This window comes from Bufo gargarizans, chromosome 1, assembly GCF_014858855.1.
Source record: "Bufo gargarizans isolate SCDJY-AF-19 chromosome 1, ASM1485885v1, whole genome shotgun sequence".
In the NCBI taxonomy this organism is placed as follows: Eukaryota; Metazoa; Chordata; class Amphibia; order Anura; family Bufonidae; genus Bufo; species Bufo gargarizans.
Window position 1 is genome coordinate 369,034,947 of NC_058080.1, and position 126,482 is coordinate 369,161,428.

A 126,482-nucleotide genomic window follows, 5' to 3' on the forward strand; every position below is an offset into this window, starting at 1 on the left:
CCTAGACCCAGGCATGGAAGGAAACTTCCTACATCAGGCCTTGGTGAAGCAGTACCATGTACCTATCCAGTGCCTGGAGAAGCCCTTGGTGGTCTCTGAGACCATCCAGTACGTCTTTGAGCCCTTGGAGCTTCAAGTGGGCATGTTCCATTCAGAGAAAATTCCCCTGTATGTTCTGCCTGTGTCTACCTGTCTGTTTCTGCTGGAACTGCCTTGGTTCAGTCTAGACAGCCTAATTCTCAACTTGAACTCTGGGCAGATTTTTCTTGGGGTTCTGCCTGTTCTTGACTACTGTGCAGCTTTTCCAGAATCCACCTGTATCCCAACATCTGCAAGATCTGCCTTCTGCATATGCCTGCTGTAATGATGACCTTGTATGGAAGAAGGCTGAATACCTGTCTGTTCCTGAAACCCAAGCTAAGTCTGAACATGTTCGAGAAAACCTTGAGCGACAAGTTATCAGAAAATCAGTTTATCCTACCAATATTGTGCCTTTAGCTCAGTGTTGTGAAGTAACTTGTCCTCTTGTGTGATTAGGATAGGTTTTGTGTGTACTAATAGGACAGCGGCCATTTTGTTTTGCCTAATGATTACTCCCCAGACAAAACGAGTCATTATAACTAATGAAAGGTGCTGTATTTGGGAATTTATTTATAATGAAGTAATATTTAAGTATTTTCATTTTCTTAATTCCAGGAGAACTCCTTTAAACTCCTTAGCTGAAGGACCTGCAATTACATCATAGTCATGTGATCTTTTCAACACCGCTGGTAGGACCTGTGATAAGGTTACTATCATGTGACCAGTGCAGTGGAGAGAAGTCGAAGAGGCTTATGATGCCCTGAAATGAATGTGAGTGCCAGAAAAATGCTGGGAGATGTGGTTCTCCCCATTATACCTCCTCCCTGCTTAGTGGGAGGGAAATATGTTATTTAACTGGGACTGTATGTTAGAAGGGAGCGCAGGGCTGTTAGTTACATGGGAGTGTATATTATAGAAGATTGGGGGAGATGACTGGTGTTATTTACATGGGACTGGATATTATAGAAGACTGGAGGGTAAGGGGTGATGTTATTTACATGGGACTATGTGTTGGAGGGGGCTGAAGGAGGGGATTTAAGTTATTTACATGTTATAGAAGACTGTAAGGAAGAGATGTTATTTACATGGGACTGGAGGGAGAATACTGGTTTTATTTACATGGGACTGTATGTTATAGAAGATTGTACGTAAGAGAGGTTATTTACATAGGACTGTATCATATAGAAGACTGGTGGGAGAGGATTGGTGTTATTTGCATGGGACTGTATCATATAGAAGACTGGTGGGAGATGATTGGTGTTATTTACATGGGACTGTATCATATAAAAGACTGGTGGGAGAGGATTATTGTTACTTACATGGGACTTTATCATATAGAAGACTGGTGGGAAAGGACTGGTGTTATTTACATGGGACTACATGGTATAGAAGACTGGAGGGGGAGTAGTGATGTTATTTACTTTGGACTGTAGGGTATAGAAGACTGGAGGGAGAGGACAAGCATTATAATTTATGGGGGCACTACAGAGAAGATTATAACCCCAGAGGGTATGGCACGAGGCATTATAATTACAGGGGGCACTGCAGGGAACATTATAAATACTCTAGACAGTGGTGGGGGGCATTACTACTACTGAGGACTCCATAGGTGTGCCTTATAGATTGGCTTAATATCTATTAGGGGTGCCCTATAGGGGGCCTTATTAGTACTGAAGGCACTGTAGGGAGCCTTATTACCACTGAAGGTACTATGGGTGGGCTTCCGCCTACTAGTGAGCCCTGTGATGTCACTGGCTCTAATGGATGGGCTTTAGCGCTGCCTTAGCCTGTAAAGCCACACATCAGTGCCGTTGAAGTGTCCGCCTAGCATTGTAAAAACTTAAACAAAACAGGCCTTGCCCTGCGCTTTACAGCGCATCAGAGCATGAAATGTCAGAGGGGCCGAGTGGGGGGAGAAAGGTATATGTCCGGATTCAGCTCTGAACCTGGACAACAGCTTTAAAGGGCATCTGTCAGCAGATTTGTACCTATGACACCGGCTGACCTGTTACATGGCTCTTGGCATCTGTGTTGGTCCCATGTTCATATGTGCCCGCATTGCTGAGAAAAATGATGTTTTAATATAAGCAAATGAGACTATAGGAGTATACGGGGGCGTTGCCTTTACTTCAAGAGGCTCAGGTTTCTTTGCAACTACCGCTCCCTGTCTACTTTGACAGGGACTGGCAGTCAAAATGTCATCACAACTGACCATGTCAAAGTGCAGAGGGCGTGGCAGTTACAGAGAGAACGGAACCTCTAGGTGTAATGGTAACACCCCCATTTGCGTATAATAAAACATCATATTTCTCAGCAGTGCAGACACATATGAACATGGCACCAACACAGATTCCTTCAGCTGCCAAGTGCACATGTAACAGGTCAGCTGTTTAATTGTGAAATTGTATGAGGGAGTCCTGAGGGATAGCTGAAGTCCTAGGGAGCATTTTACCGTCAGCTATCTAAAAAATATGGACTTCAGTGGGGAGAGGAAGCCGGCACTAAACCTACATCAACCTACACCAACCAGCAGAGCAATGTGTGACACTACATCTGGCTGCTGCTGTGGAGCGCCAGTGGCTGAACTGTGATCATGAGGACCTAGGTGTGTATTATTTGTTTTTACTTTCTGTGAAGGGGGCACATACAGACGTGGACAAAATTGTTGGTACCCTTTGGTCAATGAAAGAAAAAGTCACAATGGTCACAGAAATAACTTTAATCTGACAAAAGTAATAATAAATTAAAATTCTATAAATGTTAACCAATGAAAGTCAGACATTGTTTTTCAACCATGCTTCAACAGAATTATGTAAAAAAATAAACTCATGAAACAGGCATGGACAAAAATGATGGTACCCCTAACTTAATATTTTGTTGCGCAACCTTTTGAGGCAATCACTGCAATCAAACGCTTCCTGTAACTGTCAATGAGACATCTGCACCTCTCAGCAGGTATTTTGGCCCACTCCTCATGAGCAAACTGCTCCAGTTGTGTCCGGTTTGAAGGGTGCCTTTTCCAGACTGCATGTTTCAGCTCCTTCCAAAGATGCTCAATAGGATTGAGGTCAGGGCTCATAGAAGGCCACTTTAGAATAGTCCAATTTTTTCCTCTTAGCCATTCTTGGGTGTTTTTAGCGGTGTGTTTTGGGTCATTGTCCTGTTGCAAGACCCATGACCTGCGACTGAGACCAAGCTTTCTGACACTGGCTAGTACATTTCTCTCTAGAATTCCTTGATAGTCTTGAGATTTCATTGTACCCTGCACAGATTCAAGACACCCTGTGCCAGACGCAGCAAAGCAGCCCCAGAACATAACAGAGCCTCCTCCATGTTTCACAGTAGGGACAGTGTTCTTTTCTTGATATGCTTCATTTTTTCGTCTGTGAACATACAGCTGATGTGCCTTGGCAAAAACTTCGATTTTTGTCTCATCTGTCCACAGGACATTCTCCCAGAAGCTTTGTGGCTTGTCAACATGTAGTTTGGCATATTCCAGTCTTGCTTTTTTATGATTCGTTTTCAACAATGGTGTCCTCCTTGGTCGTCTCCCATGTAGTCCACTTTGGCTCAAACAACGACGGATGGTGCGATCTGACACTGATGTTCCTTGAGCATGAAGTTCACCTTGAATCTCTTTAGAAGTCTTTCTAGGCTCTTTTGTTACCATTCGGATTATCCGTCTCTTAGATTTGTCATCAATTTTCCTCCTGCGGCCACGTCCAGGGAGGTTGGCTACAGTCCCATGGATCTTAAACTTATGAATAATATGTGCAACTGTACTCACAGGAACATCTAGTTGCTTGGAGATGGTCTTATAGCCTTTACCTTTAACATGCTTGTCTATAATTTTCTTTCTGATCTCTTGAGACAGCTCTTTCCTTTGCTTCCTCTGGTCCATGTCGAGTGTGGTACACACCATATCACCAAACAACACAGTGATTACCTGGAGCCATATATATAGGCCCAATGGCTGATTACAAGGTTGTAGACACCTGTGATGCTAATTAGTGGACACACCTTGAATTAACATGTCCCTTTGGTCACATTATGTTCTGTGTTTTCTAGGGGTACCATCATTTTTGTCCATGCCTGTTTCATGAGTTTATTTTTTTACATAATTCTGTTGAAGCATGGTTGAAAAACAATGTCTGACTTTCATTGGTTAACATTTATAGAATTTTAATTTATTATTACTTTTGTCAGATTAAAGTTATTTCTGTGACCATTGTGACTTTTTCTTTCATTGACCAAAGGGTACCAACAATTTTGTCCACGTCTGTATCTGGGCACAGCTACTGTGAAGGGAGCACATATCTGGGCATAAATACTGTGAGTGGGCACATATCTGGGCATAAATACTGTGAGTGGGCACATATCTTGCCATAACTACTGTGAGGGGCACCGTGGTCTTCTCACAGCTTACCAAATGAATGGAGTTGAGTGCGATACCAAGCACAGCCGCTATACAATGCATGACACTGTACTTGGTAATCATGGAGAAGGTTATGGTGCTCGCAGCAGTGTTGACGCCTAGGTCATCAGTATCAAAATCCTAGAAAACCTCTTTAAATTATTTGCCATTTATGAAGGAGTTGGAGTGTGATAAAATGCTGGAGTCATAACTTGCTTCCTGTGTACTGCAAAAGATCTATAATCTGTGTATGTTCTGACTTCTGTCTGTTTCCTGGATCCTGACTCTTTGCCGCCTGACCTTCCCCATGCTTGTTCACCGTCCTGACCCTCCTGCTCTGACCTATGGAATGTTTGATTGATTTGCACGTACGCTGCCTCCCCTGCCTGTTTTTTTACTTTGTGTATTGGTGGCTGATGGCTGCCCTATATAGGGGTTAAAGGATGAAAACTAGGGGACAGCCAGGGTAACATCCTCAGGATTAGCCAAAAGTCAAACAGGTTGGTTGGCACAGTGCATTTATACCCTGCACTATGTCCTACAGGGTTACCCCTGTACTATGCCCTTTATACCCTATACTGTGCCTCACTGTATGCCGGCATTACCCAGTCACTGGGTGGCGGAGTTATTCAGTCACTGTATTGCGGAATTATCCAGTCACTGTATGGTGGTGTTACCCACTCATTGGATGGTGGTGTTATGCAGTCATTGTATGGTGGGTATCCAGTCATTGTAAGGGCAGTGGCCGGGTTTGGGATGGCCCCAACGCTGTGCTGGATCCCCTGGACACCGTTATGGTGTCGTCATGTGTTTCTGCTCTCCGGAAAGGATAGTAAGGCATGGTGCACCCCAATGGGAAATAAGTCCAGAGAGTCAGGGTTTGCAGTTAACCAGGGTGCTTCTTTACTGTAGGAATTCAAGTGCAAAACAATACAGGGGAGGCATAGGGCTGGCTTCTCCAGTCTTCTTCCTGGCAGGAGAAGGATTTGATGCTGAGGAAAGGCCTAAGCTACAGATGTAGCAGGGTTAGCACACAAACGCTTAGCTCAAATTTCTTAACTCATTGCGTTATCTTGAAACAAAAGCCATTGAAAAGCAATTGAAGGTGTTTGCTTAACACATTTAGTTTAGATAACACATCTCAGAAAGCATGTGTGTTAACTCTACTACATCTGTAGCTGTCCCTGGTCCAAGGCTGGTGATCCAGGGTCTGTGGCAGAGTATCCCCTTCTCAGCGTCTTTTTCTGGTCACTCAGTAGTCTGACAGAGTTTCCTCTTCCAAGCACTGTTCCCTAACTGCAGCACACTAGGGGCTCTGACTGCTCTCCTTATATACAGTTTTAGCTAAACTAGAACCTCCTAGTGGGAAGGGTGTAGTGGAGAAGCTCAGCACAAACAGATACAGTGCTGCCCATAATTATTCATACCCCAGGCAAATTTTGACTTAAAGTTACTTTTATTCAACCAGCAAGTAATTTTTTGACAGGAAATGACATAGGCGTCTCCCAAAAGATAATAAGACGATGTACAAGATGCATTATTGTGGAAAAAAATACATTTCTCAGCTTTTATTTACATTTGAGTAAAAAAAATACAAGATGTTCCGCACTGTGGAAAATCTCAGAGGACGTGGTCGGAAGCCAAAACTGACACCTGTGCTGGCCAGGAGGATAGTTAGAGAGGTGAAAAAGAATCCAAGAACCACCACCAAGGCCATCCTGGTGAATCTGGGCTCTGCTGGTGGCAATGTCTCTAGGCAGACAATCTAACGGACACTGCACACTGCTGAGTTCCACTTCTCCAGATAAGGCACACAAAAGCTCGCTTGGCCTTTGCAAAAGCTCATCTGGACAAAGAAGAAGACTTCTGGTCCTTTGTGTTATGGTCAGCTGAAACAAAAATGTAATTGTTTGGGCACAATGATGTTTCCTTCATTTGGCGTAAAAAAGGAGAAGCCTTCAACCCAAAAAACACCATCGCCACTGTCAAACATGGTGGTGGGAACCTAATGCTTTAGGGGTGTTTTTCAGCCAATGGACCAGGGAACCTAATCACAAGTAAACGGCACCATGACAAAAGAGCAATACATGAGGATTCTCAACGACAACATCAGGCAGTCTGCAGAGAAACTTGGCCTTGGGCACCAGTGGATATTTCAGCATGACAATGACCCAAAACACACAGCAAAAGTGGTGAAGAAATGGTTAGCAGACAACAACATTAACGTTTTGGAGTGGCCCAGACTTGAATACAATTGAGAATCTGTGGAGGGAGCTAAAGATCAGGGTGATGACCCTCCAACCTGAAAAATTTGGAGCTCAATGCTAAAGATGAATGGGCAAAAATACCTGTGGAGACATGCAAAAAGCTGGTCTGCAATTATAGGAAGCATTTGATTGCTGTAATAGTCAATTAAGGCTTTTCTATTGATTATTGAGAAGGGTATGAATAATTTTGGACTGGACACTTTTTGCTCAAATGTAAATAAAAGCTGAGAAAAGTTTTTTTTCCACAATAATGCCTCTTGTACATCGTTTTATTATCTTTTGGGAGACACCTATGTTATTTCCCGTCAAAAAATTACTTAAGTCTAAATTTGCCAGGGGTATGAATAATTATGGGCAGCACTGTACAATGTAAGACTTTCCGCCTCTAATACACTTACATTACAGCTTCAATGAAGTTCAATTGTAAGGAAAACATTCTGTTTTCACTTTGTCATTATGGGGTATTAAGTGCAGAATGTTAGGAATAAATTTAGTTTTTATTTTATTTTAGCAAAAGGACATAACAAAATCGGAAAAAAAGTGAAAGGGACTGAAGACCTATGAGTCAATAAGAAATGTGGTGTGCAGCATTACTTGCAGTGGTACAAAGTTTTTCCCTCCAAGAAGCAATACTGTCCCTTATGGAAATACAATTTGTCAGCACTCTTAAGTGCTTATGGATCTGTAATACGGGAGCATAGAGACTCTGTGGATCATTTAGCAAACTGGTGTAAAGTAGAACGGGCTTAGTTGCCCATAGGAACCAATCAGATTCCACCTTTCATTTTGGACACCTCCTTTGGAAAATAAAAGGAAGAATCTGATTGGTTGCTCTGGGCAACTAAGCCAGTTCTACTTTACGCCAGTTTGATAAATGACCGCCTGTGTGTTACCATAAAAAAATCATATTTCACTGATGAGACACTAACAGTTAAAACTTCACTGTAAAGTTACAATTCCAACTTGGTGAAGTTACTGAATTCTTGGTATTTTGCAGGTGAATTTCTTAATTAAAGGGCATATATCAGCAGGTGTGTTGATACAGAACTGCTGACTGTTATGAACCAGCAGCTTTTTGCCTGCTGCATCTTCTTCTCCTGTTTATTATTTTATTTGGGTCAGTTGCTGATCCATTACTGTGGGTTAGGTGGTGGCTCATACAGGCCATACTGAAACAGGTGGAGAAAATGTTAAATCAGACGGGCATACTGGCCCGCCCCCTTCCCCGCCACACCCACTTTTTTAGACCTGGCATGAGCGGGGAAAAGTCACAGATTGTGGTGCAACTAACCGTTGGTTGCTCTGCAATCTGCACCTGAAACATGCCTTATATAGGTGTATTTCAGCTTCATAAATGACCCCCTTTGGTTGTATATAACTAAAGCCAATCTAATATAGTAGTATGTGCCATCATTCTAGCTATATCTTTGTGTGGGTAATCCATGCAACTAAGCGCCCAAAAATTAATTTTGTTAGGTTATGCTAATGAACCTCAAAGTGCCCAGTGGGGCGTGATTACCTGTTCCAGGGGCCCAAGCCTGCCTCCTGTAAGAGCCCCAGCAACGGCGTCGGCATTACTGCATGTGGCGCATATGTTGTCAGAGGCCCAGTGCAGGGATGGGACTACGCAAGTGCAGACCCTTGTCTGTTCTGTGCTTGTGTGAGATTTCACAGAGGGGACAAGGTGACCAGGTAGGTGGAGTTTAAAAAAGATGGTGATGTTTTAGAGGAGAGGGCCGGACTGGAAGGCTCAAGGGAAGGTACTGGGCACAAGTGAAGAGGTGGGCTTGGGCTCTCAAAAGACGTAGGCTTGGGCTCCTGGAACAGTTAATCACACCCCACTGGGCACTTTGAGGGTCATTAGCATAACCTAACAAACTTTATGTTCTGGCGTTAAATTACGTGGATTACCCACACACCGCCAAATTACATGACAGATTCCCTGTGATCATATATCATCCAATATCCCACCACTATCTCAGCACTCCTTAATATAGTTGACAACAAAAGGCATGCTGGACTGTGGTGGTGGTCACCTACGTTTGTTATATTTTACCATGATAAATCCTGGTTGATGTTACTCTTTGTTGCCCAGTTTTGGCATCTATTGTTGTAGAATTGCATATTGTAGTACCATGTTTGCTGGATGTTAGTTTTCTTTTTACTTTTATATCTTTCCCACTTCATCCAAGAATTGATTTTGATTTGTCCAACTGGAACTTGAACAGTAGTACTAACTCAAGTTATTCAAACAATGACCACCATGCCTGTGCTGTTGGTTTTTAATATGAATTTCTTTATTATTATTTAACTTTTTTTTTTTGGTCTTAAATTTCTTAATTAGCCTTGGCAAAAAGGGACAATAACAGATCTATGCCTGAAAAAGAAGGGTTAATTAGAAATAGGTGTTATTCATAATTTATGGGGCACAGTTGCATCATTATTAACTATTTATGAACTAATGGATTGCATATACTGTGGAGCTCTCCGTTTTTTAAAGCAGAAGGATGACCCTATAAATGTATTCTTAGAACTGAGCTATTGATACATAAACATCAATACACATCCATAGCCAATGTACAAAGTACATTACACAAAAAGCTTGCGAAACGAGGGTATGTTCATACATGGCAGGTTTGATGCAAACATTTCTGTGACTGAATATGAGTTCCATACATCTGACGAGGTTGTTTCTGCAGCATGTGTATTGATTTCTGCTTACCTCATTTAGCTGTATGGCATAGTCAAGGACATTATCGCAAAAGATATTTGGCACGTGTGAATTTGTAAAGCGGTCGGACCACATAGACTCTAGCTTCTTTAGGGTTGCAGGAGATAGGAATTGCAAGTTGGCCATACCTGCTCCAGGGTCTCCCTCTCCATCGTGATGCTCAGCTGCTCTGTGGACCAATCTTTGCCCTGAGGTGGTACAACCTTAGGCCTTATTCACACATCAGTGTTTTGGTCAGTTATTTCCATCAGTGATTGTGAGCCAAAACCAGGATTGGAGCCTCCACAGACATAAGGTATAAGGGAAAGATCTGCTCCTGTTCTCTGTTTAGACCCGTACCTGGTTTTGGCTTAAAATCACTGATAGAAATCCCTGACTGAACACTGACTGTGTGAATAAAGCATAATGACTAGTACCGCATACAACACAGTTAGCCACTAGTTAGCAGCATAACCACAGTGCTATTTACAATGTACATAATTACACTACATCATATGATACATTTATATCACAGTACAGTCCCACCTCAACAGGGTATTTCTCACCTGGTGCCGCTATCCTGCAATGTACATTGTAGCAAAATAGAATTGAATCCAGCACCGGAGTATTTTTGAGTTGTTCGTTCCTTTATTTTCAGTGATAAAATACATGCAGCATCAATACCATCCTTTGGTGTCAACCAAAGTCTACGCGTTTCGAACGAAACAGTTCTTACTCATGACTTACAAGACATTTTCGGACAGTTGAATTTTTGGAAATTGACTAAAACTCCTCCTACAGCAAGAAAACTAAAAACTAGAATTCTGGAACACTTAAACTATATTACCAGTACATCATATGTAAATGTCTCCAATGCAGCGAGACACTTTATCACTGAACATAATAGAAGTCTGCAGACCTTTTGTGCTTATGCCATTGAACGAGTTCTCTCTCCTTCTAGGGGAGGTAACCTCAAAAGACTAATATTACAGAGAGAAGCTTTCTGGATTTTCAGATTAAAAAACAGATTTCCAGTTGGTCTAAATTTAAGAAAAGAGTTGATGCATTTTTATTAAAGTTATAGTTTATATTTGCATTTATGATATGCAACTCATTTCTGTTTGCTATTTTACATGTGTTTGTTATTCTATATATGCTATGGGTTCTGTGTTGCCTTTATTTCTTCACACAGACTAAAATGGGCTTATATAGCTATTGTCAAGTGTATGGGAATGTTCAGACCATGCGGTTTTTGAGGGATGTTTGTGCTTGCCCCCAGATGGTTTATATTTGGGGTTTAGGCGCTAATTCTCTTCTAAAAATATACCCATGGCCTTTGCCCTATTTTATCCACATAATTATGTATTTTTTATGTTATTTTGCACTTCATGTATGTTTGTTAGTAGGCTAGCGTTACAGGTAATGCCCAGAGTAGCTTAATTGATTGATCTACACCTGACTCCCTACCCTATTCTTTTCCCCCTCCCTCATTTGAAGGAGGATTTTTAGTCAATTTCCATAAATTTGGCTGTCCGGGCATTTCTTGTAAGTCATGAGTAAGAACCGTCTAGTTTGAAATTTATAGACTTTGGTTGACACCAGAGGATGGTATTGATGCTGCATGTATTTTATCACTGAAAATAAAGGAACGAACAACTCCAAAATACTCCGGTGCTGGATTCAATTCTATTTTGCTATAAGAATCTGGGTCTTACCTGTGGTTTCCGTGAAGGAGGGAGAAATAAGCCAGGATAGAGAAGCAGGTGAGGCTACTTTCACACTTGCGTTCAGATCGGATCCGTCTGGGGTCTGCACAGACTGATCCGCTCCTATAATGCAGACGATGGGATCCGTTCAGAACGCATCCGTCTGCATTATAGTTTAGAAAAAATTCTAAGTGTGAAAGTAGCCGCAGACGGATCCGTCCAGATTATACATTGAAAGTCAATGGGGGACGGATCCGTTTGAAAATTGAGCCATATTGTGTCAACTTCAAACGGATCCGTCCCCATTGACTTACATTGTAAGTCTGGACGGATCCGTTTGCCTCCGCATGGCCAGGCGGACACCCCAACGCTGCAAGCAGCGTTCAGGTGTCCGCCTGCTGAGCGGAGCGGAGGACAAACGCTGCCAGACTGATGCATTCTGACAGGATCCGCATCCACTCAGAATGCATTAGGGCTGGACGGATCCGTTCGGGGCCGCTTGTGAGAGCCTTCAAACGGAACTCACAACCGGAGCCCCGAACGCAAGTGTGAAAGTAGCCTGAGCTGGATTTTTCCATTACTGTTTGCACGTCACGAACTGTTTCCGTGCCTCCCTGCCTATCCAATCTCTGAGTTGGTTTCATCAGTGTTTCTGCAGCTTGTGATTTCCTCATCCATTTCTCTGGATATGTTCAACCACTAGCCTCCCACAGCATATGTATCTATACCTGACCGCAAGGCCAAAGCAGATCAGGTTTTTTCCACAAGTGACAAACAATCGCAGGATACTCTAGATATGAAAAATAAAATGCTAGAGTTTAAAAAATGTATGTCACAGGAAACTAGACTCTGGTGAGACCATACAACTAACGAAATACATGGAAAAAGCCATGATCCTGAGGGGGCTAAGACTTAAAAGGGTCCCTACCACAGTGTTTTCGGAGCATCTTGTAGACTAATGGAATAGAATCCTTTCAGATTGTTCAACTAGATTAATGACATTGATTGTTGAACAAGAAGGATAGAGACTCGTGACCTTACAGACAGAAATAGAACAGTGCAAACCATACCTTAAACAATATGATCTATCTGCGGAATATGAGTTAATGCAACAAAAAAATTACTGTGTCTATCAACGAATTAGAGGAAGGCATAATAGAGATTAAACATAAAAAGTTTCAAAGAGACTTACATGAGTATACATATAACCAAGTCTATGAATGGGGAAGAAGAGAGAAGTCTTAACATACCCCCAAGTCTATACTTAAAAAAACAAAGAGAAAGACAAGATCTCAAATAAAGATGCCAACAGTAAGCTTTAGCTCTTCTGAATCGGACTTGGAGACAACCACTGAACCTCAGGATTTCTCATATCAAAAATGTCCAATTGAATCCGAAATGCAATATTCCCCCTGTATTGCCTGCTTGTTGCGGCATTTATGTTCCCCCTGTACTAGGATCAGGCATACCCTCTATCTGGCAAATTAGCTGCTTGTCATAGCGCTTGTCTGCATTGCTGCGAATATTATTATTCTTTCATGTCTTTTGTAATGTTAATTACTTAATAAAATTTGTGACTATTTTATATGTGTGTCCCTTTGTCTATTTGGTGTAGTTATATTTTTTGTCACACATTGGCTTCATCGTTTTTGATGATTTAGTAGGTTGTACAATATTCCCCCTGTGAAAGCTTCGTATTATAAAAAACTGAAAAACAAATCCAAGCTGGAAAACAAGTCAAAAAACTACATTGATGGGGGACCGGGGGGTGCAAACATAAGAAAGCCGTACAATATGGCTACTCATCGTCAGAAGAAATAATCCCTATAGGAGGTTCCAGTGACTCCCTTGATGTTGTGAATCTATCTAATGTAACGTTAACACAGAACCAAAGAGAATTGTTGATATTGGGTTTAAATTTTGCAATGACCAATGACTTTGACCTTTTCTCTAGCTTAATGGAGATTAATACATTTATTAGAAACCTGACTGTTAAAAGACATTTTCATGGTTCCGAGGACAGCTCAAAGCCCTTGGTCTCTTCTCATATGTGTGTTAATAATTTCAGCAGCCTATCTTTTAAAGAACAGATATCATTAGTGAGTTTGATGGAACTGCAGTCTGAATCGGGTGATGGAGCTGCAGAGTTTGTGGTTCAGGATTTTAAAACCAAAAAACCGCAGTTCTATCACCAAAAGTCACGTACATAAGGAATGGACGTATTTCAGGAGGTCATTGAGAAGCAACTTTTTTCTATATATAACCATAATTTTCATAATTTAACTAAATCACAAAAATATACACTTGAAGAGTTGAAAAATAGGGAGGATATAATTATTAAAATGGCGGACAAGGGGGGCGCGGTCAAGGTGTGAGATAAACAAACTTATCAACAGCAGATGATGGATATTGTTATGGACGCCTCCACGTATCAAAGATTGGATCAAAACCCTATTGAGATATACTAAAAACAATACTTGGAACTTTTGTGTAAAGGCAGAGATCAGTTTTTTTCATCACAAACAATATACGTATTTGAACGTGGAGTCGCCCATTACACCCATCATACATGCGCTACTGAAAATACACAAATAATTAAATCCCCCACCACTGCGCCCTATCGTATCCGGCATAGGCTCCATGACTGAAAAACTTATAGAATGGCTTGATGCGATTCTACAGCCATTGGTTAAACGTGTCCCAGCGTAAATTAAAGACACGGGTGACGTACTCAGAGGGCTATATGACAAAATATGGTCATCAAGATTCACTGATGTAGTGTCTCTGTATCCATCCATTCCCCATCAAGTAGGATTACTTGCTTTGGAGTTTCATTTGCATAGGTACAGTCCTCATAATCCGGAGTTTATTAGTTATGTGTTGGAGGTCGCTGATTTCCTCTTGATGCATAACTATTTCTCCTTTGATGACATGTAATTTTTACAAATACAAGGAGTTTAGATAGGGGCTAAATTTTCCCCATCACTTACTAATTTATCAATTTCGTATTGGGAGGAGCGATAGATATATATACTGATGATAATCCGTTTAGGACAGCGATAGAGTGGTATGGCAGGTACATCGATGATTTGCTCATTATATGGAGTGACAATGTACTTGCCATACCCTCGTTTTTAAGCTACCTTAATGATAATCCTTATAATTTGAAGTTAGTCTGCTCATATGATGCTACTACGATTAATTTCTTGGATTGGACCCTGACTGGTGTTGCAAATCAAAATGTATGATCACAAACATATCGCAAATTGACTGCGTGCAATACCATTCTTAGGGCCAATAGTCACCATCCTATTCATACTATAAAGGCCGTCCCCGTGAGGGAATTTGTTCGAGCTAGAAGAAACTGTAGCGAGGATGATTAGTTTTTTTGTGAATGCCAAAGAATTAGTACAAGGCTGTCAGTTAGAGGTTATCCTCATTGGATGATCTCAAGAGCAGAAAAAATAGCACAAAACAAAAATTGCAGGGACCTACTCTTCAGAGATATTACAAAAAATTGTGATAAAAGGAGGGATTTTAAGAAATTGACTACCCTGGTGCTTAAATATAGCAGACAATTTGGGCAAATTCAGCAGGCTGTTTCTAAATGCATATCCATTTTATATGAGGCTGAAATTCTCTATAATTTACTTAGAGATGGATATAGGGTGGTTTCGAAACGTTCTCCCACTCTAGCAGCCTCATTATCTCCCTCTTTATTCCTCTCATAGCACGTGGCTAAAATATACTGGATTCACACGATGCGGTAGTCACCCTTGCAGGACAAGTAATTTTGTAGTACCTACTAAGATGTTTCATGACTCAGATCACACTACTAATTTCCCTATGAAATCCTATATAATTTGTAACACTGCAGGAGTCATCTAAATTATTAAATACACACAGTGCGATTTGCTTTATGTGGGCAGTACAGCAAGGAAACTAAAAACTAGAATTCTGGAACACTAAAACTATATTACCAGTACATCATATGGTATGAAAATGTCTCCAATGCAGCGAGACACTTTATCACTGAACATAATAGAAGTCTGCAGACCTTTTGTACTTATGCCATTGAACGAGTTCTCTCTCCTTCTAGGGGAGGTAACCTCAAAAGACTAATATTACAGAGAGAAGCTTTCTGGATTTTCAGATTAAAAAACTGATTTCCAGTTGGTCTAAATTTAAGAAAAGAGTTGATGCATTTTATTTTAAGTTATAGTTTATATTTGCATTTATGATATACACCTCATTTTCTGTTTGCTATTTTACATGTGTTTGTTATTCTATATATGCTATGGGTTCTGTGTTGCCTTTATTTCTTCACACAGACTAAAATGGGCTTATATAGCTGTTGTCAAGTGTATGGGAATGTTCAGACCGTGCGGTTTTTGAGGGTTGTTTGTGCTTGCCCCCAGATGGTTTATATTTGGGGTTTAGGCGCTAATTCTCCTCTAAATATATACCCATGGCCTTTGCCCTATTTTATCCACATAATTATGTCTTGTTTTATGTTTTTTTGCACTTCATGTATGTTTGTTAGTAGGCTAGCGTTACAGGTAATGCCCAGAGTAGCTTAATTGATTAAAATCTACACCTGACTCCCTACCCCTTTTTTTTCCCCTCCTTCATTTGAAGGAGGAGTTTTAGTCAATTTCCTTAAATTCGGCTGTCCGGACATTTGCTGTAATGGCTGAGCAGCCTTACAAGAGAAGGGATGAGATGCTCCCCATGCCTGTCAGGCTTCTGAGCCACAACAGAGGATTACATCATTACTCTATATTATAGAGCAGAGTTCCTGCTCTACAATAGGTAGTACTGGAGCTAAGCAGCCTGACAGCACAACTAATCAGTGTGACGTGATTGCAGCTTAGTATAGTGAGGCCCTGCCACCTCAACCTACCTAAGACGTTGTAGAAGTGTACATACACATGCGTGCGGCCACTCCATTCATTCCTCTGGGAGTTTCAGAGATAGCCGGGTACAGTGCTCGGCTATCTCCGAAACCCCTATAGAAATGAATGGAGCGGTCGTTCCGTTCTTTTCAGCAGAGCTGCAGGGGGTATGGGGCCCCCACTCTCGCGATCGGTGGGGGTCCCAGCAGTAGGATCCCCACCAATCTGATAGATATCCCCTATCCTGTGTCTAGTGAATAACTTTAACCAAACAGAATTCCCCTTTACGCTGAACCTAGTGAGACACTTTCACCACTCCTGACATGCCTGTTTTAATAGTTACTTGCATTCGCCGTGTAATAGCAATTCTGGAGCATCTATTCTTATGTCTGTACGTTGTCCCATTCCTCTATTTTTACTAGAAGTAATGAATGAATTGCTATCAGCCTTTAGTATGGGTACAGAGGGGTGGTAACAAGTTGGGGGGGTGTACCTGCACAGACTCACTCTATCCAATCAGTGCTGAAATGTTCAGAGTGTGCAGGGACACCCCCAACTTGTTAACTTACCTGCTTCTCCCCTCTTTTCAACTCGTATTACTCATTGTCCCAAATCTAGAATGCCGGCTACTGATTTTTGGCATGGGATCTGGATTTGCCCTAGAGTTGCGGTTTTCAGGAAAGATTTGGTAGAGTACATATGGTTGTATTGGATGTTAAGTCTCCGATTGGAACCACAGCCTCTTTTGCTTTATCATGTTCATTTGCCAGACTCAGACACAACAAAACTGTGGGCACTTCTCAGGGGTTCCATTATTATTTTCTCCCCAGAGCCTTTACAAGCTGCGTAAATCACCACATTGGGCCTCAAATACTCATGGTATTCTTTTACCCCCAAGCCTTGTTATATGCACCTATAGGGTACACCCCTTGATATATTCTGTGAGGTAAGTTGTTTCTAAAATGGGGTCAATTTCTGGGGCTTTCTTTTTTTATTTACCCTCAGAGCCTGCAGTTTTCAGCCAGTAGTGTATAAATCACCAAACTAGGCCTCAAATCCACATGGTACTCCTTCTCTTCTGAGCCCTGCAGTGTGCCTAAACAGCAGTTTATGACCAAATAGGGGGTATTGCTGTACTCTGTAAATATTATCTAACAAAATTTGGGTTGCTTTCCCTCGATTAACACTTGTGAAAATTAACGAATAATACTACATATAGTTAAAATACAATGTAATTTTTGTTTTAATGTCCCAATTCAAAAAAAATTCTATGAAACACTTGTGTGGTTTAGCCAGATACTATACCCCTATATGAATTCCTTGATGGTTTAGTTTCCAAAATGGGGTAACTTTCTGTGGATTTCCACTGTAGGAGTCTTTTTTGAATGTGACATGGCACCCGAAAACCATTACAGCAAAATCTGCCTTCCAAAAGCCAAATGTTTTGCTGTTAACCCTTGCTGTTTTACAGAAACAAATGGATTAAAATGGAAAATCTGAAATCAAATCAAATAAAATATTTTAATTTCACATCCATTTTTCTTTAATTCATGTGGAACACCTAAAGGTTCCCCTTCCCCTCCATGCCCACTTTTTTAGACCTGGCATGAGTGGGAAAAAGTCGCAGATTTCTGGAAAATAAATAACTTCCGAAATCCTCCTAAGGCTGCTTTCATATCAGCGCTATCTATTTTGGTTCTTCTGCTCCGAAGTGCCGCATTTGGCATGTAACTGACAGGAATGGAGCCTAACAGATCCCATTCACTATAATAGGATCCATTCAGGAGATTTTTTTTTTTTTTTACAGAGAAAAAATTGTCCTGCATGCAAGACTTATCTCTCCATTATTTTTGATGAACTCTGTCACGAAAGCCCCTAACAGAACTTCCAACGCAGATGTGAATGGGGCCTAACAAACTATAAAAAATTGCCAGCATAAAGTAGACATATGGTTATGTAAAAGACTATGTTAATTAGTAACTATTTTGTGACGTATTTCTGTCTTAAAAGCAGAGAAATTCAAATTTGGAAAATTGCTAATTTTCCAAAATTTCTGTTAATTTGGGATTTTTTTATTATAAATCCCAAATTAAAATAAATAACTTCCGAAATCCTCCTAAGGCTGCTTTCATATCAGCGCTATCTATTTTGGTTCTTCTGCTCCGAAGTGCCGCATTTGGCATGTAACTGACAGGAATGGAGCCTAACAGATCCCATTGACTATAATAGGATCCATTCAGGAGATTTTTTTTTTTTTTACAGAGAAAAAATTGTCCTGCATGCAAGACTTATCTCTCCATTATTTTTGATGAACTCTGTCACGAAAGCCCCTAACAGAACTTCCAACGCAGATGTGAATGGGGCCTAACAAACTATAAAAAATTGCCAGCATAAAGTAGACATATGGTTATGTAAAAGACTATGTTAATTAGTAACTATTTTGTGACGTATTTCTGTCTTAAAAGCAGAGAAATTCAAATTTGGAAAATTGCTAATTTTCCAAAATTTCTGTTAATTTGGGATTTTTTTTTTTATAATTAATGAATAAATATATCAACCCAAATTTTTCCACTAGAGCTACTTTCACACTAGCGGCAAGGAACTCCGGCATGCTGTTCCGACGGGTGAATAGCCTGTGTGATCCGTGCTGCTGCTAGTGCACGCGTGCCCCCGGACTACCGCTCCGGCCCCATTGACTACAATGGAGGCGGACGGAGTTCTGGAGGCAGAACGGCAAACATGCCGATAGGCGGCCAAATAAAACTACCGGAGTTCCTTGCCGCTAGTGTGAAAATAGCCTTACATGAAGTAAGATCTGTCATAAGAAAACAAACTCATAAGCTCTTTGATAAGTAAAACCATTCCAAAGTTATTACCACAAAGTGACACGTCAGATTTACAACATTGTCAGGAAGGTGAAAAGTGGCTGTGTCTGGAATGGGTTAAACATGACCCCTAGTAATTCTCATTTCTTCTATTCATCAAATTTCTCATAATGCAAAGTTTCTAATGTTAGTAATGTGGGAATTAACCTAATAAGCAGAACCACAGCTGACTTCGACCTCAGTCTCCATGTATGCAATAATTGCGAAATGTAACAGCAGCAGCAATAGTGTCAGATGTCCCTGGAACATCCAGAAAATCAATTTGCATGTGAAATGCATAGGAAACATAACCAATTCTCTCTACCTTACAGGTTTGCACAGCATTAGGGCATAAAGATACATAAGTTCATAATGATGGACAGTGTATGTTTAGCAATATATGTCTCCATTCCGTAACCATTATTTACCCTTTACGCCATATAGACACACCTCCACTGCTGCATCCTGGAACATTTAACAATCAGTTCAGGTACAAGCATAGAACTCAGTGGATAATCTGATATGTAAACAGTGTAGAACAGGAAGGCATGCGTGTGTGTGTTTTATTTCCTAGAGGGCATGGCTACATGTTCAGGTTTATGCATGCAGTTTTGGAAGCCAAAACCAGTAGTGAATTAAACAAAGAGGAGAAGTTGTATCTGTCTTTTGTAGTATCTATCCTTTTATTATTGACTCCTGATTTTGGCTTCTGAAACTGCATGCAGAAACCTGACCATATGGTCGTGCCCATACTATTCCTAGCTCAAAGTTTAAGACAGATGCATATTACGTAGTTATTACATGAGTTTCAAAAATGAAAACAAAAAAATATCAAGTTTGTGTTAATGCAGAAAACATACTTTGAAAACGTAGAACAATTTTCCATAGTGGCAAAATTTGTTCTTGACCTCTGGGTGACATACATGTGTATGTGGAGGGGTGTCATTGAGAGTAAGGCCAACGGCGATCTAAAGTTTATGGCTTTAAAGCCTATCTCAACCTAGTGCTCTATTCATCCAGGTGCGAGGTTGTGTAACAATGTTGGTGATCAGGTCTGCAATCCAAGTAAATGACACAATTCTCTATAACAGTCTGTAGTGATGCAGAATATGAAGCACCTCAAGGAATTCTATTATCGGAAGTTGTACCGCAAAGTTTAGTGGAGTGCAAGGAAGAGAGACTAGCAGTGGTCAGATGTTTGCTGTGTTTGATACACAGAAGAGGGGACACTTGTGGTTAAAAGTATGCAGAGTTTGATGCTGGCAGGCGTGATGTAGTGTCGTCATCATACCCGCTGTGAATAGCTGCCAGACAAGCCATTCCTCATAGGAAAGTGGACTTGATGAGTATTCATTTTGGAGACACAAAAGGAACACCAGATTGTGTTGGGGGCATTATGCTGTATTGGTGGTGCATAAGGCCAGAGGATAATTCATCATGGGGACACCGTTCTATGATATCCATATGCCCTGATAAGGAATATAGATAGAAGTTACGGTGAGACAAACCCTTTAACAGCTATACGATGAGTGTAAAGCCCTTCTAAAGGTCATCAAGTTCACCCAATGTTGTATTCTTATATTTTTTTTCAGATTTCTGTTCCAAGCTTTTCATGTGCACATTTGACATTTACGCATACATGTGGCACATTCACATCATGCAAGCTCATAAAACTAATTGCTCCCCCAACCTCGCCATAGTCAACTTTGCTGTCGATGACTCCCCTTGATGGTCCAGTGCCAGTAGCGGTTCACACTTTTGAGATAGAGGTATAACATTCTGGTTCCTGAAATGAGAAACTTGAGAGGTATTTTGCAGGGAACATCATATCTACTCCTGATTTTTGGCCAGAATGTTTTTTTTTTGTAGTAGGCCTTTTTGAGTATATTTGTATGTGGCATGACATGCCACATATAAAAAGATGAGGGGCAGCACTCAATTTCAAAGTGACAATATTTATTCAAGTAACATTTATACATAGACAGGTCTTCACATATATTTCTTAAGTACCACTTTATCAGGCCATTTTATATAGATACCTGTATATTCTATATCCTGCTGATACATGTAAAAACACATAAAATGAGAAATACATTCACCTTCTCATACTTCACAGAGATTATTGTATACTCCAGACATTTGTAGAGCAGAACATTCAATGTAACGTGAACTATAAAATATGAGATAATTTACAGAAGCATCATAGTTGCCAGTCCTTCCTAGTATGCAGTTTTTGGAGCCCAGAATATGTAAAACCTTGTTTTCTGGAGATTCTGGTTGCTTAGAAACCTTCCAGGAGAGAAGGGCAAGGCATTCACAAGATAAACAAAAACTTTACTATAGTACATGACATGAGGCATTATATTATAATCTGTATAATGTAAACCTTTTACATTTCTTTTTTATTAACAATCCTGCTATGTATGGCTTTCTTTTAAAGGGTGGGGGATGTGTTGATACTATGGCAGGTTCTGCTGACCTGAGCTGGGATGTTGCATGTGGTGGGGGCACATGAGTAATATAAGAATGACATCATCTTGTGAGAGTGGATCCTCCCGAGGGAGAAGAGAAGAACAGGAGGAGGGAATGAGAGAGAGAGAAGCTATCACTCTGAAAGCTCTGGATGGATCCCAGCACACGGCATGCTGGCTGACTCCAAGTATGGACGCTTTCGCAATGAGTCTGTAACTTCATCAGAGGAACAGACAACTCTGCCAGCCGGAGCTATGAGTGGACAAGTGGATCCTGGTACACAAAGCACATCTTCATCATTGGGTCAACCATTCTCAGAACCTCAATGCCCAGAAGAGCAGGATGTAGCTACAACCTTCTGCATGATGATACCCAGGATGGGACAATGGAAATTCTCAAGTCCTGCAGCTTTCCTCAGCCGATCCCCATCTAGTGCTAGCAAGGATCTGTCCCTGGAAAAGTCAGGAGCTTCCGGGGGACTAGGATCAGTGTTTGGAGCCTGTGATCCTGTTTGTTCGACACCTTGTACTCTGCAGGTGATAAACCGGTTGCGAGGAGGAGCAGGAGGAGGAGGCAGAAAAGCTTCTCGGACAGAAACATATAAATTGCCAGGGGAAGAATGGACTCGTAAAGGGACTTTGATCAGCAAACCAGCTCAGGGATGGCTTCATCCTGATGATCGATTGCAAGGACCTGGAGTATCTTATATTGTGAGGGTAAGTGGTAATACAATGAACCAAGGTTCAAATAAGTAGAAAGAAGGAACATGAATAAACATATAGGGTGGGGCTTTCTGAGAGTAAAACAGATGCAATAATGTTACAAAATAGGTATAGGGAACAATAAACTTGAGACTGAAGGCCATTCATCTGAATTAGGTAAGTAAAACCTAAGACAAAGGTGGTGATATACAGCTAGAAAGATTGCACTTCGTTACGATGGCCAATATCACATTAACTTATTCCATCCTGAAGGCCCTAAACACTTTAAATGATACGCCCTATGTCCCGCAACATTCATATCTGTGCATTTCCCTTTAATGGCTCGGCACTGCGAGAGCACTGCGCAGTGTTATGTTCTGCTACCTAATTGGATAGTTCTTTGCTTCCTTAGTGCTGATTTGTAAAAGTGCTGATGCAATGTTTTTCGCCTTTGTTTTGCTGTGCGCCGATTGGACGATGGCTTCTTTGTTTTGAAGGAGCTAAGGAAGGGCTGGTGAAACCATATTACATTCTAGAACACCTTTTATTTTTACATAGTCCTCCCAGCATCACCAACCATACCACTGACAATATCATATCATTTTTAGTGTGTGGCCTTAAAATAATGTATTATTAATATATTCTTTAGTATAATCTATAAGATTGCTCAATGTCAGAATTATTTTAGGGTATTTCCAGGATATTTGCAGAGGTTGACCGATGGTATCAATACATTTACAGAATTCACTCTGCTCCCTATCAGTTCTGTACTGATAGATCTCTTCTGATCTTGGCAGCTTCATGTCATGTACATGATATTATAAGAGGAAATTTTCATTGGATCCCCTTTGTTACTTTTCTCATTATGTCTGTTAATGAGCTAAACCAGAAGGGTGTTCTCCTTCTGACATATCTTCTGGAGATTTTCAAATTTGCTGCTAAATTAGATCAATTTCATTACAAGACGAGACCAAGATGCAGAAATAGGGATACCAGAGAGATGATGTAATAGGATGAGGTCTGAGGAATATAAAATGAGCTGCAATGTTATCTTTTTGATTTTAGAACAGGATTAGAAATAATATTTGCACCAACTTGCAAATTTCCCATTAACCATTAATGTATTTTATGTCATAGGATCTGCTTACTCTGTCCTTTTCATAAAGGACTATTCTTTTCAATTTAATAATGAGCTAATCAATGTGTCATCACATGTTTTATGTACGCATCATATATGGCAAGCTAATAGGATGAGATCATCTGGAGACACAAATGCACACATCACTTAGAAGTCACATGGGGCCTCCCCCGTCATCCACGTCTGTTTTACACATGTCTATCATTGCCCTTAAGAGGGAAGGTCAGGCTACTTTCTAACCATGGAGGTCTAGAAAATTCTAAAAAACCCTCATAACTATACATCTATTAGGAAGTGAAATACTCATTCTGTTGCTTTTTAATTGAATACATTGACAAGGAGACCATGACTTGTGGTGGGGCAGGCCTTTATCAATATGCATATTATGTTTTCCATCTGCATTTCTAGTATTTTTTATATCAATAACTTTAATCTTATTTTATGTTCATCAGGCGGAGTGCATTTAGAATTTTATACAATTTCCTGAAAACACTCCTTTACACTGGCCAAAAATTGGGGCAATTATCAGGAAGGGTCATTCATAAGAATGCTCTTTTTGATAACTGCCGCATGTAAAGGTCCCTTCCAATCACCCGATGAACGAGGAAACTATTGTTCTTCGGGTGAAAGCATAGATGATGTGGACACCTAATCAGGCATCAGGGATAAACTGGGATCTGCTGCCTAAAAACAATGAATCTGTATGGGACATTGACTACTCATCCCCATACAGAGGAGAAAATTGCTGCATGTTAATGCAGCTTTTGGGTAAAAAGATTGTATTAATTACTGGGGGATCATGGTACAGAAAAATTCCTCTAGTTCAGAACCTTAAAGGGGTCGTCTGCTTTTTACTATTGATGACCTATCCTCAGGACTCAATACTTGTAATGACAAAAAACAGAGCAGAGAAGGCAACGCTGCTTTCTCTTCAAACAGCTGATTGGTTGGGGTGCCAGGAGTTGGACCCCTGCCAATCTGATATTGATAACCTATCCTGAGGATAGGTCATCAATAGTAAAAAGCAAACAACCCCTTTAAAGCGGTTGGCCACATTATCTTTATTTTTCCAACACATAAACTCGCTTACTAATAAATCAGACAATCTGTATGGATGTCTTGATTTGTATAGTGCCACCCCCTTGCTTAGTCTCATGTAATCTGTCACACAACAAAAATAGTAGCATATCAGAATAATTGTAATTTAGTTGATAATCTGCCACGTGGTAGGTCCACAGTAGGACCACGGTAGGTATGTTTTTGGCAATCCACAGACAATTTTTGATTCTGTCCTAATGCCTTCTGAAGATTGTGCTGAAGACCCCAACACTTTGTTGATGTTAGTGTTGAGATGGAAATGTCAGTCTTAATCACCGAGGCCCATGAAAATCACAGTAAAGCCTCTATTAACATCTGCATCATGAATTTCATTCATAATGGAATCTGTGTACGTGCCATATCTGACAGCTGATAGAACCCAGGGGCACGAAATACACCCCACTAACTTATCATTGGGTGCATAATAAAAGTTTCTAAACTGAAATATGAACTATGATTTTTCATATTAGCAACAAGAATGGAGATGCATGTACCATTCAGAAACTATTTTGCAGCCTTGTTAAAAAAAAGTTCTTCTCCATTATTCTGCACTCAACACACAATAGTAAGAAAGTGAACACAGAATGTTTGAAATCTTTACTAATTTACTGAAAAGGAAAACTAAAATATTGCATTGACATAAGTATTCAGACCCTTTACTCAGGACTTATTTTAAACACTAGTGATGAGCGGGAGGTGCCATATTCGATTTCGACGAAATTCGCGAATATTCGCTTGAATATTCGTCGAAATCAAATATTCGTCATTATTCTAGTTATCGCTATTAATATGCGATTTACATAATCGCGTATTGCGATTTTAACTTAAGGTAACTTTCCTATTGGTTTGCTATCTAGAATTAGTGAAGATGACGAATATGACGAATGTATTCGTCATATTCCTCAAAACGAAGATAACAAAGTATTCTCCATCTTCGTTTTAGCTCCATATTCGCCAACTTCGATAATTCTAGCAATTAAATAGGAAAGTTGACTATAGAGACAGGTGTGTTTAATTCGCTATGCGATTACATTACTTTGCTTTTTTTTATAAATAGAATAATTGTAATAATTATCAAGTATTATAATTATTTTATTTATTTAAAAAAAAGCTAAGTAATATTATCGCATAGCGAATTAAACTTAGCTGTCTCTAGTCAACTTTCCTAGTTGATTGATTGCTAGAATTGACGAAGTTGACGAATATGGAGCTAAAACAAAGATGGAGAATATTTTGTTATCCTCATTTTGAGGAATATGATGAATACATTCATCATATTCCTCATCTTCGCTAATTCTACCAAGCCAACCATAGTAAACCAGGTCTATGCGATTACTTCAAGTTATATTAATTGCATTGCGATTTCAACGTAATTCTCAAATCCGACAGTACATTCTAGTATGGAGGCGTTCCCATGGTGATGGGGACTCTCCATGAGCATGGAAGTCGGCAGAAGCGGCAACGGGCACTGACTGGAGCAGCCAGGAAGCCAGGAATCCTAAGGACAGGTAAAAACGACTTTTGGGAAGTGGGAAAGAAAAAAATATAAAAAAAATAAATAAATAAAATATTCGAAATAGCGAATTTATAGCACTATATTCGAAATATTCGTGAATTAGCGAAGTGCCGATATTCGCAAAAAATTTGCGCTCAACACTATTAAACACTTTTGGCAGTGATTATAGCCTTAAAGATGACCTGTACCCTTACCTGCAGCTTAAGTCATTTTCTTGTTGGGAGGTGAACCTTCGGCCAACTCTGAGGTTCAGAGCACTCTGGATCAGGTTTTCATTAAGAATATCTCTGTACTTTGCTCTATTCAGCTTTCCCTCAACCCTGACCAGTCTACCTGTTCCAGCCCCTGAAAAACACACCCACTGCATGATGGTGCCACCACCATTCATTACTGTAGGGATTGTATTGGGCAGGTGATGAGCAGTGCCTGGTTTCCTATAGACATGATGCTTAGAATTAAAATTGAGGCCAAAAAGTTCAAATTTGTTTTCATCATACCAGAGAAGTCTGATGGTCATTTAGATGCTTTTTTTGCAAACTCCAGACGGGCTTCTTTTTATGAGAAGAGGCATTTTACTGGCCACTCGGCTATAAAGCCCAGATTGGTGGAGTTCTGCAATAATTGTTTACCTTCTGGAAGTTTCTCCCATTGCACATAGGATCTTTGCAGCTCAACCAGTGTGACCATTGGGTTCTTAGTCACCTTACTTACCAAGACCCTTCTCCCCAGATTACTTAGTTTGGTGAGGCAGCCAGCTCTAGGGAAGAGTTCTGGTTGTTCCAAACTTCTTCCATTTCAGAATTATGGAGGTCACTGTGCTCTTTGGAACTTTCAGTGCAGCAGAATTGTTTATACCCTTCTCCAGATCTGTGCCTCCACACAATCCTGTCTCTGAGCTCTACAGCCAGTTCTTTCCTCCTCTGATATGCATTGTCAGCTGTGACATCTTATATATACAGGGGTGTGTCTTTCCAAATCATGTCCAATCAACTAACTTTACCACAGATGGACTCCAATCAAGGTGTAGAAACAAGATGTTCAAGTGAAATGGGAGGCCTCTAGAGCTAAATTTCAAGTGTCATAGCAAAGGGTCTGAATAATTATGTCCATGCAAAATGTTTCCTTTTTAATAAATTTGCAAACATTTCAAAAATTCTGTTTTCAATTATTTTTTATTTTATTATGGTTGAATTCAGTGCAGAATGATGTGGGAAAACTTTATTTTTTATTTTAATGCAATGCCTCAACATAGCAAAATGTGAAAAAAGTGAAAGGGTAAGAAGAATTTTCAAATGCATTGTATATGCAACTTGTGCTACTGCTGCTTTAGCAATAATAATAGTAGTTCTACGAGATCACATGTTTGGAGCTACAATGAATCATATCCATGCTTCACAATTATTGGTCTTTAAGTAACAGTATTTTAGTGAGCCATGAATGCTAATGGCAGTTGGAGATTAAAGAGACCTTAAACAGTTCTTGTACAGGGGCGCTCTGTTGTTGGTGTCTTCCTTTTGGGTAACCTACACTAAGTAAGTTTCAGGTAAACAGTTGTGTCTTCACAACTGTGATTCTGTCTGGTAAACCGCTGTGACATCACCCCTTTCAGTCAGGTGTGCTCTTGTGACATCACAAGTGGGTTTTAGCAAGGTATTTGCAGTGACAGCACAACTGTTTGTGAGGTATACCTCAGTGATGTCACAAGTGGTTTTCAGACAAGTGTGTATCACTTAGGAAACAGTGACATATCAAGTCAGTTTTACAGGTAACTGCTGTGACATCACAAGTTTTTAGGTCAGCTAAGCTAGTGTGACATCACAAATAGGGTTTAGTTAAATAAGCTGTGATTTCTTTAGATAAGCAGTTGTGACCTCACAACTAGTCAGCCAAGTTACTTATGGACGGACAGGTGTGGTGCTGTTTCTGGAAGCAAGAAAGGGTTGCAAATGAGCTCTCAGCAAGCTCTGCCTCTAATGCCACCAGATGTAAGGCAGCTATCCTATAAGTCAATGTTCAACCCTTTCAATAGGCCTTGAGACATGACTTGGATATTAAATAAGCCAGCATCTCATCTGCAGACAGCTGTTTCGGGGTGATTAAGCCATGGTTTTTTAAACCTGCACAATCCCTTCAACAATCAGAATCCTGATTATTCTTCCAATTGCTTTAGTGTGGAATGAGGTGAACACAGCGTCTACAGAAATAAAGCTATATATATTTGTTTTGGCTTTGTGACTGATAATATATCAGTATAAAAAATTGTCCCACCCATCCTAAATACACAATCCTTGTAGGACAAAAAGGAGTTTTCCGGTTATAATGATTTTTATGCAAATACCCGCAGACTACCTGATGAAACATAAGATCTGTACTTACCTGCTCCACGCCGCTCCGGTCCCCCTTGCTGCCTCTACTGCCTTCATCTTCCAGTCCTCGTACGGTTTTCTTTTTGTGGTGAATGGGCATAACTGAAATAAAGTGGCCTAAATGGGAGGAAATGCTCAAAAACCCCAAACGCTGTGGCGTGTATATAATTGGGGGAGCAATTCCTCCGCAAGTGATCCATTGCTAACGGTAATCCCCAGCAAAAATGCATACACTGGAGGATGTCGGCAGCGGACCACATGCACCACAAAAACATCCTACACAAGATGAAATAATATGTGGATGAAAATATAAGAATACATAAATCACTGCAAAAGGTGCACCACAATGATATGCAACTGACAACACTGGCTAGACCCTCAGGCTGATGTTAAGAACTGAGACTTTAGCCAATGTATTCCTGTCAGGAACACATCAGAGCCCTTTTCCACCACTGTCAAGGTATCTCAGTGTGGCATGGGTTCCTACCACTAGACTACCTATGGTGTGTGAACATGGTCTGAGAGGTGATAAGATCCAACTTACAGCCAAACTCCTACATACCTCCATAGTGAAATCACTCAGGTAGTGGGAGAGATGATACGGCTGAGGGATTAGCCAGTGTTGTCAGTTGCATATCATTGTGGTGCACCTTTCACAGTGATTGGTGCATGGGCATAGTCACATGCACTGCTCCAGCAAGTAACTGGCTTCTGAGGTGATGTGGCCACAAGCAACACATCACCGCTGAAGCCAATGATGGCCTGGAGAGGTGCATGTGACTATGCCCATGCACTACTGGATGTAAACAGTGGAGGGACTGGAAAATGGAGACAACAGCGGTATCGTGGAGGACTAGACCTGCGTGGAGCAGGTAAGTATGAATCTTCTGTTTCAGCAGGCAGGCTGCGGGCACTTGCTGAAAAGTCAGTATAACCAGAAAGCCGCTTTAAGCCGGTCATGCTTATTAGATGTGTATCGGCCGAGCCCAATAATTCTGCCGAGAATGGTCCTCTAATGTGTATGGGGCCTCTCAACTGCCCCGCCAGCAGATGTTAAGGTAGATAAGGAATCGGACAGTTGACCTGTCAGTGGCTTTCTCTCCATTTACTATACAGGCACGATTGGCCAAGCCGAGCCTGCGTCTGTATGGGAGAGTTAGCTATTCAGCCAACAGTATGGCTGGCCTTAGTGACTTGATTGCTTCACAGTGCCAGAATGGCTAACAATGGCTCCAATATCCTGCTCCCAGTTACAATAAGAGAATCAAGTACATACCAGAGCAGTGATGGCTAAAATACAACTCCCAGCATGTTCCATTCATTTCTGTAAGGAACACAGAGAGGGCAGCACTATTGTGAGGGGCAACTAAGAGGGCAGCACTATTCTAAGATTAGCACTAAGTGATCTTTCTTACTGTAATGGGGCTCTCAGGGGGCATAACTTTAATCCTTTATGCCAGATCACCCTTGGATGCCATTATAGTCAATGGGAATCTGGCAGTGCGTGGATACAGTAAACATAGCCTAATTCTCACTCATTAAATTTGTGCTTGTGCATTTTACTCCATATTTGCTTAGTGCTAATTTAATAATACCTAAGATAGGTAAACTTAGACTAGAGAGCATAAAGAAGCACCTAATTTATTACAGTGGCTAATGCTGGATGATAAGTCTGGTGTATCTTTAGACAGTCTAGTCTAAATTCATATCACCTTATAGTTGCATTCTGGTGCACAGTATCGCAACTTAAAGGGGATGTTTCGCCTCATACACTAGGATATGTCACCAATGTCTGATAGGTATGGGTCCCACCTCTGGGACCCGCACCTATCTCTAGAACAGCGCATGCAAAGTGAAGGAGATCGGACAGCGCATGGGTGGCCACCCTCCATTCAATTCTATAGGACTGCTGAAAACAGTGCTTACTCAGCTATTTCTGTCGGCCCCATAGAAGTGAATAGAGCGGTGGCCGCACTTGCGCAGAACACTTTCCATTCATTTCTGAAACTTCTGAAAATTGCTGAGAGTGCCGCTCAGTTATTTTCGACAACCTCATAGACATGGAGACTCTCCTTCACTTTTCAACTGTGAGTCCAAGGGGTGGGACCTGCAACTTTCTGACATTGGTGGAATATCCTAGCGATGCCACCAATGCTTGAGATAACACAACCCCTTTAAGCCACTCCACCTTTCGAACCACAATGCTCACTCATTTTCATGGCCCTGACAGTGATTAGCTTAAAAAAAACTACTTGCTGGTCCCTTGTGGACCACAATTGTGATTTCCTGGCCATTATCATTTGCACTGTTGAAGCAATTCCCTCCTCCATGAGGTGTCCCCAAGCGGCATATGGCCACTGAGTCCAGAGAATTACTACAGCAGTGCACACAATGAGGGATGGGACATCATACTTCCGGTCCATAGGAGAAGCAGAGGGTACAGGACCATTTGTGATGGAATGGAACACCCGTGAATAGCTGAGTGGCTTTTTTTTCTTTATGCTAATCACTTTTAGGGCCTTAGCTATAATTGTGCTTGGGTCAGACAAACCCCTTAAGGCTTACAGAAATTGAGTTACTACTGTATACTGTGTCTGATATTGCAGCGCAAAGTCATGAGCTTTGGTCTATAGCTTTAAGCGATCATATGCCATCCTTTAAGAAAGATATTAAAAAGTGTGTTTTTCCATCTGAAAAGGCTTCAAGTTCTGTTGTTTCATGTGTTACCTTTTAGTACATGGGATGCATTGAAGTTCTACGTTCCATGAGGTCTCTGGATTTTAATACAAGAACCCAAGTGACAAGGTTGGTAAAAAAAATAACATGTACTTGCCTGCCATATGCTTTGACATGTTATTGGTTTTGATGCTTTTATTATGCTTCTAATAAAATCAGTTAAAAAATAACATGAACATTTTCCTTACTGTCCTAGTGTTTTTTGTTTTTTAAACAAGCCACTTAGCCATCATTAAAAAAATCCTACCATCATGTATCTCCATGACAGTCCTTTATGTAGGCTGATTCTACATTTATGTGCTACTTTTCTGCTAGTGTCTTAGCAATTTTAAGAGGGGGAGATGGGGATGTGGTACCCAGGAGCAGGGGCACTTTGGAGTCTGGACATTTGCCTCTATTGCTGCTATGCAAAGCCATCAATTCACTACTTTACTGCACTGTGATTTATGTCGTTGTGTGCACTCGTGCTGTTTTATATTTGGAATTGCATTGTATATGAAATGTCTTGTTTCCACTGTTCTTGCACTGTATTTGCACAGAATTTTGGAAAGACTTAATGCACAGCCAAATCATAGTTCTAGATCAGTTAGAAACTTTATAAAAGTAGATCAGTCAGAGCACCTAGTTGTCTGCAGATAGGTATCAGTTTTTACTAAGGCTACTTTCATACTTTCACACTGGTGTTAATATTTTCCAGTATTGAGATCCGTCATAGGGTCTCAATACCGGGAAAAAAAAACGCTACCGTTTTGTCCCCATTCATGGTCTTTGGGGACAAAACTTAACTGAACAGAACGGAATGCTCTAAAATGCACTCCGTTCCTTTCTCATACTGGAGAGCAAACCGCAGCATGCTTTCGATCCTGGGATACGGAGCAAAACTGATCCGTCCCCATTGACTTGCATTGTGGGTCATGATGGATCCGATTTCTCTGACACAATCTGACACAATAGAAAACTGATCCGTCCCCCTTTGACTTTCAGTGGAGTTAATGATGGATCCTTCTTGGCTATGTTAAAGATAATACAACTGGATCCGTTCATAACGGATGCAGATGGTTGTATTATCAGTAACGGAAGCGTTTTTGCCGAACCTCTGCCAGACTGCACCAGTGACTAGAAGAAAATACTTAGATGGGGATACTCTGCCACAGACCCTGGGTCACCAGCCCTTTGACCAGGGAGCCAGCTGGACAACTGAGCCACAAACCATGAGCCACTTCTTGGCAAGGGTACCAGCCTTGTGAGGGAGAGAGAGAGAGGGGGATAGCCAGCCCAGGCCTTTCCTCAGCATAAAACCTTCTTCTGTCAGGGAGGAGACTGGAGAAGCCAGCTCAGTGCATTGCCTGTATTATTTTGCACTTGAGTTCCTCCAGTAATAAAGCACACTGGCTAACTGCAAACCCTGGACTTATTTTTCCATTGTGTTTTACCATGCCTTACCATCTTCTCCAGAGAGAAGCAAAACGTGGTGACCTCAACAGTGTCCGGGGGGGTCCCAAACCAATTCAATTATTGGTGATTATTGGGAAGGAGCAGGCAGTTATCGGGAACTGCAGAGAGAGTAAAGGTCCCTCTCCTAGGGTTAAAAATTGGGGTGATTATTGAGAAGGAACAGGCAATTTTCAGGAATGAATGAACTGCTTACTCTGTCTGTATAATTGGGCTTTAAAGGACATCTGTCAGCAGGTTTGTACCTATGAAACTGGCTGATCTGTTACATGTGTGATTGACAGATAAAAGCATCTGTGTTGGTGCCATGTTTATATGTGCCCCCATTGCTGAGAAAAATGAAGTTTTAATATATGTAAGGACCCAGGACGAAATGCTCGTCCCCAATGGCCAGTACTTTGCGCCCCAGGAGCATTCTCCCCCCATGTGCGGTGACGCGATCAGCAGCACGGATCAGACTGTTACTGACAGCCGGATCCCTGCTGCATCCACCAGCATAAACCGGTGGATTAACCCCTCAAATGCCACGGTCAGCGCTGACCGAGGCATATGGGAGGTTTGCGCTCCCTATCCTTAGCCATCGGGTTCCCGCGCTGCGGTGGCGGGGACCCGATGGTTGCCATGGCAGCCCCAATGCCTAACACAGGCATCGGGGTCTGCCAGCTATGGAAGCCCAGGAGATCCAGCCTGAGGGGATGGGTCTCCAAGGCAAGTGTCAGCGTCTTACTGTGTAAGATGCTGACAGTTCAATTCAGTACAATACAGAATGCATTGTACTGAATTAAAACAGGGATCAAACCCTGAAAAGGTGAAGTCCCACAGTGGGACAAATATAAAAAGTAATAAAAAGTGAAAAAAGTGTTTTTTTATAATAAAAAAATTAAAAGTTTCAAGTAAAAAACAAACAGCCTTTTCCCAAAATAAAGTTAGAAAAAAAAAAATAGGGAAAAAAAGGAAAGTAGACATATTAGGTATCACCGCGTCTGTATCGACCAGCTCTATAAAAATATCACATGACCTAACCCCTCAGGTGAACACTGTAAAAAAATAAATAAATAGAAACTGTGCTAAAAAAAAAACACTTTGTCACCTTACAACTAAAAGTGCAACACCAATTGATCAAAAAAGCATATGCCACCCAAAATAATACCAATATAACTGGCACCTCATCCCGCAAAAAATTAGCCTCTACCTCAGACAATCGCCCCAAAAATAAAAAAACTATGGCTCAGACTATGGAGACACTAAAACTTTTGTTTCAAAAATGCTTTTATTGTGTTAAATGTAAAAAAAAGAAAGAAAGTAGACATATTAGGTATCGCCGCGTCCGTAAGAACCTGCTCTATAAAAATACCACATGACCAAACCCCTCAGCTGAACACTGTAAAAATATAACATATAAACGGTGTAAAAAAAGCTATTTTTTGTCACCTTACATCACAAAAAGTGTAATAGCAAGCGATCAAAAAGGCGTATGCACCCCAAAATAGTGCCAATAAAACCATCATATCATCCTGCAAATAATGAGCGCATACCTAAAACAATCGTATAAAAAATCTCATGATACCCTACCTAAGGCAATCACCCTAAAAATAAAAAAACTATGGCTCTTAGACAATGGAGACACTAAAACATGATTGTTTTGAATTGTGTAAAACTTAAATAAGAGAAAGTATATATATTAGATATCGCCATCCGTAAGAACCTTCTGTATAAAAATATCACATGACCTAAACCCTCAGGTTAACACCGTAAAAATAAAAATAAACGGTGTAAAGGCCATTTTTTGTCACCTTACATCACAAAAAGTGTAATAGCAAGCGATCAAAAAGTCATACGCACACCAAAATCGTACCAATCAAACCATCATCTCATCCTGAAAATAATGAGACCATACCTAAAACTATTGTATAAAAATTAAAAAAACTATGGCTCTCAGAATATGGAGACACTAAAACATGATTTTGTTTAAATAAAAAAATGCTGTTATTGTGCAAAACTTAAATAAATGAAAAAAATATACATATAAGGTATCGTCGCATCTGTAAGACCCTGCTGTATAAAAATATCACATAAACTAACTCCTCAGGTGTCAGCAATTATTTTGTCACCTTACATCACAAAAAGTGTAATAGCAAGTGATCAAAAAGTCATACACACACCAAAACCATACCAATCAAACCATAATTTCATCCCGCAAAAAATGAGACTCTACCTAAGACAATCGTATAAAAAAAATTAAAAATATGAATAGAGACATTAAAACATGATTTTTTTAAATTCAAAAATGCTGTTATTGTGTAAAACTTAAATAAGTTAAAGTATACATATTAGGTATCACTGCATCTTTAATAACCTTCTGTATAAAAATATCATATGACCTAACCCCTCAGGTGAACACCGTAAAAAAAAAATAATATAAAAAGTGTGTCAAAAAGCAATTTTTTGTCACCTTACATCACAAAAAGTGTAATAGCAAGCGATCAAAAAGTCATATGCACCCTAAAATAGTACCAATCAAACCGTCATCTCATATTGAAAAAAATAAGCACTTACATAAGATAGTCACCCAAAAATAAAAAATAAAAACTTTTTTTTTTCTAAAATGCTTTATTATGTAGAACTGAAACAAACCAAAAGTCATATTTGGTATTTTCACGTCCATAACAACCTGCTCTATAAAAATACCATGTGACCTAACCTGTCAGATGAACTTTGACAGCTATTTTTTGTTATCTTGCCTCACAATATATAGAGCAACCAAAAATCATACTGTATGTACCCTAAAATAGTAGCAGCAAAACTGCATAGTTTCTAAAATGGGGTTACTTTTTTGGAATTTCTACTCTAGGGATGCATCAAGGGGTCTTCAAATGTGACATGGCAGCTTAAAATGATCCCAGTGAAATCTGCTTTCCAAAAACCACATGGCGTTCCTTTCCTTCTGCACAATGCCATGTGCCCATGAAGCAGTTTATGACTACATATGGGGTGTTTCTGTAAATAAATATTGAGCTTTGTTTTGCTGTTAACCCTTGCTTTGTTAGTTGGAAAAAAAATATTAAAGTGGAAAATCTGCCAAAAAAGTGAAATTCTGAAATTTCATCTCCATTTTCCATTAATTCTTGTGAAACACCTAAAGGGTTAGCAAAGTTTGTAATATCAGTTTTGAATACCTTGAGGGGTGTAGTTTCTAAAATGGGGTCACTTTTTTGGAGTTTCTACTCTAGGGTTGCATCAGGGGGTCTTCAAATGTGACATGGCAGCTTAAAATTATCCCAGTGAAATCTGCTTTCCAAAAACCATATGGCTTTCCTTTCCTTCTGCGCAATGCCGCGTGCTTGTACAGCAGTTTGCTACCACATATGGGGTGTTTCTGTAAACTACAAAATCAGGTCAATAAATATTGAGTTTTGTTTGACTCTTAACCCTTGCTTTGTTAGTGTACAAAAATTTATTAAAATGGAAAACCTGCCAAAAAAGTGAAATTCTGAAATTTCATCTCCATTTTACATGAATTATTGTGGAACACCTAAAGGGTTAACAAAGTTTGTAAAATCAGTTTTGAATACCTTGAGGGGTGTAGTTTCTAGAATGGGGTCATTTTGGGTGGTTTTTATTATGTAAGCCTCACAAATGACTTCATAACGGAACTGGTCCCTAAAAAGCGGGTTTTGGAAATTTTCTGAAAAGTTTCAAGATTTGCTTCTAAACTTCTAAGCCTTCTAACGTCCACAAAAATAAAATGGCATTCACAAAATGATCCAAATATGAAGTAGGCATATGGGGAATGTAAAGTAATACCTATTTTTGGAGTTATTACTATATATTATAAAAGCAGAGAAATTGAAATGTGGAAATTTTTCTAAATTGTTGGTAAATTTAGTATTTTTTTTATAAATAAAAGTGAAATTTTTGGACTCAATTTTATCACTGTCATGAAGTACAATATGTGACGAGAAAACAATCTCAGTATGGCTTGGATAAGTCAAAGTGTTTTAAAGTTATTACCACATAAAGTGACACGTCAGATTTGCTAAAAATGGCCTGGTCCTTAAGGTGAAAAATGGAAGGGTCCTTAAGGGGTTAAAATTCCTTCCAATGTTGCTGCAGTTTTGCCTACAAGTCCCAGAATGCTGCTGTCCGAAGTGGGAGAGTGTAAATGAAGGTTGGCGTTTCCTCCATAATGTTGTTCCCACCCACTGATCCTCCTCCTGGCAATCTGCATTCTCATCATCCTGACAGGATCTTGTGATGTCACTCGGTCATGTGACCCTGTTTTCAGACTTCCAAACATTAAAACACTTATTCGATTGAATTATGTTTAATTTCCTAACATAAGGGGGCTTATAGAATAGCAAATTTTTCTGCTAAGTGTAACCCATGTGACTTCATCTGGTTACATTACCTTGCAGCTTAATGATTCTAAGCATTCTATGCCAGAGTGGAGGAGGAGGTGAGGGCTGTAGTGGGAGGAATGAAGAGCTGCTGAGGGATGGAGATAGAGCAGATGACGATCTTCCTTAAGACTCTGCTTGTAGTTTCCATCTGCACAGGAAAAGGAGAAACTGGCTTCCTAGGGAACACATAATTATAAGGACAAAATGGTTAGTCCTATCTAAGTCAAATAATGCAAAAATGAGGATGTGATTTTCTGTTTAAACGTAAAAAAAAAAAAAACAACAACATGGGAGTGGTTGTTTGTCTACATAATAAATACAATTTGCTGAAGTGAGACAACTCCTTTAACCTATTGGGGACATATGACGTACCGATAGGTCATGATGTCCTGGTACTTAAGGACACATGACATACCGGTACGTGGATCTCACAGGCAGGAGCTGTATGAGTAATACACACTGTATTACTCATACAGCCAATGCATTCCAATACAGATGTATTGGAATGTATTGTAAAGGGGATCAGACCCCCAAAAGTTGAAGTCCCAAAGTGGGACAAAAATAAAGTTTCCCCGCCCCCAAAAAATTTAAGGTTTCAAGTAAAAAAACTAAAACGTCATTTCCCCCAAATAAAGTAAAAAAAATTGGCAAAAAATAGGGTATCGCCGCGTCCGTATCGACCGGCTCTATGAACATATCACATAACCTAACCCCTCAGATGAACACCGTAAAAAATAAAAACTGTGCTAAATAAACCATTTTTTTGTCACCTTACATCACTAAAAGTACAACAGCAAGCGATCAAAAAGGCATATGCCCACCTAAATAGTACCAATCTAACTATCACTTCATCCCGCAAAAAATGAGCCCCTACCTAAGACAATCGTCCAAAAAATAAAAAAACTATGGCTCAGAATATGGAGACACTAAAACATCATTTTTTTTGTTTTAAAAAAGCTGTTATTGTGTAAAACTTAAGTAAATAAAAAAAGTATACATATTAGGTATCGCCGTAATAACCTTTCCTATAAAAAATATCACATGACCTAACCCCTCAGATAAACACCGTAAAAAATATAAATAAAAACGGTGTAAAAAAAGCCATTTTTGTCACCTTAGATCACAAAAAGGGTAATAGCAAGCGATCAAAAAGTCATATGCACCCCAAAATAGTGCCAATCAAACCGTCATCTCATCCCGCAAAAAATTAGACCCTACCTAAGATAATCACCCAAAAACTGAAAAAACTATGGCTCAGAATATGGAGAATATGGAGCCCAAGGGGCTGTCCCTCTGGCCGTTGGAGCCCAGACGCACCCCTTCTCCTGGGGCCCAGCACCGCCCTACTGCTAATTTATTTACTCCTCATTGCTGGCTTGCGCATGTGCAGTGCGTCCTGTGAGGCCGATTCCAGGCGCTGACATGTGTATCCACGTTGCATGTGCGAGATTATGGCTCAGCAAACGCATTACGTCCGGCGATAAAGAGTGAATAAGTTAGCAGTGGGGCGGTGCTGGGCTCCAGGAGAAGGGGCGCGTCTGGGCTCCAATGGCCAGAGGGACAGCCCCTTGGGCTCCTTACTCAGGTAATTACCATATTAATAAAAGCGATTTCCTAGACAAAGGAGAACACTTAGGCCCCTTTCACACGGGCGAGTTTTCCGTGCGGGTGCGATGCGTGCGGTGAACGCATTGCACCCGCACTGAATCCTGACCCATTCATTTCTATGGGGCTGTGCACACGAGCGGTGATTTTCACGCATCACTTATGCGTTGCGTGAAAATCGCAGCATGCTCCTCTTTGTGCGTTTTTCACGTAACGCAGGCCCTATAGAAATGAATGGGGTTGCGTGAAAATCGCAAGCATCCGCAAGCAAGTGCGGATGCGGTGCGATTTTCACGCATGGGTTCTAGGTGACAGTCTATTCACTGTATTATTTTCCCTTATAACATGGTTATAAGGGAAAATAATAGCATTCTGAATACAGAATGCATAGTATAATAGGGCTGAAAGGGTTAAAAATAATAAAAAAGTTAACTCACCTTCTCCTCTTGTTAGCGTAGATCCCGGTCTGTTCTTTAGCTGTGGCTGAAGGACCTTTGATGACGTCAGATCACATGCTCCATCACCATGGTGATGGAGCATGTGATCTGACGTCACCTCAGGTCATTCAGCCCACAGCTAAAGAACAGACCGGGATCTACGCTAACAAGAGGAGAAGGTGAGTTAACTTTTTTATTATTTTTAACCCTTCCAGCCCTATTATACTAAGCATTCTGTATTCAGAATGCTATTATTTTCCCTTATAACCATGTTATAAGGGAAAATAATACAATCTTCAGAACATCAATCCCAAGCCCGAACTTCTGTGAAGAAGTTCGGGTTTGGGTACCAAACATGCGTGATTTTTCTCACGCGAGTGCAAAACGCATGACAATGTTTTGCACTTGCGCAGAAAAAATCGCGCATTTTCCCGCAACGCACCCGGCTCTTAGCCGGGCCAAAAAAATGACGCCCGTGTGAAAGAGGCCTTAGGGTAGTAATACTAGTATATTTTAATACAAAACGAGCAGACTGATGTGATGATGTTAAAAGATCTGTCACTAAAATCCAGGTCACAGAATCCCTTTAAGACTATTTGCATTAGGCAGACTTTTGCAGAATTTTAAAGCAAAAAAAAAAAAAAAAGCTAAAGTACCACATATGACCACCATGCTGCAACCTTAAAAACAAGCTATATAACCACTGTGTGTAAACATATGCCTGATTATTTACAACACAATAACGTTATGCTGAATAAAAACCATTATGATTGTTTTAATACTTACTTTTTGTTATTGAAAGGATTAGATTTAACAATGTGTGCTTATTTTTATGTCACAGAGAAGCCATCAACAGACTTTATGAGGCTGTTCCCGGTGTGCGAGGGACCTGGAAGAAGAAGGTGGGTTTAATAGCTTGCTTACTATTGATCACAACTAAAGGTTTGATGAACATCATGTAGATGAGCAATGCTGGCAATATTTAACATGTCATATTCCATTTTTCTTTCTTTCTTCAAAGGTGCCCAATAAATCTCTAGCTTCAATCTTGGGTCGAAGTAATCTTCGTTTTGCAGGAATAAGCATTGCTGTAAATGTATCCGTCGAGGGACTGAATCTCAGTATACCAACCAGTCGTCAGGTATAGACCAGTAAAACCCATTTTCTCATTTCAGTATACTCTACATCCGGCATGCTCAACCTACGGCTCTCCAGCTGTTGTAAAACTACAATTCCCACCATGCCCTGCAGTAGGCTGATAGCTGTAAGTAGTTCGGGCATGCTGGGAGTTGCAGTTTTGCAACAGCTGGAGGGCCGCAGGTTGAGCATGCCTGCTCTACATGATAGGACACCTATAATAAGAAAACCATGTTGGCATTTAATATGTGGATATAGGCATCTCCCTTTGCAAGTAGATTTATATCTACTCAATGAAAGCCTGATAATTCAGCGCCTACGCCCTGCTGAATACTGGATTATAGCTGGATTTACACATGCCAGTTTTATGCTGTATCCAAGTCACACATTCTGAGGCACATTATATTTGCGCTTAAAATTTCAACTTTCAACCTCTCCTGCCACGTTTGAAAAGCACGCCGTGAAAGATGAGAGGGAATGGTGCCACTGTTGGTACAACAGATTTTCTATAAAACAGAAATTGATGTGGATTTGTCACAACCAGACAGCTGAGAAGCTCTGACAGAGGCCTTTCAGAACCTCCTCCTTGAGTTTTGTTTGTTGTGGTATTCAGTTCCTCATCTCGTTAGCCTCTCTCAGCTGTCATGTAGTTGGACTGATTGCTTCCCTTTAAATTCCTCCCCATAATGCTTTACTGGGCGGCTTATACTTCTTCCTGGAGTGTGTGTGCATGCTGATCCTGTTTCCCAGTCTGCTACAAAGTTAAGTGCTGTACATTTATCTGTTATTTTCTGTTTGCTGGATCCCAGATGACCCTGACTCCCTCCGTGTCTGGTGTAGGGAGCCGGTGGTCGTGTCCCATCACTATTGTAGGGTGTTCAGGGGTTATATAGTCGAGGTACGTGGATATGCAACCATCCACCTTTGGGATCTTTGCATAGGCTGAGCAGCCAGGGAAAGTGCTAGGTCTGGTGCAGGGGTCTCCCTTTTGGTTCCTTAGCTTTGGATCCAGTGAGTCATATATGCATGTTGCTTTGTCTTGTTTCCTGTACACCGTCCGTGACAGGATTATAGTGGATTATAGTGCAGACTTTATTTTCTGATACGTGCAGAGGCAAAGATGCACGAAATGGGAGAGGTGTGCGCTTCTTAATAAATTTGGTGCATTTTACACGAACATGTTTTGGCTTATGACTGGTAAATTTCCCCCATTGTGTTTAACCCCTTCCATGACCGGCCATTTTTAGTTTTTTACTCCCTGCTTTCCAGGAGCCATAACTTTTTTTTTTTTGTTCACAGAGTCAGATCAAGGCTCGTTGTTGCTTAAGTTGTACTTTGTAATGGCGCTTTATGGGTTTCATTCGTTAACTTAATTGTGACCCCCATCACTTTTTTATGTTTATATCTACGAGACTGTTAAGGAATTCAGGATGCATTTCTGGAGCGTAATAATATTACAGGCTATAGCTACTAGAGAGGGGTCGTTGATCCAGGGAGTTATTCTGATTGCCCGATTGGAGTCGGGAAGGAATTTTTTATTCCCCTAGGAAAATTTGGGAAGTGGGGAAAATTGGATTCTACCTCATAGTTTTTTTTTCCTCTGGATCAACTTGTAGGATAACAGGCCGAACTGGATGGACAAATGTCTTTTTCGGCCTTATATACTATGTTAAGGGTACAATTTTTGTGGGGTGATCTGTAGTTTATGGCAATACTATTTTGGGGTATGTATGAATTTTTGATCACTGTTTATACATTTTTTGGGGGAGACAAAAAAAGATTCAACCATTTAGATTTTCTTTCATTATCACATTCATTATGCAGAATAAATACTTTTACATGGCATTGCTAATTGTGTCTATTTTTTTAGTTGTTGTTGTAAATTGGGAAAGGGCATCATTTAAATTTTTTTGTAATTTTTTACCTTAATTTGTTTTCTTCTCATAGGGGACTTTAACATGATTGTTAGATTGCTTTTATTATTACTGTCTATGGGAAAATCACTGTGTTCCTATTCCTGTGGCAGGCTTAACAGGAACTTTACTATGGCAGAACTGAGAGCCTTCACAAGATCTCAGGCTGCCATAGCAACTAAACATCTCGCCTGTTCTTGTTTTCTATCTCCAGTAAATGACCACTCAGATGCATGACATCTGAAGGGAAAAACTTCTGTGGTTTGAGTTGTCTCTGATCCACGACTCTGTAACCTGGTGTCTGCTGTGTAATACAACAGGCACCTGCCAGCTATGGCACCCACTCAGCTTCTGAGCGGGCACCAGATTTAAAGACCTGACATCCACCGTACATGTACAGTGGCAGGTTTAGCCCAAGTTTCTGTAAACTGCTGGGGGACTGTCAAATTAATCAAACTTACACTTAACTTCCCAGCTCCACCAATTCTTCGTCTTCCCCAGGGCTACAGCCAGTGGCATATTGTTTTGACTGCATCAGTTACACCCCCATACACTTTTGCAGTCAGTCACTGACCTCAGCAGTGTGTGGCACAAGACTGCTGAGATCAGTGATAAGATGCAGGAGTCTATGGAACGTCACGGCTGCAGCTAAAACAATATGTCACCTGCCGCAGCTCTGGGAAGAGGATGAAGCAGTGGTGCTGGATGGCAGCTGGGGAGGTAAGCATAAGTTTGCTTGTTATTTTGACAATCCCCCTGCAGTTTACTGAAATTAAAAAATACATTGGACAACTACTTTAGAGTGCCTTCACACGCAGCAGATTTTGCAGAAATATCTGTGACTGAAAATTCTCTTCCATTCATCTGAATGAGGCTTTCCGCCAAAACAACACCATTCCGATGAATAGAACACATTTTCATTTCTGAAACAAAATCATGCCATGTGTGAAGACACTCAAAGTGTTATTTCCGCCTCAGACTTTCATGGCCAAAATGGGAATAATTAGAGTAAGCATTGGTTGTGGGTAGGGAGAATTACAGTGGGCTGTGCACAGATGTTACCATGACTTCCATAGCAGTGAATGGGAGTTACCAGTAACAGTTGACACTTAGGGCTCATGCACACGGCCATTGCCGTTTTGCAAGAGACGGATACCGGCCACGTCTGTTCCACATTTTGCGGAATGGAAGATCCTGCCCTCTATAGAAATGTCCTATCCTTGTCCATAAAAGGACAAGAATAGGACATGTTCTATTTTTTTCCAGGGCACCGCAGAATAGACATACGGATGCGGACTGCACACCGCATCTTTTGCAGCCCCATTAAAATGAATGGGTCAATGGTGGCTCAGTGGTTAGCACTGGTGCCTTACAGCGCTGGGGTCCAGGGTACAAATTCAACCAAGGACAACATCTGTATGGATTTTGTATGTTCTCAGCCATCAAAGGCCACAATGGGAATACTCCTTCAAATCAAATTTTTGCGCTATTATTTGGTTGGTAAATGTGTTTTTTCATGAGACTTCCTCCACACATAACTTGGTGTGGTGTTTTTTTTTCAGTACAAAAATCTTTTTCAATTTGACATTTTTTTTTCCAACTTTTTTGTGTTTCTGCTAAACTTTTGTGGCTTTTTTCAAATGGTGTGTTTAATGCATGAATGCAATATGCCAGGAAATTAGGAAAAAGATGACACAGCCAAAGCAAGCTGTGATTAAAAGAAAACAACATGGACACATGGACGCAAAAATGCATATTTAAAAATGCAACAAAAACAGTAAAAGATGGCTAGATAAAAACTAGGTGTTAATCCAGCCTTTCTCAGTATGCTCATGGGTGACACTGTAGAGCAGGGGTGCACAACCTGCGGCCCGGGGGCCACATGCGGCCCTTGGTACCATTCTGTGCGGCCCCCAACCATCTGGTAACAGACATGTATGCTTATGTCTTGTGGCTGCTTACATGTATTTCTGCCATTAGATGGGAGTCCTGGAAGTGTAACTAGACATTAATGGTATATAATGTGTGTTCAATATGCCTAAGTACAATATTTCAGTTGTTAATACACCTTTAAATTTTAATTTCGGCCCTCGTCATTGGTTCATTCTGGCAATGTGGCCCCCAACCAGGAAACGTTGTGCACCCCTGCTGTAGAGGGAATGAACCCATTTAACAAGAAAAAGGATAAAAGTGTACCTATCGTTTCAGGTAATTTTTCAGACTAAGGCTACTTTCACACTTGCGTTCGGGGCTCTGCTTGTGAGTTCCGTTTAAAGGCTCTCACAAGCGGCCCCGAACGGATCCGTACTGCCCCAATACATTCTGAGTCAATGCGGATCCGCTCAGAATGCATCAGTTTGGCACCGTTTGGCCTCCGTTCCGCTCATGTACACAGTTCTTTTAGTATATTCTAACTTGAAGCGTCCCCATCACCATGGGAACACCTCTGTGTTAGAATATACTGTCGGATCTGAGTTTTCCCAAAGTGAAAAATCAGATCTGAAAAAAACAGTTATGCAAACGGATCCGTTCTGAACGGATGAAAGCGTTTGCATTATAGGAGCGGATCCGTCTGTACAGACACCAGATGGATCCGCTCCGAACGCAAGTGTGAAAGTAGCCTAAGCTGTTGTATGTGTATGAGGATGCTTGTAATGCTGTTTCCAGATTTCAATATAAATAATTTCTTGCATTTTTAGCAGTTTTTCCTTCTGCAATCTTACTGTAATTCTCAGTTTATTTCTGAGCTGGTGGGTGGAGACTAGCTGAAATCATGTCTACCCATACACAGGACATGGAGAAAGGGATTCCTGCTCCATAACTCTCTGTAGCCCTAAGAAGCAGCAACAGTAACTGTAGCAGTGCTGATATATCTTCACCGTGGATGGATCTGAGCAGTGAATAAGTTAGTGAAGATCAGGGGGAGCAGGAAAGGAGCATCTTTTTCTGATCATTTTCTTATATTTGCCTGTACTATTCATTTATGGAGAAACATGAAACAACAGTTATTCTTTAAAGGCACTGTACTCTATTTTATAGTAATCTGGTATCTTTATGTCAGTCCATTTCATATTATTGCAGTGGTTTTCTTGCTTCATTTTTTTAGACCTGGCATGAGTGGGGAGAAGTTGCAGATTGCAGCACAAAGGACCTTTGCGCCGCAATCTGTGCCAGAAATATGCCTAATTTAGGCGTATTTCTATTTAATAAATTACCACCTATGAGTCAGCTGGAGATAACTAAGTGCTCGTATTGTGGGTGTCTGCTGCTCCATTCAAACAGTAAACACCAAGTCACATTCTTGTGATTGGTGGGGGATAAGGGATGGTGTCTCACCACACTGCACTGTTCTGTGTCTGAGGGCAGTCATAAGTGACACAGAGCTGCTTTCCCCTCACACTGCAGGGTCTACATGTTCTCCTAGGCGACACAGTTTTAGGCTGTCTTCCCTGTTAGCTCTTAGGAGACCAGTGTAAAGCTATATCTCATAGACCTACACTGAATAGTCAGCACACACAGATAGTACAGGCAGGCAATGTTATTCAGGAGGTTTATATAACAGCAGATAATAAATCACTGTATATACCAGGGGTGTTGCTAGGGTCTCAAAAGATCTGGGGCCCAAACTTCAATGAATATGGCCCAGTTCTCTAAGTTGCCCCCCCCCCCCCGCCACTCCCCTCACACAATGCATTTTGCTGTACTTGCTATACAGCAGCACATACCTCTCACATCCAGTGCCTCCCAGGTGACGTCTCCTCCGATGTAGATCTTCTCTCTTATCTTCTCCACTAGGTCCGGACAACTTCTTTTAGCCGCCTCATCTCTGCAGAGTGTGACACACAGACATCTTAGCTTCCTCACTTTTCTATCATCATCTCCCAACCTGGAGTCCCCACAGTGTTATACTGCTGCTAGCTGTGCTCCCCAATACCCCCAAATACTATCCTTAAGAAAAAATACTGTCCCAATAGTAATAGTGCTTCTCATAGTCCCACCAATAGTAATTCCCTTCTAGAATGCCCTCATTAGTAATACTGCCCCCTACAGTGCCCCCAACAGTGATAGTGCTCCCCTCCTATAGAGCCCTTAGTAGAAATAATAATGCCTATACTGTCTCCTGGATTTATAATACCCCTACAGTGCCCACAGTATTTATATATCGCCCTACTGTTATAATGCTCACCCTGAAGTGCCCCCAGTATTTATAATGACTCCAGCAGTGCCCCCTGTAGTTATATTCCTCCCTCCACCATACAGTCCCATATAAATAACATCACACCATCACAATAAATTTGTGCAACAGACAACATAATTTGAAAAACTACTATGCTGCATCTGGAGCTGTTGGGGAAAAAGAGACCTAATCTAGGGGCATTCCCAAAGAGTACTTCATAAGGATTTAGGCTTATCTTCTGGTTAGGTGTGTACCGGATGGAGAAAAGCCCCAAGGGTAGGTACTCTTACCTCAGTCAGTATCTTCAGCTGTAGACTTTGCTACAGGACAAATCTCTGAATATCCTGGAAAGAGATCAATACAAACATAGACATATTCACACTGTTCCACCTTTGCTCTGAATGTAGTCAATCCGCAGTCTCTGAAATGGGTAAGGTGACCTTGGCATATGCCTTCCTGGAACTCCCATAGTTCTCCCATCATTATTACAGCATTCACCTTCAACTAACCTAGTGGCAGCATTGTTGAACCCAGGAGCCATCCGCCACAGAACCCAATCACACCTTCTCTCTCTTGATTTGCCCATCCTCTTTAGGTAGAGTGCCCTCTGAAGGAAGAGTTTCTTACCAACCCTCCAAAGTCCATTCTCAATCATCACTTCTACCTTTATCCTTTGATGTTTCCTTTCAGCCTCAGTGGCCTGTATCTGAAAAAGACAAACTAAGCCCTCATGTATCACACAGACTTCCACTTAGCGTAGACTTCAAGTAATAGTTTGGCCTTTACCTTCTCAGGCAGCATCAGGGCATCAAACATCTTTCATACGCTCATTATTGATGGGCTTTCCCATGGATCAAACAAAATCTTGGATTTAATATTGATGTTAGCAGTCTTACCCTCAGCAATCTTACAAACCTCAGCGAGTGTCTTCAGCTCTGTCTCTTGCACGAACATTGCTGGAGGGATCGGTTCTTTCTTGACAACATCAGATTAAGTAGGAACAGCATATCCTGTCCGAGATGATCCATCTTCCAAGAACCTGAAATTATCTACCAGAAACTCAGAAATGTGGTTATTAATTGAAGACAGTCATGTGAATTTGAATTTTTATTTCTATTTTTAGAGGTGGGAAGGCACTACTACTCCCTAAATGATGCTAGAAATCTCACATTTTCCCGTGATTGAAATCCACTCATATCTGAATAAGGACTTAGAATGGGTGCAACCTTACATTGACTGGATTGGTCAGGGACACTTCCAGTTGGCATCCTAGGAATAATCTCTGCAGGCACATTTTATAATAGTGGAACATACAATTGGCAAAGGTTATTTTCAGACATTATTGGATCTAATCCAATAATGGAGCCTATAACATGAATAAAGCCCTGTCTGGAAAATCTATAAATAACACACGTTAGTATCTTCACAGTCTGCAGATGCATTACCAATTACCAGTCTCCTCCATAAGGGGGGTTGAATTCCCCGGGGGGACTTTACTAGAGCACAATAGGTGGATGGAAAGGAAGGGATAGAAGGAGCAGGAAGCACTGTGGGAGGTGATCCTGTTGGAAAGGAGCACCTTCCAAAGCAGAGTGCAGAGGAGGGGCTGACCGAAGGAAAAATAGGAGTTTTTGTGGAACTACAAGATCAGCTTTTGAGAAAGGGGGATGGGATGCAAAATGTTTTTTTCTTTGTTCCCTACGGGTTTAAATCCTCCATCTTGCAATAGAAATGCTGCTCATTTCATTTCTCCAACTTACTTTAACTTCTATCAATCACTTTCATATACAATTTTCACCATAACTCAGCTCTTTTTCCTTCAATACACTTATCCACAAACTTTCATTTAATCTACCGGTTTCTGGCATATCAATTGCGCGCATGAATGATTTTAACTTAATACCTGAAACTTTTCCCTTCTTATGTAGTTTCCATATGCAGCCTCTAGGGGGAACTCTTACATATGTCTACCTATTTCCGGGTAATACCGGATATCTCTGCTACACAGTATCACAAAAAATGCTTTCAACTTTCTAACTGAAACTTTTCCTCTTTCTTGCATTAGCTGAGCCGCTGTTAACATCTCCTCATTATATCCTGTAACATCAGAATTACCCCATTTTGTGGTTACACACAGATCAAACGGTATCTGATTACTATCAAACCTGCTAGAGCAGTTACACAAAGATTTAACGATAATCTGATTACTATCGAACCCACAATTCCTTTGGTGAAGACCCCTGGTCCTATTCACCTCTGTAGGGATACAAAATCTTAATAACTGCCAATTGCTTATTATTCTTCCTAATAGTGACACACAGTCCTGAAGATATGCAGCCGTTATCAACCCTTCAGGACTCATATAGTCTTAAAGATATCCAAGCGATATCTTATCCTACGGAACACACAGTTTTAAAGATATTCGGCTGCAATCTAACCTAATTAGGGTACACACTCTATTATGCAATTGGTGTTAATCCTACTCAATTCCCATCATGAGGACCCCTGGTCACTACTCATGAATCCCCAAAACTCTCGTCAGAGCTTGGCTTAGATCCAATTCTATGTCACAATATCCGACTCAGCTTTCTATCAACTCCCACTTAGTTCCAGCACATCCTACCACGCAAAGAAGGAATATTCAAATGGACAGATCAGCTATAATTTGAACCCTTCTATCGTGATAACACCAATTCAACTCTTGAGAATCTACCTGGGCAAAAAGCTCAGAGAAGGTATGTAAGAAAATAAAGCTTTCCTACCTTGCTGCAGCATGTAACCTTGTCTAATGTTTTTGCGCAAGACCCTCTCGTTACGTTTGAATCCGAAGTTACGCAAGCTGTCTGCCCACCCAGGGACGCCAAATTGTTATCGCAAGTCAGGCGATTCTTATCTTCTTTGTGTGGTGCTAAATCAATTATAAATATAAGTATGAGTGCACCATACTACTTTCATAATGAGACCAGACACACAAGTTGGTTTCATGAAAGCATCTTCTCATCCCCCTGAGCAAGAAGCGAACTTTATTCAAGATACATTCACTTAAATAGCAGACATGACATCACAAAAGGGGTAGTTCCTTAAGAAAAGACTATTGGCTACTTGACAAAATGGGTGTAGTTTGCTAATTTTATCCCTGAGTTTCATTAGCACATTCAAAAATGGCAACCTAACTCCCGCTTCCCCAGTGACCTTAAGACAAAGAAATGCACACGAGGCTCACACATTTGGTTTCCGGCCATCGAGTGGACAAAAATGTGTACTACAGTACATATATATAGAGAGAAAAAACAAAACAAAAAAAAAAAAAAACCTATCTCTCACAGTGGCTATTTCCCGTACTCCAAAAGGACCTTTTCCCTCTATTATGAGTATGGAGGATTCATACTGCTGAGGTCCTTATCAAGGATAGGATTTAGTCGAATCACACCGAAGTGGCTATTTCCTGTACTCCAAAAGGACCTTTTCCCTCTATTATGAGTATGGAGGATTCATACTGCTGAGGTCCTTATCAAGGATAGGATTTAGCCGGCTCACACTGAAGTGGCTATTTCCCATACCCCAAAAGGAACTTTTCCATCCATTATATAGTATGGGGGAGTCATACTGCAGAGGTCCTTTTCAAGGATAGGATTTAGCTGACTCACACTGAAGTGATTATTTCCCGTACCCCTAAAGGACCTTTTCTATCTATTATGTACTAGGAATGATTCATACTGCTGAGGTCCTTTCAAGGATAGGATTTAGCCGACTCAAACTAAAGTGGTTATTTCTTGTACCCCAAAAGGACCTTTTCCATCTATTATATACTAGTAAGTTGTTACACAAATTTAAAAAATATTATGGTGGTGATCATGATTGTGGTTCAGAAATGAAGAAGCGACTTTTCTTTTATATGGCCTTCCAAATTTTGTTCCTTTAGTAGGGGCAGATCCTGGATGGGAGCTGACACATTACAGGTGGATGCGGCAGTGAAATAAGATGTCAGTGAAGGCAGAATAGAATAGCCAACTTTATAGGAAGGGGCAAAGACTTAGGGTGACGTCACTATCAGATAATGTTGTTGATGGCTCAGTCATCCTTTAGACATTTTCATCTCCTTCCTCTATAATGACAGCCAGCCAACAGAAGGTGGAGTCACTGTTTGATACAGACTGTTGCTGAGTCTGACAGTGCTGCCTCCGCTATGGCCGCTGACATTGTGGGATGACGTGGTTTTTCCTCCTTTATCCTGTCTTTTGTCATTTTCTGCTTCTAAACATTTCCTAATCAAATGTACCTCTGTTTCTTAGTAAACCCCAAATTTCAGTCTATGATGCAAGAAACCCATTTCCTGTACTACAAGCAATATTCCAGTGTACGTTTTTATTTTAAATATACACATAAAAATGCAATATTGAAATGCAAGTTTTCTCAAGTACACACCAAAATGGCATGTAATCATGATTACCTGCTGTATAAAATGCAGTTTTTGCTCAAATAAAAAAAAAAAAAAGCCAGTTTTCTTTTGCACAGATAGATTGTGTGAGAATTTGTGAATGTGATGCGGTCCAGTCAATGACACACACAGCCTGTGTAAATGGGTGCTGTGACCCTGCCTGGCACACTGTGGAGTGAAATTGCAGGAGTGCCAGTGGAAACGTCTTGTGTGTCTCTCCTGGTATTGACTCTGGTGGAATTTGGTTATTGATTTGTGTCTGCTGATTCCATGTGTTTCTGTCCTGGCTTGACCTGGCTCATCGGTTTCTGCTTTGTTTTTACTTGATTTTGGCCGATCTGTCTCTAGTTAGTTAGTCATTTTGACCCCATTGTCCCTTCCCCCTCTAGCACTTCATTAAAGGGAGTCTGTCACCTACCCGACCAGTTTCAAACAGATGACATTGTTCAGTAGGGCACAAAGACATGACACAGATGTTACCTGTGTTTAGTTCTTCAAATGCATCAAATCGCCCAAAAAGTAGTTTTTATCATATGCTAATGAGCAGTCGCAAGTGCCCAGGGGCGGAGAGTTTTCTGAAAGTGCCCAAGTTCCCCCGCCTCACTCGCGCCTAACTCCGCCCCTCAGTAAGCTCAGGCCAGCTCTGTGACATCATATTTCCCTATAGGCTGTTCGCGCATCACTGCCGGGCCCGGGCATGCGCAGTGTTCTGCCCATTGTGGGCAGAGGTACAGGGATATGGAGTGCGAATGCACCAGTTACTGGCGTGAAATTGACGCATGCTCGGGCCCGGCAGTGATGCGCGAACAGCCTATAGGGAAATATGATGTCACAGAGCCACAGGGCTGGCCTGAGCTTACTGAGGGGCGGAGTTTGGTGCGAGTGAGGTGGGGGAACTTGAGCACTTTCAGAAAACTTTCCCCCCTGGGCACCTGCAAAGGCTCATTAGCATATGATAAAAACTACTTTTTGGGCGATTTGAAGCATCTAAAGAACTAAACACGGGTAACATCTGTGTCATGTCTTTGTGCCTCACTGAACAATGTCACCTGTTTGAAAACAATCAGGTAGGTGACAGACTCCCTTTAAGGAGTGACTGTGGACTAGAAAGAATCGTGCAAACAGTTAGGAACATTGTTAGGGTAGGTAAGCATCAACATTTTCCTTTCTGTGACACATGATTAAAGCATTGTACAATGCAGGGAGTCCCCAGCAGTAGATGCTGCTCCCTAGTAGTGTATGTCTGTTACATCATACATAGACCCTGATTAGGGGTCTATTCATACATCTGCATGTGTTTTGCGGTCTACAAATTGCGGATCCGCAAAACATGGACACCAGCAATGTGCTTTCTTTGCATTCCACACATCGCCAGCACTATTTTTTCGGGGACGGAAGTGCGGATGCAGACAGCACACAGTGTGCTGTCCGCATCTTTTGTGGCCCAATTGAAAATGAATGGGTCCGCACCCATTCCACATAATTGCGGAACAGATCCGGACCCATTCATGCGGACATGTAAATGGACCCTTACCAGAACTTCACTCCAGAATTCTGGCATCAAATAGACACAAAATATAATTTTGTGACTTTTTGCATTTTTACACAATTCACTCCAGTTTTGTAATATTAATGGAAAGGGGGTGTGGTTAGCTATGTTCATGAGTTTCACTCTAGATTTATCATTGCGACTTTTTAAAAAAGTCGCAATCTCACTCCAGGAGGAGGGAAGAATAGGAAAACTGGGGGAGCGTCACTAGACAGAAGTGTTGGGTGTAAGAACAAGCCATATTTATCAAACAACCTGTGACATTTGATAAATGTGGAATAAAGTACTCCAACACAGACTCAAACAAACTGACTTCAATTATTCTCCTCATGATCAATTCCCCCATAGTGTGCCATTGTAGACACATGCACGGCTACAGATTTCCAAAATATATAGTTATAAAAAAGAAAAAAAGTCAATGGTACTTTTATTCAATAATAAAATATACTATGTATATAACTTCAGCCAAACGTTTCCTGTAGTTGCAGATCAGACGTGCACAACGGTCAGGAGTAATTCTTGACCATTCCTCTTTACAGAACTGTTTCAGTTCAGCAATATTCTTGGGATGTCTGGTGTGAATCGCTTTCTTGAGGTCATGCCACAGCATCTCAATCGGGTTGAGGTCAGGACTCTGACTGGGCCACTCCAGAAGGCGTATTTTCTTCTGTTTAAGCCATTCTGTTGTTGATTTACTTCTATGCTTTGGGTCGTTGTCCTGTTGCAACACCCATCTTCTGTTGAGCTTCAGCTGGTGGACAGATGGCCTTAAGTTCTCTTGCAAAATGTCTTGATAAACTTGGGAATTCATTTTTCCTTCGATGATAGCAATCCATCCAGGCCCTGACGCAGCAAAGCAGCTACAAACCATGATGCCCCCACCACCAAACTTCACAGTTGGGATGAGGTTTTGATGTTGGTGTGCTGTGCCTCTTTTTCTCCACACATAGTGTTGTGTTTCTTCCAAACAACTCAACGTTGGTTTCATCTGTCCACAGAATATTTTGCCAGTACTGCTGTGGAACATCCAGGTGCTCTTGTGCAAACTGTAAACCTGCAGCAATGTTATTTTTGGACAGCAGTGGCTTCCTCTGTGGTATCCTCTCATGAAATCCATTCTTGTTTAGTGTTTTACGTATCATAGATTGGCTAACAGGGATGTTAACATATGCCAGAGACATTTGTAAGTCTTTAGCTGACACTCTAGGATTCGTCTTCACCTTGAGCAGTCTGCACTGTGCTCTTGCAGTCATCTTTAGAGGACGGCCACTCCTATGGAGAGTAGCAGCAGAGCTAAACTTTCTCCATTTATAGACAATTTGTCTTACCGTGGACTGATTAACAGCAAGGCTTTTGGAGATACTTTTATAACCCTTTCCAGCTTTATGTAAGTCAACAATTCTTAATCGTAGGTCTTCTGAGAGCTCTTTTGTGCGAGGTAACATTCACATCAGGCAATGCTTCTTGTGAAAAGCAAACCCAGAACTAGTGTGTGTTTTTTATAGGGCAGGGCAGCTGTAACCAACACCTCCAATCTCATCTCATTGATTGGACTCCAGTTCGCTGACACCTCACTTCATTTAGCTCTTGGAGATGTCATTAGTCTAGGGGTTCACATACTTTTTCCAACTGCACTGTGAATGTTTACATGGTGTGTTCAATAAAAACATGGTAACATTTAATTATTTGTGTGTTATTAGTTTAAGCAGACTGTGATTGTCTATTGTTGTGACTTAGATGAAGATCAGATCACATTTTATGACCAATTTGTGCAGAAATCCATATCATTCCAAAGGGTTCACATACTTTTTCTTGCAACTGTATACAACCACAAAGTTACTAAAACACAATGATTATCTTGTTGACCAGTCTTCAAATTTCGTATAAATTTTCGAATGAAAATTCGGATGAACAAGGAAAATTCGAATAAATAATCACAAGGAAAAGAATATCAGATATGCGATCCAAATATTCGATCCAATGTCCTTTTATATATATAATCGTAACTTGTCCAATTTTTCGCTATAAGCTTGGTTAGTCTCTTTGGTCAGTACGATGTGGTGCTGAGGAAGGGGCCACTAGGAAGGGGCCACTAAGAGCCCCGAAACGCGTCTGGTACTGGACCCCCCGATTCAACACAAGGATCATCAACCTTGTTAACCTTTGCAGCTTTGAACCTGTTTGGAGGAAATCCACTGAGGTTGCATCGCGTGTATCTGCAAAGTTGTGGACTAGAAAGAAACTGCTGGCGCCAGTAAGTGAAAACCGAAATTGTTATACTAAAGGACAATCTGTTGAAATTTCCTCGAAATCTTGGGATACATTGCATAATTTTGTTTCACGCTAAAGTCGATACTCACACTTACAAGCAGTGGCGGAAGATCATACTCTGATTGCCACGCGGGACGCCGCGGACTGTTGATCGGAGCCGCCTACGTGTACCTGTTACGTGAGTAGACAAAACAATCATAGATGGAATAAGCATTTGCGATGAAAAATATAATCGACAGATATGTATTGATGTTACATCGTACTGACCAAAGAGACTAACCAAGCTTATAGCGAAAAATTGGACAAGTTACGATTATATATAAAAGGTGTTGGACATTGGATCGAATATCTGATATTCTTTTCCTTGTGATTATTTATTTGAATTTTCCTTGTTCATCCGAAATTTCATTAGAAAATGTATACGAAATTTGAAGACTGGTCAACAAGATAACCATGTGTTTTAGTAACTTTGTGGTTGTATAAGTGTTTGTAGGTACTATTTTAGTCTGGCCAGACCTGTGCATTATATAATTAAGTTTTTAACATTGTGACTATCACATAGTATATTTTATTATTGAATAAAAGTACCATTGACTCTAGATATAGAGAACGCCCAGCCCTTTCTTTGTAATATTATTGTAGCTTATAGATTGGGTGAATCTGTTGGCTGAGAGCACCCATCCTGCGCCACCCCACACAGTAGTGCGACCTAATATTTGATAAATAAAAAAAACAACAAACTAAAACTGGATAATTTACAACAAAAAAAAAAGAAGACAGTTATTTGAAATGTTTACACATTTTATTGATCTAAAATATAACATTTATTTAACCACAAATTATGGTTATCCCTATAAAAAAATATGTTTTAAAGGGAGTCTGTTAACAGAATTAACAATAGTAAAGTAAACAGCATTGTAGGGCACGTCACACTCTTTCAAACAGGACCTTTTTTATCTGGTCAGAACAACGTATTCTTGCCCATGTCAGTGATTTGTATAGGCAACACATCTGGTCCCCCATGTACCTCCAGACTACTCCCACACTTTTACAAGCGCACCTCACAAGCTTTACATATACCTTTCATAACAGCGAAAAAATGTACTGTACCTCCAGCACACCGTGCCAGTGCTAAACCATGTCACCCCAGTGCACCTACAGAATCCTAACCAGTAGTACACCATTTTAAACGTGCCTAAAATGTACTCTACATAAATAGAGATGGTTCCCCTCAAATCCTGACCTAGCTCGCCTCTCACTTCAGCACATAGCATTCATCATGTAGAGATTAGAGAAAGTTAATACAAGCCACTTAGTAATGTACTGTGATTGTCCATATTGCCTCCACTGCTGGCTGGATTCATTTTTCCATCTTAGACAAAAAGCCTTATATGCAGCACTTTTTTGTCTGGTATAAAGAGAGATCCTAAACAGAAACGGAACGAACTCCATCATAGTCGGCGGGGTCTGTTCAGCTTCTTCCCTGTCAGTTAGGCCAGGTTCTCATCAAATTTTTGTCATACATTTAATGTATGCCAAAAAATGTATATATGGTAACAGGTGCCTCAGACGGATGCCATAATGTGGCATCCATCACCATATAGTACCATAGTGTAAAAAAAATATATATGTTATCCTATACTTTTTTTATTTTATTTTTCAGGATGGAAAACTGCAACAGTGATACACTATGTTTTTCTATCATGCAGAGTCCTGCAAAAAACAAAACAAAAAACCCTATACTTTTTTTTTTACAATGGAACTCCATGGTGCCGGATGCCACAGTATGGCATCTGTCTGAAGCGTTTGATAATGTATATGTTTTTTGTGTATGTTGACAAAAATGTGCCCCCCTTATGTTCCCCATCCAGAACTTCCGTTATTTTTGTTGTTCTGCTCATCTAATGGAGCAGAACAGAAATAAATATGTGAACATGCCCTAAGAGGTGAGCATGCAGGAAACCGTTACTGGTCTAAATAACATGAGGTACACGTAATTATACTGAAGGGATAAAGTCCGGTCCAATATGCCGGATCCTCCCTGTACTTTACCATTTGGCTTTAATAGCCTGCATTCACTACATAAAAAATAGAATAGGACAGCACCACTTAATAGAACAAATAGTCCATGATATGGCGGCGGTGCTTGTGGCGTCAGGTCTCGGCCTCAGGGACCCAACAAACGTAGAAAAAACTTCAGGAAAGTTACGGCACTCTTAATCTTGAATCCAAACTTGAGAAAGACCTGTGTGTCAAAAAGTTGCTGTATTTTTCAGTGTGATTAAACACTAAGTTTGGATTCAAGATTAAGAGAGCCGTGACTTTCCTGCATTCACTACATGCATCTCACACACACACACATAAGTGCGTGTGGGGCAGTGCAAGTTGCGTGTGGTGCAGCGTGTGATATGTGGTGCACTGTATGTGGTGCAGTGTGTGAGGTATGAGGTGCATGTGGTGCACTGTATGGGGTGCATGTGGTGCACTGTGTGAGGTATGAGGTGCATATGGTGCACTGTGTGAGGTATGAGGTGCATATGGTGCACTGTGTGAGGTATGAGGTGCATATGGTGCACTGTGTGAGTGCGGTGTATGTGGGGCAGTGTGTGAGGTATGAGAAGCATGTGGGGCAGTGTGTAATGGGTGCGTGTGGTGCTCTGCGTGAGGGTGCGTGTGGTGCTGCACTGCGTGAGGGGGCGCGTGGTGCTGCACTGCGTGAGGGGGCGCGTGGTGCTGCACTGCGTGAGGGGGCGCGTGGTGCTGCACTGCGTGAGGGGGCGCGTGGTGCTGCACTGCGTGAGGGGGCGCGTGGTGCTGCACTGCGTGAGGGGGCGCGTGGTGCTGCACTGCGTGAGGGGGCGCGTGGTGCTGCACTGCGTGAGGGGGCGCGTGGTGCTGCACTGCGTGAGGGGGCGCGTGGTGCTGCAGTGCGTGAGGGGGAGCGTGGTGCTGCAGTGCGTGAGGGGGAGCGTGGTGCTGCAGTGCGTGAGGGGGAGCGTGGTGCTGCAGTGCGTGAGGGGGAGCGTGGTGCTGCAGTGCGTGAGGGGGAGCGTGGTGCTGCAGTGCGTGAGGGGGAGCGTGGTGCTGCAGTGCGTGAGGGGGAGCGTGGTGCTGCAGTGCGTGAGGGGGAGCGTGGTGCTGCAGTGCGTGAGGGGGAGCGTTGTGCTGCAGTGCGTGAGGGGGAGCGTTGTGCTGCAGTGCGTGAGGGGGAGCGTTGTGCTGCAGTGCGTGAGGGGGAGCGTTGTGCTGCAGTGCGTGAGGGGGAGCGTTGTGCTGCAGTGCGTGAGGGGGAGCGTTGTGCTGCAGTGCGTGAGGGGGCGCGTAGTGCTGCAGTGCGTGAGGGGGCGCGTAGTGCTGCACTGCGTGAAGGGGCGCGTAGTGCTGCACTGCGTGAAGGGGCGCGTAGTGCTGCACTGCGTGAGGGGGCGCATGGTTCTGCAGTGCGTGAGGGGGCGCGTGGTGCACGGCGTGAGGTATTAGGGGCATGTGGTGCAGTGTGTGATGATCACACACTGCACCACATACATCGATAGATTACACAGTGCTGACACCTTGTTCTACACATCCATCTTGATGTCTGGGATGTAGTCTTCAGCTCCACCGCTGCCATATTTGCCTGGGTCCTTGGGAAGCAAGCCCGGCTCTCCTTACTATAGCAACCCCGGGAGCACGCCCCTCCTCCTTACAGCTCCCGACAGCTTTACTTGCTGCCAGACACTGTACCACCCAAACTAACCAACAACAAAGCTCCTTATTACAGGCACAGGCAGCATTGATGCACTTCCATGCCATTCAGAGCGCCCCCTGCACTGATGAATGGCATGGTAAAGTCTACGGCATATTGGTACACCCTAACGTTTTTTCAGAGAGTAGAACCGCCTGAACAGGCATCTATAACGCTTGTATAGGCGTTATGGCGACCTCTGGTCTGAAGTCATCCCAACAATTCTGCCGGTAATTACCCAATGAACAGCAAATGGCAGATCGTGCTAATTACAATCTGCCGCTGGCAAATAACTGTACAGCATGGAGACAAGCGACGGTATAACAATCGCTTCTCCCCATACTGTGGACAAGATCTCTGCATGTAATAGGAGCCGTCTCCTCAGCAAGCGAGCAGGCGATTCCTTCCTTATTGCCTGTAAAATCTGCCTATGTAATACAGCCTTTACACACACTGCCAACAACATACAATCCCACACAAGACACCCCCCGCAGCATACACACAGCTGCCCCCATCACACAGCCCCCTTCACATGCAACCCACAGGCAGAACCCTTTAACACAACCCTGTTTTAGCATACAATCCAACACAGCCCCCTCCCACCAACACAACCCCCCTATATATAACCAAGACACCCCCATCAAAGCATTAAATGCAATACAGCCCCCCAATACAACCGGATTCCCTTTCGTCAGCATCCACAACAGCCCCCTACCATCTCAGTGTACAATCCCTCACAGCCTCCTCAATTACAGCCTACAGACATCACCCTACTACACAGCCCCCCTCAGCATACAATGCAACACAGCCCCCATATACAACCCAGACATCTCCTTAGAACACAGCCCCCTATACAACCAGATACCTCCTCCCTCACCCATAACCACCCCACCATCTCAGTGTGCAACCTCACACAGTCCCCACTCACATACAAACCAGACACCACCCTAATACACAGCCTCTCATTTCAGCATACAATCAAACATAGCCCTCCACAACATACAAACATATCCCCCCCATGCAACCAGATACCCCCTCTCTCAGCATCCACACAGCCCCCCACCATCCCAGTGAACACTCCCTCACAGTCCCCCATATACATCCCAGACACCGCTCTAGAACACAGCCCCCCATATACACCCTCCTTCAGTATCCATGACCACCCCCCACCATATCAGTGTACAATCCCTCACGGCCCTCCCTAACATACAACCCACAGATACCACCCTACTACAAAGCGTGCGCCCACCCCCCAGCATACAATGTGACACAGAACCCCCCACATAAAATCAGATACCCCCTCCCTCTGCATCCACAACCTAACCCCCCCCCCAACATCTGAGTGTACAATCCCACATAGACCCTCTCACATACACCACCCTACTACACAGCCTCCCATCTCGGCAAACAATCAAACATAGCCCCCCCCGTATACAACCAACTGCCCCCCCATCTCAGTGTAAAATCCCTCACAGACCCTCATATACAACCCAAACACCTACCTAGAACACAGGCCCCCAGTCTCAGCATAACATGCAATACAGACAGATACCCCCTCCCTCTGCATCCACAGCCAACCCCCACCATCTCAGTGTACAATCCCTCACATACAACCCACAGACACCACCCTACTACACAGCCCCCCAAAAAATACAACCAGATACCCCATTCACTCTGCATACACACAGCTGTCTCCCATCTCAGTGTACAGTCCCTCAGAGCACATCCCTAGCACGTTCACAGTAGAAAATCACACTAAGGGTCCATTCACACTGTCCGCAAAATGGGTCCGCATCCATTCCGCAATTTTGCGGAAGAGGTGCGGACCCATTAATTTTCAATGGGGCCGGAATGTGTTGTCCGCATCCGCATTTGTGGATCCGCAAAAAAATAGAACATGTCCTATTCTTGTCCGCAATTGCGGACAAGAAAAGGCATTTTCTATGAGAGTGCCAGCGATGTGCAGCCCGCAAAATGTGGAACGCACATTGCCGGTGTCCATGTTTTGCGGATCTGCAAAACACATACGGACGTGTGAATGGACCCTAAAAAAACGCACGTGTGGTACACAGCGAGCCATTTTCCTAACCACGAGCATCACACAGCAGCCCCCACATCTCGGTGTATAATCCCTCACAGCACATTCCCAACAGTTTCAGTACACAATAAGTTACTAAATTAGTAGGGTTCCGTGTACTTCTACTGCGCTGCAGGAGTTTTTTTGTTCACTCCCCGCGTTGCTTCACTCGCGAGCTCCATTATCCCTGTGAAAAAGAGCGCGGCTCTCCTGTTTCCGATCCACGTGATGTCATCAGGTCCTTACCGAATATAGTATTTAGCCATTACCAATTCAATTGTATTGCCGTCCTGAAGTATCTAGCTGGCAGGCAGGATATTCGGGGTCTGGGATAAAACATCAGGTGCCCAGGCCCGAATGTTTTAACCTAGCAACACCCCTGGTATACACTCACCTACTATACAGTGGAGGAAATAATTATTTGACCCCTCACTGATTTTGTAAGTTTGTCCAATGACAAAGAAATGAAAAGTCTCAGAACAGTATCATTTCAATGGTAGGTTTATTGTAACAGTGGCAGATAGCACATCAAAAGGAAAATCGAAAAAATAACTTTAAATAAAAGATAGCAACTGATTTGCATTTCATTGAGTGAAATAAGTATTTGAACCCCTACCAACCATTAAGAGTTCTGGCTCCCACAGAGTGGTTAGACACTTCTACTCAATTAGTCACCCTCATTAAGGACACCTGTCTTAACTAGTCACCTGTATAAAAGACACCTGTCCACAGAATCAATCAATCAAGCAGACTCCAAACTCTCCAACATGGGAAAGACCAAAGAGCTGTCCAAGGATGTCAGAGACAAAATTGTAGACCTGCACAAGGCTGGAATGGGCTACAAAACCATTAGCAAGAAGCTGGGAGAGAAGGTGACAACTGTTGGTGCGATTGTTCGAAAATGGAAGGAGCACAAAATGACCATCAATCGACCTCGCTCTGGGGCTCCACGCAAGATCTCACCTCGTGGGGTGTCAATGGTTCTGAGAAAGGTGAAAAAGCATCCTAGAACTACACGGGAGGAGTTAGTTAATGACCTCAAATTAGCAGGGACCACAGTCACCAAGAAAACCATTGGAAACACATTACACCGCAATGGATTAAAATCCTGCAGGGCTCGCAAGGTCCCCCTGCTCAGGAAGGCACATGTGCAGGCCCGTCTGAAGTTTGCCAATGAACACCTGAATGATTCAGAGAGTGACTGGGAGAAGGTGCTGTGGTCTGATGAGACCAAAATAGAGCTCTTTGGCATTAACTCAACTCGCTGTGTTTGGAGGAAGAAAAATTGCTGCCTATGACCCCCAAAACACCGTCCCCACCGTCAAGCATGGGGGTGGAAACATTTTGCTTTGGGGGTGTTTTTCTGCTAAGGGCACAGGACAACTTATTCGCATAAACGGGAAAATGGACGGAGCCATGTATCGTGAAATCCTGAGCGACAACCTCCTTCCCTCTGCCAGGAAACTGAAAATGGGTCGTGGATGGGTGTTCCAGCACGACAATGACCCAAAACATACAGCAAAGGCAACAAAGGAGTGGCTCAAGAAGAAGCACATTAAGGTCATGGAGTGGCCTAGTCAGTCTCCGGACCTTAATCCAATCGAAAACCTATGGAGGGAGCTCAAGCTCAGAGTTGCACAGAGACAGCCTCGAAACCTTAGGGATTTAGAGATGATCTGCAAAGAGGAGTGGACCAACATTCCTCCTAAAATGTGCGCAAACTTGGTCATCAATTACAAGAAACGTTTGACCTCTGTGCTTGCAAACAAGGGTTTTTCCACCAAGTATTAAGTCTTTTTTTGTTAGAGGGTTCAAATACTTATTTCACTCAATGAAATGCAAATCAGTTGCTATCTTTTATTTAAAGTTATTTTTTCGATTTTCCTTTTGATGTGCTATCTGCCACTGTTACAATAAACCTACCATTGAAATGATACTGTTCTGAGACTTTTCATTTCTTTGTCATTGGACAAACTTACAAAATCAGTGAGGGGTCAAATAATTATTTCCTCCACTGTATATCTACTCCTGGTCCTTTCCATAGGCATACAGGGATATACAAAGGAAGATGGAGAGTGGGGAGGGACCTGAGAGCTGCAACATGGGAGAGACCAAGTTCCTGTACACATTAGAGCAAGCAATCAGACTTGAGGTCATATGACCAGGTTCCCATAATGGAATTGTACAACATTTTGGGATGCAACTGAGTTAGGGCTCATTCAGATTACCATATGAATGGGTCCGCATCCATTCCGCAATATTGTGCACATCTGTAGTTCCGTTCCACGGCCCTGCAAGAAAGATAGAGTAAGTCCTATTCTTGTCCGCAATCGCCATGTGCGGACACGGCCGGTATCCGTGTTTTGCAGATCTGCAATTTGCGGACCGCGAAACACCACGGCCGTCTGAATGAGCCTTTAGTGTTAAAACTGTTCCATTCCACAGAGACAGGTTTGTGTATATAGCTCTCTGACAATGCAGGCTCTGAATCCATACAAAATGAGTTCTCACCGATGTGCTTTCTTTACAGGTTATTGCCAGTCATCACATGCAAGCAATCTCATTTGCATCAGGCGGGGATGTGGTAAGCACTCTTTCAAGGATAAGTCCACTGAATTCCAAGGTAAAGGAAAGAAACTGTACACACTGACTGTTTTCTTTTCTCTGCCAGGACACAGCGGATTATGTGGCATATGTGGCCAAGGACCCTATTAACCAGAGAGGTACATCAACAATAATTGCTGTTGCTTGGGAAAGTGTTGGTTGCAACTTTGTGATAATATTCAGTTTTATGGTTTTTAATATTGCATATGAATAATAGAAGTTTGAACTCTAGAATATCATGATCCATATGCTATGCCAACTAAACCCATATTTACTGATTGTACTGGCAGAGGAATTTAGATTGGCACTGCCAACATATTATTTGGCTTATGCCCAGCCTCTGCACTCCATTCAGAAATTATTTTATTAGATAAATGCTTGGTTATTGAATTTGCTAAGCATTAGCTTAATTATTGCTGTATGTCCTGTTTGCCAGGGCCGCAGCATACAACAGACATCAACATCTCACTCTACAGTAAAACTGTTGTGGCTCATGTCTGTTGCATGCTACATGCCCAGGGCCTATTCCTGCCTGCAGTTCCCTTCACCTTCCACAGCATCTTCTGCTCTGCTTAATGTCTGCTGATAGAATTTTTTTCTAATCTGTTTTTATTTTCTGATTGTATATTTTTTTATTTTATTTCCTGAACATTATTAGGGGGGTCATTCGTCACATTGGACAGGAGGGGACCCTATTGACTTACATGGGAGAGTTTTCAAGGCATACTCTGTGACCTGTGCAGAAGTCATTGTACAAGGAAGGAATAGATCAAATTTGACAATCACCTATTGTGAATGGATCCTGTCTTATCTATTCACAGAGATGATATCATTACTGGCAGGATTAGAATGAGCTAACTGCAGTACAGTGATCTCTACAAACTAAAAAGTGGCGCTCATTATTAGACATAGTGCCAAGTGCAAAAACTGCAGCATTTTTTGTTTTAGTTGAAATATAAAATGTGACATGGAAAATAAAAAATATCAAAAATTATTATAAAAAATATGTTAAACATAAAAAAGTTATTTAAACAGCAGGTCAACGAAAAAAAATATTATTGAATCGGTTCCACCTCCCACCTCATGGCTTGTTTATTTCTATAAGGAAAATAGGAAAGAGGGAGATTTGAATTTTTTTTACTTTTTATTTTTACTGTTATTTTTTTAATAGTCCTATTTAGGGGACTTGAACATGTGATCCTGTAATTGCTTATACCATAGACTGCAATAATATATTATTGCAATCTATGGGATTTTTACTACTACAGGCAGGACATACCAGGCAGTTTCCTATGGCAGTCCTAGGAGCTTTTCCAAGGCTTCAGGCTGCCATAGTAGCCAATTGGATTCCTGCAATATTGCCATGGGGAGGCAAGAGAAGATCCCTCCCTCTGCCTAACCTTTTAGATGATTGGACAGTTTTTATTTTTAGACTGCATCATTTTTGTTGTTGTAATACTCCTTATTATAACTTCCTTATTAAGAACAAATCTGAATTTCATCTGCATTAAGACCCCCAGAGCTAGAGTCAACAACAAGTCAATCTGGACACATCCCAATAATTTACCAGGCACTCCATTCCAGAAAAAGTGAGAATCCTACCATTGAACCACCAATTTCTAACCTACCATTGAAACATTGTTCAGTGGTAGAAGCAGTTATCACCGATTAGTTCATACTGAACCTAACTTTAGACAGTGGTGATCAAACCATTTTGCCAGCATTGCCATTTTATTGATTATGATGGAAATTTTTTATTTTTTTTTTATCAGAAAATTGTGGTGCTTCAGGAGAGCCTTATATTGGAAAATCCAGTTGATGAGTTATTAGACTTTTAGTGGCTTATAGAAGCTGCCATGGTACACAGTGTGCAAGAATTAACAAAAGTAATGGAGCAGTTGTGAGTCAAATCAAATTCCAGCTCTTATTTTTCATAAGGTCTGGATCTGACCTCTCTTTAGTAGGCCTTTTGGGTTTGAGCTCTAGTTCTTGCATTTTTGGGTTACTACGTAGAACTGTGTACTGTTTTCCTTGCTCCAGTTTTGATAAATCTTCCCACTGTTGCCAAGCAGGACCTGATGCTTTTGTGATATGCAAGTGACAGAAGGGTGCAAAAGTATGTGAATTGAGAAATGACTACAAAAACTGTGAAAGAAGTGAAAGGGAGAGAAAGCTGGTGAATGATGTCACTAGTATCATTTTTTCCATAAGGTGGGTGGACAACACATAACCATCTGTCCATAATTTTCTTTCCTTGTTTCATACTTCAGACCTTCTGTTTATTTCATCTTGGTGTTAATATGTGTTTTTGTCTCTTGAACTACCCTCATTGTCCTACTTTATACCATCCCTGTCCTCCCATCTGTCCCCTTGTGTCCCCAAATCATCCGCAGCCTGTCATATTCTGGAGTGCTGTGATGGGTTGGCTCAAAGTGTGATCAGCACTGTAGGACAAGCCTTTGAGTTGAGGTTCAAACAGTTCCTGCACAGTCCCCCCAAAGTGGCAGCACCCCCAGACAGGTATGATGGAAACACAGTTTCTTCCAGTTTAATCCACATAGACAATTGCATCTACAAGTATACAGCTTGTGTTTCTATAGAAACATATCATCTTTTTTCTAAACTTGTACAATTAAATGACCTGAAGAGGACATACGTGGTCACTTTCTTTTATGTTATTTGTATCCAAAGGGTAGTGGTTGGGAGCGAAGAGCTGGCATGGGCAGCACAGGAGGATCAGAATTCTGAACACAACTATTACAATAGCATACCGGGCAAGGAACCACCGCTTGGGGGAGTACAAGACTGCAGAGTCAGGGATCCAGGTGCAACACACCCGCACCAGCCTAGTACACAGATAGCAAATAATGAGCAGTGGACACAGGTATCGTGAACAAACACTTTTACTGACATAATCATGCAGATGTATCGCCTTTAATACAAAATTGTGCAAATATATCCTCTGTAATCAAAATAAAATCACTTTGTATGATACCTATGCATATATCTGTATTTCTAAAACTCTTACTCTTCATCTCATATCTCTTTGTAGATGGGATCTCCAGCCAGAAAAGCACCACTAACACATTCTGGATCACAATGGGAATTGGAAGACCATGGTAACACTATTATTCAACTTCTTTACAGAGGTTTAAAACTCTATAAGCTGAGCATTCTCTATACACTGCGGGTATCGGCTGTGTTATATAACGCCCACCTGCCATGGTCAGGATCAGCACTAACTGTGATCCCGGTCATTTAACTCCTCAGATGCTGTGATCAATAGTTACAGCATCTGAGCAGTTATTTGTCCCCGATAGTTCCCCCCCTGCAATGCAAATGGTGGGTACTAAGATGTCGTCATTATAGCCAGGGGCCTAGTGAAAGCCTAAAGACCTGCCATGCTAGTACTCCTATTACTAGGTGTAATAAGAAATGAGTAACATTACCACGCACTGCAATATAGAAAACTTAATAGAGCTTTTTTTAACTTTTTATTTTTAGTCCTTCTAAGGAACTTGATCACAGGTTCAGCTCCCTTAGGGCTTATTCACATCTGCGTTGAACTAATCTGGCTGTTTCGGCAGAGGAACAGCCTGCCACAATAGCTCGACATGGCTGTGCACTTCTGGATCCCATTATAATGAGCTGGTCATGCATGCAGGATTTTTTGTCCGGCCGAAGCCTGAAAGCGGCTGGTTCACCACCAAATCCCATTTTAGACAATGGGGTCCAGCGGTGCACGACTGTGTCCGAATGTACCACATCAAGTGAACTCTGACAGGCTGGTCCTCTGCTGGAAAAGCCTGCTAGATCAGTTAAATGCTGATGTGATTCACCCCTTAGGAGGACTTTAAAAAAAACATAATTTTTTTTTTTATTAAGCTTTAAAAAATATTTATCCCCTCCCACACAAATATTAAAAATTGCCCATTTCCAGACCACATAAATGCGAAATGCAAATAAAAAATATAATTAGTATTTTTTTTACAGTTTCTCAATATATCATATGAAATATTATTTTGAGCCATTAATAAAAACACAAAATGTTTGCCAAAAAAGTCTCACGGATATGTTGACAAAAAATAAAACATGAAAAATCTTGAAGCAAGTGTTTTGATTAATGGAGATTTCCATTGCAGATTGCCATGTTTTTTTTTTTATATATACCTTAATACCTTATCCACTATCATTAATGACTGTAATATTGTCTGAATTGTTAATAATAATCATCGTTATTGCTGTGGTCATGTTTTGGGCTGTGAATGTGAAACATCAATATTCTGATTCTTTTGTTGCTCTCTTAGGGCCAACAAATGATATATACCGTGGAGGCAATGGTCGTGGTTTAGGGCTAAGGGACTATGAGGAGCACATGTATGTCAACACACAGACCCTTGATGAATTAAATACAGATAAAGAGCCCTATATGATCCCAGAGGATAGTCCAAAGAAGGATATCTTTGATATGAGTAAGTTGATATATAGGTTTACTCTATCGATCTAGATCTATCTAGAATCTTATCTATCTCATACCTATCTATCTCATATCTATCTATCTATCTATCTCATATCTATCTATCTATCTATCTATCCAAAAAATGAGGCAGCACTCCAGATAAAAGTGAAAGGTGTTGACCCAATTTATTCCTAGGCAACGTTTCAGCCCACTCAATGAAGCCTTTGTCAAGCTTGACAAAGGCCTCATTGAGTGGGCAGAAATGTTGACTGGGAATAAATTGGGTCAACACCTTTCACTTTTATCTGGAGTGCTGCCTCATTTTTTGTAAATATTGTACAGTGGAATGGTAGCCTACCTTTCCTGAGGATTTGCACCCTATTTACTTTTTATCTAACTGTGTTGCTGTTGTATTTTTGTTTTTTGTATCTATCTATCTATCTATCTATCTATCTATCTATCTATCTATCTATCTCATATCTATCTATCTGTGTATCTCATATCTATCTATCTATCTATCATACCTTTCTTATTAAAATATGAAACATTCATAAAAGCCAGTAGACTTTATGTTAAATTTACCTTTTCAGTTAATGTGTAATTATCCGTAGCCATTCAATAATGCCTGCATTCATCAGTATATGTAGATAGAGGGTGTTGTCCTTTGAGAAAGTCTGAGATATGTGCAACAATACGCACTGAATGTACCAGAAGGGAGGCAGAGTGTACATACTGTATGTGTGTAGTAAGAGACAGGACTGACCAAACAGTTGAAGTACTACTAGAAGTACCAGCTAAGATAGGGATATAAAAATTATCAGTGCTAGATAAGAAATGTTTGATATACTTAAAGAACACTTTAACCTAAACCGAAAATGCTTATTAAAAAATACATATTAAAGTCCTTGAGTTGCCATTTACTGATAAGTTGTTAAAAATTCCAATTGACCATTTCTTATTTATGTTTGCTTTTGAGCTCTCTACTTTTCAAAAGTGACATTACGAAATGGTTGTCATTAATGCTCCAATAGAAAATGGCACCAAATGTTACCAGTTTGTCATTGAACTTTTACTGAACTTAAATGTGTATGTACAGTACCTTTATGGAACCTTCCCCATCCAACCTTTGTGGTTTCTGCTGCAGAGTTCTCTGTCCTCCTAATTTACAAAGAGGAAGTTTTTGCCATTGTCTACCATGTTGCAGATACAGCAAAGCTGCCATCTATTCACTAGTTGCTGTTTCTATACAGTCTGCTAGGTCACATTAGTCTTGGCAATCATTCGCTTTCTTTCTCAACTATTATTATTATTATTATTATATTGATGTGATCACACCCCAATCCCACAGCACATACTGTCTGCTTGATTAAATGCAGAGGCTGCTGTAATCACAAGACTAGTATCTAGCAAGTATACTCTCTCTCCCTTTCTATCTCTCTGCTCTTTCATCTAGCACAAGCAGGGTGGAAGAAAAGAGCGGTAGTAATTCAAGTGACCTTCAACTCTGCCCCACTTGACATGAATGGATCATGCATACACAGTATAGACTACTCTGGATGTTCTGGAGCTGGATGTACACTATGTGGGGGGAAAACTTTAATTCCATTTATAAACAGCGAAAGTGGAAATAAATTGGTACTGCAACATACTAATGTAAATACAGTCAGGTCATCGACACAATTCTAACATTTTTGGCTCTATACACCACCACAATGGATTTGAAATGGAACAAACAAGATGTGCTTTAACTGCAGACTGTCAGCTTTAATTTGAGGGTATTTACATCCAAATCAGGCGAACAGTGTAGGAATTACAACAATTTGCATATGTGCCTCCCACTTGTTAAGGAACCAAAAGTAATGGGACAATTGGCTTCTCAGCTGTTCCATGGTCAGGTGTGTGTTATTCCCTCATTATCAATTACAATGAGCAGATAAAAAGGTCCAGAGTTAATTTCAAGTGTGCTATTCTCATTTGGAATCTGTTGCTGTCAACTCTCAAGATGAGTTCCAAAGAGCTGTCACTATTAGTGAAGCAAGCCATCATTAGGCTTAAAAAAAAAAAAAAAAAACACACATCAGAGAGATAGCAAAAACATTAGGCGTGGCCAAAACAACTGTTAGGAACATTCTTAAGATGAAGGAACGCATCGGTGAGCTCAACAACACCAAAAGACCCGGAAGACCACGGAAAACAACTGTGGTGGATGACCAAAGAATTCTTTCCCTGGTGAAGAAAACACCCTTCACAACAGTTGACCAGATCAAGAACACTCTCCAGGAGGTAAGCGTATGTGTGTCAAAGTCAACAATCAAGTGAAGACTTCACCAGAGTGAATACAGAGGGTTCACCACAAGATGTAAACCATTGGTGAGCCTCAAAAACAGGAAGGCCAGATTAGAGTTTGCCAAACAACATCTAAAAAAGCCTTCACAGTTCTGGAACAACATCCTATGGACAGATGAGATGAAGATCAACTTGTACCAGCGTGATGGGAAGAGAAGAGTATGGAGAAGGAAAGGAACTGCTCATGATCCTAAGCAAACCACCTCATCAGTGAAGCATGTTGGTGGTAGAGTCATAGCGTGGGCATGTATGGCTGCCAATGGAACTGGTTCTTTTGCATTTATAGATAATGTGACTGCTGACAAAAGCAGCAGGATGAATTCTGAAGTGTTTTGGGCAATATTATCTGCTTATATTCAGCCACAAGCTTCAGAACTCATTGGACGACGCTTCACAGTGCAGATGGACAATGACCCAAAGCATACTGCAAAAGCAACCAAAGAGTTTTTAAGGGAAAGAAGTGGAATGTTATGCAATGGCCAAGTCAATCACCTGAGCTGAATCCGATTGAGCATGCATTTCACTTGCTGAAGACAAAACTGAAGGGAAAATGCCCCAAGAACAAGCAGGAACTGAAGACCCAGGGATGAAAACCCAGCGTCTGGTGATTTCTATGCGTTCCAGACTTCAGGATGTAATTGACTGCAAAGGAGAATCGTGTCGAAGTCCCTATATTTATGGACTTTACTGTAAATTGCTAAAGGGAACATCTCCTTGATATTTCAGAATTCTCATATTAATAGATGATTTAGAATAGAAAATGCTATACATAAAACATTATTGTTAATTAACATGGTGCATATGGTTTTGTGTTCTTCTATATCATAAATTGTAGATGGGATAACATAAAAGGTATACATAAGAAGTATACAAAAACATGAAAATAATCAGTGCCAAATTTGGTGTTAATGTGCCAGTCATAATTCTAATTAGCTAATTACTAACATATGTATTCTATATAACCTCTGCATATACTGGCATGCGTACTATGAAAAAATACGTGATTGGCCATATAGCATGTCTTTTAGGTCCTACAGTCAATACTTGAACATTTATTTTTTAATATATGTTTCATTAATGATAACTTGCTTACTAATCATTATTGTAATAAGATTCATGAAAATTATAATTTATATGTACTGTACTTGTTATTCTGTAGCTGTTTTTGTATTTCTCTACTAGCAATAAAACCTGTTATGTTAAAAAAAAAAAGCAATGGGCTCTAGAAAAACTCTCCCCCAAATATGCCACCACTTTGTTACCTGAATGCCATCACTATCCCCTGTATTTTCACCACTCTGCCACCTGTATGCTATCACTGTCCCCTGTATGCCATACTTCCCTGTGTGTCATCTGCTTCTTCTTTGACCATTGTGGAAAAAATACTCACACTTTCCTCAGCTTCTCAATATCCTTCTACTATTGCAACGTAATCTTCTCTACACCCACATTAGCATAGTCCACTACTCAATACACCTCTTTCTGTAGTGGAGGAGTAGAGGAGAAAGAAGGGGATTGAGTAGTAGACTCCTGGCAAAAAAAACACACACAAAAACTAAACTAAAAAAACTATGTTGCCCATAGTAGCAAATGAGAGTTTGGATTTTATTTCTTAATCTGCTCTGGCAAAACGAAACTGTGATTTGGTTGCTATGGGCAATAAACTTTTTCTTTTAGAGAGTTTTGATAAATCTTCTATATACTAAATACAGTTTACATTTAAAACTGCATGTTTAAAGAATAGTTCATGCAAGGAGGTGAGAATCAGGCTGAGAACCTGCACCTTAGGAGTTACAGTTACAGCTATGTCTGCTTCAACTTGCTCTTTACTCCTATGACAGGACCATTTGAAGATGCTTTAAAACTCCATGAATCAAATCTATCAGCATCCCAAAAACTGGAAGATCAGTGGCCAAGTCCACCAACAAGGAGAGCACCAGTTGCCCCTACAGAAGAACAACTCAAAGGAGAACCATGGTACCAGGGTAAAATGAGTAGAAGGGAAGCAGAGAAGCTTCTACAGAGAGATGGTGACTTTTTGGTGAGAGATAGTATCACTAACCCAGGCCAGTATGTCCTGACTGGCATGCACAGAGGACAACCCAAACATCTCCTACTGGTGGATCCAGAAGGAGTGGTAAGAAATGTTTTATCTGTCTTTGGGGACCACTATGCCTCCAGGGCCTGGGTGGGACTGCTACCTCTGCAATAGCTATCTATCTATCTATCTCTATCTCTCTCTCTATTCATTCATCTATAAACTCTGATATTTAGTTGCCATAAATAATAGATAACATAGAATGTGTTTATCCTTTTTGCCCATCTGTCATTCCCATTAGGTATAATCACTTCTCCATCCTTTAGAGTCTTGGCATGACCTTCTTATACCATGCACTGTAAGCTATTACTGGAATGACTTTTCCACTCAAGGATAGTGGAATACTGTCATAGGAAATAATTGGCTAAATAATGTTTGCATACTTCAATATTGGTGAATTACTGTGCCTCATATACAATCCAAATAAAATAATTTATTGCAGATAATTCTTTTTTTAGGAAATGGAGAACAGCATAACAGAGAATATATTTAAGATCTACTGTATTTAAAGGGGTTTTCCTGGATTTTAATACTGATGACCTATCCTCAGGATATCTGGATATTGTGGATGTCTGACACCTGGGACCCCCACCGATTAGCTGTTTGAGAAGGCATCGACGCTCCTTCTCGCAGCTTACCAAGCTCAGCGCCATACATTGTATAGCGGCTGTGCTTAGTATTGCGCTTAGCCCCATTGAAGTGAAAGAAAACATTTAAACAGGAGGGTAGCAAGGAAGCACTGAAAAACTATAAGGGAAAAAAAAAATTATATGTAAAAAACAAATAAAAGCAGCCAAACTAGAGACCGAGAGATTATTTGCCAAAGAGAGCAAAACTAATCCTAAAATATACTTCAATTATATAAATAGTAAAAAGTATAAATCTGAAGGTGTCGGCCCTCTACACAGTAATGAGGGGGGAGTTGCAGAAAGTGATGAGGAGAAAGTGAAGCTATTAAATATTTTTTTCTTCACTGAGGAAAATGCTCAGGTGAAAAAGTAAATTTCCCATTAAAAGTGCCCTGTCTAACCCAGGAAGAAGTACAACGGCATCTTGAAATGATTAAAATAGACAAATTGCCAGGACCAGATGGCATACACTCCCGTATCCTAAGAGAATTAAGTAATGTCATAGCCAGACCCTTATTTCTGATATTTAAGGACTCTATACTGACAGGGAGTGGTTGCAAATAACGCCATATCAGCATGGCTTCATGAGGGATCGGTCATGTCAAACTAATTTAATCAGTTTCTATGAGGGGGTAAGTTCTAGACTTGACAGCAGCGAATCAATGAATGTCGTATATCTGGACTTCTCCAAAGCATTTGACACTGTACCACATTAAAGTTTAATATATAAAATGAGTACCTCAGGGGTCAGTATTGGGCCTATTCTCTTCAATATATTTATTAATGATCTTGTAGAAGGCTTGCACAGTAAAATATAAATTTTTGCAGATGACATTGAACTATGTAAAGTAATTAAAACGGAAGAGGATAGTATACTGCTACAGAGGGATCTGGATTGATTGGAGGCTTGGGCAGATAAGTGGCAGATGAGGTTTAACACTGACAAATGTAAGGTTATGCACATAGGAAGGAATAATGCAAGTCACCCGTACATACTAAATGGTAAAACACTGGGTAACACTGACATGGAAAAGGACCTAGGAATGTTAGTGAACAGCAAACTAAGCTGTAGAAACCAGTGCCAGACAGCTGCTGCCAAGGCCAATAAGATAATTGGGTTGCATCAAAAGGGGCATAGATGCCGTGATGAGAACAGTAATAATTGGAATGGGGGGACTACAGTACCCTGAAAGATTATCAAAATTAGGGGAGATCTAATAACTATGTATAAATATATCAAGGGTCAGTACAGAGATCTCTCCCATCATCTATTTATCTTCAGGACTGTGACAAGGGGGCAGAAGGTTTTTACACAAACATAGAAGAGGATTCTTTACGGTAAGAGCAGTGAGACTATGGAACTCTCTGCCTGAGGAGGTGGTGATGGTGAGTTCAAGAGGTTCCTGGATGTATTTCTGGAGTATAATAATATTACAGGCTATATCTACTAGAGAGGGGTCGTTGATCCAGGGAATTATTCTGATTGGAGTTGGAAAGGATATATTTTTTCCTTAAGTGGAAACATTTTTTTTTTTTGCCTTCCTCTGGATCAACTTGCAGGATAACAGGCCGAACTGGATGGACAGATGTCTTTTTTCGGCCTTATATACTATGTTACTATGTAATGTATGCCCCTGTGTTTGGCTAGTACGGAGAAGGCTGCAGCGGATAGGTTATCAGTAGTAAAATCCTGGAAAACCCCTTTAAGAGACTGAGACAACAGTTAGGCCATGTTCACGTGTACAGTATAATGCATGTGAATATGGTTTTGAAAAGTCCCATTTACATACTTCATAAATACATGCACATTTTACCTATTGATATACAAAGACAAAGGGAGAAGTCTGTCCACAAATACACACCAGTATCTCCATGTTACACAGTAAATGTGCCTGTCATTTCGGCAGAGAATACTTAGGAATATAGTCAACTAATGCAACATCCTTCTCGACTCCTACTAACAAGACCTCTCCTCAGTGGTGCTAGACTTGTCGGTCACTCCCAGCATTCTTCTCCTGCCACCCCTCTCTGCTACTCTCTTCACTGGCTTCTAGTAGTTTCATTCTATAATTCATATGACTATTTTTCATTTCAAAACCCAATCATAACTGTCCCGAACTTTATATCTCCAAGTATAGCAAAAAATACCAACCAAGATCTCCACTCCAGATACTGCAGAAAATGTTTCCTACAGGCAGGACCTTAAACAAAATGATTCACGTTCTCAACCTAATCTGCCCCAAGCTCAAAAAATGCGATATGCCAGTAAACCTAGCTCAAGTCCTAGAGCAGAAACTAAACTGTTAGTTTTTTTTGTGACAGGAACTTGTAGAACCATTGCAATGTGCACTTTGGTTGTCCGGAGCTGAGCTGTTGCTCACAGCTTGTCAGCATTCTCATTATAGTCTGTAATACTGCATGTATAGCTTCCATGCCAATCATATTCTGGCCCGTAGATCATTTGATCGGGAATCAATGAGTCTGATTGACTGGTTTCATACGGCCTCTTTACTTACTTCACAAAGCTGATCTTGACATGTGATTGGGACAATTAGCACCCTGATTGGTCAGATCCCCTTATGTTTACACTTTCCTAGCAACAACTTACTAGCCATCCAAAAGTCTGATTTAGAAAAGCCAATATTTTAGGTATACACACACACACATATATATATATATATATATATATATATATATTACACATTACACAGCAGAGAACCTGTGGATATTATAAAAGTACACTATATGGACAAAAATTTTGGAGCACGTATCTTAAGTCATTGAATTGAGGTGTTTTATTCAGTCCCATTTATGAAAGCATATATTGTTCTAAAGAGCTCACTGAATTCCAGCATGGTACTGTTATAGGGTGCCACCATTGTAATAAGTCAGTTTGTGAACTTTATTCCCTCCTAGATATTCCACAAACAACTGTGAGTGTTATTATTGTAAAGTGGAAGCGTTTAGGATTCACCGCAACTCAAAGTGGCAGACCTCGTAACGCAAGGGGTGACAGAGTGCAGAAGAGCGTAGTGCATAAAAGTCACCAATTTTCTGCTGACTCAATAACTCAAACCTCCTCTGGCATTAACATTAGCAGAAAACCTGTACGTCGGGCAATCAGCTGTATGCAAGCCTTATCACCAAACATAATGCAAAGCGTCGGATGGAGTGGTACAAAGTATGGCGCCACTGGACTGTGCAGACTAACCAATCAGAGCGTATGCAGTGTTAAAATGCCTGGTTTCAGGCTCTGAGATCAGAGCCTGAAATTAGGTATTATTCCCTCTGTGCCCTAGATGCCACCTGTGCTGCCTTATGCCACCTGTGCCCCTGATGCCCCCATTCAGTCCCACAGTATGCAAAGACAACGGCCCAGGAATGGAGCCACCACCATCAGCAGCAAGTGTCAGCTGTAACATACAGCTAACAGTCTGCTGCAACGATTCAAAATCTGTGCTGGCACCGATCCTGGGGGTTTAACCCCTTAGATGCCACAGTCTGTAGCCACCCTCGACATCCATGGGGTTAACCGACAGAGGGAGCTCCCTCGCTGCCCCATCGGCCTGCCTGCTGCGATGGCAGCAGCCGGATTGTTCTATTGCAATCGGACGCCTTACAAAGACATCCAGGCTTGCCATATATCTAAGCCTGACAGCCTATGAGGAGTATAGCAGAGTATAGTCTAGCCATCAGCCTCACTGGATCTTCAAGATCAAAGTAGCAATTGAAAAAAAAATAAAAAATTGTAAAAAAATAAATTAAAATAAATAATATAAAAATATGCCTGATTGATTGTCAAGATTCCACCACTTTTTTGCAAATATAACAAGAGTTTGTTAAACTCAAGCACCCTATTTATTATTTTCACTAAATGCTTATTATATATGTGGATTTTAAAGTGCAATATGTTTTTAAATGTTTCATTTTTTGGCCACAAGTAACCCAATAGATTTATTGGGGGGAGTCACCTGTGTATAATTGCTATTCATTTCCAATTATAGTATTTTTTTTTATTGCCACTAATAACATATAATTAAACCTTACATAATGTGATGAGATGGTTTTGACAATCCTACTGCTCTTACTAATACACGAGCCATGGAAGTAAATGTATTTTTCTGATTTCCTTTAGGTCAGAACAAAAGATGTGCTGTTTGAGAGCATAAGTCATCTGATCTCCTATCATCTACATAACCAACAGCCAATTGTGGCAGCAGAGAGTGAACTGCACCTGCGGCAGGTGATAGCACGAAGAGTAACATCTTAGGTAAGACAACTGGTGCCTTAGGAAAAGAAAAAATTATGTTCAAACAATTGGACAAATCCTGAAATGTGAAGTGATGATTACGGTTGTTGTGCATAGAAAAGCCTATGAGCCTTTGGCTGGCCATACACAGTACACATGTTCAGCAGATGGATATCTTTCCTGACAGGCATACTTGGTTGGTTTACCCAATAGCGATAGGTAGTAGGCTGTTGACAGACACCTCTGGTGACAGCTTATTTCTGAGAACTAGGGTAAGGCATGTTTAAATCCAAAGTACCTGACTCTTCTTTGCCCCAAAAGTTGCCACGGAAGAGTCAGGAGGATCCCATACATACATTTGGCTGGTCTTACTGAAATTGGCAGTTTCGGAAGACATCTAATGTTTATTGCCAGCTTTACTTGTAAAGTACATAAATACATATGGTGAAGATGGTGTTTTCGGTGCTGTATGGCATGTTAATTACTCACATACAGCATTTGTTCTGCTAAAGCTAGAATCAGTTTCTGTTACATCTAGCGCTGAATTTGATTTAAAAAAATTGCAGCAGTAAAATCACTGCACAGCACCGAAAGGGAGAAAAGACCTAAAGCCTCCTTCACATGTACAATGTGCTTGGAAAGTCTTCAGACCCTTTCACTTTTTTATGTTGTGGCCTTTTGCTAAATCACTGTTTCCCCCATCAATCTGCACTAAATACCCCATAATGAAAAAGTAAAAAAAGAATTTTAGAATTTTTGCAAGTTTATTAATAATGAAAAACTAAAATTTGTCATGGACATATTCAGACTAGAGATGAGCAAAGTTTTGAAAAATTTTATTCGGCCGATTCACCAAACTTCGACAAGAAATTGTATTAGTTACGAATAAATTAGTCCCGAATGGCAATAAATCAGGTATACCTAGGCCACTCTGCCTAATCATATTGGTGGCCCAAAAGTGTGAAGCTTAGAACTTAAAGGGAACCTGTCATCAACTTTATGCTACCTGTACTTACGGCAGCATAACTTCAAGGGTCTGTCATTTATAAGTTAAAAGTAAGCTGTTGCCGAGAACCAACATCACAATCATTGCAGACTAGGCCAACTGAGAAGAGTCATGGTTATTTATGAATTCCTGCTCTCCCCGGTGATTGACTGACAGTCTTCTACCTAGTTTTCTCTCTAGGAGAGAACTGCCAATCATCAACAGATGGGTGAGAGAGAAGGAGATCATGTATAACCAGGACTCTTCTCAGGTAGATTTGACTCTTTAAGGCCTGGGCTGCAATGATTATGATGCTGGTTCTCAGCAACCACTGATCTTTAGCTCATGAGTGACACACCGCTGAAATCAGTATTTCTGTCACTATTTTATGCTGCCCTCCGTGAGGTCAGCATAAAGTTGATGACAGGTTCCCTTTAAACTGCACTATTACAGGTGCAATTTATCACCATCTACATCCCTGTGCAGTGCACCAAGATTCATAGCTAATCTCTTCTGTTAAACAAAAACAAAAGCATACAGCATCCTTCACTAAAGCTAAAAACCTGTGCGCGCCCCTGCAGGAGCTGCGTCCAAATGTCCCCTTAGTGGGACAAAATAAAGAAATGGAAGCAGTGGCAATAAAGTAGTTGAGAATTTTTTTTTCTTTGATAGCATGTTGTGGCAGTCAAAACACATGCTTTTTAATCCCTTCTGTTAGCTGTAGATTTACTGTGCATCAGTATTACAGTTCACTGTTAACGTCAGGTCTAATTTATCACCGTGGACTTAACTGTGCAGTGCCCCAAGATTCAAGTAGCGGTCCCGTGACAGAGTGAGGAATTGGTGACAAATTCCCATACTGGCGAGTATGTCATTTTCCCTCCACCACTGTGTGCTGCCTGCTGCTTTTATGAACTCATGCACTGCTAATGTGTTCTTCACAGGTAGTCTCCCGAGTAGCAGATGGTATATCCCTCCTGCATTTGGCTGCAGATCTCCCACTGCTTCCACCCTGCTGTCTCACGGGCACGCTGCCACCCTCACCCCCTAATGATGACTATGCCCCTTTTCACCCGGCTCCCACGTGAAAGGGGCTACATCATTATCAACATCTGTTTGGTCGTCACTTGTGTCACCCTAACCTGTCTCTTGCACACGTCCCTGACCTCGCACAACATATGCTCCCACCCGACTCATTGTCAGTAGTTGCATGCCTAGAGGATTCCGCATCAGACTTCTCCTCCAAGTCTGTGCTGGCCTGTAACTGCTGACTGTCCTCACAAAGCTCATCCTTGCTGAAAAGCAGAGAAGAGCCGGCGGCTATCATTACTTGGCTAGCAGAAGGAGCAGCAAAAGCAAGAGGCAGGTTCAGGACAGGTAAGGGCATATAGGCACGATCACTGGATAACAGTAGCAGCTCTGGCCTGTTGCTTCGGCTGTTTCTGCAGCAACATTTTTGCCACTGCCTGTTCCTTTGGAGGACCCAGACAACTGTCTGTTGGCCATGGTGTATAGTAACAGTATCAGTAATGTAACGGATTAACAAAGAATGTGGCAGCAGTTGAACAAGATAAATATGGCGATATATTAGACCGCCCCTTAATACTGAGGCACAATAATTATACAGGTTAAACTCGAAAAATTTAAATATTGTGCAAAGTTCATTTATTTCAGTAATCCAACTTAAAAGGTGAAACTAACATATGAGATAGACTCATTACATGCAAAGCGAGATATTTCAAGCCTTTATTTGTTAAAACTTGGATGATTATGGCTTACAGCTTATGAAACCCCAATGTCACAATTTTGAGGTACCCTTTACTCAGGAGGTATGGAACAATTAGCTGACTAGAGTGTGACACTTTGAGCCTAGAATATTGAACCTTTTCACAAAATTCTAATCTTAAGCTGCATTACTGCAATTCCTTTTAATTTGCATTACTGAAATAAATGGACTTTTGCATGATATTCAAATTTTACAAGTTTCACCTGTATGTATAAGGTAACAGATTAACTGGGAATGTGGCAGCAGTTCAACAAGATGCACACAGCAATATATTAGACCGCCCTTTAATCCTGAGGCACAGTAATTCTATGTCTAAACAAACAAATTAACTGGGAATGTAGCAGCAGTTCAACAAGATGCACATTGCGATTACACTCAATGTGCACTGTCCCTGCTGTCTCCCTATGCTTTCCCCACATTCTCTAAAAACTCTCCCGTGATCTCCCTACACTGTCTATGCACTCTCCCTATCCAATATTCATCTATTAGTAGCTTTACACTGTCCCTAGCGCATAAGCACTTGTCATGTCTCTCCCTCAGCTCAGGGCATGGTTACCTGCGGATTGGCTGGCTACATGACATTATGAGTCATATCGCATTCCCAGGCTTCTTACCTTCCCTTTGTAATACGTGTAGCAGCCACAAAGTGCGAGGAAATTTGGATTTGTGGCAAATCGAATTTTTCCTAAACCTCGAATCGAATTCCACTTCAGATGCTTCGATTTGCTCAACAGTAATTAAGACCCTTTGCTATGACACCTGAAATTTTGCTCTGGAGACCTCCCATTTCTCATGATCATCTTTGAGATGTTTCTATACCTCGATTGGAGTCCACTTGTCATAAATTCATTTGATTGGACATGATTTGGAAAGACACACCCTTGTCTATATAAGGTTTCTTAGCTGACAGTTCATATCAGAGCAAAAAACAAGCCATTGAGGAGGAAAGTACTGCCTGCAGAGCTCAGAGACAGGAAGAAGTCTATAACAACCAGAACTTCTTCTGCAGCTGGCTGCCCTACCAAACTAAGTAATCGGGGGAGAAAGGGTCCCTATGAGGGCTGACCAAGAGCCCAATGGTCACTGGTTGAGCTCTAAAGATCCTGTGTGCATATAGGAGAAACTTCTAGAAAGTCAACCATCACTGCAGCACTCCACCAATTTTGGCTTTATGACAGAGTGGCCAGAAAGAAGCATCCCCTCAGTAAAAGTCCCAATAAAGCTGCTTGGAGTTTGCAAAAAAAAATCACCTAAAAGACTCTCACACTGTGAGAAACAATATTCTCTAGTGATGTCTGATGAAATCAAGATCAAACTTTTTAGCCTCAATTCTAAGCATCACGTCTGGAGGAAACCAGGCACTGCGCATTACCTGCCCAATACAATCCCTACAGTAAAGCATGGTGATGGCAGCATCATGCTATGGGGTTGTTTTCCAGCAGCTGGGACAGGGAGACTGGTCAGGGTTGATGAAAAGCTGAGAGGAATAAAGTAAAGACAATGACCATAAGCACATAGTCAAGACAACACAGGAGTGGCTTAAGGACAACTCTGTGAATGTCCTTGAATTGCACAGCCCAAGCCCTGACTTGAACCTAATTAAACATCTCTGGAAAGACCTGAAAATGGCTGTCCACGGACGGTCCCTATCCAACCTGACAGAGCTTGAGAGGACTGCAAACCTTGTGGCATTGTACTTGAAAAGACTAGAGGCTGTAATTGTTGCTAAAGGTACTTCAATTAAGTTCTGAATAAAGTAATACTTATGTCAATGCCAATTCTCATTATGGAGTATTGAGTACACAATTATGAGGAACAACTTGACTACCTATTTATTTATTTTTGCCAGAAGGCTGCAGGATCACAAAGTGTGAAGAAAGTGAGTCTTAAGACTTTCCTAATGCATTGTACTTTTTTCAGTAGTTGAAAATGCATGTGAAAAAAAACACCATGAATGTCAAGCATTTATTTTTTACGAATTTTGTTTATTGACATTTATTTATTTATTTACTTTGACATTTTGCGCAAGCATTTTTTTGCTGGTGGTTTTGAAGTTTTATAGTGAAGTCTTTGGAGAAAACAAAAATAAATAAAAATGCCATACCTACAACATGCTGCGTTTTAATAAAAAGTTCACTGACCTAAAATGCCAACAGAAATGCAAAAGAAACCTAATTAATGTGAATTTAGATTTTAGAAATTTTTAGACTTTATTGTAACATCTGGCAGATACATTCGAGCAAACTATCAAGACAGAGACATGTGATTTCCTATCTCATTCACAGAGAATACTTCAGTACATGGACTGGCAATCTACCATAATGGTCAGTTTTATTGATGATACAATAGGCCACCCACCCCAACTTACAAGGTATAGGAATATAGGGGTGTGCAATGATTGTGGAATACAGAGAGTATGGAGATATAGGGTGTGTAGTGACTATGGGAATTAAGAGATGTGCAGTGACTATGGGAATTCAAGGCTCTTTAATACAAGCGATACAGTCAGGATCTGTTAAAAAAACAAAAACTGATGGTTTTCATTGCAAGTTTAATCAGTTTTGTCTGCGACTTGTGTTCAGTGTGTGCATTTTGTCCATGGGGACGCAATCAGTTTTGATGCGTTATTCAAGTGTGAAAAAAACTGAAGAATAACTATCTACATCTCCTAGCAACCATCAGTGAAAAATGCATGCATCCGGATGCCTTCCATTTTTCACGCAAGCCCTATTCACTTCTATCGAGGCAGAGCTGCATGAAAAATGCACAATATAGAACATGCTGCGATTTTTCCTGAATGCAGAGATAATGCGTGAAAAATGGACACAGACCTATTGAAATGAATGGGTCAGGATTCTGTCCAGATGCTATGCGTTCACAACATGCATCACATCTAGATGAAAAACGTGTGAAAGAGCGAATGCTTAGCACCCGGACTGAATCCTGACTCATTCATTTCAATAAGTCTGTTCACATGCACATTTTTCATTGATCATCTCTTGCTTAGAGTTTTAGTCTTCCTCTTGCTTTATCGCCCAAGGGTCAACATGAACCAGGGGTGGACTGACAACTCCTGGGGCCCCTGGGCAATAGGAGATTATGGGGCCCCTGTGTCACCGCCCACCCCAGGCTCATGTTGACCCTTGGGCGATAAAGTCCCAGTGGGCCCCCCTATACAGTCATAACTCTCTGAGTACAGATAATATAATAGATGTCCCCTGCAGTTCTATATAACAACACAGATAACACTAGTCCTGATAATGTGGTAGTGTTACCTACGTCCTCAGTATGCCTTCCTGTGTCTCTCCATGCTGGCGGCGCTGCCTCCTCTTCCATCTTCTTCTTGCCCCGCACAGAATGTCCTGATGCAGCTGCGTCAAAGCATAGGAACACTGTGGGCATGGGGATGATGACACACACAGGGACAGACAGACAGACACACACACACACAGGGACAGACACACACACACACACACACACACACACAGGGACAGACACACACACACACACACACACACAGGGACAGACACACACACACACACACACAGGGACAGACACACACACACACACACAGGGACAGACACACACACACACACACACACAGGGACAGACACACACACACACAGGGACAGACACACACACACACACAGGGACAGACACACACACACACACACACACACACACACACAGGGACAGACACACACACTCCAGCCAGGCTCCTCTCCGTACAGGAACACACAGGGTCACTAGTGGAGGGGAGCAGGGTTACTAGTGGGGTGACAGGAGGAGGGGGGGAGCAGGGTCACTAGTGGAGGGGAGCAGGGTTACTAGTGGGGTGACAGGAGAAGTGGGAGAACAAGGTCACTAGTGGGGTGACAGGAGGAGGGAGAGCAGGGTCGCTAGTGGGGTGACAGGAGGAGGGGGAGCAGTGTCACCAGTGGGGGGGGGAAGGGTCACTAGTGAGTTGACAGGAGGAGGGGGAGTAGGTTCACTAGGGGGGGGCGGGAGGAGGGGGAGAAGGGTCATTAGGAGGGACAGGAGGAGGGGGGAGCAGGGTCACTAGTGGGGTGACAGGAGGAGGGGGAGGCAGGGTCACTAGTGAGGTGACAGAAGGAGGGGGGAGCAGGGAACTGTGAGACTGGACGGAACCATGATTGGGGGAGGGGGAGTAATCACTTGTGGCTTTTCACTGCCACAACAACACAGCCGGGGGTGGGGGGTCCCAGGCCCAGGGTCAGCTTTTCTCTCAAACCAGTCCAGTCACATGAGTCCATGAGACCAGTCTGCTCACTGCGCTGATGAATGTGGGTGACTAAATAATACATTTTATTCCCAACATACATATTATTTAGTAAAAGCAGTGGTGTGCCTAGGTTGTTTGGCACCTGGGGCGGGTCCTTTCTCTGGCCCCAATTCTTTAAAAAAAAACGTACCCCCTCACAGTAGTTTTGTACAGATATGTGCCCCCTCCACATTAGCAATGCCCGTTGTGCCCCCTCCACATTAGCAATGCCCATTGTGCCCCCTCCACATTAGCAATGACCCTGTGTATGTGTATTGCCCTAGAATCAGTTTAAATTGGCAGTTTTTTTGCTGGAAAAGAGCGGCAATCAACAATATAGCATGTAAATCACCGTTTGTTGAGCTTCACTTATATGGAGTAATCATTGGCACTGTGTGTGCCCAAATGACCGTTCATGCAGTCATTGCACCAGGTAAAGCACATTGCAACCATATGTTTCACAAGCTGCGGGACCAAAAACTGCAGTGCAAAACTCTTATCTATCCAGTAAATTTCGAAGAGGAATAACATGGGGTGACAACACACATGCCTAGATTTACTAATCCAGTAAATCTTACACGGGCTGTGTAGACCAAAATCAGATTTATCAAAGGGTCTCAGGGATAGACACTTTACTTTGACTCTATACCAACTATTGGCTGGCTTACTTTGTGACAGAATTTTACGTCAGAATTGTGGCACAATATGGAGCATCATAGGCTACATACGTTTCTCACAAAGCCCCACCCATTTCTCATAAACACCACCCCTTTCAAGTAAGTCCAAAAAAAAAGTATAACCCCTATGTTAGGGGTGCTAGCTCACACCTGCGTGGGAGGGAACCAGGCGGTGTACCGGGTGGAGTCCAGTAGCGGGAGACCGCAAAGAGAGAGACGGGGTGGAGGCGTCGACAACAGAGAGGTAGATGGTAGTAGAGGATCAAGCAAGAGAGTAGTCGGGGGACAATTCCGAGGTCGGCAGCAGTCGAGTTGGTAGTAGTAGCAACAGAGGAACAGTGGTAGATGCAGCAGGATCAAGTCCAGAAGAACAATAACCAGTGGGGGTCTGGTGTAAGAGGCTGGGCTTTTAAAAAGGAAGTAGCAGGTGCAAGGAATCACAGAGATTAACAAGGCAAGGCTGGAACAAAGTAGATAAAAGAATTCAGTAGAAGGAGAAGTCCAGAAAGGTTGGTAGTCTAGTGGCTAGAGCTACAATCTGAGACATGGCCGGTCATGGGTTCAAATCCTGACACCCTAATTGTGGCAATTTACAAGTTAATTTTTAGACAGATTTTAGGTGCACATTAGTAAATCTAGGCCACGGTTTTAGACTCTCCCGAATTGTTATTTTATAGAGAATACAAGTCATCACTAAAACAGACATGTCAGGAGAGGTGAAAGGTCCCTGTTACAGTGTGTATTCTTGTCTGTGACTGCGTTTGATGCGTTTGTATGGTTTGCAGTGTGATTATACTCTGTAGGTCACATGTGTGGACCTGCTATCTGACCACTATAAGGTCACTGGATGGAGGTATCATTGGTTATACTGGTGCTTGTATTGTGAGGATAACAGATAAAAGGTGTTTCTGTGTTCCACTTATTTTATTTCTTGCGTTGATGGCATGGTTTACAGATGTAAGGAAGTGATGAGGGATGTGCCTTAGTAAACAAAAATGTGCTGTATTGCCCACCGTTATTTTTCCATGATATCGTTTGTGGGCTGGTGGGGTTTTTGTGCCAGGGCTGCTTTTCAGCCACAGTCTGGCTCTGCCCATGTTGGACCGGGAATAAGTATTGTTTGTGGGGAAAAACCCTTTAATGGGGTTTTCAAAGTTTCCAAGTGAAAATATAAATGATCGAGGGAGTACTGTTTCTTCTTATGGAGCATGACTAGTAGGCGTAAGGAGTCTTTTTTCAAAAAGAAAAAAATTCAAATATGCAGGAAAAAGGACCATCACACTGGCACCACCTTCTGGAACTGACTCCTTATGAGTCAAACTCCAACTTCTTAATAAGGTTTGGGACATAACAGGGGAAATAACCAAGCCAAATATTCATCCGTAGACATCTTTTTCAGGGTGTAGGATTCTGGCTGGCTGGGTTCGATGCTTAGAATGCAGCCTAGGAAGAATGCTGGCTCTCCTTTAAAGAGTCCTGTTGTTTATGGAGAATTATTGGCAATGCTCCATGGAAAAAAATATACAAAGAGGTATCTCCCAGGAAAAAAGAACCATCTCTTGCTAGCGCCATTTCTGGAAGGGGCTTTCCTGTGATTCAAAGTTTGACTTCTTAATATGCCTTGGGGCATGACAAGGAAAAATAGCCAAGCCAAATATCCATCAGTAGACAGCTGTTTCGGGGGTGCTTGCCCATCATCAGTATAGAGTAGGATTCTGGCTGCCCGAGTGCGATGCCTAGAATGCAGCTTAGGTAGGGTGCTGGCTCTCCTTAAAGAGACTAACTGTATATGGAGACTTATTGGAAATGCTGCATGGGAAAAAATATGCAAAGAGGTATTTTTCAGGCTTGTTAAGAAGCTGGACTTTGACATGATAGGGAGGCACTTCCAGAAGATGGCTCAAGCAAGATGGGTCTTTTTTCTTTGAGATACCTTTTTGCATATTTTTTCTCATGCTGTATTGCAAATAGGATTCCATACATAGCTGATCTCTTTAAATGGGCACAATCTTTTCAAATAACTTCTTATCAAAGGAAACTTAAGATGAACTGGAACAAATTAGGGTGTTATCCACCCTAAAAACACTTCAGAAATCTCTGCCATTAGGGGCCTTCTTTCTAGCAATTTTGCTGCCCACTAATTGTTACTAGGCAGTCACTTCCTTTGCAGCATAGATAGACTGAAGGAAATGTTTTGATGTTTTGTGTCACTTCTTCACTGGCTGGCTCCAGATCTCAGTGAGCTTCTGAGCTCAGTGCAGAGGCCCCTCCCCCATCCAGAGCTTAGCACTTGAACATTGCAGAATGCTCAGCATCACAGACAGATTTTCTGTGTAAAGACAGCCACATCTTCCCTCCATAATTTTTTTTAAATCAAATCTTTTTTATTTATTTGACTAGAACAGTGTTACATTTACACATTGAGTTGTAAAATTTAAAATAAAATAAATCCATTTGATATAATCCTCTGTGTATTGTCAAGTTATTTTATATTTATATAAACAAATATATGTAAATATATATAATTCTAGGGAAGACTACCACCCCTTCCCACCCTCCTTTGACCCTTGCCCCCCCACCCTTACCCCCACTCACTCCGGCCCAGCAGTTTTATTTATTTACTTCCTTAGAGCCTAATGTGGTTATGAGACATCCAATCACTATATAGTTTATCAAACTTTTGTGGGCAACCTCTTTTGAGAAATATAATTCTTTCTCACACCAACATATTGTTGACTTTTATGCAAAATTCCTCTACTGTTGGAGGACTCGCCTCTATCTAGTGCAGGGCTATTAGTTTTCTAGCAACATAATCTAATATACATATCTTAGGATCTCGGTCTACCCGCACTGACATTGTCTGATATATTGTCTCCAATATTCCCATCCAGTACCCATCTAGACTTTGCCATTGCCACATCATATTCAGCAAGTCGGCTGGTTCCAGTGCACATCTTGGACATCTTGCGTCACTCCTGACACCAATATGATGTCAAAATATTGGTGTTTTGTACACCCTGTGTATAATGAATAGTTGGGATGGTTTCCCCTGTTCACTTAATGACACCAGTGGGACCGCCTCTAGAATGTCTTCCCATTGATCTTGTGGTATCTCCCTTATATCTCTCTCCTATTTTTTCATTCGTGACAATGGATGGGAATTCAAAAACGTATCCAATAGCAAAGAGTATAGCGCAGATATCAGGCCTCTCTTGTCTCCTCTTGAGAGCACCAGTTTTTGGTCTGTCTCTAGTTTAGTGCCATTACATTTTTAAGTGTAGTATCATACGCATGGCGAAGTTGAAGATACTGATAGAAACTCTTACGGGTAACCTGGAATTTCTCCTGTATATCCATAAAAGACCTAAACACTCCATTATCTATCAGGTCCCTTTAGATTTCCAATCCTGCAGTCCAGACAATGAGAGAAATTCCAGTAAAAGGGGGTTATTCCATATTGGTGATAATTCACTAAAGCCTCCTATACCTCTCAACTGTTTAACTTTTGTCCAAATTTTTTTCATGAGCACTAACAATGGTAAATTTTCCTCTGAAATATGTTTCGCTGAACCCTCTAATATCTGCATAAGGTCACTCTCACCTATTTTTTGTTGTACAATCTGGCTAGTCATATCAGTCAACGTGTATTCCATCCATCCCTTAAAATGCTGACACTGCGCTGCTACATAGTAGATCCAAGGATTTGGCATAGCCAGTCCCCCTGCCATTTTATCATGCTGCAATGTTTCTAGTTTAATCCTGGGGTGAACCCCCTTCCATATTAAATCCATAAATATAGAATACATTTTATGACATCTGTCCAAAGGTAACCAGACCGGAGTATGTATAAAAGTTGTGGCATCATCACCATCTTGAGGAGATTTACTCTTCCCACTACTGAAAGAAACAGCTTACACCAGGCTCTAACCTTCACTCTAAATTTCACCAAGAGTAGATACAGGTTCAGCTCCTCATAATCCATAATCCTGGGCAAAATTTGTATCCCTAGGTACTTGATCTTCTCAACACACTGTATTTTATTATTGATAACTGAGACAGATACAGCTTGGCCATCTATAGGCATCAATTAATACTAAGGCCGATAGCCTACCAAACCTGTCAATTAGAGACATAGTGGCCGATATAGAAGATGACTTATCTTCCAGAAATAAAAGCGTATCATCGGCATATAATGCTATTTTATTATGTATCTGGCCATATTGAAATCCCTTTATATCCAGAGATTTTCACACTGCTGCTGCCAAAGGCTCAATGGCTATGGCAAATAATAGGGGTTATAGCGGGTAACCCAGTCTAGTTCCCCTAGCTAATTGAATACAGCTAGACACTCCCCCATTAGCCCTAATCCATGCCTTTGGGTTAGAATACAGTACCTTTACCCATTTAATAAAGCGGTTTCCAAAACCCATACAGCTCAACGTACCCCAGACATATCCCCACACCACACTATCAAAAGCCTTAGCAGCATCCAGAGACAGAACAGCTCAATTTCCACAGTTATCCGCAGAGACCTGTAGACTAGTCTATACTCTGCGGATGTTGATAGTTGTAGATTTCTGGGGCATAAAGCCCATTTGATCTGGATGTATGATGTTGAGAATCACCCTGGACAGACGTTTTGCCAAAACTTTCGCCAAAAGTTTAACATTCGACGTTAGAAGGGATATTGGCCTGTATGAGTCTGGGAATCTCGGGTCCTTCCCTTGCTTCGGTATTACTACTATAAGGGACTCCTGCATAGAAGCCGGGAGTGAGCCCATATCCAATGAGTAATTAAAGACTTTTAGTAGTTCCGGCAGTAGTATTCCCTGAAATCTCTTGTATACTTCCACTAGGATACCATCCAACCCCGGGCTTTGTCATTGGCCATATCTTTTAATTCCTCCTCCAGTTCCTCTAGATTAATAGGCGCATCTAATTGTTCCCTTTCCTCTGCCGATAATGTAGGCAGGTCTGCCTCCCTTAGAAACTTTAATATCTACTCCTCTGAATTAGATTCCTTAGAGGTATACAGGGAAGAATAAAAATCTCTGAGAACCCCCAAAATGTCCTCCGTATCCACACAGGACTTCCCTCTGTAATCCACCAACTCCGTTATACATGTCATCCCTTGCTGGGCCTTGGAGATAACAGATAACATATGCCCCACTCTCCTTCTGCAAACACACGTTGCTTATAGAAGGTACACTTACTATCAGCGGCCTGAAATAGGTAGCATCTTAGCTGTTCCTGTGCCTCTCTCAGTACCCTACTGGCCCCCTGTGAGGGTGCCGCCCCCAAATGCCTCATCTGCTTCTGCTACTGCTTCATGAGCACTGACATCTGCCTCCCTGGACCTGTTTTTATGTACACAAATAGACTTAATTAAAAGTCCCCTCAAGTAAGCTTTTATAGCGTCCCATATGGCATGGGTGGACGCCGTACCCTCGTTAATATTAAAGTATTCTTTAATGGCTTCAAGATAAAAGAGTCTGGGCAGCACAACCAGACCAAAGTATGACCGGAGTGCCAGCGGTTGAGGTGGTGGTCCTACCACCCGTACACCAAAAAAATAAGGATACTTTAATGGCTTCAGCCATACCCATCAGGTCGTCCAAAATCTGCAGCCAAAAAGCATTGCATTTCCATAATTTCAGCCACGGCCTAGTCCCCCCGAGGTCCAACTCCACCTTTAGCAAGGAATGTTCTGATAATGAGGCATTGCATCATTAACCAGCGACAAATCTATTCTGGATAGGGTTTGGTATGTGGATGAGCTACAAGAATATCTACATTCTAGCGTATGTCTTACTCTCCATATGTCTATTAGCCCCACCTCTTTCCTAATGTTTCTCAACGCCGACTACCCGGAGATCTCCCAGCTCCCTCCATTCTACATCTATCTAGTTGATCATTAAAAGTACAGTTATAGTCCCCTATAAGCATCCACGGGACCCCGGGTACTCTGCTAAAAAATCTAAAATCATTCTTAAAGTGGTTGACGCAAACGGCGGGGGAATGCAGACCGCCACCAGTATCATTTGAGTACCTTCTTTGCTACATAATACACAGACGAACCTCCCCTCTACATCTAAAAGTTCCCTAATACCCTCAAATCTAATACTTTTATGCACTAATATACTTACTCCCCTGGAATGTGAAGATAGGACCGCATGAGACGCATATCCCACCCATGGCTTTTTTAGCCATTGTAGTCTATTCTTAGTCAAATGCATCTCTTGTAAACAACATATAGCCGTCTGAAACCGCATTAAGTAGCTAAAAGTACTATGTCGTTTAGTCGTATTAGCCATGCCCCTCACATTCCAGCTGAGTATTCTAATCATACGTGTCATAATTCAAAATAGAAACAGAAAAGTGATCTCCACTCATTATGGTCCTATGGTGCATTAATTCCAAACCTTGTATTGTCCCCGTACCTAAGCCAGAGTGATTGCCCTCCCTCCCTTATCCCTCCCTTATCCCTTACCAAAAATAAAGGATTTAATCCCAAATGAAACACTGCTAATCATCCTATAACTGGGGCACTCGCTAACAAACTTGCCCACCGTTGAATGCAGCATATTTAACCCTTTAACTCTCAACCTCCCAAAACACAACCTGTAAACTGTGAACAACACTTCCTGTGCTACTCATGCTCCTGCGTCAGAGGAGTTTGGTGATAAAGTGTTAATCAGATTGTCCCATCTGTGGAGCCGTCCTATGACGAGATGTTCTCCTGCACACTATGATACTAAAAAAAATTAGAAAATGGAAATAAAAGGAGAAAAAAGATATAGGAGGGGGAAACAGCAGCTCCATCCATATGCAATTGTGCGTGCATCTATTCCTAGGTGCTGTCTTCTCAAGTGTCCTTATTCTACTCCTTCAGTTGACTTTCATGATGATCCAACTATTATGCCGCCTCTTCTGGATCTTCAAAGAACCTGGTAGATCCTAGAGCCACCACTCTTAGTTTCGCTGGGTACAGCATAGAGTATTGGACTTTCAAGTTTCTGAGTCTTCTCTTGACATCTAGAAAGCGTATCCTCCTCTCCTGGACCTCTGTGGAATAATCTGGGAAAATTGAAATTTTTGTCCCATTTATGACCAGATCTGTATTATCACGTGCTTGCCGCAATATGGTATCTCTATCTCATTGGTCTTGGCGGTCTACCAGGCGGTAGCTGTCTTGTGGGCACCCGATGAGCCCTTTCCACAGCATACAGTGAAGACAGTTCTTTGTCTTGAAATTTCTGCTGAATCAATTTTTTTATATAGTCCGTGGCGTTTGCCCCTTCCGTCTTTTCAGGGACCCTCACTATTCTGATATTATTACGGCGTGATCTATTTTCCAAATCATCAGCCTTTGAGGGTAGTGTTACAGCTTGCAAATGCCACCATGATGTCTTTGAGGGTGGGTTCCTGTTCAAGGGATTTGTGGGGAGCTTCTTTCCCCTGTATGACTTCTTTAGAAGCAGGGACCTGGCAGCCATTTTCTCGATCCCCCTCTTTATCTGATGATTTTTCCTCCTGGTCAGAGGAGGACATTATTGCAATCCCTTTATTTTGAGACCAGTCCCTCTCCCCCTCCGACACCTTTGCGAACCTGCTTAAGCGCGCTGCCGCGCTCTGGCTCACCACTTCCTGATGTCCTTCCTCTTCCTCCGTGCCAGCTCCATGTTGATTGAGCTCTGCTCTATCTGTTCTCACAGCGTTCTTCCCCCTCTTCGGCATGTTGGCGCACATATGTGCCTTGCAGGTGAATCTCCCCTCTCCCAGGCTCCTTTCCAGGCTCTTCTCTTCCACCAGAGATCTGTGATCATCGGGATGTTTCAGGATGCCGTCAGGAGCGCTCCAAAGTGCGTCTCACGCCATGCAGCGGTAAGCCACGCCCCCCTGTCCTCCATTATTTAGTGCATTTCTTACTCCAGTAATAATAGAATTCATCTATGAAGTGCTTGAGTGCCTCTGAATGTGTTGGTTTTATCTTGTTTATTAATCAGCATCCCTCACTGGACTGACTCTCAGTTTACATAGTCCTTACCCCATCTATGCTGTAATCAATAAGTGTCTCTTATGTTCTGGATCTTTCCCCTCTGTATACTGTGAGCATAAACTGTCTTCTATGACATGCAATTTTCCCCTCCCTGTGCTGTCATGATAATATGTATTCTGAGTCCTGGACCATTTTTCTTTCTATGTGAGCCTACAATTATGGGAAAGAGAGTCTATGCCAGTATAGTACTGTCAGACTGCCTTTTTTTAAACATGCCCCAGGCTGGAGGAGAACTGCTGGATGCAAGAGCAGCACACTGGGGAGCTAGAAGTCAACAAAAGCAGACCAGAGCACTGGGGAAGGTTGGAATGTATCCTCACAGTGTTCTCAGCAAAAGCACCCTGAAACAGCGGTCTATGAATGGATATTTGGCTCGGCCCTTGCCATGTCCCAAGGCATTTTAAGAAGTTGGACTCTGACTCATAGGGAGCCACTAGTGAGATTGTTCTCTTTTCCTGGGAGATACCTCTTTGCAGATTTTTTCCCCCATGGAGCATTGCCAATAAGTCTCCATATACAGCTGGTCTCTTTAAGTAGAACCAGCATTCTGCCTAAGGTCCCAAAAAAATGCCAGCAGAAGTAAGGTAGCTATCTTATGTCAATGTTCAACCTGCAGATGAAGTCCTGGCTTAGCTATAATCCTGTTATATCTCAAAGCCTGTGAAAAAGGCCAAACATTGACTTGTTGGATAGCTACCTTACATCTGGTGGCATTAACGACTCAGCTTTCTTTTCTTTTTGGAGAGAGAGCTAATTTGCATACCATTTTCCCATTGACTAGCCTATATAACTCCTTACGTCTACTAGGCACTCTCCAGAAAGAGACTAGTACACCCCGGATCCCAACAAAGGCCTCTCACACAGTTAAGCCAGTTCTTTCTGCACTGATGGGGGCAATTACCCCGAAACAGCTGTCTGCAGATAAGGTACTTGCTTAGCTATAATCCTAAATAATATCTCAAGGCCTGTTCAAAAATGTAGAGCATTGACTTTTAGGATATCTACGTGGCTTTCTTTTCTTTTTTGAAAGACCTAATTTGCATAAAATATAAGTGATATATGGTACACTAACCATGACAATCTTTATTCTTGCTAACTGTCTTTATAACATATAACCTCTTTGTGTGCTGTATATTATTCAGGCTCAACTCTGTTTGGAGATGAACATTTATCAGGAGGGAAGCACAGAAGAGTTACCCATAAGGAACATCATTAAGTGACCCAAGGAGTACTCTTCTGCCAGAGACTACATCTTGCATTTGTGTATAGCTCTAGTATTTTATTTTTCACCACCAGAGGGGGAAGCTGAGCCCAACGAGCTTGAAGAAGAGGAACACTCATAACGCCAACTATTACAATAACACAAAACTGTTGCCATTTTTTAAGTGAAAAAATCCAGCATCTCGGGCAAGTGCAGGTGGGACACTATGTAAGCCCATTGAGGAGCAGCAATGTTAACTATACATGTGCATTGAACAACCTGGACTATTTGAAAATCAAGCCAGTATAGTTCAATCTGTATATGCAGTACCTTCCCTATGCAAATATTGCATCCTAACTGATATATTTACGAGGTAGTAATGTCTTCCAAGCATGGCTGACATGCTTGCAGCTTAAATCTGGATCTACAATATATATGCTGGAAATAATATCACACTTTCTATGATCAATGTGATATACATACATACATTCCTTACATCGTATGAGCATAAAAAAAAACTGAGGATAGTTTATGGGTATTTTGATGTTAGTACATGAAATGCTTCACCTCACACCCTCTAGGCTGGGCTGCTCCTCTATACTGAAAGAATGGAAAATGAGAGATAATCAAATTATCTGTTCCTTAGAGCTATGTAGGCGGTCAGCAAGGAAATGGATGTTGTCTTATACAGGCAAGGTCAGAAAACATGATTTCACAGTTATTAAACTGCCAATGCCTATTGCCTTGGAGTTCGTCAAGAAGGACCAATTTGCTCCACCACCTGTTTTCCATGACCTAGGTGAGTGCCACTATCCCATGGCATGTTCATGTAATACTATGTATGGTAAGGTCATGGAGGAGTGATACAAAGCAATTGCAGTAGGATGTACAGAGATTGCAAGATTTAGTGTGTAAACTGATGACTTCAGTGCAGGCCTATGATCTGCTAAGTATAAAGTTGTACTCCCTAAAGTTGTCAGTGGGAAATCGAACAATCAGCAGCTATGCAATCATCAATTAGAATTAGGTGACATGGTCCACTGTTAGATACAATTCTCAAAGGCTTGTATTAACCCATTCACCATCTTTGACCTGGGGTCCAAGCAACCAGTAAAGAGAGATACTGGACACTTCAGAGAAGGTATCTACATTAACTTAAACTCTACCTATTGCTTTGAATTAAAGAATATGTAGAAAACTGTCCTTGGGACAAAAGCAATCATGTGTACTATTTTCTTTAGTGTCAATGTGCAGATTGCATGTCAAGTCGTCATGTGTTGATTGGTCTACATTGGCAGTGCGTATATATTATTTTAAACCACACACACATTGGGTCCACTTTCATAGAATTCCAGCGGATCTATTAGTTTCCCATGTGGGAGGAACACATGGAAGCGTGCTCGAAACCCACAAAGCCTGGAGAGGACATACAAACTCCATGCACGTGTTGCCCCTGGTTACATGTGCCTAAAAGCCTGGTGATGGAAGGCAGTAAGGCAAACCACTAAGTCATTGACTGCCCATAGATATCCTTTAAATGCCAACGAAGGTTCCCTACATAAGTCATTAACAGTCAGATGATTTTAAAATTTGTCGTTACATCAAACGACAGAGTGAGAAGCACAGGCATATGGTAAGTGATGGAAAAGAACAGCCTGGGCTTCAGCTCTGAATGGCAGTGTAAAGGGAGTGTGTCATCTACAATTTATTCTGAATGTGTCATCTATATTTTTTTGTCTGCTAGTTAAAGAGGACCTTTCACCTAAAAAAAAAAATTAAACTAAGACTATAGCGTTACTTACATGCCCCCATGATTTCTTGAACGTTAATTCTTTTTTCATTCTGTGCCCCCGTTTGTCCGCTATGCCCCCCGGAATAATTCCCGCCATTTATGCTAATGAGCCAGCCTCAAATGGGCTGGCTTTAAAAGTTCTCCCGGATGACAGCCTAATGCTCTCCCCCAGCAGATGATATCAGAAGGGTCTGACCACGGCTCTGTCCCCATTGAATACACCTACACGTTCAGCCGATCCGAACATGTGTATGGCCGAGCGATCTTCTGGAATGTGTTTGGCTGCCTTTAGAACTGTTGTGCCTCTCCATTGTAAGCTGATATAGATGATAGATGAAATCGCTCCAGTTCTCTGAAGTCTCGCGAGAACTGGAGCGTCTTCTCCCTGGCTAAGAGTGGAGCGCGCTGATTGGATGCGCTCCGTGCCAGGGAGAAGATGGAAGGCACGCCCGCGAGAACTTTTAAAGCCAGCCCATTTGAGGCTGACTCATTAGCATAAACGGCGGGAATTATTCCGGGGGGCATAGCGGACAAACGGGGGCACAGAATGAAAAAATAATTAACGTTCAAGAAATCATGGGGGCATGTAAGTAACGCTATAGTCTTAGTTTAATTTTTTTTTTTTTAGGTGAAAGGTCCTCTTTAAAGTAGATAGCGACATGTATCTTTTTTTTCTAATCTGTTTTATATTCCACTTGTAGACTTTTTATTTTATGCCCCGAATATGATTAGGGGGCAGCCATCTTGATTGAGCTGTTACTAAGATGATTTAGAGAACTAAAAGAAGAATTCCTGCGCTTACTCTGCACCAGTGACTAGAAGTGGGTTCTACCACGTCTGCTGTCCTCTAAGTTGCAATAAGTATCTTTATGTGACACCGTCACGCCTACCTGAACTTGTAGAGAAGAGTCCATGATGTTAATGTGTAGTGGTGAATACCTGATAGTTGTCCCGATCCTCCAGTCCGGTAGAAGCAGTCAGGCTGTGTAGTTGGAAAACGTGCCCCGGCCAGCAGCACGTTTTCTATTCAAAAAAGCTTGCGTTCCTAATCAGAGCGCATTTCAGTTGTCAAATGTGAATAGCTCCACTTCGCTATTTAGTCCAGTGGGGGCGAGGCTATTCAAATTAAAAATCCATCTTGTCTCAGAGTGTGACAAGTATTTTATTAAATCACCTCCTTTCCTTCCAGTTTTTACCTTCTCCATGCCACATACTGATGACCCTTTCCACTTGCTGTTGTGTACCTCCAGGTAATGTCTGGATAGGGGATGACCCTCATATTTTCTCTCAATATTGTATATGTTCCCTTATACGTTCCTGTAGTGGTCTTTTTGTTCTGCCTATATATATTTTTTCACATGGGCAAATTATTCTATATATCACACTTTTGCTGTAGCATGTGATATGTTGTTTTATTGTGTGTGTAAAGGAACCTTCTTTGTCTTTTATTTCATAAACTGGTTTAGTGGTTGATAGTTTTCTGCAACTCATGCATCTTTTACATGGGAAGAACCTATTTAGAATCCCTGTTATTTTCCCAACTTCAGTGCTTTTTGGTATCATAATTTTTATAGTGGGTGCTATCATGTTCCCAGTTCTAGCGGCCTTTTTAAAAATGAAATGGGGTTTTTTCCAGGATATGTCCACCTATAGTTTTATCTTGTTGCAGGATATCCCAGTGTTTGTTAACTATACTTCTTAAAATGCCTGATTATTATATTCAGTAATAATTGGTGGAATTATTGTATCAGCATTATTTTGTCCTTATACCTTTTCTTTGTTGTCTTTGGCCTCCAGTAGTAGCTGCCTATTTAACCTGCCTATTGTTTCCCTTTGTTTATTCTAGAGGGTACTTGAGTATCCTTTAGTTTCAAATGTATTTTGCAGTTGTATGGCTTCTTTATTATAGTCCTCTTTTTTTTTTACTGCAGTTCTTAAATAAACACATGAATTGGCTTTTTGGTACATTTAATAGCCATTGGGGCAGGTGGCAACTATTCATGGCAATAAATCTGTTAGTATCTGTTGGTTTACTGTATGTTTTAGTGTGTAATTTACCGTCTTCTATAAAAATGGTAAGATCCAGGAAGTTCACCTCTATTCTACTATATGTTGGTGAGCTTGCAAATCTGCTTGTTTATATTTATTTCCTCCTGAGGACTCTGGGAAATTGTTATCCTTATATTTTTGCTTCTGTTTTTGTTTTATATAATATTTCTTTAGTGCTAGTTTCCGCATAAACTTTTTTATGCCAATAAATGCTTGGAATTCGTTAAAACCTTGCTGGGGCAAATTTTAGACCCTTTTGTAGAAGGGAACATTCCCCCTCTGTTAAAATGTGACTACTCAGATTAAATATTTTTTGCTGATGTTGTTCAGGGAGGTGTTTTGTTCATTGCATTTAATGCACCTCTCTTGTTCTGTCTGCCTCTACATCCCCATTTCTGCTTTTTCTTTCTCGTGCTTGAAAAAAAAAATCTTTCTTAACTGTCTTTTTGGTATATATCTGGTTATCCATGGTGCTCTTTCTCTTTGTATTAAAATTGTTACGTGGTCCTTTGTTGGGGGGTTGCTGTTGTGAAATTGACCCTTTTCTATCAGTTTGTTCATCTTTCTTTGTCTTTTTACAAAGGTCAGGTTTTTATCCAACAGACCAAGTTGATTTTATTGGGGAATGTATTTTATTTATACTTAATAAAAATTACTTTTTATATGAAGGAGAATATTATTTACAGCAATGGGGACGAAATTCACACTGAGTTTTGCTAATTTATTTGTCGCCAAATGGGAGGAATGAACAGTATTCTCCCAAAGCAGGCTTGGTGCGTACCCCATCCTGTGGAGGCGCTTTATTGACAATGTCATTTTTATATGGAAAGGCGGGGGGGGGGGGGGGGGGGCATGTAACTAGACTGAAAAGCTTCCTGGAGGAAATAGACAGTAATGATTTTTTGGAATTCACACCAACATATAGTAGAACAGAGTTGAACTTCCTGGATCTAACCATTTTTTATAGAAGACGGTAAAATTACACAATAAAACATACAGTATACCAACAGATACTAACAGCTTTATTGCCATGAATAGTTGCCACCTGCAGTAAAAAAGAGGACTATAATAAAGAAGTCATACACCTGCAAAATAAATTTGAAACTTAAGGATACTCATGTACCCTCCTGAATGAACAAAGGGAAACAATAGGCAGGTTAAATAGGCAGCTACTACTGGAGGACAAAGACAACAAAATAATGCTGATAAAATAATTTTAATTTCACCAATTATTTCTGAATATAATAGCCAAACAGGCCTTTTAAGAAGTATAGTTAAAGGGAACCTGTCACTGGGATTTTGTGTATAGAGCCGAGGACATGGGTTGCTAGATGGCCGCTAGCAAATCCACAATACCCAGGGCCCATAGCTCTGTGTGCTTTTATTGTGCAAAAAAATTAATAAAAATTTGATACATATGCAAATTAACCTGAGATGAGTCCTGTCCCTGAGATGAATCACGTACAGGACTCATCTCAGGTTCATTTGCATATGTATCAAATCGGTTTTTATACACAATAAAAGCACACAGAGCTATGGGGACTGGGTATTGCGGATGTGCTAGTGGCCATCTAGCAACCCATGTCCTCAGCTCTATACACAAAATCCTGGTGACAGGTTCCCTTTAACAAACACTGGGATATCCTGCGACAAGATAAAACTATAAGTAGACATATCCCGGAAAAAAAACATTTCAGTTTTAAAAAGGCCACTAGAACTGGGAACATGATAGCACCCACTATAAAAAATATGATACCAAAAAGCACTGAAGTTGGGAAAATAACAGGGATTCCAAACGGGTTCTGTAAAAGATGCATGAGTTGCAGAAAATATGAGGGTCATCCCCTATCCAGACATTACCTGGAGGTACACAACAGCAAGTGGAAAGGGTCATCAGTATGTGGCATGGAGAAGGTAAAAACTGGAAGGAGAGGAGGTGATTTAATAAAATACTTGTCACGCGCTGAGACAAGATGGATTTTTAATTTGAATAGCCTCGTCCCCACTGGACTAAATAGCGAAGTGGAGCTATTCACATTCGACAACTAAAATTGTGTTCTGTCTCCCTAATTTAAAGACTGCATTGCACTAACCTGATCTGAATAACCCCGCCCCAAAAGGATTCATAAGGAGAAGCAAAGGCAAGAGGACTCTATCCCTGAGGAAGAAAGGCGATCCTTTCGAAATGCATTGGATTTTTGGTCTACAACAGCTCCTGTAGCTGTAAGCTAGCATGCTGTTACCGGTGCTCTGATTAGGAACGCAAGCTTTTTTGAATAGGAAATGTGCTGCCAGGCCGGGGCACGTTTTCCAACTACACAGCCTGACTGCTTCTACCGGACTGGAGAATAGTGATGGGAAGTTCGGATCTTTCAGATGAATCGATTCATTTGAATCAGCTCATTCAAATGAACCAATTCATGAATCGGATCTTCGGTTCACTTCATGAGCCGGCAGAAGCAAGTGAACTGAAGATCAATGTGCATGCTCAGCTCATCGAATCTTCGGTTCACTTGCTGAGTCGGCTCTCAAGTGAACCGAAGGTTAGTTAAAAGAATCGTGTCACCGAGTCCCTACCAGACTTCCTGCTCTGCTACATGCTAGATTAATGCCCCCCCCCTTCCCCCCGGACGGACTTACAGGGAGCCGCAGAGCAGGGAGCCTGGCAGGGACTCGGTGACTCACGGTTCTTTAACTCAAAGAATCAAATGAGTCTCTGACTTATTCGATTCTTTTAACTAATAGACTCAGACGATTCTCTGAGTCCCTGCGACTCCCCCTGTGCTGGGAGTCAGTGCTGGCTGCCTCTGATTGGTTGGAGGGCGGGGAGGGGCGGAGCTAGCGTCCACTGTCGGCTCCTATTACACTGCCTGCTGCTGCCTCTATGCTGATCTGACTGAGCCGTTTCATTCGGATCAGCTCAGGCAGAGGAACCGACTCTTCCGGATCAGTGAACTGAATCGGTTCAAAAGAACGATTCGTTCATGATCCGGACATCACTACTGGAGAATCGGGACAACTATCAAGTATTAACATTAACATCATGGACTCTTCTCTGCAAGTTCAGGTAGGCGTGACGGTGTCACATAAAGATACTTATTACAACTTAGAGGACACCAGATGTGGTAGAACCCCGCTTCTAGTCACCAGTACTTAGGTGCAGCCAGAGACTAAGAGCAGGAATACTTCTTTCACTTCTGCTTATTGTCGTTGCAGTACTGACCTTTCTTGCAGCATACTCACAACATTTTTAAGTAAGAACGCCAGTAAACTTGTTTTATTTCTAATGATTTAGAGAACTGCTTTACAGCAGTCAACATTGACCTTAGATACAATGGACAGGATGGGTCCTCATTGATTTCCACGATAGAGTTTTCTAGACATGCTGTGTGACGTGTGCAAAGGACAGGAGGGAGGAGATAAGTTGAGATATCATCTATTGTGAACGGTGAATTTTGTGATATCTATGTGTCTATCTATCTATATACAGTGGTTCTTGAAAGTTTGTGAACCCTTCAGAATTTTTTTTATTTATATGTCTGCATACATTTGACCTAAAACTACATCTAAAAGTAGATAATGTGAATTATGCAGATGTTTTCAGTCAATGGAATGATAATCAGGTTTGAGTGGGTCACCTTTTTTATTTAAAGAACAGGGATCTGATCTTCACAGCTTGTTTGTGGAATTGTATTATGGCACAAACCAAGGAGATTTCCGAGGACCTCAGAAGAAGGGTTGTTGATTCTCATCAAGATGGAAAAGGCTACAAAACCATCTCTAAAGAGTTTGGACTCCACCAATCCACAGATTTAGTAAAAATTGAGGAAATTCAAGACCTAGGAGTGGTCGACCAACACAGATCACAGCAAGATGAAGGCATGTAGTAGCCCATGAGGTCACAAATGAACCGAAGGTAACCTCCAAGCAATTACAGGCACATTTCACATTAGCTAATATTCATTTTCTTGAGTCCACCATGAGGTGGACACTGAACAACAATTGTATGCATGGCAGAAGTGCAAGGTGCAAGTCCCTCTCTAAACATTGCTGCCCATCTGCAGTTTGCTAAAGATCTCCTGGACAAGCCAGAAGGCTGTCTGAACAATGTTTTGTGGATGGATGAGTCCAAAACCAGAACTTTTTGGTTTAAGTGAAAAGCATTATAATTGGAGAAAGGAAAACACTGCAATCCATAATAAAATTCTCATCCCATCTGTAAAACATGGTTGTTTTAGTATTATGTTTGGCCCTGTTTTGCTGTATGTGGGCCAGGACAGCTTGCCATAATTGAAGTTGAATTCTGAATTATACCAGTAAATCCTGAAGAAAATGTCAGGGTTTAGGCAGCAAGATAATGTTAAGCACACAAGTTGTTCTACCAAAGAATGGTTAAAGAAGAATAAACTAAACATTTTGGAATGGCCAAGTCATAGTCCTGACCTTAATTCAATATGTTCATGGGAGAAAACCTACCAAGATAGCACATTTGAAGCTGTTTTGTACAGAGTAATGGATAGAGTTGAGCGAACACCTGGATGTTCGGGTTCGAGAAGTTCGGCCGAACATCCCGGAAATGTTCGGGTTCGGGATCCGAACCCGATCCGAACTTCGTCCCGAACCCGAACCCCATTGAAGTCAATGGGGACCCGAACTTTTCGGCACTAAAACGGCTGTAAAACAGCCCAGGAAAGGGCTAGAGGGCTGCAAAAGGCAGCAACATGTAGGTAAATCCCCTGCAAACAAATGTGGATAGGGAAATTAATTAAAATAAAAATTAAATAAATAAAAATTAACCAAAATCAATTGGAGAGAGGTTCCATAGCAGAGAATCTGGCTTCCCGTCACCCACCACTGGAACAGTCCATTCTCAGATATTTAGGCCCCGGCACCCAGGCAGAGGAGAGAGGTCCCGTAACAGACAATCTGGCTTCATGTCAGCAGAGAATCAGTCTTCATGTCATAGCAGAGAATCAGGCTTCACGTCACCCACCACTGTAATAGTCCATTTTCATAAATTTAGGCCCAGCACCCAGGCAGAGGAGAGAGGTCCCGTAACAGACAATCTGGCTTCATGTCAGCAGAGAATCAGTCTTCATATCATAGCAGAGAATCTGGCTTCCCGTTACCCACCACTGGAACAGTCCATTCTCAGATATTTAGGCCCCGGCACCCAGGCAGAGGAGAGAGGTCCCGTAACAGACAATCTGGCTTCATGTCAGCAGAGAATCAGTCTTCATATCATAGCAGAGAATCAGGCTTCACGTCAGCCACCACTGCAACAGTCCATTGTCATAAATTCAGGCCCAGCACCCAGGCAGAGGAGAGAGGTCCCGTAACAGACAATCTGGCTTCATGTCAGCAGAGAATCAGTCTGCATGTCATAGCAGAGAATGAGGCTTCACGTCACCCACCACTGCAACAGTCCATTTTCATAAATTTAGGCCCAGCACCCAGGCAGAGGAGAGAGGTCCCGTAACAGAGGATCTGGCTTCATGTCACCAGAGAATCAGTCTGCATGTCATAGCAGAGAATCAGGCTTCACGTCACCCACCACTGCAACAGTCCATTTTCATAAATTTAGGCCCAGCACCCAGGCAGAGGAGAGAGGTCCCGTAACAGAGGATCTGGCTTCATGTCACCAGAGAATCAGTCTGCATGTCATAGCAGAGAATCAGGCTTCACGTCAGCCACCACTGCAACAATCCATTGGCATATATTTAGGCCTAGCACACAGGCAGAGGAGAGAGGTCCCGTAACAGACAATCTGGCTTCATGTCAGCAGAGAATCAGTCTTCATATCATAGCAGAGAATCAGGCTTCACGTCAGCCACCAATGCAACAGTCCATTGTCAGATATTTAGGCCCAGCACCCAGGCAGAGGAGAGAGGTCCCGTAACAGAGGATCTGGCTTCATGTCACCAGAGAATCAGTCTGCATGTCATAGCAGAGAATCAGGCTTCACGTCAGCCACCACTGCAACAATCCATTGGCATATATTTAGGCCTAGCACACAGGCAGAGGAGAGAGGTCCCGTAACAGACAATCTGGCTTCATGTCAGCAGAGAATCAGTCTGCATGTCATAGCAGAGAATGAGGCTTCACGTCACCCACCACTGCAACAGTCCATTTTCATAAATTTAGGCCCAGCACCCAGGCAGAGGAGAGAGGTCCCGTAACAGAGGATCTGGCTTCATGTCACCAGAGAATCAGTCTGCATGTCATAGCAGAGAATCAGGCTTCACGTCACCCACCACTGCAACAGTCCATTTTCATATATTTAGGCCCAGCACCCAGGCAGAGGAGAGAGGTCCCGTAACAGAGGATCTGGCTTCATGTCACCAGAGAATCAGTCTGCATGTCATAGCAGAGAATCAGGCTTCACGTCAGCCACCACTGCAACAATCCATTGGCATATATTTAGGCCTAGCACACAGGCAGAGGAGAGAGGTCCCGTAACAGACAATCTGGCTTCATGTCAGCAGAGAATCAGTCTTCATATCATAGCAGAGAATCAGGCTTCACGTCAGCCACCAATGCAACAGTCCATTGTCAGATATTTAGGCCCAGCACCCAGGCAGAGGAGAGAGGTCCCGTAACAGAGGATCTGGCTTCATGTCAGCAGAGAATCAGTCTTCATGTCATAGCAGAGAATCAGGCTTCACGTCACCCACCACTGCAACAGTCCATTTTCATAAATTTAGGCCCAGCACCCAGGCAGAGGAGAGAGGTCCCGTAACAGAGGATCTGGCTTCATGTCACCAGAGAATCAGTCTGCATGTCATAGCAGAGAATCAGGCTTCACGTCAGCCACCACTGCAACAATCCATTGGCATATATTTAGGCCTAGCACACAGGCAGAGGAGAGAGGTCCCGTAACAGACAATCTGGCTTCATGTCAGCAGAGAATCAGTCTTCATATCATAGCAGAGAATCAGGCTTCACGTCAGCCACCAATGCAACAGTCCATTGTCAGATATTTAGGCCCAGCACCCAGGCAGAGGAGAGAGGTCCCGTAACAGAGGATCTGGCTTCATGTCAGCAGAGAATCAGTCTTCATGTCATAGCAGAGAATCAGGCTTCACGTCACCCACCACTGCAACAGTCCATTTTCATAAATTTAGGCCCAGCACCCAGGCAGAGGAGAGAGGTCCCGTAACAGAGGATCTGGCTTCATGTCAGCAGAGAATCAGTCTGCATGTCATAGCAGAGAATCAGGCTTCACGTCACCCACCACTGCAACAGTCCATTGTCATAAATTCAGGCCCAGCACCCAGGCAGAGGAGAGAGGTCCCGTAACAGACAATCTGGCTTCATGTCACCAGAGAATCAGTCTGCATGTCATAGCAGAGAATGAGGCTTCACGTCAGCCACCACTGCAACAATCCATTGGCATATATTTAGGCCTAGCACACAGGCAGAGGAGAGGTTCATTCAACTTTGGGTAGCCTTGCAATATAATGGTAAAATGAAAATAAAAATAGGATTGAATGAGGAAGTGCCCTGGAGTCCAATAATATATGGTTATGGGGAGGTAGTTAATGTCTAATCTGGACAAGGGACGGACAGGTCCTGTGGGATCCATGCCTGGTTCATTTTTATGAACGTCAGCTTGTCCACATTGGCTGTAGACAGGCGGCTGCGTTTGTCTGTAATGACGCCCCCTGCCGTGCTGAATACACGTTCAGACAAAACGCTGGCTGCCGGGCAGGCCAGCACCTCCAAGGCATAAAAGGCTAGCTCTGGCCACGTGGACAATTTAGAGACCCAGAAGTTGAATGGGGCCGAACCATCAGTCAGTACGTGGAGGGGTGTGCACACGTACTGTTCCACCATGTTAGTGAAATGTTGCCTCCTGCTAACACGTTGCGTATCAGGTGGTGGTGCAGTTAGCTGTGGCGTGTTGACAAAAGTTTTCCACATCTCTGCCATGCTAACCCTGCCCTCAGAGGAGCTGGCCGTGACACAGCTGCCTTGGCGACCTCTTGCTCCTCCTCTGCCTTGGCCTTGGGCTTCCACTTGTTCCCCTGTGACATTTGGGAATGCTCTCAGTAGCGCGTCTACCAACGTGCGCTTGTACTCGCGCATCTTCCTATCACGCTCCAGTGCAGGAAGTAAGGTGGGCACATTGTCTTTGTAGCGTGGATCCAGCAGGGTGGCAACCCAGTAGTCCGCACAGGTTAAAATGTGGGCAACTCTGCTGTCGTTGCGCAGGCACTGCAGCATGTAGTCGCTCATGTGTGCCAGGCTGCCCAGGGATAAGGACAAGCTGTCCTCTGTGGGAGGCGTATCGTCATCGTCCTGCCTTTCCCCCCAGCCACGCACCAGTGATGGACCCGAGCTGCGTTGGGTGCCACCCCGCTGTGACCATGCTTCATCCTCATCCTCCTCCACCTCCTCCTCATCCTCGTCCTCCTCGTCCTCCAGTAGTGGGCCCTGGCTGGCCACATTTGTACCTGGCCTCTGCTGTTGCCAAAAACCTCCCTCTGAGTCACTTCGAAGAGACTGGCCTGAAAGTGCTAAAAATGACCCCTCTTCCTCCTCCTCCTCCTCCTCCTCCTGGGCCACCTCCTCTTCCATCATCGCCCTAAGTGTTTTCTCAAGGAGACATAGAAGTGGTATTGTAACGCTGATAACGGTGTCATCGCCACTGGCCATGTTGGTGGAGTACTCGAAACAGCGCAACAGGGCACACAGGTCTCGCATGGAGGCCCAGTCATTGGTGGTGAAGTGGTGCTGTTCTGTAGTGCGACTGACCCGTGCGTGCTGCAGCTGAAACTCCACTATGGCCTGCTGCTGCTCGCACAGTCTGTCCAGCATGTGCAAGGTGGAGTTCCACCTGGTGGGCACGTCGCATATGAGGCGGTGAGCGGGAAGGCCGAAGTTACGCTGTAGCGCAGACAGGCGAGCAGCAGCAGGATGTGAACGCCGGAAGCGCGAACAGACGGCCCGCACTTTATGCAGCAGCTCTGACATGTCGGGGTAGTTGTGAATGAACTTCTGCACCACCAAATTCAGCACATGCGCCAAGCAAGGGATGTGCGTCAAATTGGCTAGTCCCAGAGCTGCAACGAGATTTCGCCCATTATCACACACCACCAGGCCGGGCTTGAGGCTCACCGGCAGCAACCACTCGTCGGTCTGTTGTTCTATACCCCGCCACAACTCCTGTGCGGTGTGGGGCCTGTCCCCCAAACATATGAGTTTCAGAATGGCCTGCTGACGTTTACCCCGGGCTGTGCTGAAGTTGGTGGTGAAGGTGTGTGGCTGACTGGATGAGCAGGTGGAAGAAGAGGAGGAGGAAGCCGAGAAGGAGGAGGTGGCAACAGGAGGCAAAGAATGTTGCCCTGCGATCCTTGGCGGCGGAAGGACGTGCGCCAAACAGCTCTCCGCCTGGGGCCCAGCTGCCACTACATTTACCCAGTGTGCAGTTAGGGAGATATAGCGTCCCTGGCCGTGCCTACTGGTCCACGTATCTGTGGTTAGGTGGACCTTGCCACAGATGGCGTTGCGCAGTGCACACTTGATTTTATCAGATACTTGGTTGTGCAGGGAAGGCACGGCTCTCTTGGAGAAGTAGTGCCGGCTGGGAACAACATACTGTGGGACAGCAAGCGACATGAGCTGTTTGAAGCTGTCTGTGTCCACCAGCCTAAATGACAGCATTTCATAGGCCAGTAGTTTAGAAATGCTGGCATTCAGGGCCAGGGATCGAGGGTGGCTAGGTGGGAATTTACGCTTTCTATCAAATGTTTGTGAGATGGAGAGCTGAACGCTGGCGTGTGACATGGTTGAGACGCTTGGTGACGGAGGTGGTGGTGGTGGTGTTGGTGGTACATCCCCTGTTTGCTGGGCGGCAGGTGCCAACGTTCCTCCAGAGGCGGAGGAAGAGGCCGAGGCGGCAGCAGCAGAATAGGCCGAGGCGGCAGCAGCAGAAGAGGTAGCAGGGGGAGCCTGAGTGACTTCCTTGGTTTTAAGGTGTTTACTCCACTGCAGTTCATGCTTTGCATGCAGGTGCCTGGTCATGCAGGTTGTGCTCAGGTTCAGAACGTTAATGCCTCGCTTCAGGCTCTGATGGCACAGCGTGCAAACCACTCGGGTCTTGTCGTCAGCACATTGTTTGAAGAAGTGCCATGCCAGGGAACTCCTTGAAGCTGCCTTTGGGGTGCTCGGTCCCAGATGGCGGCGGTCAGTAGCAGGCGGAGTCTCTTGGCGGCGGGTGTTCTGCTTTTGCCCACTGCTCCCTCTTTTGCTACGCTGTTGGCTCGGTCTCACCACTGCCTCTTCCTCCGAACTGTGAAAGTCAGTGGCACGACCTTCATTCCATGTGGGGTCTAGGACCTCATCGTCCCCTGCATCGTCTTCCACCCAGTCTTGATCCCTGACCTCCTGTTCAGTCTGCACACTGCAGAAAGACGCAGCAGTTGGCACCTGTGTTTCGTCATCATCAGAGACATGCTGAGGTGGTATTCCCATGTCCTCATCATCAGGAAACATAAGTGGTTGTGCGTCAGTGCATTCTATGTCTTTCACCGCTGGGGAAGGGCTAGGTGGATGCCCTTGGGAAACCCTGCCAGCGGAGTCTTCAAACAGCATAAGAGACTGCTGCATAACTTGAGGCTGAGACAGTTTCCCTGGTATGCATGGGGGTGATGTGACAGACTGATGGGGTTGGTTTTCAGGCGCCATCTGTGCGCTTTCTGCAGAAGACTGGGTGGGAGATAATGTGAACGTGCTGGATCCACTGTCGGCCACCCAATTGACTAATGCCTGTACCTGCTCAGGCCTTACCATCCTTAGAACGGCATTGGGCCCCACCATATATCGCTGTAAATTCTGGCGGCTACTGGGACCTGAGGTAGTTGGTACACTAGGACGTGTGGATGTGGCAGAACGGCCACGTCCTCTCCCAGCACCAGAGGGTCCACTAACACCACCACGACCATGTCCACGTCCGCGTCCCTTACTAGATGTTTTTCTCATTGTTATGGTTCACCACAACAACAAATATATTATTTGGCCCAATGTATTGTATTCAAATTCAGCGGGATATAAATTTGAGGCCTAGTATTTAGGCGCTGGGTGACCGGTATGGATTTAGTGACAGAATTAGACTTGGAAATGCACAGAAGCGTGTGTGTGAAGTTATTCTGAATGACCCTATGTGCACCTTCAATATGATCTACCCTTTTAGGGATAGATTTCAAATAGCTCTGATATAGCAGAAACGACTAAATTATGAAATTGCTAAATTGGGAATTGTATTTCAACCCAGAACAAAAAATGTGCTTTGACGGACACTAAATAACTTTCCCAGCCACAACAGGACAGCGGTAACGAGAGATTTAGCGGGATATAAATTTGAGGCCTAGTATTTAGGCGCTGGGTGACAGGTATGGGTTTAGTGACAGAATTAGATTTGGAAATGCACAGTAGCGGGTGTGTGAAGTTATTCTGAATGACCCTATGTGCACCTTGAATATTATATACCCTTTTAGGGATAGATTTCAAATAGCTCTGATATAGCAGAAACCACTAAATTATGAAATTGCTAAATTGGGAATTGTATTTCAACCCAGAACAAGAAATGTGCTTGAACGGACACTAAATAACTCGCCCAGCTACAGCACTAGGGACAGATTTAGCGGGATATAAATTTGAGGCCTAGTATTTAGGCGCTGGGTGACAGGTATGGGTTTAGTGACAGAATTAGACTTGGAAATACACAGTAGCGGGTGTGTGTGAAGTTATTCTGAATGACCCAATGTGCACCTTGAATATTATATACCCTTTTAGGGATAGATTTCAAATAGCTCTGATATAGCAGAAACCACTAAATTATGAAATTGCTAAATTGGGAATTGTATTTCAACCCAGAACAAAAAATGTGCTTTGACGGACACTAAATATCTTGCCCAGCAACAACAGTACAGCGGTAACGAGAGATTTAGCAGGATATAAATTTGAGGCCTAGTATTTAGGCGCTGGGTGACAGGTATGGGTTTAGTGACAGAATTAGACTTGAAAATACACAGTAGCGGGTGTGTGTGAAGTTATTCTGAATGACCCAATGTGCACCTTGAATATTATATACCCTTTTAGGGATAGATTTCAAATAGCTCTGATATAGCAGAAACCACTAAATTATGAAATTGCTAAATTGGGAATTGTATTTCAACCCAGAACAAAAAATGTGCTTTGACGGACACTAAATATCTTGCCCAGCAACAACAGTACAGCGGTAACGAGAGATTTAGCAGGATATAAATTTGAGGCCTAGTATTTAGGCGCTGGGTGACAGGTATGGGTTTAGTGACAGAATTAGACTTGAAAATACACAGTAGCGGGTGTGTGTGAAGTTATTCTGAATGACCCAATGTGCACCTTGAATATTATATACCCTTTTAGGGATAGATTTCAAATAGCTCTGATATAGCAGAAACCACTAAATTATGAAATTGCTAAATTGGGAATTGTACTTCAACCCAGAACAAAAAATGTGCTTTGACGGACACTAAATATCTTTCCAAGCAACAACAGTACAGCGGTAACGAGAGATTTAGCAGGATATAAATTTGAGGCCTAGTATTTAGGCGCTGGGTGACAGGTATGGGTTTAGTGACAGAATTAGACTTGGAAATACACAGTAGCGGGTGTGTGTGAAGTTATTCTGAATGACCCAATGTGCACCTTGAATATTATATACCCTTTTAGGGATAGATTTCAAATAGCTCTGATATAGCAGAAACCACTAAATTATGAAATTGCTAAATTGGGAATTGTACTTCAACCCAGAACAAAAAATGTGCTTTGACGGACACTAAATAACTTTCCCAGCTACAACAGGACAGCGGTAACGAGAGATTTAGCGGGATATAAATTTGAGGCCTAGTATTTAGGCGCTGGGTGACAGGTATGGGTTTAGTGACAGAATTAGACTTGGAAATACACAGTAGCGGGTGTGTGTGAAGTTATTCTGAATGACCCTATGTGCACCTTCAATATGATCTACCCTTTTAGGGATAGATTTCAAATAGCTCTGATATAGCAGAAACCACTAAATTATGAAATTGCTAAATTGGGAATTGTATTTCAACCCAGAAGAAAAAATGTGCTTTGACGGACACTAAATAACTTTCCCAGCTACAACAGGACAGCGGTAACGAGAGATTTAGCAGGATATAAATTTGAGGCCTAGTATTTAGGCGCTGGGTGACAGGTATGGGTTTAGTGACAGAATTAGACTTGAAAATACACAGTAGCGGGTGTGTGTGAAGTTATTCTGAATGACCCAATGTGCACCTTGAATATTATATACCCTTTTAGGGATAGATTTCAAATAGCTCTGATATAGCAGAAACCACTAAATTATGAAATTGCTAAATTGGGAATTGTACTTCAACCCAGAACAAAAAATGTGCTTTGACGGACACTAAATATCTTTCCAAGCAACAACAGTACAGCGGTAACGAGAGATTTAGCAGGATATAAATTTGAGGCCTAGTATTTAGGCGCTGGGTGACAGGTATGGGTTTAGTGACAGAATTAGACTTGGAAATACACAGTAGCGGGTGTGTGTGAAGTTATTCTGAATGACCCAATGTGCACCTTGAATATTATATACCCTTTTAGGGATAGATTTCAAATAGCTCTGATATAGCAGAAACCACTAAATTATGAAATTGCTAAATTGGGAATTGTACTTCAACCCAGAACAAAAAATGTGCTTTGACGGACACTAAATAACTTTCCCAGCTACAACAGGACAGCGGTAACGAGAGATTTAGCGGGATATAAATTTGAGGCCTAGTATTTAGGCGCTGGGTGACAGGTATGGGTTTAGTGACAGAATTAGACTTGGAAATACACAGTAGCGGGTGTGTGTGAAGTTATTCTGAATGACCCTATGTGCACCTTCAATATGATCTACCCTTTTAGGGATAGATTTCAAATAGCTCTGATATAGCAGAAACCACTAAATTATGAAATTGCTAAATTGGGAATTGTATTTCAACCCAGAACAAAAAATGTGCTTTGACGGACACTAAATAACTTTCCCAGCTACAACAGGACAGCGGTAACGAGAGATTTAGCAGGATATAAATTTGAGGCCTAGTATTTAGGCGCTGGGTGACAGGTATGGGTTTAGTGACAGAATTAGACTTGAAAATACACAGTAGCGGGTGTGTGTGAAGTTATTCTGAATGACCCAATGTGCACCTTGAATATTATATACCCTTTTAGGGATAGATTTCAAATAGCTCTGATATAGCAGAAACCACTAAATTATGAAATTGCTAAATTGGGAATTGTACTTCAACCCAGAACAAAAAATGTGCTTTGACGGACACTAAATAACTTTCCCAGCTACAACAGGACAGCGGTAACGAGAGATTTAGCAGGATATAAATTTGAGGCCTAGTATTTAGGCGCTGGGTGACAGGTATGGGTTTAGTGACAGAATTAGACTTGAAAATACACAGTAGCGGGTGTGTGTGAAGTTATTCTGAATGACCCAATGTGCACCTTGAATATTATATACCCTTTTAGGGATAGATTTCAAATAGCTCTGATATAGCAGAAACCACTAAATTATGAAATTGCTAAATTGGGAATTGTACTTCAACCCAGAACAAAAAATGTGCTTTGACGGACACTAAATAACTTTCCCAGCTACAACAGGACAGCGGTAACGAGAGATTTAGCGGGATATAAATTTGAGGCCTAGTATTTAGGCGCTGGGTGACCGGTATGGATTTAGTGACAGAATTAGACTGGGATATGGCCAAAAAATAACCACACTATTGCTGGTTAAATGCACTTGGTGACGGGCGCAGCTTGCCCCTGATGTAGTATATGGCCAAAAAATGAACAGACTATTGCTGGTTAAATGCACTTGGTGTCACAGCTTGACCAACCACACTACTGAGGGTTAAATGCACTTGGTGACGGGCGCAGCTTGCCCCTGATGTAGTATATGGCCAAAAAATAAACAGACTATTGCTGGTTAAATGCACTTGGTGTGACAGCTTCACCCTGATGTAGGCTTTAGCCAGAAAACAACCACACCATTGAGGGTTAAATGCACTTGGTGACAGGCGCAGCTTGCCCCTGATTTTGTATATGGCCAAAAAATGAACAGACTATTGCTGGTTAAATGCACTTGGTGTGACAGCTTCACCCTGATGTAGGCTTTAGCCAAAAAACAACCACACCATTGAGGGTTAAATGCACTTGGTGACAGGCGCAGCTTGCCCCTGATTTTGTATATGGCCAAAAAATGAACAGACTATTGCTGGTTAAATGCACTTGGTGTGACAGCTTCACCCTGATGTAGGCTTTAGCCAAAAAACAACCACACCATTGAGGGTTAAATGCACTTGGTGACAGGCGCAGCTTGCCCCTGATTTTGTATATGGCCAAAAAATGAACAGACTATTGCTGGTTAAATGCACTTGGTGTGACAGCTTCACCCTGATGTAGGCTTTAGCCAAAAAACAACCACACCATTGAGGGTTAAATGCACTTGGTGACAGGCGCAGCTTGCCCCTGATTTTGTATATGGCCAAAAAATGAACAGACTATTGCTGGTTAAATGCACTTGGTGTGACAGCTTCACCCTGATGTAGGCTTTAGCCAAAAAACAACCACACCATTGAGGGTTAAATGCACTTGGTCGCAGCTTGTGCTGGCGCACCACAAGACACAAAATGGCCGCCGATCACCCCAGAAAAATGTGACTGACAAACGGTCTGGGCAGCCTAAAAATAGTGAGCAATTGAGGATCAGCAGCTCAATGATCCACAGCTGCAGATCGATCAGTTAATCAAGTCCTTTGGAGGAGTTAATCTGCCTAATCTCGCCCTACTGTCGCAGCCGCAACCTCTCCCTACGCTAATCAGAGCAGAGTGACGGGCGGCGCTATGTGACTCCAGCTTAAATAGAGGCTGGGTCACATGGTGCTCTGGCCAATCACAGCCATGCCAATAGTAGGCATGGCTGTGATGGCCTCTTGGGGCAAGTAGTATGACGCTTGTTGATTGGCTGCTTTGCAGCCTTTCAAAAAGCGCCAAGAAAGCGTCACAAAAGCGCCAAGAAAGCGACGAACACCGAACCCGAACCCGGACTTTTACGAAAATGTCCGGGTTCGGGTCCGTGTCACGGACACCCCAAAATTCGGTACGAACCCGAACTATACAGTTCGAGTTCGCTCATCCCTAGTAATGGACTAAAATTCCTCCAAGCTGATGTACAGGACTAATCAACAACAACTGGAAACAATCAAAGTTATTGCTACACAAATGGGTCACATCAGATACTGAAAGCAAACATTCAAAGTCTAATATTTTTGACTCATTTGTTTGATTTGATTATCTTTATCTATTTATAGGATTTGTGTTAAAATCTAATGTAGTTTTACCACTCACAGATATTGAATCATTTTCCTCAATAAATAAATGACCAAGTCTAATATTTTTACTTATTTGATTTAGTCATCGTTATCTACTTTTAGATGTAGTTTTAGGTTAACTTTATGCAGAAATATAAAACATTCTGAAGGGTTCACAAACTTTCAAGCACCACTGTATATATATATTATCGGCCATTCTAATCCTGCCTGTGACAAGTAGATAACTGCAGTAATGTGATCCATACAGACCAAGAAGTGACACCTATTATTAGGATTGCCAGTGCAAAAACAGCAGGATTTTATTTTATTTTTTTGTGACATGGAAAATTCAGCTAATGAGAGAGAGTCAGAGAGAGCAAGTGCTGAGAAAACAATCATAGAACATGATACATACCGTATACATGATGTTTCTGCACTGTGTTGTAATGTTTTGGACCAGTTTATGCAATTTTCATAAAAAATACTATAAGCTAAACATGGGTTAATCCAACCACTGAGTTGTTTTCAGATAAAACACAAAGCTTAAATGGGTTTTCCGAGAGTTTTATACTGATGACCTATCCTCAAGATAAGTCATTAGTATCTGATCGTGGGGGTCTGACTCCGGGACCCCTGCCGATCAGCTATTTTGAGAAGGCACCACTGCTCCTCCTACTCGCAGCTCACTAAGCACAGCGCCATACATTAAATAGCTCCTGTGCTTGGTATCACTCTCAGCCCCATTGACTTCTATGGGGCTGAGCTGCTCCTAGGCAATGTGACTGATGAACGTGTCATCACTGGCCTAGGAAAAGCTGAGAGAAGGCCACGGCATTCACAGGAGCGCTGGTGCCTTCTCAAACAGCTGATCAGTGGGGGTCCCGGTGTCACGGATGGTGTAACAGAAAACAAGTTACAAATAAGGATCCGACTGGCTTGATCCAAAACTAAGGAACAAAAGGGTGACCCCTATTAAAGCCCTGAAGCTCTCCCTGTCTTCTCAGCCCATGCAAAGATCTCAGTGATAGAAGGTTGCATGTCCACATACCTAGACTGAATGACACCTGCAAACCCTATAATAGTGAGGGGACACGCCCTGCACTTAATACGGAGGGAGTCAGGGTCACCTAGAACCAAGCCAACAGGAAAACAACCAATACAGAAATAGACTTGAGAAAGAAGATATCCAGCACCTCGATTTTTCGTGCTTAAACAATGTTTAATCCATAAACCAAGTGTACAGCAATAAAATCCTCAGAGTACAAGCCCCAATACGGTCTACGCGTTTCGAACCCAGTGGTTCTTAATCATGACCTTAGTCAGCTCACCTGCATCAGCAATTTAGACTAAGGTCATTATTAAGAACCACTGGGTTCGAAACGCGTAGACCGTATTGGGGCTTGTACTCTGAGGATTTTACCGCTGTACACTTGGTTTATGGAATAAACATTGTTTAAGCACGAAAAATCGAGATGCTGGATATCTTCTTTCTCAAGTATACTAATCTGGGTCTCTTCCCATCCGTGCACTCTCTAAATTGCTGATGCAGGTGAGCTGGACTTTTACTATTGCTTACAGAAATAGACTTATCTAAAAACCAGCAGAGAACACAATCCAGGATGTAATATAAACCGCAAGGTGAGGCAGTATGGGGAGGATATATATAGGGAGGCAATCACTGCTAATAGATGACAGCTGGGAGAGGGAGGAGAGATGTCAAAACGAAAGCAAAACAAGAGAAGATCATGCAGGAGGTACTGAAGAACGTCTATCAGAACTTCTCAAAGATCTGGTGGTGACAGTACCCCTCCCTCTACGAGTGGACTCCGGACACTCAGAGCCCACCTTCTCAGGATGGGACATATGGAATGCTCTGAGAAGACGAGTGGCCTTAATGTTTGCTACTGGAACCCACATCCTCTCCTCAGGACCATAACCCTCCCAATGAACGAGGTACTGAAGAGAACCGCGGACACGAGCGCAGGTCTTGCAGGCTGCCACAAAACCCTCAACCGACTTACGAAGAGCCGGCCACCAGAATCTCCAAGCAATGAGATCCACTGTGGCTCTACCCCCCGGGTGCCCAGCAAGGACAGTATCGTGGTGCTCCTTAAAAACCTTGTGTCGCAAAGCGAGAGGCACAAACAACCTCCCAGGAGGACAAAGATCAGGAGCCTCTGCCTGGTCTGCCTGAACCTCTGCCTCCAAATCAGGATAAAGAGCAGACACAACCACCCCTTCAGCCAAAATGGGACCCGGGTCTTCAAAGTTCCCCCCTTCTGGAAAACAACGTGACAGGGCATCCGCCTTCACATTCTTAACCCCAGGGCGGAGCGTGACAAAAATTAAACCTTGAAAAGAACAAAGACCATCTGGCCTGTCTCGGGTTCAAACGCTTGGCTGACTCCAAGTAGGCCAGATTCTTATGGTCGGTAAACACGGTAATAGGGTGTCTGACTCCCTCTAGCCAATGGCGCCATTCCTCAAAAGCTAACTTGATGGCCAACAACTCCCTATCTCCCACATCGTAATTTCTCTCTGCGGAGGAGAGTTTCTTCGAGAAAAAGACACACGGTCGCCATTTGGCAGGAGAGGGACCCTGAGAGCACACCCACACCCACATCAGAAACATCCACCTCAACTATGAAGGGCAGAGAGATATCAGGTTGTACCAAGATGGGAGCGGAAGAAAAACTCTCCTTGATACTAGAAAAGGCCTTACGCACCTCTACCGACCAGGAGGAAAAATCTACCCCCTTTCTAGTCATATCAGTGAGTGGTTTAACAACAGAGGAATAATTCAAAATAAACTTCCTGTAATAATTGGCAAAACCTCAGAAACGCATCAGCACCTTCTGATTCTCAGGAAGCTCCCACTCAAGCACAGCGCGGACCTTCTCAGGGTCCATGCGAAAACCAGAAGCGGAGAGAAGAAACCCCAGAAATTGAATTTCTGGAACCGCAAACACACATTTTTCCAGTTTAGCGTACAATTTATTCTCCCGCAGAATGAGCAAGACCTGACGTAGGTGGTCCTTATGAGTTTTGAAATCAGGAGAAAAAATCTAAATGTCATCTAGATACACTAGTACACATTTCCCCATTAAATTATAAAAAAATGCTGTTCACAAAATGCTGAAAGACGGCTGGAGCATTCATCAAAACAAAAGGCATAACCAAATTCTCAAAATGGCCCTCAGGGGTATTGAAAGCCGTCTTCCATTCGACTCCTTCTCTGACCCTGACCAGGTATGACATGGTCTTAAAGAATCATCTTTTTTCTTAACAAAGAAAAAACCAGCAGCCACAGGTGACTTCAAGGGTCGTATGTGTCCCTTTCTCAGACTCTCAGAGATATAAGCACGCATAGCTACCCTTTCAGGTTGGGAGAGATTGTATAAATGAGATTTAGGCAGCTTGGCGCCTGGGATGAGATTAATCGTACTCCCTGTGAGGGGGCAGCTCCTAAACACGACTCTCAGAAAACACATCCGAAAATTCTGAGAGAAAAGATGGTACAGTCTTAGTAGAAACCTCTGAAACAGATGTCGAGAGGCAATTCTCTCTGCAAAAGTCACTCCAACCATTTGTTTGCCTCGCTTGCCACTCAATGGTGGGGTTATGTTTAGTGAGCCAGGGTAGCCCCAATACTAGAGGAGTAGGTAACCCGCTTAGGATGAAACACGTCACATCCTCAGCATGAGCACCACTCACAATCAAACGAATATTGTGAACTATGCCTTTTAAAGATTTTTGAGAAAGTGGAGCGGAATCAATAGCAAAAACATGTATGTCCTTTTCCAAAGTGCATACCTGGAAACCATGTGTTTTAGCAAATTAATTATCAATGAGATTGACAGCTGCTCCACTATCTACAAAAATCTCACAAAGAATGTTCTTGCTCTCTAGCGCCATCCTGGCAGGTAGAACAAAACAGGAACTACAAGCAAACGGAAAACCTTCAATTTCTGCATCAACCTTACCAATAGTAACAGATGGAATGTTTTTAGAGGACTTTTTTCTTTTTGTTTCTTTATTACTCTAAAAAAACTGCCTGAATCTCCTAGAGGGACAAACATTTGCCAAATGATTTATACCTCCACAACAAAAACAAACCCTCTTCTGAGAGCTGAATCCTCTGTTGTCAGAGGCAAGCAAACCCAGCTGCTCAGAGAGGATTGAGAGAGACTGAGGCTCCTGCGCACTGAATGAGACCACCCCACTGTCCTTGGACTGAGTATGACAGGAAGGAGTGATCTCTCCTCTCTCTCTAAGACGCTTGTCAATACGAACAGCCCGAGACATGGCAGATTCCAAGGAGGTAGGTCTCTCATGAAAGGCAAATGCATCTTTCAATCCCTCTGAAAGACTATGGCAATATTGACTTCGGAGTGCAGCATCATTCCAACCAGTATCAGCTGCCCATCTCTGAAATTCTGAACAGTATATCTCTGCGCACTGTTTACCCTGGCAAAAAAACGCAGTTTAGATTCTGCCAGAGAAATACGATCTGGATCATCATATATCTGACCCAGGGCTAAAAAAAAAATCATCCACTGAACAGAGGGGCCGTGCCCCCACCGGCAGCGAAAAGGCCCAGGACTGAGCGTTATCCCTGAGTAGCGAGATGATGATCCCCACCCTCCGCTCCTCATCACCAGAGGAATGGGGAAGTAGGCGAAAATGGAGTTTGCAAGCCTCTTTAAAACGAACAAAAATCGCACTACCCCCGGAGAACGTATCCGGAAGCGAGATTTTAGGCTCAGAACAAATTCCATGAACTCAAGCAGAAACGGTCACCTCAAACTGAGAGACAGTTTTCCGGAGATCTGCTACCTCCAATGAAAGACCCTGCATGCGGTCAATCAAGGTTGAAACTGGATTCATGCTTAAGACGGTTTTGGCGGTTTATAATGTCACGGATGGTGTAACAGAAAACAAGAAGTTACAAATAAGGATACGACCGGCTTGATCCAAAACTAAGGAACAAAAGGGTGACCCCTATTAAAGCCCTGAAGCTCTCCCTGTCTTTTCAGCCCATGCAAAGATCTCAGTGATAGAAGGTTGCATGTCCACGTACCTAGACTGAATGACACTTGCAAACCCTATAATAGTGAGGGGACACGACCACCAGCGCCCTGCACTTAATACGGAGGGAGTCAGGGTCACCTAGAACCAAGCCAACAGGAAAACAACCAATACAGAAATAGACTTATCTAAAAACCAGCTGTAGCAACATCTAGCAGAGAACACAATCCAGGATGTAATATAAACCGCAAGGTGAGGCAGTATGGGGAGGAGATATATAGGGAGGCAATCACTGCTAATAGATGACAGCTGGGAGAGGGAGGAGAGATGTCAAAATGAAAGCAAAACAAAAGAAGATCATGCAGGAGGTACTGAAGAACGTCTATCAGAACTTCTCAAAGATCTGGTGGTGACACCCGGGTGTCAGACCCCCACCAATCAGACACTGATGACCTATCCAAAGGATAGGTTATCAGTATAAAAATATTGGAAAACCCGTTTAAGCTTTGTGTTCCATCTGAAAACAACTCAGTGGTTGGATTAACCCATATTTAGCTTATAGTATTTTTAATGAAAACTGCATAAACTGGTCCAAAACATTACAACACAGTGCAGAAACATCATGTATACGGTATATCCTATCACATACATTGATGTAGAATATCCCTGCTTTACCCACTAGCCGTGGCCTAGTGGGACACTGCAGTAATATATCTTATTATTGGAAAGTGGCATCATTTTGAGGAGAGGAGGGAGATGAAGCTACACTGAAAAGGTATTATGGGATAAAGGGAGAAGTGAAGGTAGAAGACATGATTGACTCAAAGAACAAAGCATATTTCTTGCTTCACACTAGGAAGAGCTCACCCACTCTTCAAGTATACATTTATACAATCCGTCAAGGGAGAAGAAGAAATCCCAAACCACGAAAGTGTCACGGTCTGGAGTCAGGCTCGGAGGCCAGTAGCTATAGCAGCGGAGCAGATATTCACACTGGTCACCCTGGCTGATGACACGGGTTCACTTGAGGTGCGGGGTCTAAGTACTAACCGGTATTCACCAGAGCTCCTGATGGTGGAGATGGACTTTGCTGCGTGTTAGTACCAGGTCGCGGTCCTCAGGATAGCCCCAGCAGGAGGTGAGCAAGGCGAGGTCCAGTAGCAGATATAGCAGACAGGGATAAAGCAGAAGCGTGGTTGAATAACAAGCCAAAAATAAATGGTGTAGGTTTTTAAGCATAAAACATATCACGATAGACTTAAAGAACTTACTCTGTAGAGCCTTGTGGAAAGAAGCGTAAGGGGGGACATTATTGAAACCTTTAAATATAAGCTTGGAACAAACTTCCAGCAGATGTGGATGAGAAATCTACAGTAAGTGAATTTAAACATGCCTGGGATAAACACGTAAATCAGACTGGGAAGACTGGATGGACCAGGTGGTCTTTTTCTGTGTCAATCTTCTACTTTTCTAATTTTATATGAATAACATTGATTTTTTTTTTTGCCTTCCTCTGGATCAACTTTCAGGATAACAGGCCAAACTGGATGGACAGATGTCTTTTTTCGGCCTTATGTACTATGTTACTTCAATGGGAGAAGTAACCAGCTGCATCCACTACACAGTGGAAGAAACTGTGTAGTACCAGCATTAGAGCCCAGGAACGCTGACTGGTGGAGGTGTGTGGTGTTGGACTGTCGCCCATCAAATACTGATGGCCTATCCTGAGCATAGGCCATCAATATAAGAATCCTTGCATAACCCTTTAAAGGTCTGCTGCTGTCTCCATTTTTTACAAGGTCAAAATGGAAGTGGGATGTAAAAGTATGTTTCTCCTAATGTTCTTTTCACAGCATATTTTTGTCAGGATGATCTTAGTAAAGATTAGATTAGAAAGAAGTTGGGTGAACAGGAATTGAACAAACAAACAAACATCTGGTGAAAGTTCATTTCACAGACGTGGCCATATGCATTTTAGTCCATATTGGCCGTTTCAGTTGTTCAAACTGCTCATACACATTTCGATGGACGAAATATCTTTTGACTATCATATGAAAGTATTAAGGACAGATGACTTGTTTTCAAATAATAATGATCTGTTATTGGTCGGCTAAAATGATCATTTGCTGTTCATTTTCACTCAACAGAACACTTATGTTTAAAATCGTCTGTTTTGATCAACTTGAGATTCATAGGTATGGCCATCTTGTTTTTAAATATTAACAAAACATGCTAGGCCTAGATCAAGCTTGGTTGCCTTTAGCGCTGTACAATCAACTACCATGTGGCGTTTTTTCTCCACAAGGCCAGCACACAAAACTACAGCTGTCTGCAAGATCTGCATGATTAAAATAAGCCGTGGATCAAACAAAAACATAAGGGTACCAGGTCTCTATTGTAGCACATGAGGCGGCATCACCAGATCCTGTGGGAAAATAGAACTGGCCAGCAATCAGAACAAGTCTGTCCTCCGTCTCCTGGTCTTGTTTGTGGCAGCTAGCCCACATCCCCAAGCATTACATTGTCCTTCTCATCATCATCAGCTGCTTCTTCTCCTGCTCAGGCTCATCCTCCTCCTTGTCCTCAGCTCCATTGTGAAACTTCTATAATGGAATGCTGAACTTCCACATGATCATGTTTTGGCAGTTCATTTGCTGCCTTACCACTTAGTTGTGGTAAATGCTGTAACTCTTGGGCAGACAAGCAAGGCTACCGATGCTATATGTAAAATTTGACTCGTCAGTCTGCAGATGTGGTGCCCTTCCATGCCTTTTCCTAAATATCATTTTTTTGGTCTCTGGCAAACCTTAAACAAACCAAATCTCAAAAGGTTCGCACATGTCCATCACTGTCCCTATAAACTGTAGAACTGCCTCTCCTATTCTATTACACTGACCGTCAATAGTGAACACTGACCTCCTGGCTCTCCTGTATCTCCCCAGGGGGCTGTGTTCACATTAGGTTTTTGTCCCATTTTATGTTTAATGTTTACACATGACATATCCATTAAATGAATATCTTTGATGGATGCCATACATCCAATTTAAAAAATCAGTTTCATGTATCCTTTTTTTCCAGGACAGCAAAATTTTGTACACTACAATTTTGCATCTGTTCTTTTTCCCAAAAGTGTATGTTAAACGTGGGACATAATCATGATGTGAACACAGCCTGAAACTTGGGACAAAAATGTGATGTGAACACAGCCTTATCAATCGTGTCATGAAAGCATACATAACAGGCTAACTGCATGTTAACTGTATGGTTGTTCCACTTCAACCCTGCAATCTTGCTAGGTTGGCTTAGCTGAACATGGCCTCCTGAATTCAGATATAAAGCAGCATGTAGAAGAATAGAGAACGCTGCCTTTACTCTGATGACTACGGTAACTGCTGCTGCTCCAACTCTGAGGCAGGAATTCCCTGAGGACATAACAGCTACAGATACAATTATACGGCATAATACAGCACAGCCACATTAATATAGCTGTCTTTGTGTCACAGTCACAGAGCATATAGTGATGTGGCCACACAACATTAGGCCCTACACAAACAAGCAGAACAATGCATGTTTATTGTCATGCAGAGGTGCATGTTATGCTCTGGTCTAAATATTATAATTCAATAAAAAAAACTGTGTATACAGCAAAATACCATGCCTGCTGTAAAAAATCAATCAATTTTATATTATAGGCTCATGTCTATCTATCTAATCTATATGTTATCGATTCTGGACAATCCCTTTCAGTGGTTTTGTTCCAAACTGAGAGCTTTTTTATGTAATACCAAAGTTCTGTCCTGCCTGGACCATGCTCCTGCATTGGGATGCTTGACAATTGGAGGGCACTGACACAGACACAGAGATGGCTGGTAACATCAGGGAACAAGAATTGTACTCTTGGAGATGAGAATAAGAGACCAGACTTCAGCCCTTTAAAAAGTTACTTATTCTCCATTCTTTAATTATTAGACCTCAACAGGTATGGAGCAACAGTGAATTTACTACATGTATGTATGTGTGTTACTCACCTGGCCCAGGTTCCAATGCCACATGTATTCAAGCAGCTGCAGCTGTTCCCAATAATCACGTCTGGTTGCTAGGCAATCAGATACTTCTTCTCCTCCTGCCCTGGTTTGTGGCTTAAGTTGTGGTCCTCCTGGTTTGGGCTGCAGTGCTCCCTATCACGTATCTGCAGAAGCTGACATCAGGCCAGGTGGTCTATTTATAGGGGCCTTGTCCTACCATTCTGTATCTGTTTTCCTTTCCTGGCATCTGCTCCTGATCCTGGCCTCAGCCTTGTTTCTGACTTACTGTATTTCCTTCCCCATCCTCTAGATCAGGGGTGCACAACCTTTTCTGGTTGGGGGCCACATCGTCAGCCTAAACCAATTCCAGGGCCGAAAATAAAACTTAAAGAGGTATTACCAACTATATTTTTGGCATATTGAACATACAGTATATATCATAAATGTCTAGTTGCTCTTCTAGTACTCCTATCTAATGGGAGAATACATGAAAGATACATGTGAGCAGCTGTAAGACATAGACATACTTGTCTGTTACCAGAAGGTTGGAGGCCGCACAGAATGATATTGAGGGCCACATGTGGTCCCCGGGCTGCAGGTTGTGCACCCCTGCTCTAGATTGTCTATCTTGCACCTGTTGTCTGACTTCTGGTGACAACCCTTGGCTATGTTCCTGACTATGCTCTCATCTTTTCCACAAGATGTTCACATCCTGACTGCTGTCCTGGTGATCATCCTTACCTCTGTCCCAGACTAGGCTACCTCTGTATCAGCGCAATCCAGTGCTATTTCTTTAAGGGCCTATTACATTGAGCAATCTCCAGGTCAATTTTTGGGAAAATGTATTTATAGGAATGGTCTTTCCCGATAATTGTCCCTTATATATTGGACAAAAACGTTAGCTGATTTGTATCTTTTATCAGAATTAATCAGGGATGTGCAACCGATAATCAATAGAAATGAAAGGGAAAGGAACAACTGCAGTACCAATCTTTCCTCTCCCATATACTTTGCATCGAACTGTATAATATGTCAATGCAAATGAGCGCCGATTGGCGCATTAATAAATGATTGACGTTCATCTTGCCTAAACATCAACTAATATAATAGGCTAGACTTTACATAGCAGTTTTACCAGAGGCAAGTGGATTGTGACCCTTCTCTTGTACAAGATTGTAACAATATCAGTTTCTTTTGTTTAAAGCAGATGGCGTAGCGTAAAACTGTCATAAAACAGCCTGTCTTCTGACAGTTTGCAGAAAAGCCAATAAGAATTTGATCTCCTCTGCTTTATTAATAGATAGCAAGAGTAGGTTAACTTTTTGCTCAGCAAAGGTAAGTCTACATTTCTCTGTAGCTGTATTTATGGCCTCTGATCCCATGTGTTTCATTTCTCTAAAATTAAAACTGTATCTCATGACAGGGAAGAACGAAGCACTTGTTTCTGTGCAAATGAGCCCTTAAGGTCTTATAACACATGGCGACTATTGGTCCAATGTGAACAATATTGAGCATCTGTAGCAATAAAGCAATAATCCTCCCATATAAATAAGATAAAACGTGGGTTTATTGCTTGGTAAATTGATTGAATGAGTATAAAAATGAAATGATCAAGAAAAAAAAAATTATATAATGATAAAAGACTATTCAGTCCTCTTCCCCCATCCCTGCTTCTTCACCATTACAGGTGGAAAACTTTCCCCACCTCATCACCATCCTCACCATACTGTGTATCCGAGCCCTAGACCATGTCTTCAACCTATCACTTACCACTGGTGTACCTTTCCTGTTTTAAACATGCAACTATCACACCCATCCTTAAAAAGCCTTCCCTTGACCTGTCCTCTTTGTCCGCCTATCTCTCCATATCACTACTCCCAATTGCCTCATAACTTCTTAAAAACAACACGTCCATCTCTGACTGTCCTCCCACGTCTCATCCTACTCCCTTTTTTATTTCCATACTTTGGCTTCTGACCCCACCATTCAACTGAAACCACTCTAACCAAAGTCACCGATCTGCTGTCCTCCTCCTAAACCTATTATCTGCTATTATCTGCCTTTCACATAGTTGACTTCTCCCTTCTGTTACAAACTCTCTCATCCCTTGGCATGACGGACTTGGACTATCCTGGATCACCTCATACTGTGAAAATAAAACGCAGACAGGCTGCGCCTCATGTGTGCATACCAAAAAAACACTCAAGTAACAAGTGCAAATAAAAGCTGCTTACTGGATAATGTGAGCATACTGATTAGGTATACCGATTCTGGAAACTGCAGCTGCACCCTCCTGTTACTGGGAGTCCAAGGGACAGTTGAACATCAGGAGATAAAAGCAGGTTCAACAAAATGCTACAATTAAAAGGCTTTATTTTAAAATACTACATAAAATGGCCAATTAAGAACATTACATTGGTAGGACAGGCAAAGTTTTTTTGTCAGACCTCCTGTTTACGTGCCTGATGAATTTGACGGCTCGGCAACAATGTAATGCATTGCACCGCCCTGCCAATGTAATGTTGTAAATTGTCCATTTTGTGTAGTAATTAAAAATAAAGCCTTTTAACTGTAGCGTCCTATTGATACTGCTTTATGTGCTTATATTCAGATCACCTCACAGACCAGACATTTATTGTCTCGCACTCACACATCACCTTCACATCTCACCTCCTCTCTGTTTGTGTTACTCAAGGCTCTGTCATAGGACCCGTACTCTTCTCAATCTACACCTTTGGCCTGGGACAGCTTATGGAGCTCTATAGCTGATGACAGCCATGACACTCAAATTTAACTCTCTGGTCCAGATGTTCCCTCCCTACTATCCACAATCCCACAATGTTTATCTGCTATATCCTCCTTCTTCTCCTCTTACTTTCTAAAACCTGGAGAAAACAGAATATATTATCTTTGCCCCATTTCACTTAGCCCCCCAAATTAGGTATCTATCACAATCAATGGCTCACACTCTTCCTGGTCCCAGAAGTTCTCTGCCTTGTCCTTCAAATCACACATCCAAGCCCTTTCCACCTTCTGCCGCCTTGAGATAAAAAATATCTCATAGATCCGCATAGTCCTCAACTACGAGTCCACAAAAACGCTTGTACGTGCCCTTGTCATCTTCCTCCTAGACTACATTCTCCTCTGTTGTCTCCCATCTAACACTCTGCTGTCCCTCCAAACCATTCTCAACTTTGTTGCCTGGCAATTCACCTTTCTCCCTGTTACTCCTCTGACTCTTCTCTCTGTCAATCCCTTCACTGGCTACCCTTTGCCCAGAGAATCCATTACAAAACATTAACAGGTTTTAGACACATATGGTTGTCTAAAACTGGTCCCCTTCATACATCTGTGACCTGATCTCCTAGTACCCTCCAACACTGAATCTCTGATTCTCATAGGATCTACTTCTTTACCCTCCTCTTATCTTTTTTCCCCATGTATCCCCCAAGACATCAGACTTTTACCTTCTATGGAAACCTTCAGAGAAAAAAAACTGAAAGTAACCTGAAACCTAGAGTAACCCTGCTCACATACTATCTTCTTCCCCATTCTCTTGAAGATTTTAAGCCCTCGTGGGCAGGCTCTTGTCTCCTGTAACTCCTCTTGTTCGTGCTTATTGTACTTGTTCTTGTAATATGTATGTACATCATTGTCATATGCCCTGGACTAAGGGCAC

The 126,482-nt window shown here is 42.1% G+C and overlaps 1 protein-coding gene across 1 annotated transcript; it reads left to right on the forward strand.

Moving 5' to 3' along the window:
* Positions 1 to 21,579: 21,579 nt before the first annotated feature.
* SHC2 (SHC adaptor protein 2) lies at positions 21,580 to 93,551 on the forward strand. Its single transcript, XM_044284551.1, has 13 exons — positions 21,580 to 22,125; positions 30,963 to 31,033; positions 39,700 to 39,760; positions 39,880 to 39,999; positions 62,675 to 62,728; positions 62,816 to 62,867; positions 65,142 to 65,268; positions 65,440 to 65,632; positions 65,801 to 65,867; positions 67,056 to 67,220; positions 71,395 to 71,690; positions 76,416 to 76,550; positions 93,461 to 93,551. The coding sequence occupies exons 1-12, from the start codon at positions 21,580 to 21,582 to the stop codon at positions 76,548 to 76,550; spliced, it is 1,887 nt and encodes a 628-aa protein (XP_044140486.1). The 3' UTR covers positions 93,461 to 93,551.
* The last annotated feature ends 32,931 nt before the right edge of the window (positions 93,552 to 126,482 follow it).

What these genes read in the sequence shown, in the direction of transcription:
- SHC2 (XM_044284551.1), top strand. Translation starts at nt 21,580, where the DNA reads ATGCTGGCTGACTCCAAGTATGGACGCTTTCGCAATGAGTCTGTAACT. An exon ending in GAGTATCTTATATTGTGAGG is followed by an intron (nt 22,126 to 30,962) that starts GTAAGTGGTAAT and finishes GTTACCTTTTAG; the next exon opens with TACATGGGATGCATTGAAGT. An exon ending in TTGCATCAGGCGGGGATGTG is followed by an intron (nt 62,729 to 62,815) that starts GTAAGCACTCTT and finishes TTTCTCTGCCAG; the next exon opens with GACACAGCGGATTATGTGGC.